General features: G+C 44.1%; 3 protein-coding genes across 5 annotated transcripts in view; 2 read left to right on the top strand and 1 right to left on the bottom strand.

Moving 5' to 3' along the window:
* The first annotated feature begins 46,731 nt into the window (after positions 1-46,731).
* On the top strand, positions 46,732-102,787 carry LOC106573359 (ras association domain-containing protein 8). Of its 3 annotated transcripts, XM_082962608.1 has the most exons (7): positions 60,463-61,002; positions 63,448-63,559; positions 94,463-94,664; positions 95,427-96,415; positions 100,054-100,219; positions 100,434-100,541; positions 102,143-102,787. In XM_082962608.1, exons 3-7 carry the CDS (start codon positions 94,562-94,564, stop codon positions 102,172-102,174), a joined length of 1,398 nt encoding a protein of 465 aa, XP_082818734.1. In that variant the 5' UTR covers positions 60,463-61,002; positions 63,448-63,559; positions 94,463-94,561; the 3' UTR covers positions 102,175-102,787. The 3 variants fall into 3 exon arrangements, with proteins under 3 accessions (XP_014003817.1, XP_082818734.1, XP_014003816.1); XM_014148342.2 differs by lacking the exons at positions 60,463-61,002; positions 63,448-63,559 and adding an exon at positions 46,732-46,844; XM_014148341.3 differs by lacking the exon at positions 63,448-63,559 and having other exon boundaries at positions 60,465-61,002.
* Positions 102,788-111,276: 8,489 nt separating this feature from the next.
* LOC106573357 (uncharacterized) lies at positions 111,277-132,693 on the top strand. Its single transcript, XM_014148338.3, has 19 exons — positions 111,277-111,532; positions 112,512-112,684; positions 112,806-112,925; positions 113,066-113,262; positions 113,472-113,555; positions 113,843-113,976; positions 114,183-114,274; positions 114,419-114,591; positions 115,062-115,197; positions 115,287-115,411; positions 115,521-115,714; positions 115,923-116,051; positions 116,147-116,292; positions 122,429-124,166; positions 124,307-125,619; positions 125,920-125,996; positions 128,439-128,627; positions 129,043-129,171; positions 130,252-132,693. The coding sequence occupies exons 2-19, from the start codon at positions 112,597-112,599 to the stop codon at positions 130,414-130,416; spliced, it is 5,229 nt and encodes a 1,742-aa protein (XP_014003813.2). The 5' UTR covers positions 111,277-111,532; positions 112,512-112,596; the 3' UTR covers positions 130,417-132,693.
* A 1,832-nt stretch (positions 132,694-134,525) lies between these two features.
* Positions 134,526-144,179, bottom strand: part of LOC100192336 (interferon regulatory factor 7) — a 10,664-nt gene continuing 1,010 nt past the window's right edge. Inside the window, 7 exon segments of the mRNA NM_001136548.1 lie at positions 134,526-135,394; positions 135,741-135,856; positions 137,421-137,622; positions 143,300-143,505; positions 143,665-143,733; positions 143,859-143,919; positions 144,060-144,157. Coding sequence (NP_001130020.1) covers positions 135,227-135,394; positions 135,741-135,856; positions 137,421-137,622; positions 143,300-143,505; positions 143,665-143,733; positions 143,859-143,919; positions 144,060-144,157 — 920 coding nt within the window. The 3' untranslated portion in view covers positions 134,526-135,226.

Genomic DNA, 144,179 nt, shown 5'->3' with positions numbered 1-144,179 from the left:
GAGGATGTCTTCCCTCTTACGCAGGATGCCTAAGGCACGTTCACGTAGATGAGCAGGGACCCTGCGCATCTTTCTTTTGGTGTTTTTCAGAGTCAGTAGAAAGGCCTGTGTGACAGCTTTATTGGGATGATAAATCCTATGTAGTGGGCTTGTGTACTGTAGTCAATCATGTAGAGAAGTGGCCTCAGAGCCCAGGTATACAGTAGCTTATTGTTGCGTCTCCTTTATGACCTACACTAACTACAGCTGAATAAGAGGGAAACAGAAAGTACAACAAGCTGACACACACACAGTACAGAGACAGAGGAGATTTAGGTATCAGCACTGGGGAGGACCAACACATCTGGTTCAACAGTCAAACCATTTTCAGATCACTTCTATTCCCCCTATCAAGATACTCAACTGAACAAACCACTTCAGCATCTCTGTCTGGGCCCTAATACACTCAGCAAAAAAAATTAAGTACGCCTGGAATTGATATACAGTGGGGGAACAAAGTTTTTGATCCCCTGCTGATTTTGTACGTTTGCCCACTGATAAAGAAAGGATCAGTCTATCATTTTAATGGTAGGTTTATTTGAACAGTGAGAGACAGAATAACAACAAAAATATCCAGAAAAACGCATGTCAAAAATGTTATAAATTGATTTGCATTTTAATGAGGGAAATAAGTATTTGACCCCTTCTCAATCAGAAAGGTTTCTGGCTCCCAGGTGTCTTTTATACAGGTAACAAGCTGAGATGAGGAGCACACTCTTAAAGGGATTGCTCCTAACCGCTGCTTGTTACCTGTAAAAAAGACACCTGTCCACAGAAGCAATCAATCTATCAGATTCCAAACTCTCCACCATGGCCAAGACCAAAGAGCTCTCCAAGATTGTAGACCTACACAAGGCTGGAATGGGCTACAAGACCATCGCCAAGCAGCTTGGTGAGAAGGTGACAACATTTGGTGCAATTATTCGCAAATGGAAGAAACACAAAAGAACTGTCAATATCCCTCGGCCTGTGGCAAGATCTCACCTCGTGGGGTTGCAATGATCATGAGAACGGCGAGGAATCAGCCCAGAACTACACGGGAGGATCTTGTCAATGATCTCAAGGCAGCTGGGACCATAGTCACCAAGAAAACAATTGGTAACACACTACGCCGTGAAGGACTGAAATCCTGCAGCGCCCGCAAGGTCCCCCTGCTCAAGAATACATATTCATGCCCGTCTGAAGTTTGCCAATGAACATCTGAATGATTCAGAGGACAACTGGTGAAAGTGTTGTGGTCAGATGAGACAAAATGGAGTTCTTTGGCATCAACTCAACTCACCGTGTTTGGAGGAGGAGGAATGCTGCCTTTGACCCCAAGAACAACATCTCCACTGTCAAACATGGAGGTGGAAACATTATGCTTTGGGGGTGTTTTTCTGCTAAGGGGACAGGACAACTTCACCGCATCAAAGGGACGATGGACAGGGCCATGTACCGTCAAATCTTGGGTGAGAACATCCTTCCTTCAGCCAGGGCATTGAAAATGGGTCGTGGATGGGTATTCCAGCATGACAATGACCCAAAACACACGGCCTTGGCAACAAAGGAGTGGCTCAAGAAGAAGCACATTAAGGTCCTGGAGTGGCCTAGCCAGTCTCCAGACCTTAATCCCATAGAAAATCTGTGGATGGAGCTGAAGGTTCGAGTTGCCAAAACGTCAGCCTCGAAACCTTAATGACTTGGAGAAGATCTGCAAAGAGGAGTGGGACAAAATCCCTCCTGAGATGTGTGCAAACCTGGTGGCCAACTACAAGAAACGTCTGACCTCTGTGATTTCCAACAAGGGTTTTGCCACCATGTACTAAGCCATGTTTTGCAGAGGGTTCAAATACTTATTTCCCTCATTAAAATGCAAATCATTTTATAAAATTTTTGACATGCGTTTTTCTGGATTTTTTTGTTGTTATTCTGTCTCTCACTGTTCAAATAAACCTACCATTAATAGACTGATAGACTGGTCATTTCTTTGTAAGTGGGCAAACGTACAAAATCAGCAGGGCATCAAATACTTTTTTCCCCCACTGTATATAGTGTATTCACAACCCTTGAAGTTTTCAAAATTTTGTTACGTTACAGCTTTGTTCTAAAATTGATTAAATGGTTTTTTTTCTCTCATCAATCCCTTTACAATGAAGATCTGTGAAGGTATTTGGCTATATATAAAACCTGCTCCAGAGCGGTCAGGACCTCAGAGTGGGGCGAAGGTTCACCTTCCAACCGGACAACAACCCTAAGCACAAAGCCAAGACAATGCAGGAGTGGCTTCGGGACAAGTCTCTGAATGTCCTTGAGTGGCCCAGCCAGAGTCCGGACTTGAACCCGATCGAACATCTCTGGAGAGACCTGAAAATAGCTGTGCATTGACGCTCCCCATCCAATCTGACAGAGCTTGAGAGGATCTGCAGAGTAGAATGGGAGAAACTCCTCAAATACAGGTGTGCCAAGCATCATACCCAAGAAGACTCAAGGCTGTAATCGCTGCCAAAGGTTCTTCAAGAAAGTACTGAGTAAAGGGTCATAATACTTATGTAAATGTGATATTTGTGTTTTTTATTTTTAACAAATCTGCCAAAATGTATAAAAACCTGTTTTTGCTTTGTCATTATGGGGTATTGTGTGTAGATTGATTGAGAGAAAAAAACTATTTAATCAATTTTAGAATAAGGCTGTAACGTAACAAACTTCAAGGGTTGTGAATACACTGTATATATTGTGGTATCCCAGGAGGTCTACCCCGGGGGATGGTAATAGAGGGGAGCTACGTGAGGCGACGTTGGCTCCCTCTGCTGGGAATACAGGAGCTGGGCACCCCGACATGGACAGCTAAGTGGAGGTCATTTAGAGGAAAGTGCCAACCAGCCGTGGAGGCTAAATAAAAGGAGCACGAAGGCACACCACGGGAGAGACGGACACCAGAGAAGAGAGAGATGGAAGACCGAGCAAACCTAAGTTATTTCTGTGATATATTTATTTTCTGTCTTAAGTAAAGTTGTTTTTTCGGACTAAAGCCTCCCTGTCTCTGTGTCAATCTCTTCACGCTCAACCCAACACCCCACGGTTTACCACATATGGTGGAGAATGCGGGCACTTCAATAGATTTGGGTGCTGTGGGGTCGAGTGTGCAGAGATTACCATGGAGGGGCTGGTGGCTCAGTTCATCCTCAGCCAGCAGAAGCAACAGGCTCTCCAGGAGCAAGCGCTGGAGGAGCAGCACCAACAAAACCGCAGACTGGTAGCGGAGGTAGCCCAGTTGAAGGTTGGGAGGGCTCAGGAGTCTGGCCCGACTCAGTTCTTTGTTCAGTTAAGGGAGGAAGATGACGTGGAGTCGTATCTGTGCACCTTCGAGAGGATGGCACAGCGAGAAGGATGGCCCAAGCCCCAGTGGGCCAGCCTGTTGGCACCCTACCTCTCTGGGAAGGCCCAGATGGCCTGCTTTGATTTGAACACTGACCAGGCTACGAATTATGAGGGACTCAAACGGGAGATACTAAGCCGTTATGGGTTCAATCTCGCACGCCGTGCACAACTGGTCCACGACTGGGCCTTTGACCCCACCCTGTCCCCCGTGCGCAGATGAGCGACCTGGTGCGGCTGACCAAGGGCTGGCTACTGACGGAAGTACCGTCCCTCCCGATGCTCAACAAACTCGTCCTGGACAAATACCTTCGGGCCCTGCCCTACGAGATGAAGGAGACGGTGAGCATGCAGAACCCCCAGAGCCTGGAGGAATTGCTGACAGAGGTGGAAATTCACCAGAACACCCAGGACCTGCTGAGAGGGGCCCGAGCGGTGAGAGGAGACACGGTGAGGGGGGCGACCAACACAGAGAGGCGAGAAGCTGAAGGGGGCCAGGACGGAACCAGCCGAGGCTGTGAAGCGGTGCGGTGAGCCGGGGCACCTCGCCTGGAGCTGTCCCGGCTGGGAGGAGGCCATGCCCTCCGCACCCCCCAGCTCTGCGATAACCCGGATGGCGAGTTACATCACCTCCTGTTGGGCGCACACCGAGACGGCCTCTCCGATGGTTCCGATACGAATCGATGGCATTGACACCAGCGCTCTGCTGGACTCCGGCAGCATGGTGACCCTGGCCCACCCGCAGTGGCTCACACGAGAGGGGAAGGAGGAACCGGGGGACGAGGGGTGACAGTGTCCTGTGTACACGGGGACATGAAGAGGTACCCAACGGTGCCCGTGAGGATAACCACCCCAAAGGGGGAGTGCCAGATGCTCGTGGGAGCTGTGCCTAACCTACCCGTGTCCATTCCCCTCGGTCGAGACTGCCCTCTCTTCCAGGCACTGTGGAGGAGGGACCTGGGGAGGCGAGCACGGGAGGTAGGAAGAAAAGGAAACAAGATGGTGGCCTGTGCCACCCAACCCCTGCCACAAAAGGTGTCCGCTGGGCCCGAGTCGGACCCGGAGGAGGAAGACGACCCCGCTCCAGCAAGCAAGCCACCGTGCGAGGAAGACCTCAGGCTCCCCTTTATGGAGGTGGAGGCCCTAGACGGACTTCCCGACATGGGAATCCTCATGGGTCAGTTCGGGACGGCTCAATTAGAAGACCCAAATCTCCAGAACGCTAAGGCCCAGGTGATGGCGGTGGATGGCGTACTGTTACCTGGGGTAAGTGATTGGCGCTACCCCCGCTTCGCAATTAAGCTTCATTTATTGTATCAGGTAGTAAAGCATAATGGGGAGACTAAGGACTTGTTACTCATACCCAGCCAATATGTTAGGACTGTGTTGCAGCTTGCCCACACCCACCTGCTTGGGGCACACCTGGGGGGTGGAGAAAACCAGGGAGCGGATCGGGAACCGGTTCCACTGGCCCGGAGTCAAGTGCGCCGTGGAGGACTACTGCCGTAGTTGCCCGGCGTGCCAGATCACAGCTCTGAGGGTGCAGTATCGAAACCCTTTGGTTCCCTTGCTCATTATAGGAGTGCCATTCGAGCGGGTGGCAATGGATCTGGTGGGTCCATTGGTGAAGGCCGCGAGGGGACACCAATACATCCTGGTAATCATGGATTACGCCACCTGGTATCCTGAGGCAATCCCGCTACGCACGGCGGCATCAAAAGGTATCGCACGAGAGCTCTTCCATTTATTCAGCCGGGTGGGTATTCCGCGGGAAATCCTGACGGACCAGGGCACTGCGTTCATGTCTCGTGTGATGAAGGATGTCTGCAATCTGTTACGAATCAAACAGGTGAGGACCAGTGTGTACCATCCACAAACCGACGGGCTGGTGGAACGCTTCAATAAGACCCTGAAACAGATGCTGAAGAAGGTCATCGAGAGAGACGGGAGGAACTGGGACCAGCTGCTGCCCCACCTGATGTTTTCAGTGCGCGAGGTACCCCAAGCATCCACGGGGTTCTCCCCCTTTGAGCTCCTGTATGGCCGTCAGCCCCGTGGGCTGCTGGACCTAGCCAAGGAGGTCTGGGAAGAGCAGCCGACCTCCCCCTTCTCAGCGTAGTGGAACGTGTGGAGGAGATGATGGCGATTTGGCCAGTGGTGAGAGAGCACATGGCCCAGGCGCAATGTGCCCAGGAGCGTGTCTACAACGGGGGGGCCCAACCACGAGAGTTCCAACCCAGTGAGAAGGTCTTGGTGCTAATCCCTACCACGGAGAGTAAACTCCTGGCTACGTGGCATGGGCCCTACGACATCGTTGAGCGGGTAGGCGACGTCAACTATAAGGTCCGCCAACCGGGGCGGAGAAAACCCCTCCAGCTTTACCATGTGAATTTACTGAAGAAATGGCATGCACGCGAGGCGCTGTACGTAACGTGGACCCGGCCACAGCAGGGCCCACCCTCGGTCGAAGTGACAATGGGGGAAGATCTCAGCCCGATCCAACGACAGGAGCTCAGAGAGTTGGTCCAGCGGAATACGGCCGTGTTCTCCAAGGTGCCGGGGCGCACGGACCACGTGGAACATCAGATCCACACCCTTCCGGGAGAAAAAGTGCGTAAACGGCCATACCGGATACCAGAAGCCCGGAGGGTGGCGGTCCAGCGGGAAGTGACAATGTTAGAAATGGGGGTACTGGAGGAGTCACATAGTGAGTGGTCTAGCTCCATAGTGCTGATTCCGAAACCGGACGGAACCGTCCGCTTCTGTAATGTCTTCCGGGGCCTGAACGAGGTCAGTAAGTTTGATGCCTACCTCATGCCCCAGGTGGACGAACTAATCGACCGCTTGGGGACGGCGAGATACGTCAGCACCTTGGACCTGACGAAGGGGTATTGGCAGGTGCCACTGGCAGCGGCCTCCTGGGAGAAGTATCCCAGGAGGTCTACCCCGGGGATGGTAATAGAGGGGAGCTACGTGAGGCGGCATTGGCTCCCTCTGCTGGGAATACGGGAGCTGGGCACCCAGACACGGACAGCTAAATGGAGGTAATTAGAGGAAAGTGCCAACCAGACATGGAGGCTAAATAAAAGGAGCACGATTGCACACCGCGGGAGAGAAAGGAGAGAGACGGACACTAGAGAAGAGAGAGATGGAAGACCGAGCAAACCCAAGTTATTTCTGTGATATATTTATTTTCTGTCTTAAGTAAAGTTGTTTTTCGGACTAAAGCCTCCCTGTCTCTATGTCAATCTCTGCACGCTCAACCCAACACCCCACGGTTTACCACAATATCAATTCCAGGCGTACTTATCAAATGCCTTTTCAAAGTCAGCTATGAATACCAGGCCTGGTTTCCCAGATTTTTTATTGTTTTATTGTTTCCAGTACTTGTCTTATATTATCTCCAATGTATCGTCCGTGTAAAAGACCTGTCTGATTAGGATGAATAATATCCAGCAATACCTTTTTAATTGTATGTGCTATGCATTTTACTAGAATTTCTGCATCACAACACTGAATTGTAAGGGTCCTCCGATTTTTAATGGACTGGATCTTTATATTTACCACTTGGATCCTGTTCCAATAATGTTTTTCAAGGAACAGAATCAGAACCGGGAACGAAAGTGATCTGTTCTGGAACAGAAACATTATTTTAAAATAATGGGAATCGGTTAATAATTATATTTTACATTCCGGGAATTTTTTCAAGTCCCACTAAATATTGCAACATAGCGCCTATGCAAAGCCCTCACTGTCACTCAGAAACTTATTCCAGTGTCTGCCAACCAGCTGAAAATCTTTGCCAGTGTGTGTGTAGACTACCTGCCCCCCCCGAAACATAGGCTACTGTAGTTTACTGACGTTACAACCATGATTCAGAAATTAGGGAGACAGATTTAATTAGAGAAGAATGGATTAACCTTTTCAATGCTAGTTAAGGATACTGTAGTTATCACATTTCATATTGGATTTATTAACTACAAAAAGCTAAGACGTGTTTTTATTTAAATTCTGGTGCCGCTCTGTACACACAAGCTTGTTAGCTAGCTATCTAGCTAGCTTCTCTGGTTTAACATTAAGCCAACTCTCTGAAGTTCAAAGACATTCAAAGTTCCTTCATAGAAGCTGCTCCTCCTTAGGTATAATTCTGTGAGCCCAATTCAGATAATGCATAACAGCAAGATGCCCAGAGCTTCAAGTCAAACCTCCTCCTCCACCTCCACCCTCGCTTTCCCGCTCCATAGAAAGCTGCTCTATCCGATTGGTTATGTAATTTAATGTCGAGCAAAAAAATGTCGATTTCAGAAGTTTAAAAAGGAACCATTACTTCTTTTGGGGTTCGAACTGGTTCAGAACTTTATTTTGCTGGTTGGAACAGTAGAACGGAAAAAAGAATAGTTCTGTTCAGAACGAAACGATGGCAAAATAATTTAGGTTCCAACCCCATGCACAAAACAGAACATGCCAAATTCACATTCAGGTTTGTACTGTACCATACATAGCTCTCTCACTGAGCACAACTCCCTCCTGCTCTTCTCACTGCTTTAACAGATAAGGACAGAAAGAACCGCACCATCATGCTCACCTATGTCCTTAAAAAAAACTCAATTGCACAACTTGTGCGGGCATGACGGAAGTTTGTCTACACAGGGGTGAATCACAAGCAGCAGACTCTGTCTCTCTCTCTCCGATAATGAATGGAGATTATAGGTCTGTTAAGGCGTGGCTGGGAGGGAGCCAGCCAGTTGTTTAAGACCCAATCGAATCAAGTCATCGGCCCTCTGTGACGTGTGAGGAACGTCTCTCTCTCTTTATCTTATCATCTTGCAGGTGCCTACTTGCCCAAGCTGGTGCATCTGAAAATTAACAACAGTATGATAACGTCAGTGAGGTAAGCGGAAAGTCCCACTCTGTAGTGCTCTGTCTCTGTCTCTCTGTCTATTGTAGTTATGTGTTGGAATTTTCTGTTAAATAAAACAAAGCATTTTCTGCTCTGAGTACTACAAACACTACTACTAGCAGCAGCTAACAGTAAAAAGGCAGGTAGCCCTAGATGCTCCATTCCTATGATAGGGGACAAAGCAGGAGACCCACTGTGTGTGGGTTTCCCATCCTCCCACAAAGAGAGCTGTAATTGGAACCAGAGCTAGTGTCATCCCATGGGGATCTCTGTGACGCTTCACCCTGGCCTGGCTGTCTGCATCAGGAAAGGCCCAGAAGCAGAAGGCTCTGGAGGCCCGCAATGTGGTTAAGAGCTAGGCTTTGAAGACCGAGACCCCTGGGTCCTGCTGGTAGGCTATGGGTTAGGAACATACACAGTACAGGTGCAGTGGCTTTATTTCCACTAAGGCAGGCCGTAGGGAGCTGTAACACTAGGGCGAGGGGGAACAGCAAATCTGACTGAGGGCCTTTGTCTGTGGAGAAAGAGGATGCACCCGGCCTGTAAATCGCACAGCAGACAGACAGACTGTAGCCTGTTTGCCAGATCAATTTTTGCTTTAGCCAGAACCTCTGTCATTCGCATGTATAACAGCACAAAGCACACAGATTTGGCAACCAGGCAAGGCTGACAAGGTTCTGCTGGAAAAAGCCTGTCATTGGAGGATGAAGATGAAGCCATTGTGCATCTGGGTAAGTGTTATACAGGAAGCAGAGGATGCGAGAGGAGCAGAGGGGAGAAATATCTGTGTTACATGGCCTGGAAGTTCTGTAGAGGGAGCGAGGGATAAGAGAGGAGAGGGAAGGTAGAGTGATACAGGAACAAGGGATAAGAGAGGGGAGAGGAGCAGAGGGGAGATAGAGAACTGTGTGACCCACCCTGTGAGGAACAGCCAAGGGCCGGCCGGACGTGAACAGCCTCGATAGCATTTCCTGCTCTGGTCTGCGGAGGCTGATGAGGAGAGAGTGTTTGTTAGGGAGGGTGGCGGTCAGGGACAACTGAATACTGCGCCTGCTGGTGTTGTGAGGAGTCAGGAGAGAAAGTAGGGAGTGTGCTGTTGGGGCTAAGGTTGAGGGGACCAGCTTTTAAAAATGTACTGAAGTTGGGGACTGACCAGAAGTCATAGATAAACAAGGCTTCAAAAGGGTTTCCCATGGGCCTGGGTTTGGATGCGGGGGCTGGGGAAGTGTGCAGAGAGTAGGGATAGAAAGTCCAGAGGGGTTGTGGAGAATGCAGTATGCTGGCTGGGTTCTGGAGGCCTGTCGGGGGACTGTAAGGAGTGTGCTAAGGTCCAGGGGTACTCATAACAGAGGCTGGTGAGAGAGAAGAGAGTCTGCAGGGGAAGGAGGGCTGGGACACTGGCGGATGGGGGTGTCAAGTGGGGACTGCTTCGGGAAAAGGGCTGGTAAGATCCTTTCAGATGTGATTATTTTTCCTTATCATGAATTCCACATTTTCGGACCAATACTATGTCTTACAACTGTTGCTGTTTTATTATCGTTATTAATGGACAGGTGGCCTTTGGTCTAAAGCGCAACCATTTTGGTCGCATAGGCCTATGCTCTAAATATTTCTTCTGTACTAGCTGGAGTATTGATAATTTGGTTGGTAGCACCTAGTCTCACGTTGCCATACCTCCAAAATCACATCTTGGTCACGGTCCCTTGGCGGTCTTTAGAATTTTGTATTGCAAAAACTGTTTGAAGGATACGCTGGTTCCCAGTGGCAAGATTTTGATTGGATGTTACATTTCAAAAACCCTCCCCCCACACGCCCATAGAAGGGGTGCTGTGTGTTATGTGCATCACTGTTTTCTGTCCGGGTAGGACACATTTTGTAGAGTTGTTGTGTATGCTAGTTTCAAGTGTGGCCGACAGTCTGCGATTTATATTTATTGAAACTGAATGTGGGTTATGCTGGTAAAGTCAAAAGTCCCAAAACATTCTAAACCGCTTTGGTGACAAACACACTTTGTGCCTTGTCTCCGTAGAGCCCCACACTGGATATATCATAATATCCATAAAACCTAGCGGTCAAGCGGAAATTGTTTCAATCGTTTTTTTCACCATTTTTTTTCACCAATACTTCAAATAAGGGCTGTGTTTCATGTAGGCTTACCCTGGCGTGTCATTTTAAAAACCATGTAAATCTTTTGGACAAGGTGACTTTTATCAATATATTCGGCGCTATTTACTCTCAGATTAAAAAATGCTAATTAGCACAAATCAGACATCATGCAAGAATACAAATCCTCACAAACGTCTGCATGTTGTCTCTCGATGGCAACATTGCTAACAGGTACATTTAAAGAAATTTAGGGGTAGGGTAAGCCTACACAAAACACAGCCTGTATTTTAAGTGTTTCTAAAACCCGCTATGGAAAAACTTTTGGAACTGTTTCCCTTCTTCTTCAATGAGGTTTAACGGTGGTTGGCATCCATTGTTAATGGTGCATTACCGCCACCGGCTGGACGGGGTATTGAATAAGAAAAAACATTCCGGGAAAGGGGGAAAATGACATCATACAAAATATAACACGTCAACTAACATTAAAAAAATGTAATCATACTTTTTCCAATCACAGTCCACTCCAAAATACATCCCTACGATGGGGCTACATTCACCGACAGGATTTCTTGCACCGCCTCGGCTGTGAAATCACAAAGTCCCAAAAAACGTTCAGCAACATTCAAAATTATTCCAATTTTCGTATACTTTTTCTCCGCTTGTGCTGTACAGTTTATGACCATTACAATAAATAATACAAAGTCCACCTTTTTACTATGTAGCATTTCACTGTCCATTGGTTGATGACAAACCTTCACCGGTCTTGGTGGCTCTACTACAATTCCTTCTTCCCCGCTACTCGTTCCTTACAATTTTCTCACCGCCTCCAGATAATAGACAGATAATTGACCTGTATGTCAATCATACAGGTCAATCAACGTGCGCCAACCACTCCTTCGATGTCTTCAGTTATATCCTCTGCCTTTATTTCTTGCGTCACCCCAGAAATAGCCCCCTTGATAAGCGCCCTGCTACGAAAATCCATGCAGGAAACATTCCACTCCGATATCTTTTTGAGTCTTAACACTCGCGTCTTCTGCTCCGCAGACACACAAAAAAATCTAAAGACCACTTCTTGTGACACTCACCGACTCCACACTTTCTTCCAACACATTCCAGATTTTCCTGGATACGTTAAACATATTTCTCAAGTAGCATTCATCCCAAACACTGACACTGACCAAAAACGAGTCTAGTGGTTTCCTATTTTCCAACATAGCTTTACTTCTCGTTTACCCTTTTCTTTGCCGCTGCAACCCACTCATTCTCACTTTCTGTACCATTAACTTCACTCGACTCACTAGCAGTTTCAAACAAAACCTCAGTTTCTGCAATCATCCTTCCGTAATCCTAGCTACCTGAACTATTTCCCTGTTTGTCCGCTAGGTTTTATGGGTATTATGACTCATGCAGTGGTACTCTATTCGTCCCCATGGCTGCGCTTTGCTACCACAGGTAAAATCTTGAAGATTGCATATTATTTCGTTGTAGTAAGGACCCGAAAAAACAAAGGGAGTGGGAGAACCTATTAAAGTAGGTAAATACATTTAGAAAATGTAAAAAATAAATAATGTATTACAGTACTAGTAGTAGGCCACTTTGTAGGCTAACTCAACTGATCTGCTAGCTAATGTTACACACTGTTTAGCTAAGTGAATTAAATGTCATCAGCTAGCTAACTTTCTATTAGCTAGCTATCTTGATGTAATTATTGTAAATGAAAAACACAGTCTCCAAATGCTTTTGTAGATAACAGTCATGGAAGAAGGTAAAATTGCAGCTCCAGTTGTCAGAAAAGGGAGAGTGAAGGCTACTGGATAGCACAGGTAACTTTGTGGGAGGACATTATGAAAACATTCTCCAGTTCCAGACCCGAGAGAGAAAAACCTTGAGGACAGAGAGATAATAGCGACATAATATTCAGTGCTGTCTAATTTGAGTATAATGAAGCCTGTTTCTTTGTGATGTTTTCTGTCCTCAGATATAGAAAGCCTGTGTTTGCAAATGAAAAGATGGGTCCCAATGAATGTTCCAAAAGACTAATGGTGCATTTCCATACATGATTTACCCCAGTGTTTTACCCATAAGGCTCAGACCTTTCGGTTTCCATCTACGCGGGACGGCACCCTTGTGCCACAGGGCCATGTCTCCGGCAGACCTGCTCTCACTTGGGGCCAAAGCCAAGCCACTGGTACTTTGCAGTTTAATTTACATAACAAAGGCTAACTCTGAACTAACATCTTCTCACAAACTAACTGTGTATACCAGCTGTATTTTTGTATACAAAATGTTGATAACATAGGTAGGCCTACCTATATGCCATGGGTTATATGTGTAGGCCTACTTATGTTAGCACAGGTTGTATACAAATATACAGTTGAACATCAAACACAATGTATTAACCTATTACAATTGGGGCAGGCGAACCCTGCTGGAGGTCTGCTGGGTGTGCAAGATTCTGTTTCAGCCCAGCAATAACACACCTGATTCAACTTATCAAACCCATTGAGTTGACAATCAAGTGTGCTATTTCTGGGATGTAACAGAAGTTTGCTCACCCAGTAGAAGAGCGATCAGTGGAGCAAGGTTGTGCTATCGCTGGTATGGAGTTTTTTCTTTTGTTCACCTGAAATGATGCTTTAGTAATAATAGTCTACTCCTCAATAATCTATTGTTGTTTTGACTAAGATGTCTAATCTTAATTTACGAGTTATTTTATTTGTACATTTTATAGTGATGAAGTGTTGATTCTTTCGAGGGAAGTGTTTTAACTTGTTTTAATTGTTAAACTATTTTATTCAAATGAACTAGTGTCAATGTTGATTAATCGCATATCACAATCCTGCAATAAAGAGGGGAAGGGCTTCTGTGTCTGTTTCCGTGTTGTATTCTCAAATGAACATTTCCTTTTTGTCTAGTAGTTGAACGAATTGTTTTCAGATGGTCATAACAAGAATCATTTAGCTATTTGATTTTGAATTGTAAGACCCCTTGACGTATCAAAAAATATATTTATTAAATATGTGTTGAAAACAATGTTTGGGCCTTACTGCTGTTAGCCCATACAAATGCATTGAATAACAGATTCACTACATGGAACAACAAAATAAAGTTTGTTCTGAGGTGTCTGTCCTATATCTGAGAGAAATAAGAAAGATCAGGAAATATATATATATATGTGTGTGTGTGTGTGTGTGTGTGTGTGTGTGTGTGTGTGTGTGTGTATATATTTCCTGATCTTTCTTATATCTCTCAGATATAGGACAGACACCTCAGAACAAACTTTATTTTGTTGTTCCATGTAGTGAAGCTGTTATTCAATGCATTCAATGCATTTGTAACATAACAAAATGTGTAGAAAGGGAAGGGGTCTGAATACTTTCCGAATGCACTGTAGGTGGATGCGGTGAATTGAGATGCATCCAATGCAAAAAAAAAAACATATCTCTTGCTTAAACTGATGCATTTTTATGGGGATTTTTTATTATGCTAATTCTATTCCTGTGGGTGAGTGGACATGGACCTTAGGGGTTTTTAAGTGCCGACATATAACATTGGTTAGTGCAAATCCAACCTTTAAAATGTAGGTAAAGTATGAAAATAATATTGGTCAATAATATCCTTTTTTTATTAACATTTTGTTGGCTTTATAATCATGAGAAATTGAACTATACTGAACAAAGATATGAACGCAACATGCAACAATTTCAAAGGTTTTACTGAGTTACAGTTCATATAAGGAAATCAGTCAATTCAAATAAATTCATTAGGCCCTAATTTATGGATTTCACATGAATGGGAATACAGATATGCATCTGTTGGCCACAGATACCTTTAAAAAAAAAGGTAGGGGCGTGGATCAGAAAACCAGTCAGTATCTGGTGTGACCAACATTTGCCTCATGCAGCGCTACACATCTACTTCGCATAGAGTTGATCAGGCTGTTGATTGTGGCCTGTGGAATGTTGTTACAGTCCTCTTCAATGGCTGTGTGAAGTTTCTGGATATTGGCGGGAACTGGAACACGCTGTCATACACGTCGACCCAGAGCATCCCAAACATGCTCAATGGGTGACATGTCTGGTGAGTATGCAGGCCATGGAACAACTAGGACATTTTCAGCCTCAATGAATTGTGTACAGATCCTTGCATTATCATGCTGAAACATGAGGTGCTGGCGGCGGATAAATGGCACGACAATGCGCCTCAGGATGTCGTCACGGTATTTCTGAGTTCAAATTGCCATCGATAAAATGCAATTGTGTTCCTTGTCCGTAGCTTGTTGCCTGCCCATACCATAACCCTACCACCACCATGGGGCACTCTGTTCACAACGTTGACATCAGCAAATCGCTCGCCGACAAAAGACACCATACACGTGGTTTGCGGTTGTGAGGTCGGTTGGACGTACTGCCAAATTCCCTAAAACGACGTTGGAGATGGTTTATGGAAGAGAAATGAACATAAAATTCTCTGGCAACAGCTCTGGTGGACATTCCTGCAGTCAGCATGCCAATTGCACGCTCCCTCACAACTTGAGAAATCTGGCATTGTTTTTTGTGACAAAACTGCACATTTTAGAGTGGCCTTTTATTGCCCCCATTACATAGGTGCACCTGTGTAATGATCATACTGTTTAATCAGCTTCTTGATATGCCACACTTGTCAGGTGGATGGATTATCTTGGCAAAGGAGAAATGCTTGGGATGTAAACAAATTTGTGCACACAGGTTCCTTGACTAACCTGTACCCCCACACATTTACTCGGTACCAGGCCCCCTGTATATAGTTTCGTTATTGTTATGTAATTCTACTGTGTTACTTGTTATTTTGACTTTATTTCATTTTGGAAATATTTTCTTAACTCTATTTCTTGAACTGCACTGTTGGTTAAGGGCTTGTAAGTAAGCATTTCACGGTAAGGTCTACACCCGTTGTATTCGGCGCATGTGACAAATAACAATTGGTTTGATTTGAATTTGAGAGAAATTAAATTTTTGTGGTATGGAACATTTCTGGGATCTTTTATTTGAAACATAGAAACCAACACTTTACATGTGGCATTTATATTTTTGTTCAGTGTAGCTAGTTATACCTAGGTAGCTTACAAGTTTAGCTGACTTTTCTCAAAAAGTACTTCATTGTGACTAGCTTCTTCTTGGCCCTAATGCTAGGCTGCACAGCCAAATATCACTCCAGAAACATAAAAATAAAAAATATTGATATGGCCAGCGTTGTAGATCATTTCTCCCGTCTTGCTTTAGCTAATCTCAAAATAACAGAAATGCGGCGAAAACGAGCGTGCTGCAAGCATTGTAAAAATGTTTGTCACCAGTGCTTGTTTTTAGTCAAAAAAGAATTATTCAATGTCACTAATCTGGTGAGAACCTTTGGCAAGGCATTTGATTGGTTTAACGTGTTACGAATAATCACTGATTAACACCCCTCTTTAGCAGATTTCCGCAATGACACTTCCCCAGGTTTCCAGTTTTACAGATGGTTAAATGAAGGAGGCTTTTATATTATAAAAAAAATGGCCTCCTATTGGTTCAGGCCAGGGACCAATCACAATGGGAGTACAACACAAAACAGTTTGATTGGTCAGATTGTGGCAACTCATTTACCAATTTACCAATGAGGGATTCAATTATCTGGCTCGGGTTACCCTAGTGGGAGGAGTTTTCACCAGTTGAAAAGTGATTGCATTAGTTTTGGAGGCGGTGTTATGATACTAATAGTTTGTCGAGCCTGGTGGCTACCAGTACAGCTCCATCTAGTTGTCACGTTGGGGATAACAATTGTGGACAACTAGCAGTTTAGCTAAGCCTAACCCAAAACCTTTTCCTAACCTTAACCTTATTCTCCTAACCAGCTACGTAAAGTCACTTCTGTCCGTAGCTGGGTTAGGCTTAGCTAAAATGCTACAGTTGTCAACAAACCATAAATCTCCACAAACCATCAGTATCACCACAGCGGCTCCAGGAGATGAGCTTCAAAACATGATTCATATAGGCTATCTAAATACATTTAAATCAATCTATTACTCTGGTGCTTGTTTTAAAAGTTGGGTACACCAGTGATACCAGTACCAATGAACAAAGCCCTGCCGGTAGCCTTTTTCCCTCCTGATGTTCTGTTGTGACACTTCCACCCTTGCCTCTGGATCATGGCTGTGTAGAGACCTGGGAACCACGCTGTCTCACCTTCAGGTGCTGTGGATATCTCACTGCAGCCTGGCAGACCTGGATGGTGTCCCCTACTCCTCTCTCAAGGTAGAGTTTGTAGTGGAAAACCTTTGCAGTGTACCGTCATGAACTACAGTCTACAAGACCTGTTACTCCACCTGGCTTCAAGCCACCTCGTTCACCTGTGAAAACCTCACAATTCAACAAAGTTTGACGTTTTATGTATTTGACTGTAAAAGTTGAGTTCCACTAAACCTGAGCATGTGTTGGTATGTCCTCTCCCTACGCTAGGAGCTGTATGTGGCCTACAACAGAGTGTCGGACCTGAGTCAGGTGAGCATGCTGGAGAATCTACAGCTGTTGGACCTGGAAGGGAATGATGTGGATGACCTGGTGCAGGTGCAGTACCCGGGCCTGTGCTCCCAACTCCGCACGCTCACCGTAGAGGGAAACCCTGTCTGTATGCACCCCCAACCTAATGCCACACATGTATTTGCACACACTCCTACACTCCTAACCCTCACCACAACCACAATCGTGTATATTATTGTATACCTTACTGAATCTGGATTTTAGATACTCAAGATGCGTGCATATATGTGTGTGTGTGTGTGTGTGTGTGTGTGTGTCCAGGCATGGGGGTTGTGAGTGTTTGAGTCTGGTAATGAGATTATCCAGAATGACTGTGCTACCATGGCTCTGCATGCTGGGCTCAGGCTGTGAGTCATACTCTCCCCAATGTCCCCCATATGGGCCCAGATGATATTGTCTGCATCAGGCAGAACAGGGTGGGACTGGAGAGCAGGGGATAGGGAATTGGTGTCCAGAGCAAAGCAGGCTTTGCTTCTGTAAGTAGGGATGGTACAAGCTGTGGTGATGGTTAGTATAAACATTGCTCAACTAGGCAGGGTGGAAAATATACTCTCTTTAGCACAGGTGTTGATATGGGAATGAGCCCATATTAAAGTGGTGTATTAAGGTTTCACTATAATGACGTGATGCAGTGTTGAAGTGGTATGAATGGATGAGTGAATGTGTTTATTTTTTACCCACCCAACCAGCAGCAGGAATTAGGAAACTGGGGCAGCGAGGGAGGGAACGCTGTCCTGAATATGCATTAGGCTTGGTCCAAACACAGAGAGGGGTCCTTGGGTTTTCTTTTTTTTCTTTCTAGACTCTGGTTGTCTATACCCTTGGTGGAGCACAGAAAGTGCAGCTCTCGCTCTCTCTTTCTTCTCTCTCCTCCCCCTCAGTCTCGCCTCTCTCTTGTCTCTTTCCCTCTCTCTCCCCCCTCTCTCTCTGTTGGTTGGTGAAGGGTGAGAGTACTCCGCTCTAATTTGATCTCTTAGCAGCAGCATAGTGCTTTTACTGGTCTCTCTCCCTCCTCGCTCTCCTCTCAGTGCTGATAAAGGACCAGAACACAGTACAAAGTGCAGATTATTGCCATTATTAGCACTCAGAACCATGTTCTTTGTCTCCTCCTTTGAACAGAAGTTACACTCATTGTAGCTTAAAGCTCTTCTAACAGGGCTATGTTCTTTTACAGTATGTTATTCTGGTGTTAAGGGGTGTGTTTGGCGTTGAAAGGATAACTTTGAAAGGTTGGACATTCCTTGGCCTTAATCAACCATTATAATCACAACCAAAGCACAACCTTGGACCCTTTATACAGTCACCTATCATATTTGTATCACCTAACATACTGAATCGACTATGTAGTTCAGAGGTAGGCAAGTCTGCTCCTCCAGGGCTGCACTGGATGCATTTATTCAAGCCCTGTTTTAACACACCTAGCCTAATTCAACATGTCATCTGCTTATATGGACCTCGATTAGTTGAATGAGGTGTGTAAGTGCTGGGCTGGAACAAAAGCCTGCACATACTGCAGCCCTCCAGGACTAGATTTTCCCTACCCCCCATGTAGTACTCGTTGACTGGGCTGGTCTTGTGCAACTGAAAGTAGTTGGAGTGGATCTGTTAGTGTCTCTTTTTTTATGTGCGGGTTCTCTTCCTTCAAGGTACCCTCTCGTGTTTCTTCATCCTGTCTTCTTCTCTTTTCCCTAGTCCGAGGAGGAGGAGAGTTACTGCTACCGGTAAGAGAGCTGGTCCCACAGCTGCATTACCTAGACTACATGTGTGCAGAGGAGAAGGCAGGGCCTGGTTGCACCAGCTCCATGGGGGAAGACTGGGCCCTGCTCAGAGAGTCCATCAAAGACTGCAGCTGCGCAGAGACGGCACTATGTGTGTGTGTGTGTGTGTGTGTGTGTGTGTGTGTGTGTGTGTGTGTGTGTGTGTGTGTGTGTGTGTGTGTGTGTGTGTGTGTGTGTGTGTGTGTGTGTGTGTGTGTGTGTGTGTCTTTTTGCTTCCATAAGGCCATTAATACTACTCTGTGTTGTACTCTTCTATATTTTCCCTCTTCCCTGTCTGGCCATAGAGGAGAAAGCAGCCAGATAGGTGCTGGGTCTGGAGTAGGCACTCAATCTGGCCAGCGCCTAGCTCATAGCCTCTCCAGTTCCTGTCCATCCAGTCGACCGGTCAGTGCCAGGCCTCTCTCAGCAGTTGACTCCAGACCCCTTTCTGGGTCGTGACCCTTATCAGGGGCTGGGTCCAGAGCCCTCTCTCCTTCCGGGTCCAGATCCGGTTCTGCTGATGCAGGTCCAGCCTCTGTGGACCCAGACGCTAGCGTTCTGACGCACGGTGAGATACTGTATTGGTGTCCTTGGCACGGAAAGCCCTACCATCTCCACATACAAGGCCTCACTTTTAGTAACTGAATATGGCCCATATAGTGAACCAGGCTTATTGTTTTGTCTCCTTTTTGTGTGTTATTCAACAGTTTCTAATGTATTTGACTTATTTTCAAAACGTAGCATCCAAATGTATAATTAGTCAACACTGCCACCATGAGGACCTGTTGTAACAGTGTCTGAAGATTCATCATCATGTCGTTTTAAATCAAAGCTCATTGATTGTCTGACCCCAGAAATCAGGCATACTATGCCTTTATCCAGTTTCCTAATTTCCCATGTTGTGACAATCCCATCCCTGATTAGCTATCCTCCACAGTAATGAAATGTTTTTTGTTTCTCTCCAGGTGCAGGGAAGATCTTGTTCTGTGGGAACGCTGTCCAGGCCCTCAGAGCCAGGCGACAGAAGATGAGGGTATGTTGACCCATCAGTGGGGATAAACTGTAGATACTGAGTTCTTACTCATCTCTGGCACATTGACCACCACAGCAGAGATTTGACAGTTTTCCAGTGACCAATGGAAAATGGCCCAGAGGAGTGAAGGTGGAATAGTTATGTGTTGTGACAGGCCATTATGGCTGGGTGACGTCGCCCCCTGTCTCTCTAATGTGATGTCAGGATGAACAGAAGGAGATAATTACCCGAGAGAGGAGGGGAGGGTGATGTAGCGATGCAGCTGTGGCCCAGGTGACATGACAGACAGAGCACCCTGCCAACGTCCGACGATATGTCATCTCTACACACGTGCTGTCTGTCACTCTCTCTCTTTTATTTCCCTAATTCCTCTTTCGGTTCTTCACTGTATTTCTTCTTCCTCTGCCTCCATCCATATTCTATAGCTCCATCCCTCTCAGCATTCCTGTCCCTCTATCCCTCCCTCTGATTCCCTTTACCCTCCTCTATCTTCAACCTCATCCATCTCTCTCTCTCCTTATGCAGGTGCCACCCCCACCTCTGTGTAAAGCTCTGTCCCTACCTTTGTATGCAGACTGCGGCCCCCTCACCTGTGTCCACTCCGAGCGCCCCACCCCTCCATGTTTTGGAACACACATATGACCTTTCAGAGCAGGACGGACACCAGCGCAGCGACGTGTTCTCTGAGCTCAGAGCCTGGAGGGAACAGCATAACATGTACTGACCACTTAGTCCTGTGTCAGTCAGTCAGCCAGCCACTCTGAACTGACTTTTCACTCTTTTCTATGACTTTGTGTTCCTGACGTTTATTAGCTATGGAGAGGGATGGCCTCAGATACTGACCATCCTCCACAGTGATGACGAGAAGGATGATGAAGGAAGTTTCAGCATTTTCAGTGGCGAGGAGGTGGGTGGAAAAAGAGACGGGTCGAGTCACTGGGCAAACACTGGCTCGCCAGACTTACCTTTCCAGTCCCCCTCTTCAGGTGAGTCTCTCTCACCTCTGGTTTACAAGGCCATCAAACATGTCAAACCTATTCAGTATATGAAATATAAAACCAAGAAACCTAAATATAAATCCAAGGATTTTAACACAGAATAACTTGAAATCACACTACCACAATGCAACATCAAATGTTCTCTAGTAAACTATGCTTCATTTACAGATGTGTTTCAGATAAAAGCCAAATCCCTTGAGGTGGCCTGTATCTCCCTGTCCTCTGAATCCACTCTGACGCCCTCTCCCCCTCAAAACGCCACATCAGACCCTGGTGGCCGGAGGATGTCAGAGCTGCGAGCACGCAGACTGAGGCTTAGTGGTGGGGTGGCTGAGGCCAGGGCTGGGACTGCTGTAAAGCCTACTGACGACCACACAGAGCTAGGGCCAATTAGAGGAGACCCAGGCTTGAGGAACCAAGGGCTCCAGGAGTCTGTGAGGCCCAAAGTCTCTTTGCTTCCCCAGGCTACTCACCCCCTGCCACACAGGCCAGCCTCCAGACCCCTAGTCCAAGGGCTCAGGTCACCGACAGGCGGAGCTTCTGTGCAGTCCAGCAACGGGCATCAACCAATCACCTCGCGGAGACCACCAGAGAGGACGGCCATCATGTTTAGGGAAGAGGACCCTAGGGGCTGGATTACATCCAACAATCACCTGAAGAGTGGAACATAGGAAGTTCACACTTTGATTTGATAGATTCTTTGTCAGTGTTTTGACTCCCTCTGCTGGACAGTTAAAGAATCACTTACATCCCACTTTTCTTTCCCAGCTCAGAATTGTACAGTACTGACACTGATCTCACAGTGCCTTTACTGAGGACAACAGCCCTTGTAGGGGGGGGGGGGGGGCACATTCCCAAAATTGCATTTTTGTAGCCCACTGTTTTATCATTAGAATGTGATACAAAACAAGGCAACAGTGTGCTTAAGGACCATGTGGACACCTCCGAACGGTCGGATAGGCTGTTTGGAGTGTTTATCCGACTGGATTAAAAAAAGTAATAATAATGTCCCCCCAACTTCTAAAACCGAAGTTGTGCCCAGGATCATAGCAAAAGTAATGAAGACGTCACATGGAGTTTCCTAAATGAAATAGTGTATGTGCATATAATCAGACTGAGTGCTGTAGGCTAGTGCTAACACTACTGGAGCTTTTTCAGAATATTTGGGAAAAGTTAGTTGGCCAGTGTTCCTGCTTAGAGAAATACCTTTGAGCTGCTGGATCAGGACCAGTGCTATTGTGAAGCTTACAATGGAAAGGTCAGGACCAGAGAGAGGAAAACTGATCCTAAATCAGTTCCTAAGGGTAGAATGTAATTTAAGTTCTGTTTGTTTTGACTGGAGAAACTCTGTGACACCCTCCTCTTCATGTGGCGTCCCATGTCGACAATAGGTGAACAATTTTAATCAAGCTGACATATTTGAGCAAGCCCAATCCTGTTCCGGGAGCCCGGGAATCCATACACACATACACACACTCACACCGCAAACTGAGGGCCTGATTCCAGTCCACATGTCTGTCAGTTATGCTTCACTGCTGTCTCAGGCAACAGGACACAAATAAAGGAGCAATAGAATAACAAAACATTGTCTGTCATCACAACCACAGACTACTGTTTGATTACTTACTACCATAGAAGACTTGTGTGGGATTAATGGATACACAGAAACACATAAAATACCATACGAAGGTGCGTGTTTCAACCATGAGACTGTCCTTACATAACAAGAAGAAGCTGTTGATTTGACTTGCCTGAATAACCTGATGCATTTTGCTGCCTCCTGTCTGAGCCCATCTGTGCAGCCGTTTCCCAACACGCACCTGTGCTCTCACCAGCCATGTCTCACATGATCTGTATAGCTGGCACCCTGTTGGGCCTTCTCAACTGCAATGCCTACTTACTGCTCATCTCATTTAACCAAAGAATTTAATTCTCTGAGGTTAACACTCTTGGCAAAGGGCAATCATCCACACTGCCTGCTAGTGATGAGAGAGAAAGAGTGAGAGAGGAAGATCAATGCAGCAGACAGCTAGAGAGGGAAGCTCAGACAGGGGTCCAGGAAGTTGGCTCATTTAACAAGTTTATAAATTGACTGTGGAAAGGCAGACTCCCAACTGGTGGTGACTGACTGGAATCTGGATTGTAGAGAGCTTGGCCCTGCTCACCAGTCATTAGTCTGTAACCAACCAGGTGCACTGTAAATGTAGCCCGCAGGTTGTATACCTACTCTCCCACCATTACGCCACACACTGAAGTCTACCAGCGTTATCATAAAATGAGAAAATACCTTCACCACTATACAAGGCTGCTATTTGTAACCAGCTGACCACAACATAAAGATGACAGACCACATAGTAAAGGGCCTGGTAACAGACTATAAGTCAGGGTGTGGGTACATTGGTTGGACCCTTCTGCCCCTGGGTTACTGTGAATGGAACACTATCATTACAACCTTGTTGTTGGGAGATGATTGACACTGTTGGTATGACAGCAGGTGGGAGGAAGATGCTTTTTCTCTGTTATCAAATTAAAAAGACAATTATACCACCACACCACTCCTCCCCAAATCTGCCTCTTGATTCCCAAGAGATAGCTTTCAACAGAACATTGATGCTCTTTAGAGGGTGGAGGAAGGGTGTTTCGGCTCAAGTCAAATTAAAAAAAGTAAACGGTACTAATTATAATGTCACCTGTTTACCAGACATCTGAAACGCAAACAAAATGCCAAGTGGATGGATGTTTATCGTATCATTCAAAAATGTAGATTCTTTCTTAGAAGTAAACGATCTTATAGGAGTCTCTGAGAGGAGATGGGACACCCCATTCCTAGCTTCAGTGGACATGCGGCATGCAAAGAATGGTATGTGGATGAAGGTCATGTTTAGGCAAATAAACTATAAAGGGAAACAAATGGCTATAGTTTACACCTTTTTAGTTATTTCATAAAATGTTGTTCATAGGAAAAATGTAAGTACCGGGGTAACCCCCCCCAACACACTCATCCAACATATTACTTTATTCAAAAATAATCTACATTTTTCTCTCTGAACAAGTGGATTATTTATCTTAAGGCTTTTCTACTTATATATATATTTTTTAATATACAATACATCTAACTTCTTTGGAATATATCTACAACTTACCACAAAATCATTTGTGGAAATATCTCCAAAAGTTGTGATGACACAGACGAAACATTTTGTTGCGCAAGAGCAGTGGCAGCCAGGGAAAGTGTTGAGAAAATAATTTGGTGATATCTTGTGGTCTTAATGTGAACTACACAGTTACCCCAGGGGGCTAGTTACCCCCTAGTACCCTACTTTGACTGTAATGTAAACAGTGTCAGCATAACATACATACTAGCTATAAAATAAGGACTCAGAAATAATTGGGTTTGGATGTGATTTACGATCTTGTCAAGTAGGTTTCAGTTAAAATCACAATCCGACAACCTCAATCATAAGAGGCAGAAGAAGAAGTGATATAACAACTACAGTATATGAGTTACAATATAAGTTAACAAGGCACAAATTCACAGTCTGAGCCTGATGCCAAGCGAGAAACGTGTAATTATATAACAGACATGCATTCTCTGACATAGACACCTTTGTCAAGAGTGAGCAATTAATGAGACAACTATTCGAGGAAACTGCCTGCCTTGTTCTGTTACTTTAGGTGGACGCATGCCAGTTTTCTATTCTAGGAATGATAACAAAGCTCAACTGGGTCCCAGTGTTGGAACAGCTTATGGGTTCAGACATGTACAGTATGGAACAGAATCCTGCCCACAGCAGTGTTCATTTTGGCACTATTTTTTAGATTGAGTACTCTTATTCAATTTGACTAAAACATTTTTTTTTGTCATTTAAATAATGATTCCGTCTAGTTATTGTCAAAATGACAAAAACAGTGGGCCATTTTAGTCAACTAAATGCCCTTAGATTTGAGTCACATTTTAGTCACATCACAAATGTTGTATTGCCTCAATAACTTATAGTTAACATAAATCACTGACTTTTAAGTGCAGAAACATATATAGCCTTGTCCTACCGACATATTTTTTTGCATAACATCCTACTCTCTTCCCAACAGCAGACAAACATACAGTTGTACAGTTGAAGTCGGAAGTTTACATACACTTAGGTTGGAGTCATTAAAACTAGTTTTTCAACCACTCCACAAATTTCTTCTTAACAAACTATAGTTTTGGCAAGTCAGTTAGGACATCTACTTTGTGCATGACACAAGTCATTTTTCCAACAATTGTTTGCAGACAGACTATTTAACAATTCCAGTGGGTCAGATGTTTACATACACTAAGTTGACTGTGCATTTAAACAGCTTGAAAAATTCCAGAAAATTATGTAATGGCTTTAGAAGCGTCTGATAGGCTAATTGACATCATTTGAGTCAATTGGAGGTGTACCTGTGGATGTATTTCAAGGCCTACCTTCCAACTCACTGCCTCTTGACATCTTGGGATTATCTAAAGAAATCAGCCAAGATCTCAGAAAAACAATTATAGACCTCCACAAGTTTGATTCATCCTTGGGAGCAATTTCCAAACATCTGAAGGTACCACGTACATCTGTACAAACAATAGTACGCAAGTATAAACACCATGGGACCACGTAGCCGTCATACCGCTCAGGAAGGAGACGCGTTCTGTCTCCTAGAGATTAATGTACTTTGGTGTGAAAAGTGGAAATCAATCCCAGAACAACAGCAAATGACCTTGCGAAGATGCTGGAGGAAACAGGTACAAAAGTATCTATATCCACAGTAAAACGAGTCATATATCAACATAACCTGAAAGGCCGCTCAACAAGGAAGACGCCACTGCTCCAAAACCTCCATAAAAAAGCCAGACTGTGGTTTGCAACTGAACATGGGGACAAAGATCGTACTTTTTGGAGAAATGTCCTCTGGTCTGATGAAACAGAAATGGATCTGTTTGGCTGTAATGACCATCATTATGTTTGGATGAAAAAGTGGCAGGATTGCAAGCCGAAGAACACCATCCCAACCGTGAAGCACAGGGGTGGCAGCATCATGTTGTGGGGGTGCTTTGCTGCAGGAGGGACTGGTGCACTTCACAAAATAGATGGCCTCATGAGGCAGGAAAATTATGTGAATATATTGAAGCAACATCTCAAGACATCAGTTAGGAAGTTAAAGCTTGGTCGCAAATAGGTCTTCCAAATGGACAATGATCCCAAGCATACTTCCAAAGTTGTGGCAAAATGGCTTAAGGACAACAAAGTCAAGGTATTGGAGTGGCCATCACAAAGCCCTGACCTGAATCATATAGAAAATGTGTGGGCAGAACTAAAAAAGCGTGTGCGAGCAAGGAGGCCTACAAGCCTGACTCAGTTACACCAGCTCTGTCAGGAGGAATGGGCCAAAATTGACCCAACTTATTGTGGGAAGCTTGTGGAAGGCTACCTGAAACGTTTGACCCTAGTTAAACAATTTAAAGGCAATGCTACCAAATACTAATTGAGTGTATGTAAACTTCTGACCCACTGGGAATGTGATGAAAGAAATAAAAGCTGAAATAAATCATTCTCTACTATTATTCTGACATTTCACATTCTTAAAATAAAGTAGAGATCCTAAATGACCTAAGACAGGGAATTCTTAGTAGGATTAAATGTCAGGCATTGTGAAAACTGAGTTTAAATGTATTTGGCTAAATTGAATGTAAACTTCTGACTTCAACTGTATATAAGAATATACACCGTGTACAAAACATTAAGAAGACCTTCCTAATATTACATTGCACCCCGCCCAACCTTTTTCCCTCAGAACAGCCTCTATCCGTTGGGGCAGGGACTCTACAAGCTGTTTAAAGCGTTCCATAGGGATGCTGGCACATGTTGACTCCAATGCTTCCCACAGTGTCAAGTTGGCTGGATGTCCTTTGGGTGATGGACCATTCTTGATACACATGGGAAACTGCTGAGGATGAAAAACACAGCAGGGTTGCACTTCTTGACACACTAAAATTGGTGCGCCAAGCACCTACTACCATAACCTGTTAAAAGGCACTTAATCCTTTGTCTTGCCTATTCACCCTCTGAATGGCACATACACAATCCATGTCTCAATTGTCTCAAGGCTTAAAAATCCTTCTTTAACCTGTCTCCTCCCCTTCATCTACACTGATTGAAGTGGATTTAACAAGTGACATCAATAAGGGATCATAGCTTTCACCTGTATTCACCTGGTCAGTTTATGCCATGGAAAGAGCAAGTGTTAATAATGTTTTATACAATCAGTGTACAGTGGCTTGCAAAAGTATTCACCCCCTTGGCATTTCTCCTATTTTTTTTCCTTACAACCTGGAATTAAAATATATTTTGGGGGGGGTTTGTATCATTTGATTTACACAACACGCCTACCACTTTAAAGATGCAAAATATTTTTTATTGTGTAACAAATAAGAAATAAGACAAAAAAACGGAAAACTTGAGTTTGCATAACTATTCACCCCCCAAAGTCAATACGTTGTAGAACCACCTTTTGCAGCAATTACAGCTGCAAGTCTCTTGGGGTATATCTCTATAAGCTTGGCACATCTAGCCACTGGGATTTTTGCCCATTCTTCGAGGCAAAACTGCTCCAGCTCCTTCAAGTTGGATGGGTTCCGCTGGTTAGCAATCTTTAAGTCATACCACAGATTGTCAATTGGATTGAGGTCTGGGCTTTGACTAGGCCATTCCAAGGCATTTAAATGTTTGCCCTTAAACCACTTGAGTGTTGCTTTAGCAGTATGATTAGGGTCATTGTCCTGCTGGAAGGTGAACCTCTGTCCCAGTCTCAAATCTCTGGAAGACTGAAACAGGTTTCCCTCAAGAATTTCCCTGTATTTAGCTCCATCCATCATTCCTTCAATTCTGACCAGTTTCCCAGTCCCTGCCAATGAAAAACATCCCCACAGCATGATGCTGCCACCACCATGCTTCACTGTGGGGGTGGTGTTCTCGGGGTGATGAGAGGTGTTGGGTTTGCGCCAGACATAGTGTTTTCCTTGATGGCCAAAAATCGAAATTTTAGTCTCATCTGACCAGAGTACCTTCTTCCATATGTTTGGGGAGTCTCCCACATACCTTTTGGCGAACACCAAACGTGTTTGCTTTTTTTTTTCTTTAAGCAATGGCTTTTTTCTGGCCACTGTTCCATAAAGCCCAGCTCTGTGGAGTGTACAGCTTAAAGTGGTCCTATGGACAGATACTCCAATCTCCGCTGTGGAGCTTTGCAGCTCCTTCAGGGTTATCTTTGGTCTCTTTGTTGCCTCTGATTAATGCCCTTCTTGCCTGGTCCGTGCGTTTTGGTGGGCTGCCCTTTCTTGGCAGGTTTGTTGTGGTGCCATATTCTTTCTATTTTTTTAATTATGGATTGAATGGTGCTCCGTGGGATGTTCAAAGTTTTGGATATTTTTTTATAAGCCAACCCTGATCTGTACTTCTCCACAACTTTGTCCCTGACCTGTTTGGAGAGCTCCTTGGTCTTCATGGTGCCGCTTGCTTGGTGGTGCCCCTTGCTTGGTGGTGCCCCTTGCTTAGTGGTGCTGTAAACTCTGGGGCCTTTCAGAACAGGTGTATATATGCTGAGATCATGTGACAGATCATGTGACACTTAGATTGCACACAGGTGTGACTTCTGAAGGTAATTGGTTGAACCATGATCTTATTTAGGGACTTCATAGCAAATACATATGCACGCACCACTTTTCCGTTTTAGATTTTTTCGAATAAACAAGTAATTTTTTTCATTTCACCAATTTGGACTATTTTGTGTATGTTCATTATATGAAATCCAAATAAAATCAATTTAAATTACAGTTTGTAATGCAACAAAATAGGAAATGAATACTTTTGCAAGGCACTGTATTACAATTATCCGGCCATGTAAATTCCTAATTCAATCTACATATTGCACATTACATACAAAACAAAAAGACACACACAAGCGCAGAGCAAGAGAGAGCGAAAGTAGCAAAATCACCACATGCCACAAAGTATTGGCCAAGTAGTATGGGTTGCACTTCCATCACTCGGTCACGTCATTGCTTTTGTTATTAACGTTCCACAGACGCCACAGCCACATTGATGTCCAAAAGTGAATGGGGGCTAATGACTATTTCACCCAGTAATGTAGTCAGGTCTCTAAACCTCAAGCTCGAAACAAGTCCCAATTCCCCTGTGCTCGACTGAGTCCAAGTCTGAGTCACCAATGCTCGAGACACAAGTCCCTATCGCTAAAGTCTGAGTCCCCGTTCTCGAGTCCTGGTCTAAGTCTATAAGTCTAAATCACTGGGTTAGGATTAACTCAAAATAAAATGATTTTCCCAGTCAGATATAGTGTAGTGGCAAGAGGGATTTAGTCAACTGTTGCTATCCATTTTCCTTTCTGTGCCACCAAATTCTTGCATATAGGCTACTGGTAATGCTACCAAAACGTTCTCGAGCGTTGCAGATAGAAATTGCATGAATAGAGCCGACGCTATTCCTTATTCAGCATGTCAGAGAGGCATGCTTGTTCTACATTGTATATTTCTATATTAACATATTTTATTATAATATTAAACTATGCAAGACATACAATAAACCAAAAACAAAACAACAAACTGTGACGAAGAGGTGCAACATGCACTAACTCAAAATAATCTCCCACAAACAAAGGTGGGAAAAACAACTACTTAAATATGATCCCCAATTAGAGACAACGATGACCAGCTGCCTCTAATTGGGGATCATCCAAAAAACCCAACATAGAAAAACAGAAACTAGAACCAAAAATAAAAATAGAATAAACCCCCCCCAGTCACCCCCTGACCTACTCTACCATAGAAAATAAGAGCTCTCTATGGTCAGGACTTGACAGTCCTACTGAACGTGCCCCAGGTTGTTTGCTATAGCTAGCTAATAAGGTAACATTATTGAACAAGGTGTATGCTAAACAAATGGTTAACGGTCCGGTCCGTAAGTAGCCTAGTTTTGGAAAGGTATGCATTTTGCTTTCTGAATGTAAAATGCATGTCTGGCTACACGAATGATTGCACCCTCTCAGCTCACCAGCTGATGTAGGCTAGGCTGTGTACTGCTGAACAGGTCTGTTACTTTTCTAACTGAATATAAACATTTTAACAATGTGATTTAACCAATTGATTTGGGAAATATGGGGTAAATGCAGAATGGTGTAAGATTGGGAAGGAAAATTTTTTCACAGATTTAATCATGTAGCCCAATATTGGGACTACTGTTTATCTCTGTCACGTAGAGTAGGCCAGAAGGCTAAACTGGAAAACCTAACCTCTATCAAAAATAAAAAGATGGCGGAGCCACAAAAGTTCTTCTGTGCAAGGGTGTTTATTTACATAGTGATTCCGGAACAAAAACAACAGTAATGCCATCAAACGTATTCCTTATGGGACAGCTAAAAACAATGCTGCCCCACCCACAGCTCAATCCAAAATGCCTCTCCATGAACTGAAAGAGAGGTTCCTTTTGTAGGGGTAGCCCCTCCCCTCAGAACAATTAACACTAATTAATTAAGCAATTACCTTTTCAAACCTAAATTTTCCATTCAACTAAACATACTAAAGTATATACATTGCAACACGTTTTTTATGAAACAATATCCCAATATAACATTTACAAAATTACATCACTACTGACATAGTGTCTTTCCATATGCCCATTTACATTAACGAGCCATTCGGGACAGGCACTACAAACTCAGCCCAATTCCCTTAGCTCGGGTCCTTATCCAGCATACCCGGGAGCTACAGAGATGGAGAGAGGAACCGAACAAACAAACAACGCGCTCATCCATAACATCGATAAGTATAATAAATATTGCTTATATTAAATATGAACACTTGTCTGTTTATTTCTTTATACCATAACCGGTTACTGACATAAGTGTGAAATGTATGTACTAAGATAGAGAAGTTAACTTGTGTGTCGCCCCACATTGTTAACTTATCTGATAACGGAGCAGGGAGGAGTGATGAATGTGTCCGTGCGTTAAAGTACCAAATGCTGCCCGCGGCCAGGGACGGACTTCTACGTCACAATCTCTCACTTGCCAGCTACTCCTTGACATCCCGCTAAGGTGCAACCTTTGCTAGGCTGATGGAAGGCTACTCAGAGTCAGAGTCTGCGCTACAGCAAAGCCTAATCTAAGCAGACATGCCTGTGCTCATCATGATTCTTACAGGCAAAGTGACTTTATAAAATTAATTTGCTCATGGTGCACGCCGCTTGAATTATATGTAACACAATTGGACCAATACCGTCGGACATGAAACAACTATTCAAATGTAATGACTGCACATAGGATTTTGCACCCTTTGCAGGAGCCTTTTCATTTTAAACACAAGTGGTGCAACTACTGCTTTTTAACAGCACTGAATCAAAACAGTGGAGTGCGGGAGCGAAGCAAGTGGTCAAAACCACTCCTCTTCTGAGGATGGGGATAGGTGGTGCAACACTTATCTATTTTAATACAGACAAGCTCAAAACATTACTAAAAATGACAAATTAGCCAATGGATCACAATAATTTTCTGATAAAAAGTGGTGTTGCAAAAACATTACATTATACCCCTATTTTGTTATGCGGAGTGGAACCCAAGAGCAGACTCCGATGAGGAGACTGGGATGAAGTAACCAAGGTACTTATTGACACAGGGGAGAGATGGAGTGCAGGTCAGGGGAAGCTTGGGCGGGTTGCTGGAAACCAGGTGCGGAGGCTGAGACTGCAGCGAGAGGGGTTGAGACAGGGTAAGCAGGTCCGGAGGGGAATTCAAGGGAGTAGTAGAGTGGGGAATCCAGGACAGAGTAGCAGGATGATGGGACTGGAGACGGGGACCAGAGTCAGAGCGGGCAGAACTGTAGTGGAGGGGAAAACAGCATCAGGCAAGAAAAACAGGCACAAGAGGATCTGAATAGCAACAAATGGCTAGAAACGTAAACTGACTGAGCAGCGATTATGATCGGCAGTGTATAAGTGGCAGGGCTGAGTATTTGTAGAGGTCTTGATTATGGAACAGGTTACAGCTGGTGGGGGGGATCTGCTCTGACTCCAGCACACCTGTCTCTGCCTACACAATCACACACAGAGAGGGAGAGAGTACTGGGGGAGTGGCAGCAGATCAAGGAGACACAGGATGAGCAGTAGAGGGCATTGCAGGAGCAGATGTGACAGTACAAATCACACAGCGTAGGGCAGTCTCCATCTCTTGGTTGGCCTGTTTGGTCTGGGGGTGATATCCAGAAGAAAGACTGACATTGATACCAAGAGCTGAACAGAAGGATCTCCATACCTGGGAGGTAAACTGGGGTCCTCTGTTGGAAACGATATCAGTGGGGATGCCATGCAGATGAAACACATGGGATACTAACAGGTCTGCAGTCTCCCTGGAGAACGGGAGCTTGGAGAGGGGAATGAAGTGAGCCATTTTGGAAAACCTGTCAATAAGGGTGAGGATGATGGAGTTACCATTAGATGGGGGAAGGCCAGTGACGATGTCCAGAGCTGTGTGTGACCAGGGGCGACTGGATATGGGAAGAGGGCAGAGCAGACCGGAAGTGGGTTTAGTGGAGGTTTTGTTCCGGGCACAAACCAAACAGGCTGAGACAAACTCCCAGACATCTCTCCATGGTGGGCCCCCAAAAGTGCTGACGCAGGAAGGCGAGGGTCCGGTTCATACCAGTTTGACTGGTGAGGTGGGTAGAATGACCCCACTGAAGAACATCAGAGCGAACACAATCTGGAACAAACAGAGCATTTCTAGGACTGTTACCCGGGTCAGCCTGACCCAGTCAGGCTGGTTCTGCTGAGCTTGGCGGATACGGGACTCGATCTCCCAGGTGACGGCGGCAACGATGCAGGTGGATGGCATAATGGCTTCTGGCTCGGTACCCGTGTTGTCGGTGGTGAACTGCCGAGAAAGGGCATCAAGCTTGGTATTCTTCGAACCAGGGTGATAAGTGAGTGTGAAATTGAATCTACCGAAGAACAAGGCTCATTTGGCTTGCCGGGAGTTCAGACGTTTGGCTGTCTGGATGTAGGACAGGTTTTTATGGTCAGTCCACGTGATGAAGGGTGTTACAGAGCCCTCCAGCCAGTGACACCATTCCTCCAGAGCCAGCTTAACTGCCAGAAGTTCCCGGTTTCCGATGTCAAAATTCCTCTGCAGGTGAGAGCTTACGGGAAAAGAATGCACATGGGTGGACCTTCTGATCAGAGGAGGAACGTTGAGATAGAACAGCACCTACCCCGGTGTCAGAGGCATCCACCTCCACAATGAACTGGAGTTCTGGGTCGGGCTGAGTAAGGACCGGAGCGGAGGTGAAGCGAAGCTTGAGTTCAAGGAATGCTGCCTCTGAGTCAGGAGTCCAGTGGAACGAGGTGGGGGTGAGAGTGGTGAAAAGTGCAGCCAGACAGGTGTAGTTGCGGATGAAACGTCCAAAAATTTGCAAACCCCAGGAAACGCTGTAGCTGCTTCAGGTTGGAAGGCCCAGGCCACTGACTGCCATGACCTTGGCAGGGTCCATACACAACTGTCCCTGTGACAAAAGGATCTCCAAGTGGTTACCTTTCCGGCAGTCCAGTCAATCTGTGGGTTGTGTAGCTTTAACCAAGGATGGCCAAGAACCAGGGGAGAGTAAGAACAGTCGATTATGTGGAAACTGATCTTTTCCTGGTGATTTCCAGAGAAACGCAGGATGACAGGGACTGTTCTCTCACAGACACGGACGAGGAGCTGTCCATTGAGAGTGTTGGCATCGAGGGGTGAATCGAGTGGGACAGTGTCCAGGCCCAACTGGGTAATGACATCTTGGTCCAGGAAGCTCTCATCGGCGCCCGAATCGATGAGAGCAGACAGAGGAAAAGCCTGGCTCTGCCACACAAGGTTGCATTCAAGCAGGGGTCTGGGGGAAGATGGGCAGGCGATTTGGCTCAACAGTATATCCCCTACTACTGCCGAGCCCCCTATTTTGCTGGATGCAGGGAACAAGTGGAGGCAAAGTTACCAACTGGAACACAATATAGGCAGCTCCTAGCGCTGATTCATCATTGCCTCTCCTCTGGAGAGAGACAGGCCTGGCCGAGCTGCATGGGTTCAGGATCTGCATGAGCCTGGGGATGGGATGCAGTCGGAGAAGGATGACAAGGCACTGAAGCAGATGTTATGGGACATGCAACCCTACCTACCCTCTCCCTTGACGCTCACGGAGACAGTTTTCTATGGGGCTAGTGAGAGAGGAGTTCATCAAGTCCATCAGGCTCATCCCTGGACACCAACTCGTCCTTGAGGGTCTCAGTGAGTGCTTTCTGGAATGCTCCCTGAAGGGCCTCATTCCAGCCACTCTCAGCTGCGAAACTCACATGCCTTCTCAGCAACACTATGGGGGCCTTGACGGAGGGACAGGAGTCGTTTAGCGGCATCCTTACCGCAGACCGGGTAGTCGAAGACCTTCATTTCCTCTGTGAATCTGGAGTAGGAGAAGCAGATGGGGGACTGTCTCTCCCACACCGCCGTGCCCCAGGAAAGTGCATGGAGGCAGCCAATCAGAAAGGAAATCTTGGCCTGTTCACTAGCATAAGAGTAGGGCTGTTGCTCAAATACAAGTGAACATTGTACCAAAAAGGCTGTGCAAGCTCTGAGGTTGCCATCGTAATGCTCGGGAGTCAGAACAAACGGATCCCGGAGCCGAGGAGAAGGACTTGGAACTGGTTGTGAGCTCTGGGCAAAGGGTCGGCCCTGTAGGTCAGACAGGCTCTGTGAAAACTCATTGGTGTGCTCCAGAAGGGTCTTTAGGGCTTGGTCATGTTGCTCGAGCAGGGCGCCTTGGCCGACGAGGGTTTGGTGGAGAGTAGCAGAGTCTGCTGGGTTCATCTCTTTTGGTGTCAGATCGTACTGTTATGCGAAGTGGAACAGGGCAGCCCAAGAGCAGACTCAGACAAGGAGACTGGGATGAAGTAACCATGGTATTTATTGACACACAGGGGGGAGATGGAGTGCAGGTCAGGGGAAGCTCGGGCGGGTTGCTGGAAACCAAGTGCGGAGGCTGAGGCTGGAGCGAGAGGGGTTGAGACAGGGTAAGCAGGTCCGGAGGGGAATTCAAGGGAGTAGTAGAGTGGGGAATCCAGGACAGAGTAGCAGGATGATGAGATGTGGAACTGGGACAGGGGCCAGAGGCAGAGCGGGCAGAACTGTAGTGGAGAGGAAAACGGCATCAGGCAAGGAAAACAGGCACGACAGGATCTGAATAGCAACAAACGGTTAGAAACGTAGACTGACTGAGCAGAGATTATGATCTGGCATTGTGGAAGTGGCAGGGCTGAGTATTTGTAGAGGTCTTGATTACGGAACAGGTTGCAGCTGGTGGGGATCTGCTCTGACTCCAGTACACCTGTCTCCGCCCACACAATCACACACAGAGAGAGGGAGAGGGAGAGGGGGAGAGAGTACTGGGGGAGTGGCGGCAGGTCAAGGAGACAGGATGAGCAGTAGAGGGCGTTGTAGGAGCAGATGTGACATATTTTGAAAGTGTGGGTAGAGCTGCTCCGTTTGCTCCATTGCTCAGGCGCCTATGCAAGCGAGGAAGGTGTTTTGAATTCCATTCCATTCTCTCTGTGACACCATCCCTGGTCCATGTAAGCCTATCTCATCTGGGCCTCTGCACTAATCTTTGCTGTAACAATCTAAGTGTATGCTTTGCCTATGCGTTAAAAACTGAGATCAAGAACATGTTCATTGATGTAGCCAACAAGCCAATGCATGTGTAGCTTAGCTTAGTGCTGCTAGAGCTGCTGGCTAGGGTTTAATATTTGCAAATGGAGTTTGCAATAGATGCCTGCCAGATACCATTTAGCTTTGAACATTTATATTACAAAAAGTGTAGGCTATTACAAGTTGCTACAATTTGATTTCACAGCATTATACAACTTTCAGTTTGTCATTGTGAAATAACTAAAGTAAAGTAACCTACATAGAACTGATTTGATGTCACCAAATTGTGTCACGTTAGTTGTTGTTAGCACCATAGACAATATTTAAGTGATAATGCCCGAGTGTTTGGGGTATATATTGGCATTGGTGTTGTTAGGCCCGATACGAAGTTGAGGTATCTATGTAGGTATCATACAGGTATCATATTGTATCTATGGTTAGCTCAACCTCTGTAAGTGTGGGCCTACATGGAATCTGATTATGTTGAGGATGTGAAGTGTTTTTCCAAGGCCGTTGTTTACTGTTGCTATGAGCAATGAGACCATTGGTTTCTTGGCATAGGCAGGAAAATAGAAATAAAAATGGGCAGAAGAAGTTGCTCGGAGAAGTTAGTGGAATGCTGTTAAAGGAAGGGGAGCTGATATGAGAACTATCTGTTGTTTTGTAGTTCAATAGAAATATGCCAACTTTATGTTATTAAAATGCACTTAAAGTAAAAACTTCTAAATCTAGCATCTATTTCTTACTTTCAAGAAAGGAAATAAATGGCATACGTCAGCCTGGACACGAGTCATCATCATCATCAACAACTTTTTTCATACATGTCGGCCAAATTCTCCAGACACTACCCCTTTAAGATGTCAATCAGACTGTTGTTTACACAGTGGCCTGGTCCAGTAGAAAGTAGCTGACAGGGACCGTCGGGAGTTGATTCAACGGGACCATGCACTCCATGGCAAAACAACTTGTAAAAAATAACCCTGAAATAAGGGACAAAGATCTCGGTAGTTTGACCCCCGAATTGCTATAATCCGGTAAGAGACAAAATTGGTAAAACACCTGCACAAAAAAACACCTGTTAGCCAGCTACAGTAGTGTTATCTAAGTAAGCCATGCTAGTCAGCTTATTTTTTTTTTTGTGTGTGTGTGTGTGTGTGTGTGTACTTGTTTTCAGTTTCTGATTGCCTCCTCCAATAACCATAATGTGTCAATTTTTCTACCATAGAAATATTTGCACAAGTATGTAAATATCAGGTTGATATTTTGACGTGTGAATGGGATCAATTCCTTCACTATGGTTAAACAGTTGTACAAGATCTGACGAATAGTGTGCAACTGCAACCCGCCATTCAGGGAGTTCCTGCATGTGGGCATTTATGCATCTGCAGGAAAACGCCGCCCCCCTCAAGCATCCCATTAGTTCCTTCATGAACACCCCCCCCCCCCCGAGCATTCCATTGGTTACTGCATGATCGCCCGCCTACTGTGTACCCAAGAAACTGTGCCCAACAGGCGGGGGCGAAGGACACTGTCTAGCCGCAGGCCTGGGCAATTTCGGTCCTCGGGGGCCTGATTGGTGTCACACTTTTCCCCCATCCATAGCAAACACAGCTAATAGCCCTATTTGGTAAAAGACCATATCTATATTATGGCAACAACAGTTCAAATAAGCAAAGAGAAACGACAGTCCATCATTACTTTTAAGACATGAAGGTCAGTCAATCTGGAAAATGTCAAGAACTTGAAAGTTTCTTCAAGTGCTGTCGCAAAAAGCAATAAGCCCTATGATGAAACTGGCTCTCATGAGGACCGCAACATGAAAGGAAGACCCAGAGTTACCTTTAGAGAATAAGTTCATTAGAGTTACCAGCCTCAGAAATCAGCAATTAACTGCAGTGGAGTCCCGTCATTCAGGGCAGGTGGGGCAGAGCCTGTTTTGAGCCCCACATTATTTCCCCCCCAAATAAATAAATAAATAAAATGTATATAATATATATATATATATATATATATATATATATATATATATATATATATATTTTATTCTATTTTGGGGGTGGCCTATTTTGCATGTTATTGTGGCATTAATACGTGTCACATATCAGTTTGCAAACAATGTAAAAAAATATATATTATTGAGTTAATAAAGCCGCGTACAAACAGTCAGCTCCAAAATGCAGGTGTTTCAGCCTAGCTCAGTGCTTTCTGTGGTGGTGGGGCGGGCCAGCAGAAAATAGGAGCATTGTACCGTGATTGACTCAGTGTTCTGTCACTCATGGGGACACTGTCACCCGCCTTTAGTAAGGGTAGACGTCAAGAATGTGAGCCCTTTGGGTGCTGCCATAGAGTTACATTAGAAGTGCCCTTCCAAGAATGCTCAAGGTCATTGGCCACAGAAATGACGTCAACTCACGTTATATGTACAGTAGTTTGATTGGACTGATCATGTCAACATCATACTTTCACAATCTTAGCTAGCAGTCATCATCATGAATTAAGTCTACTGGCAAATCCTTCTTAATCCTTGTCATATGAAGAGAAATAATGAAGAGAAAATATAGATAAAAACGTATCGGTGCTCATCGGCCATTGGACATAAACATTACACAACAAGTTGGAAATCGCAAATTCAACAATGAGGGGTTTGGAAGGAATCGTGACAGTGGTTAACCGCAAGCATTGCAACTGGGAAGTTGGGAATAATACGTTTTTGAACGGTCATTCAACTCGGAACTGTAAATCCAGAATCTTTCTCTTTGATGACAAAATTTGCCCATGGAGGACGGCCGTGCCACTTTCCTGTTCAAGCACATCACAACAAGTCCAAAATGTCATGCTGCTTCATAAATTATGTAGGATGCCAGAGAGATATGTATAACGTAGCTAAGAAAGTAATTCTAAGTGTATGTTGTGTAGTAAGCTTTTAGTCGCCCATGTGCCTCACCCTAATAATTTGGTCTATTTTATTTAATTTTGCTTTACGTCATTGTTCTGACTCGGTGGTGCTGCAGCCTATAACCTGCTTTTGAGAAATGTCATCATCTAATATTGTAAGAGGTTTCATTGTCTGCTTATATGCCCCCTCTATCCTATGGGAAAATACTGTAAGAGCAGCCCATGTTCTGCATTCTGTCACTGTACATTTCAAAAGTGCTGAACAAATAGTTATATTGACTACGTCCATCTAACCGTAGCTCGCTCATTAATATCTTAATCGAAATTACGGAATGCCTCTTATCCGCTCATCATTCCCTTATGCCATAGTTTGTTCAATTCAATTGTCAGTAGAAACCACATTTGTTTAAGCAAGTCAGCCATATCAGCTATGGTTTTTAAAAAGACAGTAAATGAGTCTGAATTAATTGTTTCGCTGCCAGACAAGGCTTCGCTGATAGCCAGGTGTAGCAGTGGTAAGGTGTAGCCCTAACAGTTTGTGGGCACCGCTTGTTGCTGCCATAGTGCAATTAACGTATTGTTTAGTGTTGTGTAGTATCTTTGCTGGCATGCATCTTACTTTTTGTTGTTGAGTTTGCCCCACCAAGATTTACATGCTAAAATTGCCACTGACTAACTGCACCTTAGATTGCAGCCCAAATAAATAGACCGGTGGAAATCTGTCCATCCAAATTTGAGACTTTTGGTTCCAACCGCCGTGTCTTTGTGAGGCGCAGAGTAGGTGAACGGATGATCTCTGCATGTGTAGTTTCCACCGTGAAGCATAGAGGTGGAGGTGTGATGTTGTGGGGGTGCTTTGCTGGTGACACTGTTGCCGATTTATTTAGAATCGTGGTCGCCATGCTTAACCAGGTTTGTGCTTAGTGGGACTATCATTTGTTTTTCAACAGGACAATGACCCAGCACACACCTCCAAGCTGTGTAAGGGCTATTTGACCAAGAAGGAGAGTGATGGAGTGATGCATCATTTTTGGTTACTACATGATTCCATATGTGTTATTTAATACTTTTGATGTCTTCACAATTATTCTACAATATAGAAAATGGGAAAAATATGTAAAAACTGTTGAATGAGAAGGTGTGTCCAAACATTTGACTGGTACTCTACATAAAAAATCACAAAGTAGTGCACTTAGCCTTTGCCTGTATTAGCGGGCCGATATAGACATCTGTAGCGTCTGTAGAGAGGTCAACTTTGTTTTGCAGCGCCTCTGCTTTGTCAAAAAAGATTGTTGTATAATTAAGCAATAAGGCCCTAGGAGAGGTCGTATACGCAACGCGGAGTGTCTGGACACAGCCCTTAGCCGTGGCATATTGCCGTGGCATATTGAGTTTGTGGCAAGTGGTTTGTGGTGATGTGGTGATGTGGCTCAGTTGGTAGCATGGCACTTGCAATGTTAGGGTTGTGGCTTCAATTCCCACGGGGGACCAATATGAGAAAGTATGAAAATGTGTGCACTCACTACTGTAAGTTGCTCTGGATAAGAGTGTCTACTAACATGGAAAAGGAATTAATAGACCATTTCAGCTTTCACATAGAAACAAGTTGCATTTGCATAGTATTTCAAGAAACTGGAAAAAATACAGTATATCAAACAAGTATTTCTATATTCCACAAGTATTATCAGATGAACTGTTTTGTACAGATAGTTATCAGACTCAAGTTACAAATTCTGGTAAACACATATACATTTAGTTACATTTTTTTCACAAAACTAGTGCACTGGGCCTTTACTAGTCCTGTATTAGCAGACTGATATAGACATCTTCAGTGCTGACAAAAAAATCGCAGCACCCCCAACCTACTTCCCGCGGCTATGCAGTGCATGATGTTGCTGTTTTTTCCTATGAAATAAATAATCTGCCATAGCAGTGTGAGAGTGCCAGCTGTTATAGTGTTCTGTGGGAAAACAGCAGTCTTTATAGTTGTATGTCTAATGGTACGAATCAAATCAAAGTTCAAATCAAAGTTTATTTGTCACGTGCGCCGAATACAACAGGTGTAGACCTTACATTGAAATACTTACTTACAGGCTCTTACCAATGGTGCAAAAAAGGTATTAGGTGAACAATAGGGAAGTAAAGAAATAAAACAACAGTAAAAAGACAGGCTATATACAGTAGCGAGGCTATAAAAGTAGCGAGGCTACATACAGACACCGGTTAGTCAGGCGGATTGAGGTAGTATGTACATGTAGATATGGTTAAAGTGACTATGCATATATGATGAACAGAGAGTAGCAGTAGCGTAAAAGAGGGGTTGGCGGGTGGTGGGTGGCGGGACACAATGCAGATAGCCCGGTTAGCCAATGTGCAGGAGCACTACTTGGTCCGTCCAATTGAGGTAGTATGTACATGAATGTATAGTTAAAGTGACAATGCATATATGATAAACAGAGAGTAGCAGCAGCGTAAAAGTGGTGTGAAAATTATTTAATGTACTAATTAAGTCCTACTTGGTAAGTCCTACTTTGGCTCCCAAGTGGCGCGGTGGTCTAAGGCACTGCATCTCAGTGCAAGAGGCGTCACTGCAGTCCCTGGTTTTAATCCAGGGTGCATCACATTAGGTGATTGAGAGTCCCATAGGGCGTCTGGGTTTGGCCGGGGTAGGCTGTCATTATAAATAAGAAATTGTTGTTAACTTGTTTTTTGGGATATCTGTACTTTATTTTATAATTTATATTTTTTAAACTTTTACTTTTACTTCACTACATTCCTAAAGAAAATATTGTACTTCTTACTCCATACATTTTCCCTGACAACCAAAAGTACTCGTTACATTTTCAATGCTTAGCAGGACAGGAAATTTGTCAAATTCACCATATCAAGAGAACACGTGGTCATCCCTACTGCCTCTGGCCTGGCGGACTCACTAAACACAAATGCATCTTTTGTTAATAATGTCTGAGTGTTGGAGTGTGCCCCTGGCTATCCATACATTTTAAAAACAAGAAAAGGGTGTCGTCTGCATTGCTTAATATAAGGAATTTTAAATGATTTATACTTTTACTTTTGATACTCAAGTATATTTTAGCAATTACATTTACTTTTGATACTTAAGAATATTTCAAACCAAATGTAAGATGGCGCCGACAAATATGGCAGCTCTGCTTCAAGCTTCTAAGCAACTTTGCAGTATTTAGATTTTTTGTGTGTTATTTCTTACATTATTAGCCCAGACATTTTTTGTGTTATGACATACAGCCGGAAATAACTTTTGGATATCAGAGCGGCGTTAACTCATCAGCATTACGACCAGGAATATGACTTTCCTGAATTGGATTCTTTGTTCGTATCCCCCAGGGCAATTGAACTTATTCCAGAGGCTGCTCCAAAACACCGCCGACGAAGAAGAGGTATTCGGAGGGGTCTTCTAGTCCGACTCAAGAGGTGTGCACACCATCCACCGCTTCCGAGTATATTAATCGCTAATGTTCAGTCTCTGGATAATAAAGTAGACGAGCTCAGGGCGAGGATCTCCTTCCAGAGAGACATCAGGGATTGTAACAAACTCTGTTTCACGGAAACATGGCTCTCCCGGGATATACTGTCCCCATCCATACAGCCAGCTGGGTTCTCAGTACATCGCACAGACAGGAATAAAGAACTCTCCGGGAAGAAGAAAGGCGGGGGTGTATCTTTCATGATTTACTACTCGTGGTATGATTGTGATAACACAGAGACATTCAAGTCCTTTTGTTCACACGACCTAGAATACCTCACAATCAAATGCCGACCGTATTACCTCCCAAGAGAATTCTCTCCAGTTATAGTCATAGCTGTGTATATTCCCCCTCAAGCAGATACCATGACAGCCCTCAAAGAACAACACTGGACTTAATACAAACAGTGTAGTTATTCCCCTCCGTAAGGCAATCAAACTGGCAAAACGAAGTCGCAGTGCAACCGCTCAGACACAAGACGTATGTGGCCGGGCCTACAGACAATCATGGACTACAAAGGGAAAACCAGCCATGTCACGGACACCGACGTCTTGCTTCCGGACAAGCTAAACACCTTCTTCGCACGCTTTGAGGATAACACAGTGCCACCTACACGGCCCGCTACAAAGGACTGTGGCTCTCCTTCTCTGTGGCTGATGTGAGTAAGACATTTAAGTGTGTTAACCCTCGCAAGGCTGCCGGCCCAGACGGCATCCCTAGGCGTGTCCTCAGAGCATGCGCAGACCAGCTGGCTGGAGTGTTAACGGACTTATTAAATCTCTCCCTATCCCAGTCTGCTGTCCCCACTTGCTTCAAGATGTCCACCATTGTTCCTGTACCCATCAACGCAAAGGTAACTACCTTACCTGACACCCTAGACCCAATTCAATTTGCTTACCACCCCAATAAATCCACAGACGATGCAATCGCCATCGCACTGCCCTATCCCATCTGGACAAGAGGAATACCTGCGTAGTAATGCTGTTCATTGACTATAGCTCAGCATTCAACACCATAGTACCCTCCAAGTTCATCAATAAGCTTGGGGCCCTGGGTCAGAACCCCGCCCTGTGCAACTGAGGCCTGGACTTCCTGAAGGGCAGCCCCTAGTTAGTGAAGGTAGGAAACAACACCTCCACTTTGCTGATCCTCAACACAGGGGCCACACAAGGGTGCGTGCTCAGCCACCTCCTGTATTCCCTGTTCACCCATGACTGCTTGGCCACGCACGCCTCCAACTCAATCATCAAGTTTGCAGATGACACAACAGTAGTAGGCCTGATTACCAACAATGACGCCCTGGGAGAGTGATGGCAGGAAAATAGCCTCTCCCTCAACGTCAACAAAACAAAGGAGCTGATCGTGGACTTCAGGAAACCGCAGAGGGAGCACGCCCCTATCCACATAGACGGGACCGCAGTGAGAAGGTGGAAAGCTTCAAGTTCCTCAGTGTACACATAACTGAGGATCTGAAAGGATCTGAAATGGTCCACCCACACAGACAGTGTGGTGAAGAAGGTGCAACAGCGCCTCTTCAACCTCAGGAGGCTGAAGAAATTTGTCTTGGCCCCTAAAACCCTCACAAACCTTTACAGATGCGCATTTGAGAGCATCCTGTTGGGCTGTGTCACTGCCTGGTACGGTAACCGCCCACAACCGCAGGGCTCTCCAGAGGGTGGTGTGGTCTGCCCAACGCATCACTGGGGGCCAACTACCTGCACCTGATGTCACAGGAAGGCCAAAAATATCATCAAGGACATCAACCACCCCATTCACGACCTGTTCACCCCTCTATCATCCAGAAGGTGAGGTCAGTACAAGTGCATCAAATCTGTGTCTTTTTAGCCATTTTCATGTAGATGTGATTGTGTGTTTTGGATCATTGTATTGCTGCATGACCCAGCTGCGCTCCAGCTTCAGCTCACAGACGGATGGCCTGACATTCTCTTGTAGTATTCTCTGATACAGAGCAGAATTCATGGTTCCTTCTATTAAGGCAAGTCGTTCAGGTCCTGAGGCAGCTGTGTTAGTCAACTCTTTGGACTAATGATTACACCCCAGATCAGCTAGATGCAGGCAAGAATGTGCAAGGTGGTATTGAATGTGTCACTGTCTGTCACCTTGATTACTCAAATTTGTCTCTCGACCTGTGCACCTACATTATAAACTATCATTTGTAGGTTGTAGCAACCGCATGATGGGTATAGGGCAACTTTGAGTATCATGTAGTAGCCTAAACATATCTATGGGTGAATGGAATATGAATGACAGTCATCCAATATGGTGTAATAGACATAAGGCCCCCAAAAATCGTCCTCCCTAATCTTAAACGGCACCGACCGCCGTTGTTGCTGTGGAATGCCATTAAAGTATTTCAGCATGAACTTAGTTAGCGCTATGTTTGTATCTTAGGCTTTTTGTTAGTAAATATCCCATCCCCCTGATCTGTAGACTAGTCCTTCCATTCTGCTCCTCCTCAACTCCTAATGGTGGAAGTAACAGTTTACTTCTGCAATCTAAAAACTGCAGTACAAAATAAGCCACATTTGCATCTTTCTATTTCTTTGGGAGCTGCACTTCAGTGAAACGCAAAAACATAATTTGGTATGTTCATGGTGTATTTTCCCATGATATGAATACATTCCCTCCCCCAGTGTCTATTGGGTCTTATCATATTGTTGTAATGAAACAAAAGATGTGTATCTAATTGTAGGTCTGCCCCCTCCTTGCCCTCCTCCCCCTCCTCCTCCCTGAAATCCCCCCACACTGAATCATCCGTCCAGCTGCTTTTCCATTGGAAAACAAAAAGGCTTGTGTACCAGCTGGAGATAGCACTTTACACACATCACCCACACACACATCACTCATCCTTACACACTGTTAGCTGTGGAGAGTGCATTCCGTTCATGGGCATGACCCCAAGTAAACTACGTACTCCCGCATCAGTCCACTATCCAACACTATGATTTCGTTGTTAACCAGTCACCCAGAAAGATCCATAGAGGTACTCCCTGTTCCCGTCACCCCAATTAGGCTACTCACTGGGTGGATCTCAACATACACTCTTCCTCTGTCCCAGTCAGAACAGTTTGAAGTGTTAGTGTACTTAATCCTGCATGTACTCCTGCAACAGCCTAATCAGAGCTGTGACTCACATGTTCTCCTCTGAATGAAAGGCCCATAAAAACATAGCTTAGGCTGCTTCTGGTTCCTCCTGTCAGCTCCAGATTATCTCTACAGTCAGTCAGTCACTATTATACTGGAACACAGTATTTACAGAACATGCTGCTCACTGCTCAAACACAATGCCTCATTGTTCAGTCTCTGATTATGGGGATCTATGATTTTGAAATGACTGTCATACTAGGATGTTATAAGGCTACTTTTGTTAAGCTTACAGTAGGCTATATCCATTCATAGAGCATGCCAGAACCATAGCTATTAGGCTACCCTCTATTAGTATTAGGCTACAGTGCAATAGGTCATTCATTGTTCATTTTGGGGATAAATCTCATTTTCAAATAGGCTAGGTGCTGTATGTAGCCTAAATATCCGTGCTAAACTGAGATCTATGGTACAGCTATTACTAAAAGCCTAATTCAGCAGCCATTAAATGGCTATCACAGAGCAGTTCATTTCCAGTCAAAACTCTCCATTACCCACTTCAAATAAATCAATCCTAGCCATTTAGACCTGTCTGTTCTCTCTGTGGTGTGTACCCCCTTTGAAGAGAGCATTTTACTGCTGAAGGAGGGTCATTTAGTGAAACAGATCATGTGCTCAAGTATTGCTGAAAAGGTGAGGGATGTGTGAGTGCAAATATACAGCTATCTTTTCTGATTAGCCCGTTTACATGTATTTCACTTTCCCTAGTCCCTACACGTTAGCTGTTGTTGGGAAATCAGGGCTATTCTGCACTGCACTTTAACAGCACTTCAGAAGCCAGTCACATTCTTATCAAATCACACGGTACACCAGCCACCTGTGACAGTGTTATCATCAGCAGACCCGTTGACAACACCAGAATGGTGTCAACAACAGATAATAATGTGGAATATCAGCTGTTTCCGAACGTAGGACCAACTGAAGCTGTAGCACTTATCGTCAGGCTCACACAGTTGTGTAGAATGGAGAGAGCATTGATCCTCTCAGCCGTGGGAAATACAGGGAGGATATGGGACAATCCTTAACCACTGATACAGGGTCAGATATTTTCCCATCCTCCTAATAGTTAGGCCTAAGGTTTGGATTGGAGGAATGGGGTATGCTGGCCTGTGGTTAATGGCAACTTGTGCCTCGAGCACAGTGAGGCTGTGGGGGTGTTAGCAGGTCAAAGGGCGTAATGGCGGGCAGGGAGTTAAAGTTTGAGCAGGACTAGACTCTGCTCCCACCCTTGAGCAGGGAGGAGGAGGAAAATGGGGACAGTACTTGGTCTGGTGGCCTCTTCAGTGTCTGGCCCCCTTTTGACTTCCATTCCATCCCCCTTTCTTTCTCTCTGTTTCTCTCTGTCTGTTTTTTGATTATTCTCTGTCTTTGTCTCTCTCTCTTCCTCTGTCTTTTTCATAAAATCTTCCCTGTCTCTTTTCTTATTTTCTCTCTCTCTCTCGCACCCTCTATCTCTGTGCTTTTTGTGTTAAGGGAACTGCAGTCATGTGACTTTTTTGTCTCAACACAATCGGCAGTGTTTGCCATTGGTCGATTTCTTTGAAAGCATTGGTCTCCAGGGTGACAGAGAATGGCGGCACCACTTTACTTTTCTCTCCTGCTCCCACCCCCCCCCCCCCCCCCCCCCTACACGTCGCGCTGAGTGTGTGGGGGCTCTTATTCACTCCACTGGATCAGGTAGCAGTGTAACACACTCTCACAGTGACAGGGCTGTTTCTCTCTCTTGCTCTTCTTTCACACCACCACAGAGACCCAGACAAATGGTTGGAGTCTACTAAAAAAAGTGAGTAGTTGTTGGGTTTTTGTCCCATGTTTTGCAAGTTTGCTCTGTGTCTTTTTCTGTTGGCTGTCTTTGTCAAACTGTTGCTTTCAGAGTGTTTTCATTCATGTGAGGTAATAGACGTTGATGTCGTTCTAAGGCAGATTGTAACAAAAAAGGAATGATAAAATCAGTCTGCAATTGAACTGTCTTTTTGTTTGCTTATGTGGCATTCACATTGTCTTCTGGCAACTGACTGATGAAAAATGCTCTTACCAGTAGCTTATCTATTAAAGACATTACCATGGTAACGACAAGAGCAGAGCAATCACTTGAGTGTCTAAAGGTGAATGCAGGTCTAACATTGGCACAAATGTCTTGTCTTCATACCAGGTGAGGGCACATTTTTCAAAGTTCTCATGTAGGCTATTTACATTGACGGTGGATTTCCTTTCCATGGGAAATTAAAATTGACAGGTAATTTTGGTGTAAAGCTGCATTAGCCCTAAATATGGACCTTACAGTTAGTTGTCTTAATTTCAGTAGAAGTCTATGGAAAGATTTTGTATTTAAACTGATGGCGTGACATTTGTGTCTGTCGTCTCAATATTTGTGTTCTTAAAATCATTGGGTTGTATTGGTCGTGCAGTAGAGAAAGCTGCGATCTTGAGACTGCAGCTGTGAGCTGACTGTGTTCCTCTGGCCTTGTCCCGACACAATCTTTGGGCTGTGTCTGTGAATTAGGCCATTTTGGCACATTTTGGCATGGCAACCGCCTTCAAGTGTTGTCCTCTTTTGGCTGCCCTGCTCCGGCTCCACCAACCAGGTGGCTTGCTCTGTGTTTGGTATCCGTGACAACGCCAGAAGCAGAGCTCTCGGCCACTCCCACAGGTGCACTCTTGTCTTGTCTGTCTAATGGCCAGAGGATCTACTGTTACACACACACTGCTCGATTGACCTGGCTGTCCTGTGATAGTGGACCTGCGCAGATCAGTCTGTTATCAGTTCCTACACAATAGAGCAGACATACCAGGTTCATTTCAGCATTTCTTTAGTCAGGGGAGACTAGTCGTGGGAGAGGTTATCTCTCATACTCAGAGCTGGGTTGCTGATAAGAGAGACTGTATTACTTGTCTGTGTCTTGTCTGAAAAGGATGTATGGGAAGGCTAATGTACGGGAGGCAGACTGGCTGGATCTAGACAGGGAGGCTAATGTATGGGAAGCAGACTAGCTGGATCTAGACAGGGAGGCTAATGTATGGAAAGCAGACTGGCTGGATCTAGACAGGGAGGCTAATGTACTGGAGGCAGACTGACTGGACAGTTTGGGAAACAGCTGTTCTGTGACGAGTGAATAATTGTTTATCTACTCAGGATTTTAAGTGTGTTTGTTTGTGTGTGTGCGCCCCCATGAGTGTGAGTGTGTGTGTGTGCTCACAGGAAGCTATGGTGGAGTGTGTCATGGCTTTATCTATCCGTAGACATTAATACTTGACTAAGAGGAAACGGGGACTTGGGCCGCGTTGTTGCTCCATGCTGCATGGTGCTTTGTATGACGTCACCGCTGGTGGTGTTAGGCAAAGCAGTGTTTCTGTAGATTCTTTAGGATACTAGATTATTTTTATGCCAGGTTCTGATGAGGCCTTTTACACTAGCACTCTCTAGAATACGAGACGTACGGCATATTGTGAGGATGATATCTATAAAATAAATGTGCAGTAGAACAATACAAGTCCATTATGTGAGAGGAGACAGTGTCATGTTCCCCAGGCAGGCGGTTGTGTGCAGAGGGAAGGGTAGGGTGCACACCACCCCACTGCACACACAGCAAGATGAATCGTTTGATCCACGGAAGAGAAAGAGAAGTGGAGTGAAAGCCATTGAGACTTATTGTTCTAACAATAGATAGCCCTTTCCCCAAACATCAAAGAGAGAAAGAATGGCACAGACAGACAGACAGACAGACAGACAGACAGACAGACAGACAGACAGACAGACAGACAGACAGACAGACAGACAGACAGACAGACAGACAGACAGACAGACAGACAGACAGACAGACAGACAGACAGACAGACAGACAGACAGACAGACAGACAGACAGACAGACAGACAGACAGACAGACAGACATTGAGAAAGACAAGTAAAGGGAGTGGGAGATTCAGACAGACAGAGCATCAGTGCCTGCATTAGGGGACCTCACACACTCTCTGTTAGGCTTACTCTGTGTTTTTGTTCACCACTGACCTCTGACCTCTAATCACCTGACTGGTCCATTTGCCCTAACCGGGAGTTCATGCCCTTCCACTACCAAAGCACATGCCCCCCACATGAGGATCTGTCTTCAGCCATCTATTTCCTGTGTTTGAGGGTTACAAAATCCACTTGTCACTTAAATCTGGCTTGATTGATTGCTTTCATTTTACTCCTGCTACTCTTTCATACTCTTGCTTGTGCTGTTTTTTCTGCTGAAATGTTTGTAATGACCTGTCAAACACACCCCATTAATAGCTGAAATGGGCTGAATGGAATACATTATCTTTCCGTTGCATCTATAAGAATGCTAAATAAAGCATCGTCAAGGATTTAACGCATTGTCTTGACACTTGGATAAAAAGAAAGGTTCCCTTTATTTTGATGGGTGTTAATTTTTTTGTGTACTTGAAAAAGTAATAATTCAATACAGTTGAAATGTTTACTAATTAGATGCGCTGAAATGAAACCACCCCCAAAAATGAACACTTGGATTATGGTGATATTGTGTCTGATCTCGCAAACAATGTAAAGTATGTATATATAGGTGTAATCTAGAGCCAAGCCTGTTGATTTTTAATCTGAGGGTGTCCTGCTATTGACCCCCTTTGAATTTTGCAACAACAACCGAAATTAATGAGGCAGTCTAGACAGCTCAGGTGAGCGCAGGAGGCCTAGACAGCTCAGGTGAGTGCAGGAGGCCTAGACAGCTCAGGTGAGTGCAGGAGGCCTAGACAGCTCAGGTGAGTGCAGGAGGCCTAGACAGCTCAGGTGAGTGCAGGAGGCCTAGACAGCTCAGGTGAGTGCAGGAGGCCTAGACAGCTCAGGTTTTTGGTAGTTGCAGCCCTGTTCTACCCCTTTATATGAATTAATTGCAAATGAGGCACATATAATTTTCTTTATTTTAACACAAAATAAAAAAAATCCTGATACCATTAGAACATGTATATATGAGTGCATTCTTAGACAATAAAAGTGACATTTTACAATACATTGAATGCCTGAATTGTTAACCAAAATCCCTGAACTCCATTCATTTTTTGCCTGTGCAAATAAAATGTTTAATGTGCTGTAATTCAATATCTGACAGATTTAAAAAATGTAAAAAGTTTGGAGTATTTTCATCATTTAACAAATGTTATAACCGTTGCTATCTCCCACTGGCTTTTGTCATCATCAACAACCCCACCCTCCAGAACCTCTACCTCACACAGTCTCTCTTTACCCCTGTCTCTCTCTCTGTTTCTTTGTCTGTCGGATTGTTTCTCTCTGTCTCTGCCTTCTCTGTTCATCTCTCTCTCTCTCTCTCTCTCTCTCTGTCTCTCCATGTGTGTGTGTGTGTTAATTTGATCATCTGTCTGTCCATCTCTGTCTGTTTATCCATCTTTCTCTTTCTCTCTCTCTCTCCCACACTTGCTTGTCTTTCTGTTTCTCTCTCTGTCTGGCCTGGTGGTTTGTTATCCCACCCACCCCCACCACCAGAACTCCCACAATGCAGAGGAGCTGAGGGTTGGGGCTTGGGGTCAGTGTGTGATTTGAGCGTACTGTTGACTTAAACCCTGACTGGCTTTTGTGTTCCACACTGAGGTGCTCCATGCATGACAGAGAGAGAGAGAGCCCTTCCCTGCACTGGCTGTGGGATGACACCAAACTGGTCTAGACTGGATGACAGCAGAGGAAGAGATACAGGATACCACGTTCGCTTCTCTCTTTCCTATATTTGACCTGGTATATGAACCGTTTTAATGCACAGACAAGACAATGGCCTGTTGTAGTAGTACAGATGAAATGAGGTGGAATTATTATTAGGGATGCATGATATATCGGTGAACATATCGGAATCGGACGATATTAGCTAAAAATTCCAACATTGGTATCGACCCGATTTGTAGTTTAACGCCGATGTTAAAAACTGATGTCAAAGCTACCGTGCATACCAATATAATGTAGGTACATGATGTAATAACGCCACGTAACATTTTGCGCTAAACATACAACACCGCATTCCTAACCTAGCTCACAATGTCTGCTGTGTGGATCGAGCAGTCATTTAAAAGAGTAAGAACCTTTCAGCGAGACAACTCAAAGGCCAAATCCATTCAAGCCAAGATAATGGAATTCATTGCCCTTGACAATCAACCATTATCTGTCGTGGGTGATGTTGGCTTTCGCTGACTGGTCAAGCACCGGTTCACACTACCAAGTGCGCTGTTTTTCAGATGCTGCCCTACAGGAGTTACACAGTAATAGCGTCACTGCTATTAGCTTCACGACATACATACTATGGAACGCCATGTGGGTCTTTGCATGTCAAAAAAGATACAGTAGCACTGTTAAAGCTGTACAAAAAAGTCTGCAAACAAGCAAACACTGGCCACAAACGATGTGTTTACAAAACTGCGTTGGTAATAAAGCATTATTTGTTCGACTGCAACTTCTGGGGTAGCTAGCTTTAGCTTGGTACCTAGCTAGCACCAATACAACCAGCCTGAAAACAATGACCAGTAGGCACTGCAGTTATTTTCATTATTCTTAGCAATGATTTATGAATCCTTGTGAGTAAGTAGTAGCTAGGTTGCCACTTGAAGTTCGCCTATTGAAATTGAACTTACGTTCATGAAAATAAATAGCTAGCCAGCTACTTAATACTGTTGCCCAAAGCGAACGTTATAAACAGCCAGCTGGCTTCATCTGGCTAGTGAGACTCGACCGGATCGGGATATGTGTTGTGAAGCTAGCCACAATAAGGATTAGGCACAACAGTGGAATTTGCGGTTTGCCTTCAAAGTAAAAGTATGTCATTGACAGTGATGCAAATGAATACAAATATTATAATTATTTTATTTTGAAGGCTAACCGCAAAGTTCACTATTGTGGCTAATCCTTATTGTGGCTAGCTTCACACACAGTGGGGGGAAAAAGTATTTGATCCCCTGCTGATTTTGTATGTTTGCCCACTGACAAAGAAATGATAAGTCTATAATTTTAATGGTAGGTTTATTTGAACAGTGAGAGACAGAATAACAACCAAAAAAATCCAGAAAAACGCATGTCAAAAATGTTATAAATTGATTTGCATTTTAATGAGGGAAATAAGTATTTGACCCCTCTGCAAAACATGACTTAGTGCTTGGTGACAAAGCCCTTGTTGGCAATCACAGAGGTCAGACGTTTCTTGTAGTTGGCCACCAGGTTTGCACACATCTCAGGAAGGATTTTGTCCCCCTCCTCTTTGCAGATCTTCTCCAAGTCATTAAGGTTTCGAGGCTGACGTTTGGCAACTCGAACCTTCAGCTCCCTCCACAGATTTTCTATGGGATTAAGGTCTGGAGACTGGCTAGGCCACTCCATGACCTTAATGTGCTTCTTCTTGAGCCACTCCTTTGTTACCTTGGCTGTGTGTTTTGGGTCATTGTCATGCTGGAATACCCATCAACGACCCATTTTCAATGCCCTGGCTGAGGGAAGGATGTTCTCACCCAAGGTTTGACGGTACATGGCCCCGTCCATCGTCCCTTTGATGCGGTGAAGTTGATCTGTCCCCTTAGCAGTAAAACACCCCCAAAGCATAATGTTTCCACCTCCATGTTTGACTGTGGGGATGGTGTTCTTGGGGTCATAGGCATCATTCCTCCTCCTCCAAACACGGCGAGTTGAGTTGATGCCAAAGAGCTCCATTTTGATCTCATCTGACCACAACACTTTCACCCATTTGTCCTCTGAATCATTCAGATGTTCATTGGCAAACTTCAGACGGGCATGTATATGTGCTTTCTTGAGCAGGGGGACCTTGCGGGCGCTGCAGGATTTCAGTTCTTCACAGCGTAGTGTGTTACCAATTGTTTTCTTGGTGACTATGGTCCCAGCTGCCTTGAGATCATTGACAAGATTCTCCCGTGTAGTTCTTGGCTGATTCCTCACCGTTCTCATGATCATTGCAACTCCGCGAGGTGAGATCTTGCATGGAGCCGCAGGCCGAGGGAGATTGACAGTTCTTTTGTGTTTCTTCCATTTGCGAATACTCGCACGAACTGTTGTCACCTTCTCACCAAGCTGCTTGGCGATAGTCTTGTAGCCCATTCCAGCCTTGTGTAGGTCTACAATCTTGTCCCTGACATCCTTGGAGAGCTCTTTGGTCTTGGCCATGGTGGAGAGTTTGGAATCTGATTGATTGATTGCTTCTGTGGACAGGTGTCTTTTATACAGGTAACAAACTGAGATTAGGAGCACTCCCTCTAAGAGTGTGCTCCTAATCTCAGCTCGTTACCTGTATAAAAGACACCTGGGAGCCAGAAATCTTTCTCATTGAGAGGGGGTCAAATACTTATTTCCCTCTTTAAAATGCAAATCAATTTATAACATTTTTGACATGCGTTTTTCTGGATTTTGTTGTTGTTATTCTGTCTCTCACTGTTCAAATAAACCTACCATTAAAATTATAGACTGATCATTTCTTTGTCAGTGGGCAAACGTACAAAACAGCAGGGGATCAAATACTTTTTCCCCTCACTGTAGATGGGTCCGATCACCATCAATCAGATAAGAACTGTCTTATAAATTAGGGTTATTTTAGATGATGACACCTAACTATATAGTTAGCTAGCTAACTATAGCTACTGAAACAGAGTATGTCATGTTATTTGACCCAAACGGAGTTCCACAGAAATCCTGGTTGAGAATGAAATGACCTAGAAATCAACAACGAAACAGCACAGCAAGTAAGTGAAAGAAATAGGTTTTGATTATGTTTTACTGGTAAGGGGGACATACAGTTGAAGTCGGAAGTTTACATACACTTATGTTGGAGTCTTTAAAACTCGTTTTTCAACCACTCCACAAATTTCTTGTTAACAAACTATAGTTTTGGCAAGTCTGTTAGGACATCTACTTTGTGCATGACACAAGTAATTTTTACAAAAATTGTTTACAGACACATTATTTCACTTAGATTTCACTATCACAATTCCAGTGGGTCAGAAGTTTACATACACTAAGTTGACTATGCCTTTTAACAGCTTGGAAAATTCCAGAAAATTATGTCATGGCTTTAGAAGCTTCTGATAGGCTAATTGACATAATTTGAGTCAATTGGAAGTGTACCTGTAGATATATTTCAAGGCCTACCTTCAAACTCAGTGCCTCTTTGCTTGACATCATGGGAAAATCAAAAGACCAAAGAAAAAAATTGTAGACCTCCACAAGTCTGGTTCATCCTTGGTAGCAAAATGCCTGAAGGTACCACGTTCATCTGTACAAACAATAGTACACCAGTATCAACACCATGGGACCACGCAGCCGTCATACCGCTCAGGAAGGAGACGCGTTCTGTCTCCTAGAGAAGAATGTACTTTGGTGCGAAAAATGCAAATCATTCCCAGAACAACAGCAAAGAACCTTGTGAAGATGCTGGAGGAAACAGGTACAAAAGTATCTATATCCACAGTAAAACGAGGCCTATATCGACATAACCTGAAAGGCCGCTCAGCAAGGAAAAAGCTGCTGCTCCAAAACCGTCATAATAAAGCCAGACTAAGGTTTGCAACTGCACATGGGAAAAAGATCGTACTTTTTGGAGAAATGTCCTCTGGTCTGTTGAAACAAAAATAGAACAGTTTGGCCATAATGACCATCGTTATGTTTGGAGGAAAAAGGGGGAGGCTTGCAAGCCGAAGAACACCATCCCAACCGTGAAGCACAGGGGTGGCAGCATCATGTTGTGGGGGTGCTTTGCTGCAGGAGGGACTGGTGCACTTCACAAAATAGATGGCATCATGAGGCAGGAAAATTATGTGGATATATTGAAGCAACATCTCAAGACATCAGTCAGGAAGTTAAAGCTTGGTCGCAAATGGGTCTTCAAATAGACATTGATCCCAAGCAAACATCCAAAGTTGTGGCAAAATGGTTTAAGGACAACAAAGTCAAGGTATTGAAGTGGCCATCAGAAAGCCTTTACCTCAATCCTATAGAAAATTTGTGGGCAGAACTGAAAAAGCGCGTGCGAGCAAGGAGGCCTACAAACCTGACTCAGTTACACCAGCTCTGTCATGAGGAAGGGGCCAAAATTCACCCTACTTATTGTGGGAAGCTTGTGGAAGGCTACCCGAAACGTTTGACCCAAGTTAAACAATTTAAAGGCAATGCTAACCAAGTACTAATGAGTGTATGTAAACTTCTGACCCACTGGGAATGTGATGAAAGAAATAAAAGCTGAAATTAATCACTCTCTACTATTATTCTGACATTTCACATTCTTAAAAATAAAGTGGTGATCCTAACTGATCTAAGACAGGGAATTTTTACTAGGATTAAATGTCAGGAATTGTGAAACTGAGTTTAAATGTATTTGGCTAAGGTGTATGTAAACTTCCGACTTCAATTGTACGTAAATGCCAACAAAATAATGTTTCGGTTAGTGTGTGGTGTGTGTGTGTGTAACCTTTCTTTAACTAGGCTAGTCAGTTAAGAACAAATTCTTATTTACATTGACGGCCCGGACGACGCTGGGCCAATTGTGCGCCTCCCTATAGTACACCCAATCATGGCCAGAAGTGATACAGCCTGAATTCGAACCAACAACTGTTGTGACACCTCTTGCATTGAGATGCAGTGCTTTAGACCACTGCGTCCATGTGTGTGTGTCTTAACTATTTAACTGATGTAGAATGCTTAAAAGGTCTCTAAAATTCTAAATATCGGTAATCGGCATCGGGGTTTTTTTTTTACAAGGAAAATATCGGATATCGGTATCGGCCAAAGATCTCATATCGGTGCATCACTAATTATTACGATTTCCTAATGAGATCATAAAGATAGACTTACATTATTCCCTGATTGAGCCAGGTTTCAGGGCATTGAGCCAGGTTTCAGGGCATTGAGACAGGTTTCAGGGCATTGAGCCAGGTTTTCTGCCTATATTTAAGAGTAAACCATGCAAAGACCTAAGAGAAAGCCATCCAGCCCTTCTTAATGATACACTGAGCAGAGCTACAATGCAGGAGCAATAGTTTGACCCTGACCATAATGACAGCTCTGCTAGGAAGGAAAAACAAAACATTACTATTACCTTGGTCTTACTTACCCTGAACACAAAATCTATGTCAACAAAAGTTCAAAACTCAGAGTGTGTCGTTGCAATCCTGGGATGGCTTCAATTGGACAAACAATGAAGCAAACATTGGAAAAAAGGAAAAACAATGTCAATGTTCTTATTGGACTGTAGTCCCTTTTAGGTTTAAAGTGTTTTCTCATGTTTGCTCCTATTGAACACGACCCTGCCTGATTCTACTTCTTGTTTGTTTTAAAGACCTGTCCCACTGGGCACAGACGTCCGTTCAACGTCCACTTTTGATTTACGTTTGGTTGAATTGTCAACTAACGTGAATTGACAGTGAAATCAACAAACGTTTTCACCATGTCATTGGATTTAGGTTAAAAGTTGGGTGAAAAAAAGACGACGCCCTGACGTTGATGACTTTTTGCAAATCCAATTAATTTTCCGTCGTTGATTATTGGGGGTTGGAATGACGTGGAAACAATGATGATTCAACCAGTTTTTGCCCAGTGCGGTGTCTATCTGTCCTGTTCCCACCTGTTGAATGAGGTTTTCTGGGAAACGGGGGAACAAGAGAGGGAGGTCTAATCTCTGAAGAGGGGGAGGGGAAACAGTTGAGCCTTAGACAATGCTATTCAAGACTGATGCAGAACAGCCAACAAAAAAAAACTCAGCCCACTACCCTCCGCAGGACCTAATTGAGAGAGTCCCAGGAAAGACAGGTCTATTTATCATTCTCAAATCAAATCAAATGTTATTGGTCGCGTACACATATTTAGCAGATGTTATCGAGGATGTAGCTAAATGCTTGTGTTCCTAGCTCCAACAGTGCGGTAATACCTAACAATACATGTACATCCAGAAGATACAAATAAAGGAATTAAGAAATATAGAATTATTAGAACGAGCAATGGACAATATATGACTAGAAAAGGTGTGCAAAGCAGTACTTATATAGGATGAGCCTTGTCTAGAATACAGTATATACAGTACATATGAAGTGGGTAAACATTATTAAAGTGACCAGTGTTCAATGACTATGTACATAGGGCAGCATTGTCTAAGGTGCAGGACTGAATTCTGGGTGGTAGCCGACTAGTAACAGTGGCTAAAGTTTAGGGCAGGGTACTGGGCAGAGGCCGGCTAAAATACTTGAAAGTACTACTTAAGTAGTTTTGGGGGGTATCTGTACTTTACATTTACTTTACTACATTCCTAAAGAAAATTATGTACTTTTTACTCCATACATTTTTCCTGATACTTGTTACATTTTGAATGTTTGGCAGGACAGGAAAATGGTCTAATTCACAAAAAAAACAAAAACATCCCTGGTCATCCCAACCACCTCTGATCTGGTGGACTCACTAAACACATGCTTTATTTGTAAATTATGTCTGAGTGTTGGATTGTGCCCCTTGTTATCCGTCAATAAAAAATATAAAAAATAAAATGGTGCCATCTGGTTTTAGAAATTATTTATTATTTTACTTTTGATACTTAAGTATATTTTTAGGAATTTCATATACTTTTGATACTTAAGTATATTTTAAACCAAATACTTTTTGACTTTTACTAAAGTAGGATTTTACTGGGTGACTCACTTTTACTTGAGTCATTTTCTATTACGGTATCTTTACTTTTACTCAAGTATGACAATTGGGTACTTTTTCTACCACTGGCTAGTGGTGTCTATTTAAGAGTCTGATGGCCTGGAGATAGAGCTGTTTTTCAGTCTCGGTCCCAGCTTTGATGCACCTGTACTGTCTCTGCCTTCTTGATGGTTGCTGGGTGAACAGGCAGTGGCTCGCGTGGCTGAGGTCCTTGATGATTTTCTTGGTGTTCCTGTGACACCGGGTACTGTAGATGTCTTGGAGGGCAGGCAGTGTGCTCCTGGTGATGAGTTATGCTGACCACACCATCCTCTGGAGAGCCCCGTGGTTCTGGACGGTGAAGTTGCCGTACCAGGCGGTGATACAGCCCGACAGGATGCTCTCAATTGTGCATCTGTAAAAGTTTGTGAGGGTCTTAGGGGCCAAGCCGAATTTCTTTAGCCTCCTGAGGTTGAATAGGCGCTGTTGCGTCTTCTTCACTATGTTGTCTGTGTGGATGGGCCATTTCAGGTTGTCAGTGATGTGCAAGTCGAGGAACTTGAAGATTTTCACACTCTCCAATGCAGCCACATCGATGTGGATGGGGCATGCTCTCTCTGCTGTCTCCTGAAGTCCACAATCAGCTCCTTCACAGAACCCAGTTGCACTGGGCTGGGTTCAGACCCAGGGCCCCGAGCTTAGTGATGAGCTTGGAGGGCAATAAGGTGTTGACGGCTGAGCTGTAGTCGATGAACAGCATTCTTACATAGGTTATCCTCTTGTCCAGATGGATTTGTGCAGTGTGCAGTGGGATGGCAATTTCATCATCCTTGGATCTGTTGGGGTGGTATAGAAATTGTAGTGGGTCTAGGGTGTCGAGTAAGGTAGAGGTGATATGATCCTTAACTAGCCTCTCAAAGCACTTCATGATAACAGAAGTGAGTGCTATGGGGCGATAGTCATTTAGTTCAGTTACTTTTGCTTTCTTGGGTACAGGAACAATGATGACATCTTGAAGCAAGTGGGGACAACAGACTGGGATAGGGAGAGATTGAATAAGTCCATAAACACCTCAGCCAGCTGGTCTGTACATGCTCTGAGGACGTGGCTAGGGATGCCGTCTGGCGATCCGGGTTGTGGATTTAGGAATGCTCTCTACGTCTTTTGTGTGCTGGGACTGAACAGTGAGAGGGAGGAAATGTGTCTGTATTGGGTTTGAATGCGAAGATGAAGGCTTTTTAGACCTAATCTGTTCTTGCTTTCTTTTTTGCTGGATGCAAACTGGAAGGATGGAGAAGGGGGGAGGGGGGGAGGGGGGGTTGAATGTCATAGAAAATTAGGGGTGGTTGAGGGGGAGGGATGGGGTGATGGAAAAGGGAGGTATGGAGGGAGGAAGGCACCCTCAGGAATGCCTGAAAGGTGACAGTGAAATCTCCAAGCCTTCAGACAATTCATTACATCACAGGGCCCACAACTAACCCAACTTGCTCTGTCCAGTTGGCTCTGTTTGACTTTTGGGATTTCCCAACTAAGTAGGCCCTAATCGTTAGGAAAAAGACTGACTTCTTGAAATTGTCCCTTTAAAAAGTTACTTCCCTCTGACACCTTCTGCTTTTCTCACCCTGGCCACTAGCAGCTGAACCTCTAGGGTACTCTCCCTTTACTCTAGTTCCAGTCAGAAGTGGCCTACTGTGTGTTTGTGTGAGAGAGAATTACAGGCAGGATCTGTTGTGAATCTCAGCTCTTAAATGTGTCAAAAGCTTGTGACTCAAATGTGAAGAAACTCTGAGGGATTCTATAGTTCAGGCTGAAGTAAAAAGCCTGGCCTAGCCTCGTCTAAATGGTATTACGTTTGGGACACGGGCTATTGTAAGAAAAACATAGACCAATCCTTTTGCATTTTAGTGTCAATGTGTCTGTGTTTGTGAATGTGTTTAGCTAAAGATGGTTATGAATCATATCAGGTTAGTCTGTAAATTAGCCTAATGCTCAGTCTGGCTGTTGATTTCAACACAACAAAATCTAATTGGTCTGGCATGGTTCCAAACCCAGCCTAAGTAGCTTAGCAGAACATGACACGCACACACACACACATGGTCTCTAAGGTGCAGGGTTGAGTACAGGGTGGTAGCCGGCTAGTAACAGTGACTAAAGTTCAGGGCAGGGTACTGGCCGAAGACCAGCTACTGGTGACTATTGGACAGTCTGATGGCCTGGAGATAGAAGTTGTTTTTCAGTCTCCCGGTCCCAGCGTTGATTTACCTCTATTGTCTCTGCCTACAAGATGGTAGAGGGGTGAACAGGCCATGGCTCAGGTGGCTGAGGTCCTTGATGATCTTCTTGGCCTTCCTGTAACACCGGGTGCTGTACAATAGATGTCCTGGAGGGCAGGACGTATGTGTGTGTTCCCAACCCAAATGGTCAGGTTTGCCCTGCACTCTCTGGGAGAGGCTCCCTCACTGTTTAAACACACACTCACAATTACACACACACACACACACACACACACACACACACACACACACACACACACACACACACACACACACACACACACACACACACACACACACACACACACACACACACACACACACACACACCTGGACATGGGACTGTGACCTCATTCCAGGAAGAGAACATCACCTGAGAGCCTCATTTGCATAGTCAGCTGTTCATGTGACCAGAGGCCAGAGGGAGGAAGTCTACTTACTCAGGTAGTATGTACACAAACACACACACATAAATACACACGCACACACTATGCAGTGTACGGTGTGAATATTAAGACAGTTCAATACAGCAAATTCAATTCTGAGTGTGTTATTAAGAGTGAAAGAGAAAGGCAGAGAGAGACTCCTCTACTAACACTACCTGGAGAGAGGGAGGGGCCTGCCCTGTCAGCAGTGTCAGGGCAGAGAGCGAGAGGAGAGAGAGAGAGGCTTAGCAGTCTCAGATCTTTGCTGTGGTGAGAACACCCAGGAGAGCTGCATTCCTGAAACAGCCAGCGAACGAGTGAGGGAGACAGATAGAAACCGAGAGGGAGAGGAAAGATAGAAACAGAGGAGTACCGACAGACAGATCTGTTTAATCTCCAGCCACCTCGTCTGACTCTGACCCCCGCTGGACTTTACCTCCCCTGAAACACTCACTCCCTCCCTCGTTCGCTGGGACTACACTTCCTGATCCCACGCTCCAGAGCTCGGAGGAGCGAGTGGAATCTACCTGAGAGAGAAAAAGCTAGAAAGAGAGCGAGAGCTGAGAAGGAAGACATTTCCACACCTGGTGAGTGTGACACATTTTGTTCTGGGAAAGAGTGTTTGTGTTTCTCTGCGTGAGTGTGTGTGTGTTTGTATGAGGGAGTTTATGTGTTTGAATGTTCCTCAGTAGTTTGTGAGGAAGTTTGTGTTTAAATTATAAGTGCGTCATATTGTGTTTGAGTAAAAGCTTACCCAGAAGTGCAAGTTTGGGTAGAAAACCAATAGATTTGGCTCGTGATGAAAATAAATAGTGTGGTCTTCCTCACAATTCAAGCCAGTCCTCCATGAAAGCAATTCTGTTTGTCTTTCTTTTCACTTAATCTGTGTCCAGGAAACGGACCCTTGTGTGTGGTTTATTCCCTTTAAAAAATGTCTAGAGTAGTTACTCCTAGACCATTCCTGGTGAACAAGGAAAACATTAGGCTACTTCAATTCTAATGGTTTCAATGTTATGTTCTCTAGTGGTCTTCGATGGTAAAAGACCCAAACGCATAAGACTGCCATGCAATTACATTATTTTATTTTGTCACAACGTTTTAGTCTCTAGCCCATTTCTCCATCAACGTTTTGGGCTTGAAGGAAAAGTCTACAGAGATCTGCCACTAGTTGGACTAATATATATGCCATTTAGCAATCGCGTTTATCCAAAGCGACTCTTACAGTTATGCCAAAATAAATGTTTTCATATGTTTCATATGGGTGGACCCGGTAATTGAATCCACAACCCTGGTGGTACAAAGGCCATGCTCTACCAACAGAGCCACACTGGACCATACAGGACTATTCAAGGAGAGTTTGGTAGAAGCATTAGTTGCTAAAAGATGAACAAACTGAATTATTTTCATGGAGGACTGGTATGAATTGTGAGGATGACCACAATTTATTTTCATAATGAGCCAAATCTATTGTTTTTCTACCCAAAGTTGCAAAGGAAATGTTGTGATCTATTTAATAAACATAATAGACCAAATGGATTAAAGAGTGTGTCTGTATAGCAGGAACAGCGGTGTCTAGTGGTACTACTTTATGGTAAATAATGGAAGTGGCTTCAATTACTAATTTCTCTGAACAGGGGAGAATCAGGAGCGGCAGGTAGCCTAGTGGTTAGAGCATTGGGCCAGTAACCGAAAGGTTGCTAGATTGAATCCCTGAGCTGACAAGGTAAAAATCTGTCGTTCTGCTCTGAACAAGTCAGTTAACCCACTGTTCCTAGGCCGTCATTGTAAATAATAATTTGTTCTTAACTGACTTGCCAAGTTAAATAAAGGTTAAAAAAATCACCAGATTCACAAGTAATACATTGCATAGTAGGGAGAAGCAATACTCCAATCTACAGCTTTAAACTACTTGTCAAACATAGAGAACTGATACTGTATGTTGGATTGGCATAGGGTGTGGGGTGTCCATGTGTGGCATGTCTTACTTATTGGTGGGAATAAGTTTGATCCAAATCAGATGCTGGGTACTATATTTACTATACATCATGAATCCTATAAATAAAAACGTGCAATTTGGGTGTAATCAATTAGCTTAATTTCACAAAGATCAAATTATATTTCAACAAAATAATGTATCAGGAATGCTAATCATATCTGTTCTGAAATCGTTTCTGGAGTAATTAACAATCTGAGATGGTGGGTGTCAAAATCCTCTTTCTTGTGCTTTTTGAGGTGGAACAACCAAAGTGTGTGTGTGTGTGTGTGTTGTGTGTTGTGTTTGTGTGTGTGTGTGTGTGTGTGTGTGTGTGTGTGTGTGTGTGTGTGTGTGTGTGTGTGTGTGTGTGTTCAGTGTCCCTGACCAGGCTACTGTGTCCTTAAATGTACATGTTGGTGCTAAGCCTCCTCCTCTGTAACATGGCACAACCTGGAACTGTCTGTCCAACCCGTGCATGTACTGGTGTGTGTGTGAGTGTGTCTGTATGTCTATACATGCATGTGTGTGTGAGAAGGCATGATAAAGCCATGGGTGTCTCTTCCACAGCCTGCACGTCACAAAGCTCTTTTTACCCTCACAGATTAAAGATCGATTTATGGAGGGCTACACATGCTAAAGCATAACTCATTATCCTAGCCTATGTGTGTGTATGTTAGCATCTTATTATGAGTCTGTAGTTGTTGTCTTGTCCTGTGGATCGATTTGGGAGCCAGAGAGAAAAAGAGAGGTGATTTTTATTTCCTGGCTTACCCTGAGACAAGCATTTCGCTACATCCGCAATAACATCTGCTAAATATGTGTATGCAACTAATAAAATGGATTTGATTTGAGTGAACAGCCATACTTCATGTGCTTTCTGTGTGTGCATGTGTGTTTAAACTACCAACGGGACATTAAAAACTGTAATATCTTACAGGCTGACTACACCGCTCGCGTCGCGTGCGCGAGCATTGCAAAATAAATGTAGAAATCTATATTATTCAATTATTGCACCCACACTGCTCGCGTGCGCCAATGAGTTCTATTTCTGCCGCAGGTCGCGCTGCAAGTCCTGCCTCTTCCATCTCCTCATTGGTTTATAGAAGCAGGTACCCACGTGCCATCTCCTCATTGGTTAGACCCACGTGGGTGACTGAAAGACGAACGAGGTCAGTAGCGGTAATGCATCTAATTTATGAAAGTTGCCAATTGCAATATATAGTCAAGAGAAGAAAAAGCCTGGAAGGAGGAGAGATGACTAGAAACAATATGTTTTATATGTGGATTAATTGGCGGAGTAGAGGACCTTGTGCATTTCAGGTAAAATAACTCAATGTTTATATCCCAGGACAAATTAGCTAGCAACAGTAAAAAGCTAAATTGCCATAAATGTTTCATGCTTTTCGACCTGTCCCCAAATTAATATAATTGGTTCAGAGTTTGTTTTGATAATTTAATCTGTGTGTTGCGATCGCTTTTGGTGTTGGGGGACAAAATACATGTATGCATGGTGCATGCGCACAACCGGTTTGGGTTCCGTGTTATGTTTCACTGAGTCGTGACTGAACGACGACATGAAGAACATACAGCTGGCGGGTTTTATACTGTATTGGCAGGATAGAACAGCAACCTCTGGTAAGACAAGGGGTGGCGATTGTATATTTGTAAACAACAGCTGGTGCACGATATCTGTCTCAAGGTTTTGCTCGCCTAAGGTTGAGTATCTCATGATAAGCTGTAGACCACACTATCTACCAAGAGAATTTTCATCTGTATTTTTTGTAGCTGTCTACATACCACCACAGACCGATGTTGGCACTAAGACCACACTCAATGAGCTGTATACCGCCATAAGCAAACAGGAAAACACTCATCCAGAGGTAGTGCTCCTAGTGGCCGAGGACTTTAATGCAGGGAAACTTAAATCAATTTTAACAAATCTCTACCAGCATGTTAAATGTGCAACCATCTCTGGATGGCATTGAGGAGTACACCACATCAGTCACTGGCTTTATTAATAAGTGCATCGATGACGTCGTCCCCACAGTAACCGTACGTACATACCCCAACCGGTAGCCATGGATTACAGGCAACATCCGCACTGAGCTAAAGGGTAGAGCTGCCGCTTTCAAGGAGCGGGACTCTAACCCGGAAGCTTATAAGAAATCCCGCTATGCCCTCCGACAAACCATCAAACAAGCAAAGCATCAATACAGGACTAAGATCGAATCGTACTACACCGGCTCCGACGCTCGTCGGATGTGGCAGTGCTTGCAAACTATTACAGACTACAAAGGGAAGCACTGAGCGAGAGCTGCCCAGTGACATAAGCCTACCAGATGAGCTAAATTACTTTTTAGCTCGCTTCGAGGCAAGTAACACTGAAACATGCATCAGCTGTTCCGGACGACTGTGTGATCACGCTCTCCGCAGCCGATGTAAGACCTTTAAACAGGTCAACGGATTACCAGGACGTGTACTCCGAGCATGCGCTGACCAACTGGCAAGTGTCTTCACTGACATTTTCAACCTTTCCCTGTCTGAGTCTGTAATACCAACATGTTTCAAGCAGACCCTGTGCCCAAGAACACTAAGGGTAACCTGCCTAAATGACTAACGACCCGTAGCACTCACGTCTGTAACCATGAAGTGCTTTGAAAGGCTGGTCATGGCTCACATCAACACCATTATCCCAGAAACTCTAGACCCACTCCAATTTGCATACCGCCCTAGCAGATCCCCAGATGATGCAATCTCTATTGCACTCCACACTGCCCTTTCCCACCTGGACAAGGAACACCTATGTGAGAATGCTATTCATTGACTACTGCTCAGTGTTCAACACCACAGTGCCCTCACAGCTCATCACTAAGCTAAGGACCCTGGGACTAAACACCTCCCTCTGCAACTGGATCCTGGACTTCCTGACAGGCTGCGCCCAGGTGGTAAGGGTAGGTAACAACATATCCGCCACGCTGATCCTCGACATGGGGGCCTCTCAGGGGTGCGTGCTCAGTCCCCTCCTGTGCTCCCTGTTCACTCATGACTGCATTGCCAGGCACGACTCCAACACCATCATTAAGTTTGCCGATGACACAACAGTGGTAGGCCTGATCACCGTCAATGGAGAGACCTGGCCATGTTGTGCTAGGACAACAACCTCTCCCTCAATGTGCTCAACGTGATCAAGACAAAGGAGATGATTGTGGACTACAGGAAAAGGAGGACCGAGCACGCCCCCATTCTCATCAACGGGGCTGCAGTGGAGCAGGTTGAGAGCTTCAAGTTCCTTGGTGTCCACATCCCCAACAAACTAACATGGTCCAAGCACACCAAGACAGTCGTGAAGAGGGCAGAACTGAACCTATTCCCCCTCAGGAGACTGAAAAGATATAAAATGGGTCCTTAGATCCTCAAAAGGTTATACACCATCGAGAGCATCCTGACTGGTTGCATCACTGCCTGGTATGGCAACTGCGTACGGCCCAGTACATCACTGGGGCCAAGCTTCCTGCCATCCAGGACCTCTATACCAGGCGGTGTCAGAGGATGGCCCTAAAAATTGTCAAAGACTCCAGCCACCCTAGTCATAGACTGTTCTCTCTGCTGCCACACGGCAAGCGGTACCCGAGCGCCAAGACTAGGTCCAAAAGGCTTCTTAACAGCTTCTACCCCTAAGCCATAAGACTCCTAAACAGCTAATCAAAGGGCTACCCAGACCCCTCTTTTACGCTGCTTCTACTCTGTTTACTATCTATGCATAGTCACTTTAACTCCACCTACATGTACATATTACCCCAATTACCTCGACTAACTGGTGCCCCTGCACATTGACTCTGTACCCGTACCCCCTGTAGATGGCCTCGCTGTTGTTATTTTACTACTGCTGTTTAATTATTTGTGCCTTTTTTTAAACATTTTTATATTTATCTATTTTTTACTTAATTTTTATAAAAAGTACTTAAAGCATTGTTAAAGGGCTTGTAAATAAGCATTTCACTGTAAGGTCTACACTTGTTGTATTCGGCGCATGTGACAAATATAATTTGATTTGTTTGTATGTTGGTTTCTCAGAGTGTGTTTAGTGTGTGATTGTGCCAGTATGTGTGTCTGTCTGTCAGTGTGTGTGAGATGGTGTCAGTGGTAATAGATGGTTGTGGATGGAGGGAGGGACGTGATTGTGTTTAAACACAGGAGCCTCACATTTATTATCCTCTTAAACTTGGCTATGTGTGTGTTTGTGGTTGGTGTGTGTGTGTTTTCTAAAATGAAGCACATTATCCAGCTGTCTCCTCAGTCAGTGACATCACCTCTAAGTTCCCCTCTTATCTTAGCCTGGTTGTTTAGTTCTCATCTGTACACACACACACCACACACCACACCACACACCACACACACACACACACACACACCACACACACACACACACACACACACACACACACACACACACACACACACACACACACACACACACACACACACACACACACACACACACACACACACACACACACACACACACACACAGGATTAAACCCGCAGCATGGTTCATTTCCCATTACATTGGGCTGGGTGTGTTATACATGGAGAGAATGGAGCATCCTCTGAGGGATGGCTGTGATGTTACTTTTAATGGCCTTTTATTACGTCAGTATACATCAATGGAGAAGCATGACCCCTTTTCTCTGCCTCTGTTATGAATTGTGTGTGTGTCTAGCTGTAATGTAATGCAATCTTGGTGAGTGCAGTCAGTTCCCTCTAACTGATGATGTGGGTGTATATAGTGACTGTCCTCAGGCTGTGAAGTGGTTCTGCCTGTCACGACGAGACCTAAGCTACCTACTGACAGTGAACTCAACTCAAGGCAACAGTATAGGAATGTTTGCATGATGGAAAGTATTGCTTGTTTCTTATGTGTTTTAGTGAGTGGGAGTGAGTGAGTGAGTGAGTGAGTGAGTGAGTGAGTGAGTGAGTGAGTGAGTGAGTGAGTGAGTGAGTGAGTGAGTGAGTGAGTGAGTGAGTGAGTGAGTGAGTTGTGCTTGGCTCAGGAAGGAGAGCGCACTGCGGCGATAAAAGATTGAACCAGTGTTGCTCTCCTCATCGTACTCTTCTGACTCACTCACTCACTCACACACACAATATCTCTTCTCTTCTTTCTCTTATGCTCTATGAACAGTTTGACTTTCATATGTTACCTCATCAGTCCTTTCAATAAGCCATGTTTACATTGCTTTGTAAACGTGGCCCTAACTGCGTAGCAGGAACCAATAGCTTTCAGTCTGTTTGTGTTTCTGGAGGGAAATGTTTGATACCAATTGCTGCAAGTTTGCATTCAGTCAACCAGTTAGAGAAAAGTTCTAATGGAAAGTCCCGGACAGTTAGGCTGTGGTCACTTAGTCCGGTAGTGAAAGAGCAAGAACTTGGTGCCCCAGTAGCAACAAACTCCCTCACTGTCAGACTACAACCTGATAACACACACACCTCAGGATTTGTTGCTACTGACAACAGTCTACCTGGGTGACGGTGGTGTGCTTTTCCACTGCACTCTCAGCTTCACCGCTGGCCCTGTCTGTTTCTTACTGCTTCACCTCTTTCACCCCGGCCATGAAGACAAGGGTGTGTGTGTGTGTGTGTGTGTGTTTTTTTTCTTCTGTCAGTGTCCTTGGCGGTGTTGCCAAGCTTCCGGACACCTGTGGATGTAGAGACCACGGGCTGTGTGTGTGCGCGCACTGCAAAACGTGAAATCTAAGCAAGCCTAAATATCTTATATTGAGTGATAATTCAATTATAATTAGTATTTGTTTTCTTTCCAAGCTAAGTGATCTAACATTATTGGCAGATCATTTTGCTTATTTTAACCTAAAAAAGGCTTCAAGATATTTGTCCTTAATATTTTAAAATCAGATAAATTAATATTTGCCAATGACGTTAGATAATTTAACTTGGTAAGAAAAATATATATATTTTAAGTGAATTATCACTCAATATAAAATATTTAGGCTTGCTTAGATTTCCCTTTTTGCAGTGTGTGGCGCGTCTAGTGAGATTTATCTTGACGCAGCTTTGTCTCCTCAGCACTGTCTTGCTACCGTGGCAACGCAAACATCCCACAATCCCCTGGGAGAGTCTTGTGACGCCAGGCGGAGACATGGCGATGGGGTGTTGTGTTTGAGGAGCCGTGTTGACTCACAGCATCTTACAAGACCGTAAATAAAGATGTAGTCTTTGCCAGTGGAGGGTCTGAACACACACACACACACACACACACACACACACACACACACACACACACACACACACACACACACACACACACACACACACACACACACACACACACACACACACACACACACACACACACAGGGGCCTGAGAGAGGGGGGTTTAGGTGCCAAGCATAAGGCAAGCTGTGAAGGTACTAAATCTATGATTTTAAAGGTGTAATCGGCCTGTGTGTAGCTGGTGTGGAGGAGTCAGGCGCAGGACAGCAGATATCAGTAAGGAACGTAATTTACTCAAGGAATCAATAAATACAACACAATAAACTATCCCACAATAATGAACCGTATACATACAAACAATAACTCACAAAAAACCATGGGGGAACAGAGGGTTAAATAATGAACAAGTAATTGGGGGATTGAAATCAGGTGTGTAAAACAAAGACAAAACAAATGGAAAATGAAAAGTGGATCGGCGATGGCTAGAAGGCCGGTGACGTTGACCACCGAATGCCGCCCGAACAAGGAGAGGGACCGACTTCGGCGGAAGTCGTGACAAAAGGAGTATAGCCAGAAACTTGTAATTATTGTAAAAAATTATTTGTATTATTATTAACCCATCAAACCCCCCCCCCCCCCTCCCCTGTTTGGAGGACACATCTTTTTTGTTTTTTTACATCTTTTTTTATATACATTTTACATATACATTTTGCAGATGCATTTTATATACAGCAATCACATGACAATAATACATTAGTGAACATAAGCTCCTTAGTCCCACCCCTCTGCCACTCTCATCACATCCCATCTATCACCATAGACCATCCTCATTTGGTTTCCATGTGTCATATATTTTTAAATTGTGCTGTCATGTTTTACATACATTTTGAACCTTTCTAATCGTATAGTATCCACAGGTTTTGAGCCAAAGATGAAAACCTTTCCTACAAGTATTATTTTATTATTTATTGACTGACTGTGGCTTTCCAAATCGCCCAACACTGCTATTTGTAAGATTAATTTTTAAGTGGAACTTGCCTCTAAGTAGAGTTGAAGACGTTGCCTTATTTATTTTAGTATTTTTTTTTTACCTTTATGTAAACATGGAGTCACCATTGAGACCAGGGTCTCTTTCACAAGGGATATACAATTCATAAGACAAAATCTAATTTATTGACAGTCCCAAACTAGCCCCAGACATAGGCCATCCAATGTCAAACCAATTTTGCCATGGTTGTGCACCAGCCGGCTGAAGCTAATTGGCAAAAGCAATTAGCTAGCACTAGCTAGCCAAGACACAAGACCTGTTTAGGTTATCTAGAAGGGTGAGTGACTGTAACTGGGTCGTTCCACGAAAAGAGTGCCTTTGATATTTTAAGTCTGTTATATTAAATGAAACACCCTTTAATATAGACCACATGGAGAATTCAATTTTATGACTAGAGGCTTGCTAAAGTGCCAAAATGCAGCTTTTTGACATGTCCCTCCATCAACCCTGTGTGACTTCAATGAAGAGTTCAACCCACTTAACCATTTCTCAAGTTTTCACCATCATAGTAAAGTCCTAGTTATTTTGTTGCTTTCTAAAGTCCTTTCTGGAGATTATTATTTATTTCATGTGTTTAGTGATTCATTTATGTCTGTCCATCATTTTAAGGTCAACCCTGTAACATGATCTGAACTATCGTTTTAATATGGTGAAACTATTCCATTTAAAAAAGAAAATTCAGAATAAACATTGAACATCTAATAGATCATAGTGTAAAAGCAGGTGAGCTGGTCCTACTATTTTTGGTGTAAAACTGAGCGGATTGAGTCTCTTACCCGTAGATAGAAATGCTAGAACTGTTTTAGCAATTTCATTTTTTTGTGAAGCTTGCATTCAATTGCCACTCCCTGTTGCACTGAACAAGCTTCCATTCCCCCTGTCACGAGGGATTTTAAAGCTGATTTAATAAGAAATCATCAACCCTGTTACGGTCAACCCTGTTTCTTTATTTGGCATTACTATAGTAATATTTTTATTTAACCTCTTGAGATAGGAAAATTCGTTTTTTATGAAGTTAGGTGAAATCAACGTTTTTTTTGGATCAAGTTATACTTCTCAAAAGGCACGAAATTGGTGAAATGACCCAACTGTGTACTGTTTTGGCAAAGTGAATGTACAAATACTACGTGCGAACACACACACACAAGATACAACCACATTAAAACACCCCCCACCCCACTCCCAAGACAACTCTCGTTTGGCTTCAGTCATGGCCGCTGCATTTCTTAATGACCATGCTGAAAAAAGAGGCCAAATCAGAAAGTTCAGCCCCCCTTTAAACCGGGATCTATTATCTGTGAACATCATAGAAGTAGGTCAAAGTTGCCTCTAAGAACAGGTAACACATCTAAAATCCGCGGATGGCATTTCTCTTAAACAAAAAAATAGATACAGTGAGGGAAAAAAGTATTTGATCCCCTGCTAATTTTGTACGTTTGCCCACTGACAAAGAAATGATCAGTCTATAATTTAATGGTAGGTTTATTTGAACAGTGAGAGACAGAATAACAACAAAAATCCAGAAAAACGCATGTCAAAAATTGTATAAATTGATTTGCATTTTAATGAAGGAAATAAGTATTTGACCCCCTCTCAATCAGAAAGACTTCTAGCTCCCAGGTGTCTTTTATACAGGTAACGAGCTGAGATTAGGAGCACACTCTTAAAGGGAGTGCTCCTAATCTCAGTTTGTTACCTGTATAAAAGACACCTGTCCACAGAAGCAATCAATCAATCAGATTCCAAACTCTCCACCATTGCCAAGACCAAAGAGCTCTCCAAGGATGTCAGGGACAAGATTGTAGACCTACACAAGGCTGGAATGGGCTACAAGACCATCGCCAAGCAGCTTGGTGAGAAGGTGACAACAGTTGGTGCGAGTATTCGCAAATGGCTGAAACACAAAAGAACTGTCAATCTCCCTCGGCCTGGGGCTCCATGCAAGATCTCACCTCGTGGAGTTGCAATGATCATGAGAATGGCGAGGAATCAGCCCAGAACTACACGGGAGGATCTTGTCAATGATCTCAAGGCAGCTGGGACCATAGTCACCAAGAAAACAATTGGTAACACACTATGCCGTGAAGGACTGAAATCCTGCAGCGCCCGCAAGGTCCCCCTGCTCAAGAAAGCACATATACATGCCCGTCTGAAGTTTGCCAATGAACATCTGAATGATTCAGAGGACAAATGGGTGAAAGTGTTGTGGTCAGATGAGACCAAAATGGAGCTCTTTGGCATTAACTCAGCTCGCAGTGTTTGGAGGAGGAGGAATGCTGCCTATGACCCCAAGAACACCATACCCACCGTTAAACATGGAGGTGGAAACATTATGCTTTGGGGGTGTTTTTCTGCTAAGGGGACAGGACAACTTCACCGCATCAGAGGGACAATGGACGGGGCCATGTACCATCAAATCTTGGGTGAGAACCTCCTTCCCTCAGCCAGGGCATTGAAAATGGGTCGTGGATGGGTATTCCAGCATGACAATGACCCAAAACACACGGCCAAGGCAACAAAGGAGTGGCTCAAGAAGAAGCACATTAAGATCCTGGAGTGGCCTAGCCAGTCTCCAGACCTTAATCACATAGAACATCTGTGGAGTGAGCTGAAGGTTCGAGTTGCCAAACGTCAGCCTCGAAACCTTAATGACTTGGAGAAGATCTGCAAAGAGGAGTGGGACAAAATCCCTCCTGAGATGTGTGCAAACCTGGTGGCAAACTACAAGAAACATCTGACCTCTGTGATTGCCAACAAGGGTTTTGCCACCAAGTACTAAGTCATGTGTTGCAGAGGGGTGAAATACTTATTTCCCTCATTAAAATGCAAATCAATTTATAACATTTTTGACATGCGTTTTTCTTGATTTTTGTTGTTGTTATTCTGTCTCTCACTGTTCAAATAAACCTACCATTAAAATTATAGACTGATCATTTCTTTGTCAGTGGGCAAACGTACAAAATCAGCAGGGGATCAAATACTTTTTTCCCCTCAATGTATTTTCAGTGTGACCTGCTGCTGCTGACTATCAGGCAGTGAGGCAGGCTGTTGCTGAGGGAGTGGTGGGGAGGGCTGGAGGTGTGTGAGTTGAGAGAGCACTACAGCATACAGCTTTGTCCACTATTGGCTGAGTCACATGAGTGAGAAGAGACAGATCAGCATCATGACAACTTTTTACCAGTTGTATGTAGGCTATTTAACGCAAGTGGAAATTTTAAATGGAAGTTATGGAATGGAAGTTTTGGAACAGAAGTTATGGAACTCCCTCGCGGTCTTCTGTTATGGGGAAAAGTCCTCAATGAAACTAACATTAAATGTGGAGAATTATACATTTGCATCTTTTAACCATCAAGTAGCGTATTAATTTATACAGTACCAGTCAAAAGTTTGGACATGCCTACTCATTCAAGGGTTTTTCTTTATTTTTACTACTTTCTACATTGTATAATAATAGTGAAGACATCAAAATTATGAAATAACACATTTGGAATCATGTAGTAACCTAAAAAGTGTTAAACAAATTGTTTACAAAGAATAAAAACAATACATTCTTCAAAGTAGCCACCCTTTGCCTTGATGACAGCTTTGCACACTCTTGGCATTCTCTCAACCAACAGTCTTGAAGGAGTTCCCACATATGCTGAGCACTTGTTGGCTGCTTTTCCCTCACTCTACGGTCCAACTCATCCCAAACCATCTCAATTGGGTTGAGGTCGGGTGATTGTGGAGATGTCAGGTCATCTGATACAGCTCCATCACTCTCCTTCTTGGTCAAATATCCCTTACACAGCCTGGAGGTGTGTTTTGGGTCATTGCCCTGTTGAAAAACAAATGATAGTCCCACTAAGCGCAAACCAGATGGGATGGCGTATCACTACAGAATGCTGTGGTAACCATGCTGGTTAACTGTGCCTTGAATTTTAAATAAATCACTGACAGTGTCACCAGCAAAGCACCATCACACCTCCTCATCAATGCTTCACGGTGGGAACCACACATTAACTCATTTAATCATAGCAGTCAAATGTGTTAAATCGACAGTCATTGATGGAAAATGATCTGGCGAGTTTAATAAGGGCGAATTAACTTTTCTCTTGCGAAATTAGTTTATTAGGTCATAGTTCGCAACCAAATTTTGCTTCTAATGTCATTACAGATTTCGTCAATATTCCTTCTTAATTGGCTCGATAACGTTATGGAAAAAGGTTTGTTGTATAAATGTGGCAACACCTCTCTTGCTGTGGAACAAAATGTTGAGCTAGTTTTCAGGCCTTTTGGGTGGGTTTTGAGTGGTCAATGGGCTGGAAAGGTTAAATAGACCTGGAAACCCTGGACAGATGTAACGGCGAGAATCTGTCAAGGATCACGTAGAATCATGTGATTACAAACAGCAGTAGTTCCTGGTTTGGGGTTTTTCGTTATTGATTATTTGGACAAATCAGGATTTGATGAAGGCGGTGCTTAAAATGGTGCAGTGATTTTCAACCCTGTCAAAACGGACGATAAGCGGTTTCCACTAGATTCCACAGACACAAAGTCAAAATTGGCTATATCTCCATCCTGCTCTGTTGACTGTGGACTGGTTGTACCACCATAGACACTTTAGCTTTGAAATATTGAAAAGTGCCTGAGCTGTGTGTGTGGAAAATAACTTTGTAAATGTATCCCAGGCATACACAAAGAAAAGCTTAACCCCTCCCCCATGCCTCCCTCCTGGTTCGCAGGGGGTAGAGATATCTTCCCTAGAATAAATCAATCTCAACAGCCTGGCCAGTGTCAACTATGGATCCCTGACTGTGTGTGTGTGAACCAAACTGCAGGTTTATCTCACTGTGTGTGTGTGTGTGTGTGTGTGTGTGTGTGTGTGTGTGTGTGTGTGTGTGTGTGTGTGTGTGTGTGTGTGTGTGTGTGTGTGTGTGTGTGTGTGTGTGTGTGTGTGTGTGTGTGTGTGTGTTAAGAGGGGTGAAAGTGAGGTTTCCAGGGCTGGGACAGAGCGAGGCAGATGTACAACACTGTTCCATTAAAGTGTCTGGGATATGAGGAGTTCCACCATAAATCTACATCCTCCTCTCCATCCAGTCACCCCTACACTTGGAGAGCGATAATTGTTACTCGTCCCCCAGTTTAATGAGAGAGAGAGATTTGTGGCTGACACCTCCGCACCACTCTATAAATCTGTCCTAATGAGTGGCCTTAGCCCTGCTTAGCCCTACACTCACCTAAAGATCCCCACGGCATGACCCACACTCATGTCAATAATACCTTCATAGCATCCATAAACATCCACGTACTCGGATCCCTTCATACCAAACCCCTTCTGCCCCTAAACCCATACCTTACTCCCCCCGCGACCTTACCTCTGTCCTGGACGCATGCTTTCACAACACACATTCCTCAGGGTGTAGGAATCCTGTTTCACGTACAGACCTCACCTGAAGGACCACTCACTCACTCACTCACTCACTCACTCACTCACTCACTCACTCACTCACTCACTCACTCACTCACTCACTCACTCACTCACTCACTCACTCACTCACTCACTCACTCACTCACTCACTCACTCACTCACTCTCACACACACATTCCTGTGTTGTTTGCTCCCACTCTCCCAGGGCCATTATGAGATGTGTGTGTTAGGTTTGCATATCCCTGAACTTAACCATGGAGCTACATGTTCATCTATAACATCTGTTTATTACCTAATCTGTGTATTACTTTGATACATGTTTCACTAGTGTTTAGGAGATTAAATGGAGGAGAAGGAGAAGAAATGGATCCGTAGGAAACTAAGATGTGTTTAGTGTCATGGGACAGAGCTTGCTGTTGGTTGACTACAGTATCCATTGCATGACCACAGGTTAGGAACTTTGAAAAATATTTCCCTCGTGTTATGGAGAACAAATGGAACTAGGTCCTCATAGAAACTAAGCTGAGTTCAGATTGATTGAAACCAGTGTTGAATTGCTGTTGGGCAAACCGGACCAAATCTGTAACAATCATAGACGTCTCTATTTCATAAGTTTGGACATCAGAGTAGAGCACAGTAGAGTAGAGTTCAGTACAATACAGTAGTACAGTAAAGTATAGTTCATTACAGTACAGTAGAGTACAGTACAGTAAATTATACTCTACTCTAGTGTGCTTTACTATACTGTACTAAACCGTACTCTACTCTACAGTACTGCACTGTATTGTACTGACCTTTTCTTTCTTTTCGTTTCTTGTACTGTGCTGTCCAAACTTGTGAAACAGATGTCTATGATTGGTTCAAATTTGGACTGACCAAATTTCAACTACTTTTCAACGTCCTTGGATGTCTAATGTCGGTCGGTGCTCAGTGGATGAGAGGACTGGTTACAGTAAATGAAAAGAGAGGGGGATCATGAGTAGGTGTCAGCAAGGTGACGTTAACTGGAGAGAGAAGAGGGGGGGTTGTCCAGACTGGTTTCATACACTTGCTTTGACCACAACATAATAGAAAGAGAAAGAAAACAGTTATGAGCTGACAGTGTGCCAGTGGAAGGGAGGACAGTAGCATGTGACCCAACTATGGTTAGTGTCTGACTATTATGAATTCCTATTGTAGCCAATTCAGTTCCGATTTGGTAACAGAATTACATGTTTTAATCACTTAACAAATCATAAACCAAATTGATATCAGTAAAAACACTATAACTAATTGGTAGGTCTACCTTTACTTGTTACTTCTGTGAACTTTCATTATCCTCCCTCCTCATGAGAAAGAGAAATTCGAAAATATCTTAAAGAAAGACAAGACACTTGGTAATATTTCTTAAACTTACAGATGGTAAATAATTTCCGCAAAACTAAGTATAAATGTTGATATTATTTGGCATGGTCTTTTGATGTATTTCTAGTATGTTTTAGGACTTTTTCTGCCAGATGTTGTCTAAGACCCCTTTTCTCTTCTACCAGAAATCAAAGCCTTTGCTTATTCTTCATTTTTAGAATGGAAAATGGTTGAAAAATGTATATATTCCTTAATTTCACAAACATCTACTCTTATCTATCATTTGACACCAAATTGTATATTCTCCTATGAACTTCACATGCTAGCGCTCATGGGGCTTTTTACACGGAAATGCCCAATTGTTAACATTGCATGGCCCCAGCCAGGTTGGGTGACTTGGGAGGTAACCTAACTGGGTGGAATGCAGAACAGAGCTCATCTGTTAAAACATTCATCTAGCCGACAACTCCATGTTTTGGAGTCATATATTATTACTGTCTGTCCAGCCCTGTTAAAGTATACACACCTGCATTAGTCTGGACTGGATCCCAAAAGTCTCTCCCATTTGTTGTTTGGTTTTAGGCTACAGACAACTTTAACTTAGTGTTTGGGGTTTAACATTGTAACACTTTAAATGGGTATCATTTGGAACATTTTGGAGCATACTGCTGGAACATTAAATCCCCAAAAGGAAAAGAAAAAATTGATTTAATTATTGATGTTAGCAAACATGGAAAGAGCCTTAAATTACTAATGAGACCAGCCCATTGGTACTGGTGGCCGAGACACACACACACACACACACACACACACACACACACACACACACACACACACACACACACACACACACACACACACACACACGAGACTAGAACAGGGCCTACGAATATAGCTGTCATCAGTGCAATTTAAGGATACCATTTAAAATAAAGAACTCTCTGTTCTTAATTTTAGTCCTAGATTCTGGGCACAAACCTAGCATCAACATGATATGATCTAGGCCAGCGATCATCAAATAGATTCAGCAGCGAGATGATTTTAGCTTGAACGGATGTCAGGGGACTGGAACATAATTACAAATCATTTGTAGACTGCAAATTGACATGTAAGCAGCCCAAACAGATATAATATTTGACTAAAACATAATCATTTCAAACCTTGCTTACATTTGTATATGATCACATATATTATGCGTGGGAATACTTTGGAACAGATTTCCAAAATTAAAATCACTTGGAGCTGATTTGCGGGTGTTTTTACAGTCTTATGTCAACAATAATTTTTGCTCAGAAAACTTTGGGGGCCAGTTGGGAAACTCTGATCTAGGCTAATTTCCTTCTCTTCTCTGTCTGACATTCTTTCTCTACTCTCTTATTCCTTTTTTTAGTTATTCAAATTCAGTCACTTCAGAATGTGTTTCATCCAGTGTGTGTGTGTGTGTGTGTGTGTGTGTGTGTGTGTGTGTGTGTGTGTGTGTGTGTGTGTGTGGTGTGTGTGTGTGTGTGTGTGTGTGTGTGTGTGTGTGTGTGTGTGTGTGATCTCCCTTCCAGGCCTGCGGTAGTGCTGAGTCAGGTAGAGAGTGTATAATTACACATATAGGTGCCCATCAGCAGTCTGTGGCTGTAGCCTAGTAGCTCTGCTAACAATAAGGCCTCCTGTACTCTGTAGAGCTCAATAGCCACACCAGTCACTCCTCACTTTCTCCATTTCTCATATCAGTGGAGGGGCTGTATAGGGCTGAGGCACGATAAGTAGCATTCTATTTTTCATCTTCATTTATTTACAAAAACGTTGCCTGCTGTATACTTTACAGTAGTGAATAAAGTGTTAATCCAGTTAGATCAGTTGTGGTTGTGGATGAGGTAGGTCTGAGGAACTATGAGTAAGCCTCTATTGTTGTCGTTATTAGCCACTAAAACTGGGCCTGCTACATAGTTCAGCTCTTCTCAAACTTTATTTCCTGCTGACGTCTGTCAAACTCCCACCTAACCGCCCCACCAATTAAACAGAAGCAAATGGGTCGTTCCACCTCAAAAAGCACAAGAAAGAGGATTTCGACACCCACCATCTCAGATTGTTCTGAAATCGTTTTTTGTAGTTAGTTACAGATACGGTTAGCATTATAGAAATATAATTTGATCACTGGGAAATTAAGATACTTGATTGCACCCAAATTGGACATTTTAATTTATAGTATTCGGATAATATTCAATAAACATAGCACCAACATCTGGTTTGGACCAAACTTCTTCCTGCCATTGAGTAAGACATGAGGAATCCCAAAGAAATGGTCAAAAGCCACAACGGACCACCCACACCCCATGCCAATCCCACCCCAACAACCACTATACAGTATTAGCTCTCTATGTTTTACAAGTCTTATAAAGCTGTGGCTTGGAGTATTACTTCTCCATACTATGTCATGTATTCCCTGTGATGTTTTTTTCCACTGTTCAGAGAAATTAATAATTGAAGTCACTTACATTATTTACTATAAAGTAGTATCACTACATACTGCTGTTCATGCTATACTGCCACACTCTTTTATCCATTTTTCTGGTTCCTTGTGTTTACTAAATAGATCACACCATTCCTTTTGCAACTTTGTGCAGAAAACCAATAGATTTGGCTCATTATGAAAAAAAATGGTGTCGTCATCGTCACATTTCAAGGCAGTCCTCCATGAAGGAAATTCAGTTTGTCCTAATAGCAACCTAATGCTTAAACCCAACTATCATTGAATAGTCCAATAAGTGACCGATCTATGAGATGGCTATCCCTATGCAATTCTCATATGAACACTTTTCCTAAAAGCCCAAAACTTTGATGGAGAAATGAGCTAAGGACTAAAGAGTCGTTATAATCCTAATAAAATGATTAATTGCATGGCAGTCTTATGTTTTTCAATAAAATTATCAAAAAACAGCTCTTTGTATTGTGATTAGTGATATTTACCATTAAACACAACACAACCCAATACCATTACAATAGCAAAACAGTATACAGTGTGTGTTTGGGAGTTTTATCATTGAAGACCATTAGAGACCATAACATTGAAACCATTAGAACTGCTGTAGCCTAATCGTTTGGTTGTTCACAAGGAATGGTCTAGCAGTAACTGACCCAGACCTTTTTTGAAGGGAATAAACCACACAGAAAGGATCCGTTTCCTGGACACAAATCAAATGAAATTGTATTAGTCACATGTGCCGAATACAACAGGTGTAGACCTTACAGTGAAATACTTACTTACGAGCCCCTAACCAACAATGCAGTTGAAAAAAAATACGGATAAGAATAAGAAATAAAAGTAACAAGTAATTAAATAGCAGCAGTAAAATAACAATAGTGAGACTATATACAGGGGGGTACCGGTACAGAGTCAATGTGTGGGGGCACTGGTTAGTTGAGGTAATATGTACATGTAGGTAGAGTTATTAAATTGACTATGCATAGATGATAACAGAGTAGCAGCGGTGTAAAGGGGAGGGGGGGGGATAGTGTGGGTAGTGATTTGATTAGATGTTATGGCTTGGGGGTAGAAGCTGTTTAGCAGCCTCTTGGACCTAGACTTGGCTCTCCGGTGCCGCTTGCCATGGGGCAGCAGAGGGAAAAGTCTATGACTAGGGTGGCTGGAGTCTTTGACAATTTTTAGGGCCTTCCTCTGACACTGCCTGTTATAGAGGTCCTGGATGGCAGGAATCTTGGCCCCAGTAATGTACTAGGCCATTCGCACTACCCTCTGTTGTGCCTTGCGGTCGGAGGCCGAGCTGTTGCCATACTAGGCAGTGATGCAACCAGTCAGGATGCTCTCGATTGCGCAGCTGTAGAATCTTTCGAGGATCTGAGGGCCCATGCCAAATCTTTTCAGTCTCCTGAATAGGTTTTGTCGTGCCCTCAACACGATTGTCTTAGTGTGCTTGGACCATGTTAGTTTGTTGGTGATGTGGAGACCAAGGAACTTGAAGCTCTCAACCTGCTCCACTGCAGCCCCGTTGATGAGAATGGGGGCGTGCTCGGTCCTCTTTTTCCTGTGGTCCACAATCATCTCCTTTGTCTTAATCATGTTGAGGGAGAGGTTGTTGTCCTTGCACAACACGGCCAGGTCTCTGACTTCCTCCCTATAGGCTGTCTAATCGTCGTCGGTGATCAGGCCTACCACTGTTGTGTCATTAGCAAACTTAATGATGGTGTTGGAGTCGTGCCTGGCCATGCAGTCATGAGTGAACAGGGAGTACAGGACGGGACTGAGCACGCACCCCTGAGGGGCCCCTGTGTTGAGAATCAGTGTGGCGGATGTGTTGTTACCTACCCTTACCACCTGGGGTGGCCTGTCAGGAAGTCCAGGATCCAATTTCAGAGGGAGGAATTTAGTCCCAGGGTCCTTAGCTTAGTGATGAGCTTTGAGGGCACTATGGTGTTGAACGCTGAGCAGTAGTCAATGAATAGCATTCTCACATAGGTGTTCCTTTTGTCCAGGTGGGAAAGGGCAGTGTGGAGTGCAATAGCGATTGCATCATCTGTGAATCTGTTGGGGTGGTATGCAAATTGGAGGGGGTCTAGGGTTTCTGGGATAATGGTGTTGATGTGAGCCATGATTAGCCTTTCAAAGCACTTCATGGCTGCAGACATGAGTGCTACGGGCCGGTAGTCATTTAGGCAGGTTACCTTAGTATTCTTGGGCACAGGTGGTCTGCTTAAAACATGTTGGTATTACAGACTCAGACAGGGAGAGGTTGAACATGTCAGTGAAGACACTTGCCAGTTGGTCAGCGCATGCTCGCAGTACACGTCCTGGTAATCCGTCTGGCCCTGTGGCCTTGTGAATGTTTACCTGTTTAAAGGTCTTACTCACACTGACTGCGGAGAGCGTGATCACACAGTCTTAAGGAACTCTTGATGCCCTCATGCATGTTTGTGTTGTTTGCCCCGAAGCGAGCATAGAAGTAGTTTAGCTCGTCTGGTAGGCTTAGCGGGATTTCTTATAAGCTTCCGGGTTAGAGTCCCGCTCCTCGAAAGCAGCAGCTCTAGCCTTTCGCTCAGTGCGGATGTCGCCAGTAATCCATGGCTTCTGGTTGGGGTATATACGTATGGTCACGGTGGGAAGACATCATTGATGCACTTATTGATGAAGCCAGTGACTGATGTGGTGTGCTCCTCAATGCCATCGGAGGAATCCTGGAACATATTCCAGTCTGTGCTAGCAAAACAGTCCTGTAGCTTAGCATCTGCTTCATCTGATCACTTTTTTATTGATCTAGTCACTGGCGCTTCCTACTTAAACTTTTGCTTGTAAGCAGGAATTAGGAGGATAGAATTATGGTCAGATTTGCCAAATGGAGGGCGAAGAGAGCATTGTATGTGTCTCTGTATGTGGAGTAAAGGTGGTCCAGAGTTTTTTTCCCCTCTGGTTGCACATTTAACCTGCTGGTGGAAATTAGGTAAAACAGATTTAAGTTTCCCAGCATTAAAGTCACCGGCCAGTAGAAGCGCCGCCTCTGGATGACCGTTTTCCTGTTTGTTTATGGCTGTATACAGCTTGTTGAGTGCGGTCTTAGTGCCAGCATCAGTTTGTGGTGGTAAATAGACAGCTACGAAGAATATAGATGTAAACTCTCTAGGTAGATAGTGTGGTCTTCCTTTTATCATGAGATACTCTACCTCAGACGAGCAAAACCTTGAGACTTCCTTAGATATCGTGCACCAGCTGTTGTTTACAAAAATACATAGTCCACCTCCCCTTGTCTTACCAGACACCGCTGTTCTATCCTGCCAGTACATAGTATAACCAGCCAGCTGTATGTTGATAGTGTCGTCGTTCAGCCACGACTCTTTGAAGCATAAGATATTATAGTTTTGTATGTCCCATTGGTAGTTTAATCTTCCGCATAGGTCATCGATTTATTCTCAAAATATTGCACGTTTGCTAGCAGAATGGAAGGAAGTGGGGGTTTATTCGATCGCCTACAAATTCTCAGAAGGCAGCTCACCCTCTGGCCCCTTTTGTTCTGCCTCCTCTTCATGCAAATCCTGGGGATCTGGGCCTGTTTCTGAGAAAGCAATATATCGTTCGCGTCGGGCTCGTCAGACTCGTTAAAGGAAAAAAAGTATTCTGCCAGTCCGTGGTGAGTAATCGCAGTCCTGATGTCCAGAAGTTATTTTCGGTCATAAGAGACGGTAGCGGCAACATTATATTAAAAAAAAGTTACAAAAATACAAATAACGCAAAGAAATGAACAAAAACACAATCGGTTGGGGACACATTAAACGTCAGCCTTCTCCGGTGCCATTGTTGTGATTAAGTTTTAAAGAAGGACAAACTGAATTACTTTCGAGGACTGGCTTGAATTGTGTAGATGACAACATCATTTATTTTCATAATGAGCCAAATCTTTTGGTTTTCTACCCAAAGTTGCAAAGGAAATGTTGTGATCTATTTAATAAACACAATTGACCAGCACAATGGAGTGTGGCGGTATAACAGGAACTACGGATTCTAGTGGCCACCTGCTACTTTCACAGTACTGTTTGGTAAACAATGCAAGTGACTTCTCATTTCCAATGAGAAATTTCTCTGAACAGGGGAATAAAACATTACCAGATTCACAGGAAATACATTACATAGTATGGAGAAGCAATACTCCAAACTGCAGCTTCATACTACTTGTCAAACATAGTGTCGGGGTCCGTGTTTGGCTTTTCATTTTGGTTACTATATTTACTGAACATTATCTGAAACGTATAAAATAAAATGTCAAATTTGGGTGCAATCAATTAACTTAATTTCTCATAGATCTAATTATATTTTAACTACAGGAACAATTTCAGAACAATCTGAGATGGTGGGTGTCATGGCTTGCTGAAATGATATGTAACGACTGAAAAGGAATCAGCTGTGACCCACCAGTTGTCCCTGACCCACCATTTGGAAAACACTGGTCTAGTGAACATAGAGGGGTAAACTGTTGAGTTAGTTACATCAGCCAAAAACTGTGAATTTAGTCAGGCCAGTGAGTGGATGAGGTAGGGGTGAGTCATTAGTGTGAGCAAAACCTATATTCTTCTCTTGGTATGATTAAACCACACCATAACCTCTGATTGGGCATGACTATATAAACCGTTTTGCCCAGATGTGTGCCTTTTCTGTGGTTTAGAGTAGGAACCTGTCATAAAGTCACTGTCCCACTGACTGCCTCTGACTGGTGATGACGAGATGTCAACTCCTTTGTCAGTATTGCCATGCTTGGTAGCTAGTTGATGATCGTTGGGATTTCACCCAGACCGTGGTTTTCACATTGTGCTGTTCGGCTGCAGGACTGACACTCTGAATGTCTTGGGTGTCTGTCTCTGTCGGTCTGTCCGTTAGCCTTATTGTTGCTGCTGTTAGTGTTTATACTGTATGTTGCTACTGTTGGTTTATATGTATCCAACTGGGTGGTTACTGTGCATCTTTTAAACTGAGTGAGATGTTGCTCAGCAATGCCTGGCTGGCATATGCCTTGTCATTTCACAGAGCCGTAGAGACACAGGTGTCCACATTATTAACTAACCACTAAAACACTGTTTACAGGCTTTGAGAACACAGATTTATTATAAAAGATGTTGTCATTCTTGCAGCAAATAAACCCACAAACCTGGAGGATATAAGGCTTCAGCAAGCCAATAATGAGTTGATATTGATGTCTGTAGCAGTGAAGTGTTCTTCTATATGAGTGGCTCAAACCACTTATTACCACAGTTTATGATGCCTCCTGCTAAGTCATTAGCATCTGAATAGTGCTACGACAGACAGACAGAGGGGATATTTTCAAAGAGGCTCTGCCGACCGGTCACGTGTTTGGGATTTGTTCCGAGAAATATTTGCCAAATTAATGTGCTGTGAAATGCATTATTCATGAGTTGTTTCTGCGCTCCATTCGCTGGAAAACCAGGCAACCGCTCAGTCTAATTAGCAAGCTGTGTCCAACCTGGACTCAGGGGTAGACGTAACATATTAAATGTAAATCCGGGACATGCCAATTAGAATGATATGTTACATTTCGTATGGTGTGTATTCATTTTGGATGTCTGTCATCCATTTGGTATGATATGTTACATATTACAATTTATATGATATGTTACGACTTGCGATTCGTACAATATGTTACAAATGTGCAAACATATGGTGTGTTACCAATTCCAATTTGTTGTGAATAACGTTAGCTAGGTGGCTAATGCTAATGTTAGCTAGGTGGCTAACATTAGCTAGGCTAGGGGTTAGTATTAAGGGATAAAGGTTAGGATTAGGGTTAGGGTTAAAGTTAAGTTTAGGAGTTGGTTACAGGGTTAAGGTTAAGGTGAGGGGAATGGTTAGCTAACATGGTAAGTAGTTGCAAAGTAGCTAAAAAGTAGTAAGTAGTTGCAAAATTGCTAATTACCAAAAATTATAAAGTTGTCCGTGATGAGATTTGAAAATGTAACATTTGCGTTATACCTCCACCCATCAACCTGACCGACCAACCAACCTACTTTCGTTATTTACTCAAGTAACCTTCTGTCTTATGCAACAATACCAAACGTAACATACAGTATCATGCTAATTTGTGTGTCCCGAATTTACTTTTACTATGTTACGTCTAGTCTATGAGACCAGGCTGTCTAGAGAGGCCAGAGCAGCCTGGCCCCCTCTGTGTGAGAGAAAAAACGCAACACACACACACATACACACAGCTATACAGACTAAGACAGGAGAAAAAACCTGCCTCTACCTCCACACACAGGGACCTTTCTGCTTTTTTTGTTTTGCTAAGACCTCCTAATAAACTAAACCTTCCATTGAGGTTTTGTTGTTGTTCAAACCTCTTTATTACATTGCCACAGACAGTAAAGGTTAATCCGCTCGAGTCTGAGGTGTGGTCCTGTTTGAAAAGTTCTCCAGGAATTAAAGTCCTTTTTAGGCCAGCATGTGGAGGCTTGAGTTCACAGATCTTATTTCCTCCAGGGCCTGTGACCACTCCCTGTTCTCTACTGCAGTCAGTCAGTCAGTCAGTCAGTCAGTGCAGCTCTGTAGGAGGACAAAGCTACTGCTAATCACTTCTGCATGTGAACACATATGCTTAGATATGGCCTACTGCAGGATGCAGTTTTGTGGGCTTTTTATGTCTGTGTTTAGAGTGTCAGAATGTGACAGCTTCTTGTCTTTCTCCTCCTCCTCAGAAGTTAGAAACTGCTAGGCTGCTTGCTCTGTACTGTTGCAAAAAAAGTACAAGACTGCACACTCAAGATCTACAGTATGCTCCCATGTGGGTTATCGAAACAACATTTTGTGATGTTTCTCGACTCTTGAGTCTTCTTTTATTTTTTGCTGAGCCTGTGCCTTGACATCTAGCACCTGCTCCAAACCACTGGACGTGTGTATCATCTTTTCTTTTATACATGCTCGGTAGCGGAGACATGCGGTGATGTGGTTATGTTGTCAGAACCCTGCTGGATGCAGATGACGATGATTTGACCTAATTGGCTGTTTTATTAGTCTTACCTGTCTCACTTGTGGAGCTGCTCTGAACGATGGAGGGACAGAAGAAGAATAGAGGGAATGGATGTTAGAGAGGACAAAAGAAAGTTTAATCAACAGTTTTATTATAGCGTTATCGCTGTCCCACCTGGGGCAGAATGGTCATAAAACAGACTGCCTGACAAAACGGACAGAACCAACAAAGCCGGTCATGAGTGTCAAGCCGAACAAACAAAGCGAGCGTGATGACGACATAAATATGTGGAGCCCATTGTGACAGACCATGTTGTTGTACATTACGGATAGGAGCCGCAATCAGTGTCTCTGGGCTGCAAAGCAAGAGGAACCCAGAGGAATACGTGTGACCATTGTAACAATGAGTCTCCCCAAAGTGCAAATGGGACCAGGGTGGTTGGTGCCAGCTGTTTACTGTCTCTGCCCGGGGGTGAGAGTGGCACAGCAGGCAGAGCCGTGCCCGTCGCTAGGACACTGCCCACTGTCCAGACTGCCAGAATGACACTCATTATCACACTGTTTACTTCAGGGAGCTGGGGGTGATACTTACACTGGTACTGGCTGTTGGTGTGTCAAGGACTGTGTGTGTTTGCCTGTGAGTGAGGATAAGAGGGAGAACAGAGATTATGTTTTAAAGTTTGTGTTTCATAGAGAATGAGAACGTATTTGAAACTCTGTGTGTGTGCGTCATCTTTGAGGGTGTGTGTGCTGTACACTGGCCTTTGTTCCTCATTGTTCTCCTCTCTTCCATGTGACTACTCAGTGACAAGGGATACTCTCTCTCTCTCTCTCTCTCTCTCTCTCTCTCTCTCTCTCTCTCTCTCTCTCTCTCTCTCTCTCTCTCTCTCTCTCTCTCTCTCTCTCTCTCTCTCTCTCTGGGCCTTGGTGTCAACAGTGCTTTATCTCTGAGGGGCGGGGATAGATTTGAATTAGCATGTAGTGCAGTTAGTGTGGGCACACATCCACCCATACCGCTCCTTGCTTTTCACTGCCTAAGGGGCAGGTGTTGGATCGGATTCATATCCTAAAGCACATGCGGAAAGTTTTCCCATATCCTTTATTCTAAGGTGTGTCTGGCGTACAGTAAGTAGGTGTGTCTTTGTGAAAGTGTGTGTGTGTGTGTATGCGTGTTCCCCTCTATGAACAGCTGTGGAGTACATATGTAGGCCTCTTCATGCTCTACTTGTCTTGGGCCCTGTGCTGTATACAGGCCGAAACTGTAACTCATACAGATACAAACACTCTTTTACACACAGACGGAAAGATACATGCTGGCTGTGTGTCGGTGTGGGCTTTGATGCTGATCACTTGAGGAAAACCTGTACTGAGTCTGTTGTGCTTGGTCGAGTGTAGATGTGTGTTCCTGTCCCCCTCAGAGGTGACCCTAGTAGTTCGGCTGACATTAAACTAGACAAATGTCACCAATGAATGACCATCACCTCTACTGTACGGTGGAAACTTAGAATTGGTTGGCATGGACCACTGTGTGCTTGCTTGTGTGAATCTGTGTGCGTTTGCGTCAGCAGTCACGCTACCAGCAAAAAGATTATAATCAGATTAAAGATACTTTTGAAAAACTGCGTACTTGTATGAATCTGTGTGCGTTTACGTGAGCGTGCGTGCGTGCGTGTGTGTGTGTGTGTTTAGAGTGATCTATCAAGTGAGTTAGTCACCACAGGAATGTGTCAATGGTTACCATGGTTAGAGGTTATCAGGGCAAAGAGCTCTCTCTCTCTTGAGGAAGAACACCTCATTATTCACCCTATTTAACCCTAGAACAAGCTGCGGCAAGAGTCAGCCTTAGCCTTCAGAGCACCAGACTAGACCTGTGTGTCAGTGTTTGTTTATTCCATTGGAATAATGATGAGTGTGTGTAGCAAGCAGCCATGTTGGAGGCTTCGTGATGATGATGAGAGGCATGAAAAGAGAAGGGAAGTGAGAGAAGGGAAGGGCACATGTCTGTAATCACTGTTCTGTCTCTTTGGGTGGATTTGGGCTGAACTAGGAGATAATGAGCATGAGCAGAGCAGCATTGAGAAATTTAGGGTGGGTTGAGGGAATGGGGTCGGGGCGGGGGATATTTCTGGGCTGCTAATTGTCTGTTCTCTGAGACTTTTGGGTGTGGAGGTCCTGGGTGGATATTTGTGTTTTTGAAAACCTGGAAAGTGGTGGTGGATGTGTTTCTGAACATGTGTGAGTGGTCTGTGTGCATCCTCCACACCTTTCACACAACCACATAGATGAGTGTTAGTCAGGGCTTGAAATGCCACTGTAAGGATGTGGTGAAGTCGACCTGAAGACAGTTGGGGTTGGAGAAGCTGTCAGAGGCTGCTGGACGTCTCATTGGACATACTTACATTATCCCAGGATAGATGTGCATGATTAATTATGTATGATATTTCATGCTGTTGTTGGTGGCATGTTGGCATGCTGTGTCAGGGCGGCAGGTAGCCTAGAGGTTAAGAGCCTTGGGCCAGTAACAGAAAGGTGGATGATTCGAATCCCTGAGCCAACTAGGTGAAAAATCTGCTGAAAGAGTTTGTGTAATACATTTCTTTTCTCCAGAAAGGTAGGGGTCATGAATAATGATGAGTGAACAAGTTACAGAGGGTCATATCCCCTGTTTTTTGGTAATTTCGAGAGAGTAGCATTTGTTGGGGGTATGATCTTTCACACTCTGTAACTTTCTCACTCATCATTATTCACAATTCATTCAGGATTATAATCATGGTAGCATCCACATTAATGTAGTAGTGTTTAGAAACATATTCTATTCTAATATACAATAAAAGTGACTCCAAAATGAGCGTAACGTAACACACCAGGAGTCAGTAAACAGGTGTAGAAGGTGAAGTGAATAATGAACTGATGACATGAGAAGAGTACTGAATGTGGGAGAAAACAATAACAACTAAGGACTGATGACAACTGAGGGCTAAATAAAAGGGGAGAAATCAGGGTAGTGATGAAGTCCAGGTGTGCCTAATGATGGGACGCAGTCCACCAGGTACTGAAGCCGACCCCCACGACGTTGGGAGTCCAGGAGGGATCTGACGGCATAGGCAGGGCTTCCCTTAACATCCAGGGGAGGTGGAGGGGTGTCGTGGGGGACGGCATCAGCCAGGGGACCAGGAACCACCGGCCTGAGGAGGGAAACATGAAAATAGGGTGGGATCAGGTAGTTAGTGGGGAGCTGTAATTGGTATGTTAATTCAATGGCCCTCCGGAGGACATTGAAACGCCCCACAAACTCAGCTTCCGGCAGGGCAGACAGAGCAGGAGGTTCCTGGTGGAGAGCCAGATGCGATCACCAGGATGGAACACGGGAGCCTCACTGCGGTGGCGGTCCGCCTGGTCCTTCTGTCGGTTGACGGCGCGTTGGAGCCTCTCATGGGCAGCGTTCCAAACCTCCTCTGCACGCCGGAACCACTCATCCACCGCAGGGGCTTCGGTCTGGCTCGGAGTCCACTGGGCCAGGGCCGGCTGGTACCCCAGGACGCACTGGAAGGGAGACAGCTCAGTGGAGGAGGGACGAAGTGAGTTCTGAGGCCCACTCCCCCTGCCGGTCCTGACAGTGACTCCTAAGGAACCTCCCCAGCTCCTGGTTGGTCCTCTCCACCTGCCAGTGGGACAGAAGCCAGTATCCGGATGTGAGACTGACCATGACCCCCAGCTTCTCCATGCAAGGACCGGTGGTTAGTAAACCTAGAGACGTCGAGCGCTGGAGAGGTGGATCGGGAGTAGACGTGACAATGACACGATACATTATTAACCATTCATTTATATTGAGCACAAATTGATCTGAAACACAACCAAAAAGAAGTGCAAATGCATCCAACAAGTTTGTAGATTCACAAGCTTGATGTTATCATAGCATGCTAAAAATATGGGACCAAATACTAAACTTTTGACTACTTTATTTATCAGCGGTGTCAATAATTTAGCCCTCCACTATACGTTTCAACCATTTTCCATGTAAGAAATGAGGAAGAAGCAAAGGCTTTGATTTCTGGTTAAACAGATGGAAAAGGGGTCTTAGACAACATCTGTCAGAAAAAGTCTTAAAAGGTATTATAAAAACATCAAAACATAATACTGTTGAAGTGAAGAACCCTGACTAATATTAACACTTATATTTATTTTTTGGATAAATGATATGCCTTGTATAAATGTAAGAAACATTGCCTTGTGCCATGTAATTCTGTCTTTTAGATATTCTGTCTTTTAGATATTTTCTTTCTCTCCCTCATGAGGAGGGAGGATAATGAAAGTTCACAGAAGTAACAAGTAAAGGTAGACCTACCAATTAGTTATAGTGTTTTTACTGATATCAAGTTTGTTTAGGAATTATTACATGATTAAAACTCATCATTCTGTTACGAAATCAGTAACAGATTTGCTGAAGAATATGTAACGGAATTAGTGCAATTGAATTGGCTACAATGGGAAACCATAGTAGTCAAAAACCACAGTTGGGTCTACTGCTACTGTCCTCCCTTCCACTGGTCTCCTGCTACTGTCCTCCCTTCCACTGGTCTCCTGCTACTGTCCTCCCTTCCACTGGTCTCCTGCTACTGTCCTCCCTTCCACTGGTCTCCTGCTACTGTCCTCCCTTCCACTGGTCACCTGCTACTGTCCTCCCTTCCACTGGTCACCTGCTACTGTCCTCCCTTCGACTGGTCACCTGCTACTGTTCTCCCTTCCACTGGTCACCTGCTACTGTCCTCCCTTCCACTGGTCTCCTGCTACTGTCCTCCCTTCCACTGGTCTCCTGCTACTGTCCTCCCTTCCACTGGTCTACTGGTCACCTGCTACTGTCCTCCCTTCCACTGGTCACCTGCTACTGTCCTCCCTTCCACTGGTCTCCTGCCACTGTCCTCCCTTCCACTGGTCTCCTGCTACTGTCCTCCCTTCCACTGGTCTCCTGCTACTGTCCTCCCTTCCACTGGTCTCCTGCTACTGTCCTCCCTTCCACTGGTCACCTGCTACTGTCTTCCCTTCCACTGGTCACCTGCTACTGTCCTCCCTTCCACTGGTCTCCTGCTACTGTCCTCCCTTCCACTGGTCACCTGCTACTGTCTTCCCTTCCACTGGTCACCTGCTACTGTCCTCCCTTCCACTGGTCTCCTGCTACTGTCCTCCCTTCCACTGGTCTCCTGCTACTGTCCTCCCTTCCACTGGTCTCCTGCTACTGTCCTCCCTTCCACTGGTCTCCTGCTACTGTCCTCCCTTCCACTGGTCACCTGCCACTGTCCTCCCTTCCACTGGTCTCCTGCTACTGTCCTCCCTTCCACTGGTCTCCTGCTACTGTCTTCCCTTTCACTGGTCACCTGCTACTGTCTTCCCTTCCACTGGTCTCCTGCTACTGTCCTCCCTTCCACTGGTCTCCTGCTACTGTCCTCCCTTCCACTGGTCTCCTGGTCTCCTGCTACTGTCCTCCCTTCTACTGGTCACCTGCTACTGTCCTCCCTTCCACTGGTCACCTGCTACTGTCCTCCCTTCCACTGGTCTCCTGCTACTGTCCTCCCTTCCACTGGTCTCCTGCTACTGTCCTCCCTTCCACTGGTCTCCTGGTCTCCTGCTACTGTCCTCCCTTCTACTGGTCACCTGCTACTGTCCTCCCTTCCACTGATATACTGTTATGTTCAGCTTAGTGGTCAAGACAAGACTGTGAAAACAGTCTTGACAGCCCCTCCCTCTCACTCTCCCCCTTTCTCTCTCTCCTCTCTCAATATAATGACACTTCTCCCAGCTCTTACTGACACCTGCCATGACACCTACCCTTTTTTCTATTTACTGTAACAAGCACCGACTGACAGTGCACATCATTGGACGTTGAATGTAGTTAAAATTTGGTCAGTCCTCCCTGGCTGGACCAAATCTGAACCAATTATAGACGTCGATGTTTCACAAGTTTGGACAGCACAGTATACAGTAGAGCACAGTAAAAAAAAAAAAAGTAGCTTATTCCTGGAAAATGGTTAAAAACACATATGCCTTAATTTCTCTTAGCTTCCATTTGACACCAAATTGTATATTCTCCTATGAACTTCACATGATAGTGCTCATGGGGCTTTTTACACGGAACTGCCCCATAGATACCACCGTTGTTCCTGTGACAAACAAACAGTGAGAATAGCCAGGCAGTAACGTGGTTGGTTTATTTCCTGTTGGTGTACTTGATCACATTTCACTGTCTAGGAGGTGTGTTTTTGTGGGAGGACAGCTTGTCATGGCACACTCAACTCCTAAGCTGTCACAGGGTGTCATAGGGAGCGTGAGAACCTGTCACACTTGACCCCCAACACACTAGGGCTCGTTTGGACAATAAGACTTGGCCAGGTGAGGTGCTATATGAGATTGATCTAATGTATAGGGGTCAGGGGACAGATACCTCTGTTAATCCAAAGCGTTACCCTCTTCTTATCTAATATGTCCTCACCTTATCTCACCACCTGATTTTACAACCATCTGAAAACACTAGATAAGGCCTATATCAACTTTTACACTTGCTTTCACCTATCATCCAGTTCTGCATGATCAATACAAGTGACAAGGAAAGGAAGCCATTTTGTGGAATTCAGGTGTAGTGTTTGTTCCAGTTTCCTACCTGAGTGTGTTGAGCGGTGTCTCTCTCAGGCCACTGTGATGGGTTGGTGTTGCATGCCATGTTTGATTTACTGGGTTACTGAGTGTATTTTTAGAGTCCTAGTCTTCTCACAGACAAAGGAGAGTTTGTTACAGCGTCTCTCTCTCTCTCTCTCTCTCTCTCTCTCTCTCTCTCTCACACAGGCCTGTAAGGTAGCATTCCACTGCTCTCGGCCTGACCGATACCAGAGGAAGGAAAGAGAGATAAGGAAGGAGATAAGCAATGCGATAGAGATAAATGACTCATTTTATCTCATCTCGAATAGAGTGAACACACTTTGGTCTGTGTGAATTATTTATGTGGACATAGTTATTGCAGTACAGTGCAAAACTATTTTGGCCAGTCGTGACAATTCCACCATAGTGCTAGAATGCCCTTTTGGTGAGGTTGATAAGCAGATTAACCCTTCCTCCCTCCCTGACTTGCATTCTAAATGAAAACAGCCTGTGTGAGTAACCGGAAGATTAGATCAAAATGTGGCAATGTTGAGTTGTGACTCCTTTGTGTGGTGGTGTTGTGAAAAGTTCTGTGTCCTGTTGCCAAATGAGCTCCCCTGTTGCTCCCCAGCTCGTCCAGTGTTTGGCCTGTAAATACCACATCATGAGTAATGTTGGGGGTAGCTTGGTCACAGGGAGGGGAGCTAGTAATGGTATATAAACCGTAATAATGACGGTTTGTTAAGAAAGCTGGAATTCTTGTGCTCATCCGATGAAGTCAGTGCATTCCTGCTGGGCAGCTCCCATATTGGTGGCCCCTGGACCACAGTCAACACTCAGTGGGGAGGAGAGAATAGAGGATTTGGGTAAAAACACCTCAGCGAGAGGAGGGGGAGGGGCTAGGCTAGGGGGAGGAGCTCGAACACTAGCTGTGCTGTGTGCCAGTTACACAGCAAGTGGGTCATATGATCTATTACTCATGTTGACAGAACTTTTCTAAGGATCACGCTGCCATATTGGTGTCTTTGGCCTTACTGAGTTATCATGTGCCAAATGAGACACTTTATAAGCCTAGCCTACTACTACTGTCATAAAATAAAAATAAGGTCTCTGGGTGTGCTTTATTGACTTTGAGTCAGGCTACGCATGTTATTGCCTTGTTATTAGTGGAATACAGATCAAGCATAGACATAAATCAGCACACAGGGAAGTGGTAAGTGCTGCTCCTGTTCATCACTGTGAAATACACTCAGGCTTAAATCTCATCCTGTGTTAGGCTGCGCTGCTCTTCCCAGAGACAGTCTCTGAAGTTCCAGGTCTGCCAGGTCAGCTCCTGGTGGGAGGCATCAAAGTGGAACACACACACACCGAGTGGCTACAGTGCATTCTGCCTGTCCACTCCTCTTGGCAATAAGCTGTCTTAACATCTTTGAAGGAGGGAAGTGGAGAATTTAATTGGGTTACAGATCTGTGTTGACGCTCTCGGGTCCGTGAGGTACCATCGGAGCTCTAACTAACCAACAGGAAACTTCAGGAACGCAATACTCGGCTCTGCTCAGCTCCCCAGGGGCAGTGGGCTGGAAATGTAAACCTCAGTCACTACTGGTAGACTCAGTCACACATACGCAGGGCCTGACGTCAAAACGGCTCTGTTACGTATAGAGCCTGCAGGAGAGATGCTAAACCCATAGCCTCAATAATCAACAGATGGAGAAGGAAATGGGCCACTTGTATGTGACACAGATGCCTACAGGGTGTGTTAAAGTTAGCAACAATATTATGCTGCTCTGTCTTGAGGGATTACTTTTTTTCACCCCCTTTGGCTAGATAACGTTGTGGAAGTTCGGCATGTTCTGTGTAACAAGTAAAGTATTTCGGTACGATCGGTTGGTTGGTTGGTTGGTTGTGAGGGTGTTGTTTAATCTTATCCATGTTTCTCTTCCTTGCAGAGAGGAGTCAGTAGCACCATGCAATGCTGAACTGAGCCAAACCGAGCCAAGCCAAGCGGATCTGAACTGAAGTCCTTGTCGCATCTCGTAGCGTCTCAGATGGAGCTGAAGGTGTGGGTGGATGGAGTGGTGCGCGTGGTCTGTGGCCTATCAGAGGAGACTTCCTGCCAGGATGTGGTCATCGCACTGGCTCAGGCCATTGGTCAGTATCTCAGTCCCTCTTCCTCTCTAGGGTGCAAGTTCTGTCCCTCGACATCCTTAAGGCTCTTTCCAAACCAACCCTGACTGGCCCCTACCCCATAGTCATTTAACTAGATCTGAAAAGATTGGATAGGATTCAGCAATATGGTGAAAATCCCACTGATCATAGGGCAAGGTGGAACTCCTGTATTACTATATGTCTTCCACCTATCCCATCCTTTCTGATCTCAAAGAAGTGCCAAGGGGGAAATGGGCTAGTGTTTGACTTGGTATGGAGCAAGCTTCTGTCACCACACCCTCAGGGTGTACTGAAGCCGCATACCGCAGTGCCAAAAACTAAACTCCATATTTAGCAGTTTCCTTTCCTCTGTGCGTGAGCGGCTGCCAGGTCATTAGGGAGAGCTTGTCCTCATTTCAGAGTCCTCATGGAGATTTCAGTTTGTTTGAAAATGTTTATATGTTGTATAAGACTTATACAACAGTCTTCTACTCATATTCTTCATTGCTAAGATAAGTGAGAAAGAGAGAGAGTTGACTGAAGGACTGCAGACCTAGAGTTTAGAGTCTTGTATAGCCATTAGCCATAGCCCAGAGCCAGAGAGGGCAACTAGCAGTTAACTGTATAGATTATGGAACTTTGGGTGTCAACATGATGCCCACTTACTGTGTATTTGTGTGGTGATGTCTGGTATGTGTGGTGATTTGTGGCTATCTGTCTCTCCCTCTCTCTCCCGATCTCTTTCCCGCTCTCTTCCTGCCACAGGTCAGACGGGTCGCTACGTGCTAATCCAGAGACTGAGGGACTCAGAGAGGCAACTGTTAGCCAATGAGAAGCCCCTGGAGTCCCTGGCCAAGCTGGGCCAGCACAGCAACGATGTCCAGTTCTTCCTGCGCCGCACCGGCCCCAGTAGCAGTGATGGACCAGGGTCTGGCTCTGGCTCTGGCTCCAGCCAGGACCGGATCACCCCTCTTCCCCTGCCCAAACACCCCGACCCAGAGCCCCTCAAACACAACCAGCCCAAGAAGTCCCTCACCTTCAACCTGGGGCCCTCCACCTCCCCCAGAACCAAAGCCAAGCAGCTCATCAGAAAGTCTCCCCGCGACTCCCCCGAACAGAGGGCCTCACCCAGCCCCATCCCTCCCCACCATGCTCCATCCCCACACTCCCACTCCCCTTCTCCCTCCCCCCACTCTCCCTCTCCCTCCCCTCCAGTGGGTCCGTCCAAAGAGGAGGTTTTCCGGCAGGTTCTTCAGCAGCAGGAGAGGCTGAGGGCCATTGAGGCCCAGCTGGAAGCCATGGAGAGAGACTCTCGGTCCTGGAACAGGGCCTCCCCGGCCCCCTCCGCTGTTCCAGAGGCACGTCTCCCGGAGGAGATGGAAGCTCTGGAGCAGGCAGCCAGGAGGAACCAGGCCGAGTTGGCCCACGAGACGTTCTGGGAGGAAGAGCTGCAGGCGGAGGTGGAGAGAGAGAGGGGGATGAGGAGGAGGCTGGGGGAGCTCCATTCCAAGATGGACGACTGCGGCCGGCGACTCCACGACTTCTCGTCTCGCTCCGCCCAGCTTGAGCAGCAGATCCAACGGGAGAGCCTAGGGGGCGTCGCCCAGCCAGGGAGGGCCAATCAGGCAGGAAGTGAGGAGTCCCTAGGGGCTATGAGGGCGGAGCTACAGAGCCAGGGGAGGCACAGCGAGGAGCTGGAGGGGGCGTTATCAGAGACGGACAAGGCTCTGGGGAAGGCCGAATCACTGCTGCAGGTAAGGAGAGAGGGCAGGGCCCTGGAGAGAGGGGTGTAGCTCGCTCTCTCCTTCACCCACACACCTACCCAGTACCCACAAGAAGCTCAATGGTTGAAGCTCAGTGGTTCCCAAATGGGGGGTCAATGGTGTGGGACAAACTGATTCAAACCTGGGAAACCAAGTGAGCCAATCAATGACATCAGTCAATTAAAGGTGGTCTGCAGTGATCTTTTACATTGTGATCTGGTGGATCACAAGAACATTTGAAAAGCTTTATCAAAAATGTTTGGGAACCACTGGTGTAGCTACCCTAAGCTCCCACCCTCTTGCCAGCACACTGCAGCAAACACACACATATACACTTATCAGTGCAATGACACTCAACAACAAGTAAATATGATCTCTGATTCCAATGGTGATGGGGAAATCTACAGTATATTTATTGGGAAAAAAACTTGCTCAAAATTAAACAATGTTTTGTACTTAAATCCAACTTGTATCTAATTGGAAGAATGTTTGCTATGAATTGTAATGTGACCCCTGTTGGGTGTCTGACTGAACTTGCTTGACTGGTATGATTGGCTGTGACAGCCTAGTTCTCATCTGGACCGATTGGATATACTCTCCCATATATGAATCTGTACTCTCATTCGTATGACATTGACAGTACCTCTACTTCCTTATATTCTTGTATCTTAAATGGAGAAAAAGATCAAAACAGAATAAAGATCATTATTCAATTGCAGTGGTGTAAAGTACTTAAGTAAAAATAGTTTAAAGTGCTACTTAAGTGTTTTTTTGGGGTATCTGTACTCTACTTGACTATTTATATTTTTGAGAACTTTTACTTTTACTTCACTACATTCCTAAAGAAAATAATGTAATTTTTATCCATACACTTTCACATTACATTTTGAATGCTTAGCAGGACAGAAAATGGTCCAATTCACACACTTATCAAGAGAACATCCCTGGTCATCCCTACTGCCTCTGATCTTGCAGACTCATTAAACACAAATGCTTCATTTGTAAATTGAGTGTTGGAGTGTGCTATCTGTAAATTTGGCTATCCGTACATTTTTTAAACCAGAAAATTGTGCTGTCTGGTTTGCTGAATATAAGAAATTTTCAATTCATACTTTTATATTTACTTTTGATACTTAAGTATATTTAAAACCAAATACTTTTAGACCTTTACTCAAGTAGTATCTTACTGGGTGACTTTCACTTTTGCTTGAGTCATTTTCTATTAAGGTATCTTTACTTTTACTCAAGTATGACAATTGGGTACTTTTTCCACCACTGTTCATTTGCACAAGTGCATTTTCTTGGCTTGACTTGGCCACAAGCAGGTCTGTCAGAGTTTGCTTACAGTTGGAGACGGTAATGTTGTTTAGAGCCGGACTGATATATCGGTTCACTGATATTGTCGGCCGGTATTGGCCTTTTAATGCTATATCGGTATCGGCTGATAACTCCACAATAACCGATATTCAAAAAATAGGATGAAAAAGGGAATTTCATGCTTATCTGAACACTTGTGGACATTCTTATGTGTCATTATTGTCACAACGTTTGTAGCATAGTTAGTGGACAATTGCTCTTTTGGATGGCAATTTTTTTATTTCCCCGCTGTAAAACAGTATATCGGCAGATATATCAGTATCGGAAAGTTTTGTCCCCCAAAAAAATCAGAAACGGTATCGGACCCCAAAAAACATATTGGTGAGGCTCTAATGTTGTTGTTGTGGTGAGGCTGTGCCTTCAGTGCCTGGTGAATAATAGCCTTACCCAGTTGGAGGGAAACACAAGCCTCATCATAATCCACATGAAACCTGATACTCGAACAGAGCCACTTTGTGGATCAGGGCTACTGTTCAGGTCAGATACACCCAGAATTGTACATTCTGTTTCAGTAGGAAGAACAGCTTTTTACAAGGTAGAAGAATGGTTTTGGAAAGTTTATCCAAGAAAACAAACAGAAGGCTACACTGATTGTGCAAATACACCCCCCTTATTTTATTATGTAGCTAATGATATTGTAATGTATTTCATGTGGGTTGAGTGCATTTGCTACATCCCACATTAAGAAAGGGCCATAGGCACTCTTAGACTATTACAACCCATCTTCTGGGGATCCATTAGTAACAGCTGTGCTACATTAGAAGGCCAGTTGATCATCTAAGTGGGAGTGTGACTTGGTCTACATCGTCATGATGACTGACTCATTTAGTCAGTCACAACATTTCTTATCCAGAGCGACTTACAGGAGCAATTGGGGTTAAGTGCCTTGCTTAAGGGCACATCAACAGTTTTTCACCTAGTTGGCTTGGGGATTCGAAACCAAGAACTTTTCGGTTACTGGCCCAACGCCCTTAACCACTCTGCTACCTGGCCCTGTATAAATGGTCCTCCAAGGAGGAAGGACCGACTTGCTGCCTGGTACAGGGCCATAGCTTGCTGGTTTTCACTGTACAATACAAACACACCTGCAACCCCAGTACATGTGACTATAAACACTGAATCTGAATGGAGATGAGCCTGCAGGTGTCAATTGTTTCCCACAACTAATCCATTCCGGCAGGGTGTAGAGCACATCTCTCTCTATCTACCCCCCCCCCCCCCCCCCTCTCTCCCTTTCTCTCTCTCGACTGTTCCGAGAGCGACTTTACAGTTGACGTTGGCAAGACAAGTGGCTTCTCTCTTCTTTTTCACCCAACTCAAAGTTCAATTCAAATTGATGGGCATCTATACACTTAAACATACCTTGCTGATTGCAACAAGCTTATGAACTGTATGTTCATGAATGTTACACCTTTGCAGGCAGCAGTGGCGAGCTGGAGTTTTATGCAGCAGGTGACTGACTGTTCGTTAATGATGATGAGCATCTGGCATCTGAGATGAATGCTGTGGCTGTTGCTGCACTCTAGTGGTGAGAATAGGAATTACAGCCTTTGAAAGAACTCGGCGCCTGTTAGTCTGCGTTTGTTCCTATGATTATGTAACTAGTCCAAGTAACCTTGCAAATCTGCCAGTTAGCTCTATATTTGTGATTGATTTATATTACAACTAAGCATTTCAGATATTCAATATTAGGATATTTGTGAGGTAGTCCCAGAAAACAAAGGAGTTGATTCATGCAATAGCAACATTTTCATGTTGAAAACATCTCACCACTTCTTTCATTTTCTGTATCTAAATACAAACATGACTGAAACTGTCCTATGTACATTTCAGAGCGGTTAAGAGCGTGGGGCCAGTAACTGAAATGTTGCTGGTTTGAATCCCTGAGCAGGCAAATTGGAAAAATATGTCGTTCTGCCCTTGAGCAAGGCAGTTAACCCCCAACAACTGCTCCCTGGGTGCTGTTGATTTAAGGCAGCCCCCTGCACATCTCTGATTCAGAGGGGTTGGGTTAAATGTGGAAGACACATTTTGTTTGAGTGCATTCAATTGTGTCACTGTCTAGGTATCCTCTTTCCCTTGAGAGAAATGAGGAGAGAGATTTGCTCATTAAAGCCCATTCTCAACTTTTGACCTATCCAATACCTATACCTATAGGATCATTAAGTGTGTCAGTTTAGGCCCCCTCTCTGTAGGGGTCTATTTGGGATTAGGTGTGACTGTCCTGGCCCCCTCTCTGTGTCCCTCCCTAGGAGAAACAGGAGGAGTTGGAGGAGCTGAACAAGGAGTTGAGGCAGTGTAACCTGCAGCAGTTCATCCAGCAGGCGGGAGTCCTGCCGACACACACACACTCACGCACAGACCTCAGCGACCAGCTAGAACTAGCTCACCTGCTACAGGAAGGATACAGGAATGGAGGTACAGACACACACACACACACACACACACACACACACACACACACACACACACATACACACACACACACACACACATACACACATACATACATACATACATACATACATACATACATACATACATACATACATACATACATACATACATACATACATACATACATACACTCAGATGATTGCTTACCTTAAACCTCCATCTTTCTCTCCACCAGACCTGGGCCTGCTCCCCTCAGAGTCGCCTCCCCGCCCCACAGCCAAGCAGTTCCTGGGACACCCCCGCAACCTGCAGAACCCGCTGGTGTCCAGCCTCAACCCCGAGGGTGTGTATGTGTGACACTCTACCTGCCGCTACCCCACCCTGTCTCCCTCCCCCCTGCCTCGGCTTGATTTTTTGGGGGGGCCATGCCTGGCTGCCACACCCCTCTTTTCTGTTACTAAGGGTGGAGGTCCTCGCATGGAGCCCCCAATCCCCTCCCTGCCCCTGAAGGTTTCCCTTAACGACCTTCTTCTGTCCTCTGACTGCCCCTTTACGCCTCTAATGCTATCTGATTCCCTGATCATTCTGGTTATCTGTTATATTGGTCCGTCTACAATCATGTTATTCAACTCTGCTTTGCTAACATCTTACTCAGTTGCACATCTCCCCTCCCTATTCTCTTTCTTTTTCATCCCAATCGCTCTCTCTTTCCCTTACTTCTGTCTCTCTCTCTCGATCACCGCTCTCTCTAGCTGTTTCCGTCAGGCTCTCTCTCTGTCTGTCTGTGCGTGCGTGTGTGTGTGTGTGTGTGTATGTGTGTGTGTGTGTGTGTGTGTGTGTGTGTGTGTGTGTGTGTGTGTGTGTGTGTGTGTGTGTGTTGTGCATGTTGTGGACTACCAGTAGCTCTGCCTCCTGCTGCTCCCTCCACTCCAGCTGTGCTGTAACATCCAGACGGGTGGTGCAGCTGTGAGTGCTTCATGATTCCCCACAGTATGTCGCTGTGTCCCCTGCCCCAGTCAGTCCAGCGATGCAGGGTGTCTCTCCACCCTCAGAACAACAGGCCTATTCTCTACAGACAGCTGTGTTTCAACACAACCACACTTTACACATTTTTACTGCTTACAATTGATAAAAAAGGCTCAACGACTGACCATTCGGGCTGTAGTGTAAAATATATATTTTGGATTATTGTGTCAGAGAGGCTTTTATGTTTCTGTTTGGAAGATTACTTCCATATTGTCTTGTATGTTGGTGACCTTTGACTTCCAAAGAGAGAGAGAGAGAGCCTGACCTCAGAACTCTGTAAGGTGTATTGCACAGTCCATTCTCTCCCGTGTGAGGTCATGGGCCCTGTATGAATACTTTAAACATGCATCCTTCCTTCCTCCCTTCCGTGACGTAATCTCTGATCCAACTTGATTGGATAGTGTAAAGTAAGAGTTTCCATGATATTTCAGATGAGTGATTACTTCTAAGGACAGAGGATGGAACAATGCATTTCAGAAGTACTGAAACAGGGCCATGGCCTAGTATGTGGGATGTTGGGTTTCCTCCTAACCGGTTGGAATGGGTTTCCACAGTGTGTGTGTGTGTGCGCTCTCCCTCCTCCCTCCAGGTTGCTGAGGTATTTGGACTGTTTCTCTGGCTTTAATGGGGAAATAGAAGTAGCATGCTTGAGGTAGAAGTTGCCCCTCATCACAGATCTAGGATCAGTTGTCCCTATGACCCAATCTTTAACCAATTAGGTGGTTAAATAACTCAGAATCAGACTCTGAATCAATGATTAGGGCCAACTTCTACCCACTACCAGGGCATGCTTTACTATCTCTATCTAGCAAGCTCTCCTTCCGCCTTAAAAAGAAAATTGGTTTGGAGAAAAGTGTTTTCCAAACCAAACCAAATGAATGGAGACATCATCCCCACTTATTTTTGTGTGTCTTGCAGTCGTGACATCCAGAGAATCATCATGGAGATAAAACAAGGGACAGCAGGGCCAAGGAGTTGTTCACTGTTCAGTTAAAGGGATAGTTCACCCAAATTACAATATTACAGGAAACAGTGCCAGGAACACTAATCCAAAGCATGGATTGTTGTCATGCATTGTCTATACTGCTTACAGGGTAAGGAAACCAATATGTAATTTTGTGATTTGGGTGAACTATCCCTTTAATGTCACCACCACATATTATATTTAACCCCTGTTTGTCTTTATAACTACTGTCTGTCATTATTATTATCCAGATTACCACATATGCTACAGTGGAGGCTGCTGAGGTGAGGACGGTTCATAATAATGGCTGGAATGGAGTCAATGGAATGGCATCAAACATATGGTTTCCACATGGTTGATACCATTCCATTTACTCTGTTCCAGACATTATTATGAGCCGTCCTCCCCAGCAGCCTTCACTGATATACTATATACATAAATATATTTACAGCATTTGGCTACTGTATACCGTATGAAGTACGATACATAGTACCTATGTATGAAATGTAAAATAATTTAGGAAACCTTTTACCTAGAGAATTATTACTTTTTCTGTGTATTTAAATATAATAAAAGATGAGGCATTATGTTTTAGATAATCTGGCTGTTGTTGTCGTGTTTTGAATCAATGAAAACATTCAATCCTCTGAAAGACATCTTTGAAGAATTGAAGAAACCACATATTTGCAGATGTACTTGCATATGCAGGCCTGGTTTAGTGACACAATAGGATATAGCAAGGATGGGCCGTTGTTGGGAATGTCCAACTCTAAATATTTCACATGCTAGTGTAACAGTGTAGGTTCCGTCCCTCTCTTCGCCCCAACCCCGGCTCGAACCAGGGACCCTTGCACACATCAACAACTGACACCCCACGAAGCATCGTTACCCATCGCGCCACAAAAGCCGCGGCCCTTGCAACGCAAGGGGCAACCCTACTTCAAGTCTCAGAGCGGGTGACGTCACCGATTGAAATGCTATTAGCGCGCACCACCGCTAACGAACTAGCCATTTCACATCGGTTACACTAGTACATAAAGCTGACTCAAAACTCAAGTCGCTCTTTCTATGAGGCACATTTGTTTAATGCATAATACATTTATTATAGGTATTCATAGATTAATAATGGCTGCTATAAGGAGCTGTTTTGAATGGTTACTGCAAGTCTTCCAATGCACTGTGAGTGGCAGAAAGCACAATAAATTCATTACACACAGGTGGCTCACACAGTCTGTTACAAAAATGTCTCCCTTGGTGTGGGAGGGAAGTAGTGCACACATCCTGGCACCTGCAGCTGTGGGGGTGGGGGTGATTATAATACAGTAGACATACAGTATGTGTGACATAGCACCGACTGCTATGGAGATTACTATGCTATGCTGACATGTCCACTCACAAAATGGCTGAACATACACATTTAATGCATGCTCATTCTCTATTCAAGTGCTTCTTCATACCATATACTCGCCATTTCCCAGGCTCCAGTCTAGACCTCTTCTCTCATCTCAACCACAGTGACTTGCTTTGGTAATTGAACATGGAAAATATAAAGGAACTTATTTCCAAAGAAAACATGACATGAGTGCATAACTAGGAACAAGGACAGTACAATCTAGTTTTAACAGACTATGCAAATGATCAAAAATGAGAATGAAATCTATCCAACCTTTTATGATAAGTAGCCCTGGTCCTGATAGTGTATTTAGCAGACTAGATAGCATTGAAAAGTAAAATGTTTATTCACAGTTTTCTGCTCTTTAATGAAGCTTGTTAGGGATGTCACCACTACAGTAAGTGATATCATAAACAGTGATCAAACCCACTTCTCTCTGGACCCACGTCAGATGACTCAGTCCCACTGTTCTCCCTCTCTCTGTGTTTACCTGTGTAAACATGGTGGCTGTCTGATGGAATGATTGACATGAACCACCACTGTCCTGAAACAAACTCTGCTTAGCTGCTCCACAGCTCTGTAAATATTTGTCCTTGCTACCACTTGTTAGGAATCCCAAGAAAAGCACATAAAAAGACTCCTCATCTCTTTACATACTGTATGTGCACCCATATATTTAGCCCTTTTTTCCATCCTTCGGTAGCTGTCTAATGACTTTGTCAATGTCAGGCATTTCTATACATGCCTGTTGTAACCCTTACCTCTGTGGGTTGGGGGAGTAGCTGAGGCACACACAGTACCAGTCAAAAGTCTGGACATATACTCTTTCCAGGGTTTTTCTTTATTTTTGCTATTTTCTACATTGTAGAATAATAGTGAAGACATCAAAACTGAAATAACACATGGAATCATGTAGTAACCAAAAAAGTGTTAAACCAATAAAAATATATTTTATATTTGAGATTCTTCAAAGTAGCCACCCTTTGCCTTGATGACAGCTTTGCACACTCTTGGCATTATCTCAACCAGCTTCATGAGGTAGTCACATGGAATGCATTTCAATTACCAGGTGTGCCTTGTTAAAAGTTCATTTGTGGAATTTCTTTCCTTCTTAATACATTTGTAGCCAATCAGTTGTGTTGTGACAAGGTAGGGTTGGTATACAGAAGATAACCCTATTTGGTAAAAGACCAAGTCCATATTATGGCAAGAACAGCTGAAATAAGCAAAGAGAAACACCAGTCCATCATTACTTTAAGACATGAAGGTCAGTCAATCAGGAAAATGTCAAGAACTTTGAAAGTTTCTTCAAGTGCAGTCGCAAAAAGCATGATGTAACTGGCTCTCATGGGGACCGCCACAGGAAAGGAAGACCCAGAGTAACATCTGCTGCAGAGGATAAGTTCATTACAGTTACCAGTTTCAGAAATTGCAGCCCAAATAAATGCTTCACAGAGTTCAAGTAACAGACACATCTCAGCATCAATTGCTCAGAGGAAACTGTATGAATCAGGCCTTCATGGTCAAATTGCTGCAAAGAAACCACTACTAAAGGACACCAATAAAAGAAGAGACTTGCTTGGGACAAGAAACACAAGCAATGGACATTAGACCAGTGGAAATCTGTCCTTTGGTCTGATGAGTCCAAATGTGAGATTTATGGTTCCAACCGCCATGTCTTTGTGAGACACAGAGTAGGTGAACGGATGATCTCTGCATGTGTGGTTCCCACCTTGAAGCATGGAGGAGGAGGTGTGATTTTGTGGGGGTGCTTTGTTGGTGACACTGATATTCTTTTAGAATTCAAGGCACACTTAACCAGCATGGCTACCACAGCATTCTGCAGCGATACGCCATCCCATCTGGTTTGCGCCTAGTGGGACTATCATTTGTTTTTCAACAGGACAATGACCCAACACACCCCCAGGCTGTGTAAAGGCTATTTGACCAAGAAAAAGAGTGGTGGAGTGCTGCATCAGATGACCTGGCCTCCACAATCACCCGACCTCAACCCAATTGAGATGGTTTGGGATGAGTTGGACCGCAGAGTGAAGGAAAAGCAGCCAACAAGTGCTCAGCATATGTGGGAACTCCTTCAAGACTGTTGGAAAGTTATTCCAGGTGAAGCTGGTTGAGAGAATGCAAAGAGTGTGCAAAGCTGTCATCAAGGCAAAGGGTGGCTACTTTGAAGAAACTAAAATATAAAATATATTTGTATTGGTTTAACACTTTTTTTGGTTACCACATGATTCCATATGTGTTATTTCATAGTTTTGATGTCTTCACTATTATTCTAAAATATAGAAAATAGTACACAATAAAGAAAAACCCTTGAATGAGTAGGTGTGTCCAAACTTTTGACTGGTACTGTATGTTTGTCAGAGCTACTTGAAAGGGCAAAACAGTTTTGATATTAAGGTGAATTACGTGGAATTGGATTATGGTGATAAGATCAGGACATGTCTGGCTTGGCTGGGGATAGATAAGCCCCAAATCCCTACAATTCCCATAGTCTAGAGAGAGAGAGAGAGAGAGGGAGACAGAGAGAGAGGGGGAGAGGGAGGGAGAGAGAGAAAGTGAGAGAAGTGGGAAAAGAAAGGAGAGAGAGGGAGACAGTTCTCTGATCTGGTATGATTTCACTAAACCGCACCTGGGAAAGGGAAGCACACACACACACACACACACACACACACACACACACACACACACACACACACACACACACACACACACACACACACACACACTGAGCTGTTGCAGGGTCACATTGACATGAGTATGCAGTGAAAGTGAAACACTAAACGCTAATGTTGTGTGATAGTCTCATGGGAAGTTAAGAGAGAGATGTGGGAAAAAAACAAATAGCAAAACACAGACTGAGTAAAATGTATGTTTTCCTATTAGGGATTATCACACTGGAAGGTCTTCCAGTTCAGGAGCAGTTTAATCACATCCAGTTAGTCTCTAATCTTTGGAAACATCCCCTTTGTGGCCTGTACAGACAGAACAGTCACAAGGGCACTACCACTCTCACACACAAACACACACAACCTCACCCACTCAAAATCTAACCCTGAGGAAAGCAATCTGAAACAGTAGAACATTAACAGATTATGATGGGTTGGCAGGGTACTAACCTAATGAGGGCATTATGTTTGCTCACAGATACAGTACCACTCAACATGGATCCTCTCTCACCTAATCTGTTTAGGATGTTTCAGCAAGAGGCAGGTGAAACTTTTTCCTTTTAAATATAGAAACTTTATAAAGAATGACCTTAACCAGACAGATCAATATGTATCTAGACAGGACGTGGGTTGGAAATCATGGCATGGCATTGAATGTTGTTATCACTAGAAAGAAAGGGGGCCCTGCCAAAAACAGACTTACTTGTGTAGATCTGAAAGGATTGGATAGGTATAAGCCCTATGATGGTAGTTTCACTTTTGCCATACTGCTTATACCTATCCAATCATTTCAAATGTACAGTACACATGTGCCTGGGTCTAAGAGGTAGGGGGCTAGAGGCTGTTTGTAGCCAGTCCTGAATGTTCTAGATATAGCCCTGCTGCCTGCATGACTGCCTGTTGATGGGGTGGTGCCGTGAGCGTTTGCACGTTCACATCATGCTGAGTAAGCCACAGTTAATGAGTCTGACTTACATATCTACAGTATCTACTGGGTGTCACTCTGAGTCATCCAGGAGGCAATAAACTCAATACTGAAACAACACACAGGCTTGTACAGTAAGAAGGAAATAAATATACTTGAGGCAACATGATTTCAATAGAAAGTTTACTTTTTTTCCCCATAGGGACACATTGTCAAGCGTATTGTTTTGGAACTGAGTATACATAGTTATATACATTGATACAAGTATCTATGCTAATTAACAAAATACACATAAAAGTCTACTAAGGCAATGCCAAAGGAAAACTCACCACCAGTAGAGTCCCAGTAGACGGCATGAAAGGTCTATAGGACGGAAGGTCCATAGTAAGCCTATTGATAAAGGCCTCTGACTGACAGTCTGTCTAGAGATTGTGTACTAGGATATAATACAGTACTCAGAAAGGCCACAAGGAGAGCAGTAAAGCTATAATAGGTGTCAGATAGCACTAGATGTACAGCTTGCGGATATACGTTACATTTAGAGAAAGTCTGTCTGGACAGGGCCATTCCCACGATGGCAGGAGGGGCAGGGAAGTCTCCCTAAAACCAGGTTAGCCGCTGTCACACGCACAGTGGAATTGGGATAGGCGCAATGTACGTTAGTCAGTGGCTTACCTGATTTCAGATTTGTAAGATATCCTACTAAATGCTAACATGAGTGGCTGGGGAGTGGTAATAACACAATAATAGCATAGTAATAATAATAATATCCTTATCATACATCTTATTTGATATCAACATGGCATGCGGATATAAACTTAATTGTGTCCTTAGGAATTTGGCAAAGCAGTTGCCTAAATAGTGTGAATCCAAATGCTGAAAATAACTTTTGGATTTAAAACTATATGGCAATCTCAGTTGGTTTGGCAGGCTAATCTTTGGTATTTTCATCTGAATTCTCGATACATTTCGGTTGTAAAATATTTAGCATGGTTCTCTTTTAATCTTATCAGTCAAAATTACAAATATGATCAAGACTAGTGATTCATTCTACAACATAGGCCTATAACACATCATACACCCTGTGAAACATTGTATCTAGCTATTTCAAAAACATTTGGAAAATATTCTAATTTTGAACAGAATACAAAATTACACCAGATACAAATATACAGTATAGCCTACTCACCAATCTCCCAAGTTTTATTTTTGAACAGGTCATTTGTAAGAGAAAATAACTCCAATAGCTCTGATGAATGCTACACTTTAATGCATGCAAACACTGTAACTGTTTTCTGAAAAAGAAGGTACAATATTTCATTAAAGTTAGGTGCATTTAAAGAATAGCAGTGTGGGCTAGACAAACGCAGAAGTTCAGTCCACTTGCGCTACCCCAACCATGCCCACTCCCCTGCATCTGCAACCTGAACTGCATATGCAAATCATACAGATACTGACGTCTCGTAAAGCCAGTGGGCAGTCATATTCCTACTGTACAGGCCGTCCAATAGACAACCATCGAATTACAGCTCCAAGGGGTGTGCTTAACACCACCAATGGGTTTGGTGGATTTCCCTGAGTTATAGTTGGGTTGCGGCGCGTTCATTTCTGCACGTCTTACATTAGGAATGAACCATTTTCACGGCATACATTTCCTGCATTCGGCAACATTAATCAGAAAGGCTTTCACGACTAGATTCCCCCAGTGAAAAAATCGGGCGAACTGTGATGCAACATTGGTCACTTGAGTCAAGCGAGGTGTATTTAAGCCGTTTTGAGAAAGAGCGCTCTACCCGTTCTACTACTGAAAGTGGTTGATCTCTGTTCGCTTGTGTTCGGTGTTGCCATGAGGAGAGTGTGGTTGTGCACGTACCAAGGATGCTGCTGCATTACAGTAGTGGAAGCCAGAACGAGAGAGCGCGAATGGCACAGACTGTATGATCTATTCTAGACTAATGTGGTAATGCAATCATGAAGTATTCAAGGCGCGTTACGGAGCATCTTAAATTATTTAGATGCCCTGCAGGACGCAAAGTGCTATGTCAGATACAATTGCCCGACACAATACCATTATTTAATACCATATTTAATACCATTTAATACCATTATTTAATACACGTTGTAAACAGATTGCTACTCACATTTAGCTGATAAATATATTATATTACCGTTTTCTTAGTACTCCCCTCCCCTGCTGACAATTCTCTTCATAATCATAATAATTTTACACATATTTCTATCTTGAATATTCCCACATTTCCTCTAACTACTGCACTGTCTGGTCCGACCAGATCACAGTGGTCTGGTCAGTGGGGTGGTGAGAGGCAACTCAGGCGTGTTCATCTGAATATCATTCACACAATTTTCTCTTAATCGTGACACTATTTGCATTATTCATTCAACCATATAATTGTCCCCAATTGTCCCCATCAAATATTAAAAAAATGACACACACAGCACTATTTAAATATGTTTTTTATATACATCGAAGCGAGAAAAATGATTGTTTGACACCAGCCAATCCGTCGCGGTCAAAAGTTCACATTTTGAACAATTTTACGCATAGCTCACCGTCGCTCAAGGCAAACTCGGCAAAACTAGGCTATTTGCCTAGTTTGCCTTGAGCGACGGTGGGCTATGTGTAAAATTTTTCAAAATTTGAACGCGCAGGTTCAATAACATTACCAAGTGACCTGTTTGAAGTCGAAAATGCCAGACCATACAATTTACTTGATTGGATACAATCGGATACAGGGACAAATTATTACACGATACAAAGCAACAATTAAGCAGGAATGTCTTACGCTTTAGTTTATTATGTAACAGGCCCGTCCAGGTAATACGTCATTTTTACATCAACCAGCAGAGAGCGGCAGAGCCACATAGTATGTAGGCAACCGGTATGCCCATTATTAGTCTTATGATCAGTCCGGCTACACACAGCCTACAGTAAAGTTTTACGATTGGATGACTTTGCATGGGTGACCTATAAACCATCTAGCCTAATAGGCAGCATAATGGTTAGCATAGGCAGTGGCATAGCGCAGTTTCGCCGGGCCCCGGAAGGTACGAGCAAGACGCCCCCCCACCCAACTAAACATTTTTTTTATAAAGCATTTTTTTCTATGCGGCAGAGAGAAAAAAATGGCAATTTTATAGCTAATCTCCTGCTATTCTACACATTTTGCCATGAGGTTGTGGGAAAAAATCAGTTTAAAGCTAATTTCCTGTCATAAAAAAAATAAAAAATGGTTTATGACATTCCCTTGCGGTGGCTGCAGGGGTGTGTGCTATGTCGGTGAGCTTAGTCACTGTAGTTTGACATTGTCAAAAGACTGCGGAAAAACTTAGGGGTGAATCCTAAATCCAATTGGCCTGATCTACTTCATAATCTTCTTCATCTAGGCTTGGAAGAAATGGACATTTGTATAAAATAGTTTCAACCAAACCTGCGTTATCTGACGAAGATGCTTTCACCTATCCAACCTAGATTGGTCTGCCACTCTACATCGCCCCCTATAGCCAAAATAACACACTACATGAGAGTATACTTCATAAATATGTGTATCAAATGGCATACATTGTATCAAATAGTTATTGAATGGATACATTTTCAGGTACACTGTATCTTTAAGAGCGATTTGAGTGCATTTGGCTGGGTGTGGAGGGTAATGAGAAGGCCGATGTGGTGGCTAAGAGTTCTGTGAGGAGAGAGGGGGTAGATAATTCAGGTCCCCCTGGTAAGCAGGGAACTCAAGTCCTAGATCCGGGCAAAAGGGCTCGATCTTTGGCAAAGGGAGTGGGATGCTAGTAGTCAAAGGAGGCAATAGTATTGCGTGCACCAGTCAGTAAAGGAAGAAGTGGGGAGTATGTGATGTAGCAGTGAGGACGTTGTGTGGAATAGACTAGGGTTTGGGCACACAGGTTTGAATGCCACGTTCTGGATGGTAGGGAGACATGAAACAGGTCTGTGTGATGAGTGTTTATCGTGGAGCATGTGTTGACATTTTGTGAACTGTGTGATGTAGATAGGGAGAGATTATGTGAAAGGGTTAGGGGTTTTGGTGGTGTAGTGAGGGGAGGAAAGGGGAGGGAAGTGTTGTCTAGTGCTCTATTTCACTTAGAGGAACAGAAATAATGAAGTTAATGTAATGTAGGTAGGCTGTGATTGGCTTCACACTCCAGTAAAGTAGGTGGTGGTGTATGCGATCCGCCAACCCAATCCCCAAAAAGAAGAAGAGTGCGTTCGGCCATTTCCGTCACTCCAGCCGGCGATGTCACTCAACAAAAATCGTGGACTGAGAAATTACGCCAAACATGTCACTCACAACCGTTTAGGGTAGGTGTAAACACACTTTGCATGTTCAAAGTATTTTTATTTTTTATTTTATTTAACTAGTTAAGAACAAAATCTTATTTACAATGACGGCTTAGGAACAGTGGGTTAACTGCCTTGTTCAGCTGCAGAACGACAGATTTTTACCTTGTCTGCTCGGGGATTCGATCTAGCAACCTTTCAGTTACTGGCATAACGCTCTAACCACTAGGCTACCTGCCACCCCAAGTATACATTAACGTATGCCTGAATAATGAGAAATTGTTAATGTTATAGTATATGAATGTCACATGCACCGAAGATAACGAGCTTGCAAGTTATATTTAGACTCAAGCTAATAATGGTAACATTAGCTAGCTAGCAGGCTAACGTTAGCAGGCTATTCTCCAAAACAATGCAGATATCTAGCTAACATGCATTGCTAGGTAGTGTTGCATATCTAGCTAAGAATATTCCATAACTTACACGTTTTATTTGCAAGAAGGTAAGTAGCTAGCTAACGAAGCGTATTTAAGTTTACTAGTAACAACAGGCAACTCTTTTAGCCAGCATGTATGCACAGTAGCGCACAACAACATTCGCGCAGCGTGTTTGTTGTTGAGGAAACTGAAGCAGCAACAGTTGTTAGCTAGCTAAGCTAAAAAGCTACTATAATCTTGAAAAAGAGAACTTGGTATAGATTTTTATCTCGTTTGTCAGTCCGTGCTTGTTATTTATGGCTGGCAGACTTTAACCTTTGTGTTAAATCTCTTGTCAATGGACTAACTAGCTGTCCACTTCAAGTGGCACTTGACTTGTGACATGCTAGCTGGTTTTCATATACCTCCTTCACATACCGCTATTTAATGAAGTGCTAATCTGATATTTCTACAAGCGTCCTTGTTTGTAGCAGGTGTCAATACTGAGTACACAGGAAAGCTTTGTTTGCGGGTGGACCAGGTGAAGAGCTGTGGCACTCATTTAAATGTAATGTATTTTCCAGCTACTGGCAATTCATAAGTCTCACTTAAGCAAAGCCTTTGGGATTTAGCTAGAGATTGGTGCTGGAGGCTCTCTGATGTTCAGCCATGGATGAAGAGGACAGCCAGGATGAGCTGATCAACCGGAATGCCACCCACGGAAAAGGGAAAAGGCCAGCATTGTGGGCAATCTCAGGTATGGGCTCATATCCCCACATTTTATGAATAGCCTAATAAGCGAATCTTAGTACTATTGGAAAGAATACGAGAGCTAACTTTGTAAGGCTGTACATCCACTTTTCTTTGTCAACATCCAGATGAAGATTCAGATGATGGTGGGGAGGAATCTGAGGAGGTAGCTTCTGACAGTGGTGAGGAGGAGGAAGAACACCTCGATGGAGAGGAAGATGAGGGAGAAGAGGAGGATGATAGTGATGGTGAGAGGTTATGGAGATGTAGGCCACTAAACTCATAGGAAAGAATCGGTAATGGTTCATGATACACTTTTAGTATCCAAGGTATAGACCTACCACTTGAGTTTCATAACCTCTGATCATACAACATACTTGTTCCTCAGATGAAGAAGAGGAGGATGCTGTGAAGGAGGTGGAGGGTGCGGTGGGGGGAGTGTCTGCTGACTTGGCAGGTCTGAGCTCAGACGAGGACACAGAGAAATGTCCCATCTGCCTCAATTCTTTCCACAGCCAGCCTGTAGCCACACCAGAGAGCTGCAAACACTACTTCTGCCTCGACTGCATCCTTGAGTGGTCCAAGGTTGGTGGGTGACATCAGCGGGGGCAAGAAGAACTAGAAGACACTAACCTGTCAAACTGATGAGCATCACTGAAACTATGGACAAGTCACCACACCTCAGCTTTCATGTTCAGTCCTATAAACTGAGGTTTTGTTAAGACAGACAGTCATGATATGTTAAAATGTGTCCAACTGTTGTGCTTCCAAGCGTGCTTTTGTTCTTCCCTCAGAATGCAAACTCCTGTCCTGTGGACAGAATAGTCTTCAATAACATCTACCTGAGAAAATGTTATGGTGGGAAAGTGCAGAAAATGGTGAGTTAAAAAAGTTCAGACTTTCTGTAGTTGAATATAAGTCTTATATTTGCCTTTGATCATGATTTCATGTTGTGAATGTGTTGGGGTGGGGATGTCTTTGAGAGGTAGAGAAGTAGCTACTACAGATGGCATGTGTATTCCTCATGAAGGGTGTTTGATTTATTTTGTGGCAAAGAACATTATGGTCCAAACATTGTGTATCCAAATATGGATCATGCATGGGAGCTGCAGACAGTCACTTTCCTCTCATTGCTCTATGTGCATATTGTGATGGTTGAGTGCAGATCACAGTGCAGAAGCCAGTGAAGGAGGGCCAGGAGGAGGTGATAGACCTGGAGCTGGAACAGACCAGCTGTGAGGTGTGTGGGGGGAGCGACCGTGAAGACCGACTGCTGCTCTGTGACGGCTGTGATGCAGGGTGAGACACAAGCTACACACACCACCTGATCTTTCTTGGATTTTTCATGATGAATTCCTGATTGTATGACATCGGCAAATCAGAATACATCCATCTGGTCATTAAAATGAACACTTTTGCCTTTTCCCCCTGTTTTTTGATGATGATCTGATCATATCCATGTTAACCCCTAATCTTTAAACTATCATGTCTGTGCTCCATGGAAGGTACCACATGGAGTGCCTGACCCCCCCGCTAGACGCTGTTCCTGTGGAAGAATGGTTTTGCCCAGAGTGTCAAGCCAACAACCGCCATTCAAGTAATCAGTACTATTGAGTCATTACGTCTTCCTCTGAGGAAAAAAAGTGGACAATACTCTTTGTATAAAGCAGTAGTACAGGTATTGTACAGTACAGGTCATTTTACCAAGATCCCAGAGCTCATCAATGTTTCTGCTCCTCAGGGGGTTCAGAGGAGCAGAGCGACGTGGAGAGTCTGAGCAGCGCCCGTCCCACAACCAGTCGCTCCCGCCCCCGCGCAACGGGCCCCACCCGAGCCATCGCCCGCACCCAGCAAAGCGAGAGGGTCCGCGCCAGTGTCAACCGCCACCGCATCACCCAGGCACGCACTGCACAGGTTTGGCATGAGGCGTGTTGCTTCCTACTGGCTTCTTTGTTCTCCCTCACTCCGCTACTCACCACTAGTGTCAGCATCCCTTACTCTGTGGTACCGATATGCAGTATCGATATGAACGCTGTAAGCAAAGATTGTTTATTGAGCAGCATGATAATGTACATACAGAATGAAAAATGAAGTTTTCCCTCATGGGTTGAAACGTGTACGGTGGGTATTTCTATGTAGTATTGTATTACATAACATTACATAACATTTGATGAATGACTGTTATTTTGTCTCGTTTGAATGCGCTACTTGCACAAAGTAACATTTGACATGCAGGAATAGAATAGAGAGTCAGAGAGAGGTGGCTCTTCAGAGTGACGCTGCAGGCTGCCTCTCGTCAGACGGCTGTGAAGTTCATGTCAAGTAAAACCTGTCTATAGACAACCGAGAATCAGTAGAGTGATGCAGTGTACCTCTGGTCTCAGATTACCCCCAGTTTTCTGATGCCACAGTCCACCTGGCTGGATGACACTATCAACGCAGTAGTGGCAGGACTCAACACAGCCGTGTACATACGGGACCTCACACCCCGTGCTCCATCCAGCCGACGACGCAGGACAGGTGAACGCACTCACACATGCGCACGCACACACACAGACACATAGCATATCTGGGTTGTTAAAAGAGATGCATTTGCTCTGTGCCCACAGTAAAGCGCAGGAAAGGCAAGAGTAAGAGGTCATCATCTGCCATGGGTGAGAAGGGGAAAGCTGCAGGCACTGGGGTGAAGAGGAGGAAACGGAGAGTGAGGAGGACCAAGTCCAGAAGAAAAATGGTGGGACTTTAAATTTTGAACACGTATAGCAGGGAAGTATAGTTCCAACAACAGAATGATAGGAGTGCTCATGTTCAATCTGGCTATGTGTATTTGCGTGTGTTTCTAGGTGGCGAAGAAGAAGCCTACATCTCGTGGTCGTATAGCCCATAACCTGGGGATAGGGAAGCCCAAATGGGGCTCGTCCCTTCCCTCTGTGTACCGGCCTACAGAAACCACTCTGGGCAGTATGAGAGCTGACATAGGAGCTGCTTCGCTCTCTGTCTATGGAGACCCCTTTGACCTGGACCCCTTCACTGACAGGTCTGTCTCAGACAGAACTCACAACCATAAGATAACATAGTACTTTATTCTCCAGCTAATGCCAGAACAACACTGAACATATAGACAAAAATATTTTTTAACAAAACCATGAATTAAAAAAGAAAAAGAAACTCGGAAAATAACAAGCAATTGTGGAATGCACCCCAACCCTGTTCTGAATGTTGATTTGTTGTTGATCCCACCCCAGGAATGAAGAGGAGGAAGAGCATGCCTCGGCCATGACATCATCGCTGGAGGCTAAGAGGCATGGCTTATCTCGCTCTGCCCTCCGCTCGCACCAGCCTGTGGCCCGACCAATCACTGCTGGCATCTCCAGGTACCCCTTCTCATCTCCTCCCACGTTATGTTGTTACGTAGCTCACATCCTTCAATATGGTACATGTGTGACCTGTGGTTGCCATGGTGTTGTAGGCGGGGCCCAAGCCTGCCCCAGGTGGCGGCGTTGGCCCCAGTGCCTGACCTTCTGGGCAGCATCCTATCAGGACAGAGCATGCTGCTGATGGACAGCTCAGACGTGGTCATCAACAGAGACGGATCCCTCAAGGCTACCAAACCAGGTGGGCTGCTAGGATTTCTTCCTTTCTTTAGTTCAATCTCTTGTCCTTTCTCTTTCTTTCTGCTAATATTTTTGTTTTCCGTATCTAATACCTGGCTATTCAAGAACTAGTGAACATCTGACCTCATTTAGTTGACTGGTAGATTGTTTGGTCAATAGGCTGTTGGTCGACCAAGATTTCTTTAGTCGAGCAGTCGCAACTTTTTAAATATATTTTTTCATGGTGTACAAGACACCACTCTGATTCGTGCCTGTCTCAGTGGACTAATCCATTGCGGAGGCCACGTGGATGGCATAGTCCATCACTAAGATGTGGTACTGACATTCAATATGGTTATATTATGTAAAAAGAATGGTGCAACACTAATAAATCTAATATTATTTTATGGCTATGGTCGCTGTCCACAGTACTGAAACATCATCTTCAGTGTGCCGTAGAACTGGCGCCTTTCCCTATGTTGCTCTGTGCATAACAGCAAAATGAACCAGCATACTGGGATTGAGAACAATGCGGCGGAGGCAGCAGCAGCAGAGACGAGGAAACAGCTCTTGCCTTAAACCCTATTCAGACTGGATTAGTTTTACTGGGGCTGGTCGGGTAATGTGGTGTTGTGCTTGTGCACATAATTACATCTGTCATTTTAGTCCTGTCTGAATCTGCCATGTCAGTAATTTGTACATGGCAGGAGAGTAACAATTCCAGCCAGAATAATCTACATTTTTTGGGCGAACTCCAATGTCTGAGATTGACAGGTGTTGCTCACGGTTTGAGTAAGAAAACAATAACTGATTCGATAAATTGAACGAAGTGCTGCACATAGCCTATATACAGAGGGGAGAACAAGTATTTGATACACTGCCGATTTTGCAGGTTTTCCTACTTACAAAGTTTGTAGAGGTCTGTAATTGTTATCATAGGTACACTTCAACTGTGAGAGACAAACAAAAATCCAGAAAATCACATTGTATGATTTTTAAGTAATTAATTTGCATTTTATTGCATGACACAAGTATTTGATCACCTACCAACCAGTAAGAATTCCGTCTCTCACAGACCTGTTAGTTTTTCTTTAAGAAGCACTCCTGTTCTCCACTCATTACCTGTATTAACTGCACCTGTTTGAACTCGTTACCTGTATAAAAGACACCTGTCCACACACTCAATCAAACAGACTCCAACCTCTCCACAATGGCCAAGACCAGAGAGCTGTGTAACGACATCAGGGATAAAATTGTAGACCTGCACAAGGCTGGGATGGGCTACAGGACAATAGGCAAGCAGCTTGGTGAGAAGGCAACAACTGTTGGCGCAATTATTAGAAAATGGAAGAAGTTCAAGATGACGGTCAATCACCCTCGGTCTGGGGCTCCATGCAAGATCTCACCTTGTGGGGCATCAATGATCATGAAGGTGAGGGATCAGCCAAGAACTACACGGCAGGACCTGGTCAATGATCTGAAGAGAGCTGGGACCACAGTCTCAAAGAAAACCATTAACACACTACGCCGTCATAGATTAAAATCCTGCAGCGCATGCAAGGTCCCCCTGCTCAAGCCAGCGCATGTCCAGGCCCGTCTGAAGTTTGCCAATGACCATCTGGATGATCCAGAGGAGGAATGGGAGAAGGTCATGTGGTCTGATGAGACAAAAATAGAGCTTTTTGGTCTAAACTCCACTCGCCGTGTTTGGAGGAAGAAGAAGGATGAGTACAACCCCAAGAACACCATCCCAACCGTGAAGCATGGAGGTGGAAACATCATTCTTTGGGGATGCTTTTCTGCAAAGGGGACAGGACGACTGCACCGTATTGAGGGGAGGATGGATGGGGCCATGTATCGCGAGATCTTGGCCAACAACCTCCTTCCCTCAGTAAGAGCATTGAAGATGGGTCGTGGCTGGGTCTTCCAGCATGACAACAACCCGAAACACACAGCCAGGGCAACTAAGGAGTGGCTCCGTAAGAAGCGTCTCAAGGTCCTGGAGTGGCCTAGCCAGTCTCCAGACCTGAACCCAATAGAAAATCTTTGGAGGGAGCTGAAAGTCCGTATTGCCCAGCAACAGCCCCGAATCCTGAAGGATCTGGAGAAGGTCTGTATGGAGGAGTGGGCCAAAATCCCTGCTGCAGTGTGTGCAAACCTGGTCAAGAACTACAGGAAACGAATGATCTCTGTAATTGCAATCAAAGGTTTCTGTACCAAATATTAAGTTCTGCTTTTCTGATGTATCAAATACTTATGTCATGCAATAAAATGCAAATTAATTACTTAAAAATCATACAATGTGATTTTCTGGATTTTTGTTTTAGATTCCGTCTCTCACAGTTGAAGTGTACCTATGCAAAAATTACAGACCTCCACATGCTTTGTAAGTAGGAAAACCTGCAAAATCGGCAGTGTATCAAATACTTGTTCTCCCCACTGTATATATATGAAGGGCCTACATGCATAAACTTTCAGTGATTGCTTTTGTTCATATGTTTTGTGAATATGAATAGCATATTGCCAAATGCACCAGTAAAAAATATTACACATATTTAATGTATCCTTGCTGTTAATAGATCTCAAAGCAGCATACAACTGACCTAAACGTGACCTAAAAGTTCACTTTCGCATCCATAGCCTTAAAATGCATCTCAAGTGCAAGTGCACTGTTTAGCTCAAGTCTGAAGGCTGTGGGGCATTTAGGACGTCTACTGCAGATCGCTAAAATATCCTACGATCACACTTCCTCAATTAAAATATTATGGCAACACTATACCAAAGATGGTTTGGTATGGTTTAGAAACTTGGGGACCAAGCTCGAGTTATCATTGTAGCCCTGTTATCGTCTCGACTTGTTGAAATATATTCACGCCTAGAAAAAAACCTCCAGGCTTCCGTCATAATTGTAATTCTATTGGAAAAAAAGAATTACATGGGGCAGTTTAGAAAAAACTAATCCCATCTGAATCGTCCTCTGGAATAATGGACATTCTGGGGTAATAATGACATAACCAACGTTCTCTAGTAATATTAGTCCCATTGCGAATAGGGCTTAACCTAATTGTCTAAGCAAATTGAGGAGAGGACAAACCCCAACTTAATTAGGTCTATAATCAATAGCCTAACAGTTAAATGTGCCTGGCTTTATAAATCATCCATGTATACACTACATGACCAAAAGTATGTCGACACCTGCTCATCAAACATCTCATTCCAAAATCATGGGCATTAATATGGAGTTGGTCCCCCCTTTGCTGCTATAACAGCCTTCACTCTTCTGGGAAGGCTTTCCACTAGATGTTGGAACATTGCTGCAGGGACTTGATTCCATTCAGCCACGAGCATTAGTGAGGTCGGACAAGGATGTTGGGCGATTAGGCCTGGCTAGCAGTCGGCGTTCCAATTCATCCCAAAGGTGTTCGATGGGGTTTAGGTCAGGGCTCTGTGCAGGCCAGTCAAGTTCTTCCACACCGATCTCACAAACCCTTTCTGTATGAGCCTTACTTTGTGCACGGTAACATTATCATGCTGAAACAGAAAAAGGGCCTTCCCCAAAATGTTGCAACAAAGTTGGAAGTATAGAATTGTTGAGTATGTCATTGTAGCGTTAAGATTTCCCTTCACTGGAACTAAGGGGCCTAGCCCAAACCATGAAAAACAGCCCCAGACCATTATTCCTCCTCTACCAAACTTTACAGTTATGACTATGCATTGGGGCAGGTAGCATTCTCTTAGCATCCACCAAACCCAGATTCGTCCGTTGGATTGCCAGATGGTGAAGCATTCATCACTCCAAAGAACGCGTTTCCACTGCTCCAGAGTCCAATGGCGGCAAGCTTTACACCACTCTAGCCGACACTAGGCATTGCGCATGGTGATCTTAGGCTTGTGTGCGGCTGCCAGAGGCATTTTGGAACTCGGTAGTGAGTGTTGCAACCGAGGACAGACGATGTTTAGGTGCTTCAGCACTCGTGGTCCTGTTCTGCGAGCTTGTGTGGCCTACCACTTTGTTGCTGAGTTTTTTTTTTTTTTTTAGGGGGTGGATCAACTTTAATATTGAGGATAGATTGTTGCTTCCATCAATGTAATTGTCTGCATCATTTCCAATCCCCCATATATTTTTTGTATGTATACAGTTGAAGTCGGAAGTTTACATACACCTTAGCCAAATACATTTAAACTCAGTTTTTCACAATTATTGACATTTAATCCTAGTAAGAATTCCCTGTCATAGGTCAGTTAGGATCACCACTTTATTTTAAGAATGTGAAATGTCAGAATAATAGTAGAGAGACTGATTTACTTCAGCTTTTATTTCTTTCATCACATTCCCAGTGGGTCAGAAGTTTACATACACTCAATTAGTACTTTGTAGCATTGCCTTTAAAATGTTTAACTTGGGTCAAATGTTTCAGGTAGCCTTCCACAAGCCTCCCACAATAAGTTGGGTGAATTTTGGCCCATTCCTCCTGACAGAGCTGGTGTAACTGAGTCAGGCTTGAAGGCCTCCTTGCTCACACACGCTTTTTCAGTTCTGCCCAAAAATGTTCTATTGGATTGAGGTCAGGGCTTTGTGATGGCCACTCCAATACCTTGACTTTGTTGTCCTTAAGCCATTTTGCCACAACTTTGGAAGTATGCTTGGGGTCATTGTTCATTTGAAAGACCCGTTTGCGACCAAGCTTTAACTTCCTGACTGATGCCTTGAGCTGTTGCTTCAGTATATCCACATAATTTTCCTGCCTCATGATGCCATCTATTTTGTGAAGTGCACCAGTTCCTCCTGCAGCAAAGCACCCCCACAACATGATGCTGCCACCCCCGTGCTTCACGGTTGGGATGTTGTTCTTCGGCTTTCAAGCCTCACCTTTTTTCCTCCAAACATAACAATGGTCATTATGGCCAAACAGTTCTATTTTTGTTTCATTAGACCAGAGGACATTTCTCCAAAAAGTAAGATCTTTGTCCCCATGTGCAGTTGCAAACCGTAGTCTGGCTTTTTTATGGCGGTTTTGGAGCTTCATCCTTGCTGAGCGGCCTTTTAGTTTATGTCGATATAGGACTTGTTTTACTGTGGATATAGATACTTTTGTACCTGTTTCCTCCAGCATCTTCACAAGGTCCTTTGCTGTTGTTCTGGGATTGATTTTCACTTTTCGCACCAAAGTACATTCATCTCTAGGAGACAGAACGCATCTCCTTCCTGAGCGGTATTACGGCTGCGTGGTCCCATGGTGTTTAAACTTGCGTACTATTGTTTGCACAGATGAACGTGGTACCTTCAGGCGTTTGGAAATGGCTCCCAAGGATGAAACAGACTTGTGGAGGTCTACAATTTTTTTTCCTGAGGGCTTGGCTGATTTCTTTTGGTTTTCCCATGATGTCAAGCAAAGAGGCACTGAGGTTGAAGGTAGGCCTTGAAATACATCCACAGGTACACCTCCAATCGACTCAAATGATGTCAATTAGCCTATCAGAAGCTTCTAAAGCCATGACATCATTTTCTGGAATTTTCCAAGCTGTTTAAAGGCACAGTCAACTTAGTGTATGTAAACTTCTGACCCACTGGAATTGTGATTAAGTGAAATAATCTCTGTAAACAATTGTTGGAAAAAATACTTGTGTCATGCTATAGTTTAACAAGAAGTTTGTGGAGTGGTTGAAAAACGAGTTTTAATGACTCCAACCTAAGTGTATGTAAACTTCTGACTTCAACTGTAGGTAACACAACTTTTCAGTTAGAAACTAAAATGCTGTGGTGCTTTTTCGCTGCAGTAGGGAGGAGAGCGAGACAATGTGCGCCAGGCACACTGTCATTTTTTTTTTTACCATGTGTCCATTGGGCTCTTTCTTGAGTCATTTGTGTGTCTTAATTATTTAACCAAACAGTGTGCTTATAGCATCAGACAAGCTCAGTGCATATGTCGTTGGTTTTATTCAAACACATGGGGGGGGGGGGGGGGGAATAAGTTTAAACATTTTGACAAACATTTCGGTCGAAGGAACAGGACGACTCTCGTCGACCAAGATTTTTTTATAGTCGGGGACAGCCCTAGTTTTATTGATTGTCTGTCATTGATTTTGAAGTCTGTTGTATTCTGTGTTAAACAGCAGAATAAGGGTTAGTAAATGGTTGTCTTGTGTTTGTATTGTAGTGGGTGTGTCATCTTCATCCAGGCTGGGCAGCAGTAGGAGCAGCAGCTCTGGTGAATCAGTAGCCCAGAACCACTCAGGGATGTCGCCTAACCCAGCAGCAGTCAGCTCCCTCTCTCTCCCCACTAACGGAGACCTAGTGGTGGGACCCTCCTGTAGCCCACTGAACAGGCCCTCCCTCAGCTCCCCAGGGCCCTGCTCGTCCCCTCTCACCCCCTCATCCCCCTGCCCGGCCACCCACAGCCAGACTTCCCCACCTCCCAGACCCAGCCCTAGTCCTGGACACAGCCACTGGGGGGCCACTGGTGTACAACTCCCCCATGGGACCCAGAGGGAAGCCACCTCTACCTCCACTCCTACCCCAGACTCTCGGTCAAGAGGGAGGGAGACCGTGCCACCACAGCCCCAGGCTAAGAAGGCTGCACCTAAACCAGTATGGGAAGCACCAGTATCGGTGCTTCCCAGGATACCAAAGATAAAACGGGAGAGTGGTGTGCTAACGAATGGCAGTGTCAGTAGAGGGGGTAGTAGTAGCCGTGCTAATGGTAATGGCTTCCCTGAGGCCTGTGTGAACAGCCTGGGTGGGAACAGGGGTAGGCAGCCAAGGGTGGACCAGCAGCAGCAGGGCAGGACAGAGAGCCAGACCCAGAGACCAGAGCGAGCAGGCTCTTCATCTGCCTTCTCCAGCTCCTTTTCCTCTTCCTCTGATTCCCCAGCCAACCCGATATTGGCATCCACGGTGTGCTTCCGGATCAATGCCAGTGGGAATGCGTGGCACGCCCGACAGCTTAGCAACGCCTCAGCAATGGTTGCCGCCGGCAACAGTCAAGAACCACTGTCCACGGAAGAAGAGGCGGCAAAGAGGAGAAGAGAGGAGCGCAGCAGCAAACAGAGGCCCCTGGCCACCTCACACACACAGGTAAAAGAGGAGGAGGAGGGGGATATATATGACCCCTTCCACCCAACAGGCTCAGACTCCAACACCTCAGAAAGTGAAGGAGAGAGCCATGCTGGGGGGATACCATCCATGGCGCACAAGGAAGGTGCCATCTACCAGGTGAAAGCTGAGGCACTGGAAAATAGGGTGTCACTGGAGAGGGATGAGGGCTCAGGAGATGTTCTGGCTGTGAAGAGCGAGGCAGACACGGCAAAGTCTGGTCACGGCCCACACAACACACCCAGGTCTGGGATGACTGGAACCAGCACACCCCTGTCCCAGAGCCATGTCCCTGGGAAGAGGGAGAGGAAAGAACAAGGGGGCGAGAACGGGCAGACGGGCAAGAGTAGAGATCCCCACAGCCAGAAGACTGATCATTTCTCATCCAGCTCAGCTTCCAGCCACCACAGCAACAAGATAGTGAAAACCGAGATCAAGTCAGAGCCCCAGGACAGCCCCCCCAAGTCCCCGTCCAGGTCTAAATCAACCTCCAGGCCCTCAGGCCATGGGAGGAAAACATCCAAAGGTGGGGGGTCTTCCACGGAACGGCGGTCCACCTCAAACAGCCCGGAAGCAGGCAGGAGAAGGGGAGACAAGGCCCCGGCGCAGCAAGGGAGGAAGAGGGGAGACGAGGAGGGTAAGAGAAGAGAAGAGGGGGGTGAGAGAAGGTCCGGGCGTTCAGAATCGAGGGAGAGGAGAAGGCTTCGTTCTCCATCAGACAGCTCCACTTCTGAGGCCTCTGAGAGGTCTCGCAAGAAGAACAGACGGTCATGCTCGCTCTCCAAAGACAGGAGGCGCTCCAGGTAATAATGTAATTCTGTGATAATGTCAATTCTGTGTGCAGTGATTTTGTGGTCTTTTAATAATAATAATATAATAAATTATGAAATGTAGTCTAGTATATACTGTTATTATAATAACTCCTATTATTATTTTGATTTAGGTCGAGGTCAGGGTCCGGCTCCAGCAGCAGAGAGCGGTCCCAGAGTAGGAAGCAGAAGATGGGGAGCAGGGAGAGGAACGACAGCAGAGGAAGTGAGAGAGAGAAGGGTCGGCCATCAAAGGCCAAGAAACGAGGTCGCTCGCAGTCTCGCTCGCGGTCCAGGTCCAGGGAGAGGAGGAAAGACCACCCACGATCACAACCATCATCCTCTGGGTCAAAAAACAGGGTTGAGGTGCGGTCAAAAGACAAGAAGAGGCCGAGGTCCAGGTCACGGTCCAGAGAGAGAAGAAAAGAAGAGGGGTCGTCACAGGGCACACACAGACCAGGGTCTTTCTCAACCACCTCCTCCAAAGAGCTAGAAGAACAGAAAGAAAAGAAAAAAGAGAAAGTGCTTACTCTGAAAGAGGAGAGAGAGGCTGAAGAAGAGAGAAAAGAGCGAGAGATCAAACAAGAGATGCCTTCCTCTTCTTCAGGACTCAAACCTCATTCTGTCCTCTCTGTCTACCAGGTGAAAAAGGAGAGTGACGGCAATGAATTTAGAACAGAGAAGCACGCCTCTCTCTCAGCAAAACTGCTCAAGGAGTCGAAGCTGCTCAAAGAAATCAAAAAAGAGATACCGCCTGCCTTTGATATGTTTGAAGAATCACTGGATAGTAAACCAATCAAGGAAGAAAAACCTCTGTCAATGTTCAGCGAGTTCAAGGACTTGCAGGAGCACAAGGAGATCAAAAAGGAAAAACCTCCCCCCCTCATAAACGAGGCGTGCGCCCTCCCCATCTCAGACATAACTGAACAAAAAGACCAGGTATTAAACGAAACCAAGACTGAGCCCATCTGGCCTGAGCTGCCTCAACAACTGACCTCCATCATCACTGCTCCCCCCACAGGCCAACCCAGCCCCAGCTTCTCAACACTCCGCACCAACCCTGTCCCTGCTCCTTCTCAGGCTGCAGTGACTACAGCCGGCCAGCAGGTGGTCCCATCCCTGTCTCTAGTACCAAAGGTCCTCACAGAGTCCCCTCCATCTGTCCAAACCATCCCAGTGAAGGAAGAGGTAGAGGAGCATTCCGACTATGAACTTGATGACATGGACGTGGACATGATGCTGGACAGTCTGGACTATGTGAAGAGTGAGAAAGCAGAGCCAGGAGGAGAGAAAGGGGAGGCTGGGGTTAAAGAGGTGAAGGAGGGAAAAGGGGAGGACGAAGAGGTGAAGACAGTCACGCCAGGTGCTAAAGCCAAACCCTCGGTGAAGAGAGTCACCTGGAACCTACAGGAACCAGATGGACCACAGCCAGAGAAGACTGGCAGTAGTGAGTATTATTGTACATTTTCAAATATTCTACATTTTCTCTTCTTATTGTTGAGAGGTGAACCTCCATGTAAGCATGTCATTGTACTGTGTACACCAAGTGTTCCTGTGCATATGACAAAGAAACATAATTAATTTTGAATACAATTTAAGCCTACCACAATCTGGATTGACCTAATCAGAGCCCTTATGTGTTGTATTACAGAACTTTTTCTAGTCAGCTGTTTGACTCGGTTCAGAAACTACCTCTAATTCACATAACACAGAGAGGGTCATAGCATGTGTGTTTTCTCTGTCTCAGAGCTGGCCCTCTACAAACTGAAGCTCAAACAGGAGGGAGCTCGCAGACCTGCCTCCTCCGCCCAGGCTGCCAATCAGGTATGGCTCAGCCACCTCGTCACATACACACCTCTTCCTTACTTCTCAGAAACATAGATGCATTCGTGCATTAGGTTGGCCTGCCTACTTACCTAGATAACTATTTAGTGCTTCAGGCCTCTACTGCTGTATGCTGCCTTTCTTTCCTGCTAATATGTACACTGAACAGAAATATAAACGCAACATGTAAAGTGTTGGTTTCATGAGCTGAACTAAAAATCCCAGAAATTTGGCATACTCACAAAAAGCTTATTCCTCTCAAATGTTGTGCACAAATTTGTTTACATCCCTGTTAGTGAGCATTTCTCTTTTGCCAAGATAATCCATCCAAGGTGTGGCATGTCAAGAAGCTGATTAAACAGCATGATCATTACACAGGTGCACCTTGTGCTGGGGGCAATAAAAGGCCACTTTAAATGTGCTGTTTTGTCACACAGTTTTGCCACAGATGTCTCAAATTCTGATTGGCTGGGCCTGGCTCCCCAGTGTTTGGGCCTGGCTGCCAAGTGGGTGGGCCCATGGCTGCACCGCTGCTCAGTCATGTGAAATCCATAGATTAGGGCCTAATGTATTTTTCAATTGACTGATTTCCTTATATGAACTGTAACTCAGTTAACTCTTAGAAATTTTTACACATTGCGTTTATATTTTTGTTCAGTATAGTTATGATCAATGTTCCCCCTCATTTTTGTTTGACACTGAGCAAATTTCAGGTCTGCTGAGTTCAAATTCTGTGCAACTTCCAGCGTGCGTTTACTGTGAACAATGAGGCTATACCCGCTTTAAGTTAGTTTTAATGGTGGTCAAGTAGGCTACTGTGGGTATTTGATGATAATGTATGTCTACCAGTGGCCTACCATCAGAAATAATGGACAAAATCCATCCAATTTTAACATGGAAATAGCTGTTCTATCATTCAGCCTACAGTAGCAGTTCAATGTAGGCCTACATTCCATGAGACTTTAGAAAAAAACACTAACCTGTTTTCCACTTGTCCTTCAGACAAGGAGGTGACTGAAAATGTTGTTGTTTGATGCAGGAAACAACTTTACAAAATAAAATGTATTATTATTTACATACCATTATTACAGAGAACCAGACACATTATGCTACCCTCTGCCTATTGGCTACTTGGCTGTCTCAAAATACAACACTGCCTCTTTAAGACAAAAAAAAGCTCTCGCTTTTCAATGTGGTCTAGAAATGTACACGTTTTGTGTTCTTGTAGAAAGCAATCACTCCCCTATTGTTGACTACAAATTATATATAACTGGGCTAATAACTCACTAACTGGCAAAGGATATGAACAAAATGTGCATACGTGGCTACATGCAGCTCTTGCTTTGACCTCAAAACAAACGCATCTACTCAAGACTACAGCTGTAAAAACAGTCCAGTACAAAGTAAATGGCACAGCTCAATATATGGCAATGCCTATTTCTATATAGGCCTACTGCAACTCTGATTGGTAATGCCACACTGGTCTGTGTAGACTGTAGAGAATAGGCTGAGTGGTGCGCAATAGAAACCTACTCCGAAGCGTTGTGCGAACAGCAACATCTCTTGCATAGATCGTTTTGTTTAGATATGTTGCATTGAAAGTGGCTAATTCTACGTTGACTCGATCACAATTTCAACAGTAAAGGGAAACTCTAGAAAGTTGAGTGAAGTTCAATATCGTGCTTCTCTCCGTGTGCGCTAGTGTGGGGGAGCTGCGTAACAGTCTCGGGTCTAGTTTAGAGGGAACTTTAGTTATGATCAATCAGTATGGAATTCACTATGAAATGGCACCTAGTCACAGCATCATACTGCCGGCCGGTCATATTAATAATATAAAGTAGTACTGTTGATCTTTACAGATATCTGTGATTTAGTGCTCCAAAACATTCAGCACAAATGTTCCTGTAATTAACATGCATCTCTCCTGAAAGGCCACAGGGTGGCAGTCTGTCTTTGTGTTTTACTCGGAGAACAGTTGTTGTGGCTGTCAGCATAAAGCCATTGCCGATCACATGGGTCTATAGAGAGATCATGTGACAAACTGAAACTGATAAAGCAGCGTTTCAGTGAAATGAAAGTAGAAGTCTTACTTGGGAAATAGAAAGTGTAGAAGGGGGAATGTTACATCTTAGAGGCCTTAATGTGCTGGGAATACCATAGCACAATAACATATTTCCTGCTAGGTCTCGATGAGACAATTAATGGTTGAGATTTATGCCAATGTTTATTTTATTAGTTAGGTAATATTGCTGTTGTGATTTAAGAACATGAAATACAATAGTTAAAATAAAAATGTTAGTATTGTACTGTAATTTACCAATACCTAAGATCTTTGTGTAATTCTTCCATTAACATAAATGCTCTATTTATGTGAACATCTAACTTGCACACACATCTCAAATTGGGATTCACCCCATAGTCAGTAAACCTTCCCACCCATAGGAGGCCGCCTTGGGTGCTACGTCACTCACTGACCCCAAGGTTCAGAGCACCAAGAGGGCCAGTGTGTCTGTAGTGCTCCCCAGTGCGCCCTCCAGCTCCAACAGCCTACCACAAGTAGGGCTCTCCAAACTTGTGCAGGGGGAACCCAATGAAGCCCTAGGAGAGGATGATGCTTCCAGAAACGATAATGTGAGTCTGAGAGAAAGACAATGATGGTCTTCAAATGTATCAATGCACACTTGGGTGATATCTATGTGTATACAGTGCATTCAGAAAGTATTCAGACCCCTTGACTTTTTCCAAATTTTGTTACGTTACAGCCTTATTCTAAAATTGATTAAATTGTTTTTTTTCCCCTCAGCAATGTCCATTGTTTTTCACATTGTCATTATGGGATATTGTGTGTAGATTGATGAAGAAAAAAAACTATTTAATCAATTTTAGAATAAGGCTGTAACGTAACAAAATTTTGAAAAAGTCAAGGGGTCTGAATACTTTTTGAATGCACTGTATATATGTCCTTGTATACTTCTTGCCAACAAATGACAAGTCACCTTCATAGTCTAGTAGTGTATGTTGACTAATCACCGGTGTCTATCCTCAGTACATAAAGAAGCTTCACATGCAGGAGAGAGCCATAAAGGAGGTGAAACTGGCAATCAAGCCCTTCTACCAGAAGAAAGACATCACGAAGGACGAGTACAAGGAAATCGTACGCAAGGCTGTCCAGAAGGTAGACCTGATATTTGGCTCAAAATGTGTCATGTGGTTTGAAATTCCAAATTAAAATGAATTTTTACGGGAACTGGAGAACATGCACATAATAACTAAACCAAAGGTGTTTATCATGGGAGTAAATCTTTAGATCAGGTGTCTTTCATTGGTTGATGTAGGGGCTTGTCCCAACCTGTGTAATATGAGAGTTTAGATTTACAAGAATCGACTGAGTCTTCCACTAATTCTTGCAGTACATGACGAAAGACAGCCTGTGGCTGTGTTTCAAACTCATAAAAGACACACCGTCATCCACTTACCCTCGCCTTATGCCCTTGGGAAGATTGGAACGTAAGCCCCTCAGCCCTCGTTTTTGATCGAGTTTGTGAGTGTACAATTATGTTCACTTAGGGGCCTGAAATGCCCCATAATTCAATTCGCGATGATTGTACATCCGCTAAGAAAAGTCAGCCAAAACTTAAAACCTCAACGTCAATATGGATAAGTCAACATACAGGTGTAAGTAAAAACTGATGTAAAAAGGTTAGAAATTGGGCTACTAATGCACATGACGGCACAAACACTTCTAGTAAAAGTAATTATGTTTTTGTTTGGTTAGCTATTGGAAATTGTAGAAATAAAACATTTTTCTTCAGAAGTTCCAGCTAGGCAGGCTAACGTTAGTTAGCTAATTAATTTGCTAGCTATCATACAGTAGGCGTATATGAATAATTATATAGTTAATATAAGTAGACATGCAATCATAATTGACTGTAGCGCATATAAAGCACCCACAAGCTACCGGTGGCTGAAAACACAATCATCGCGGGATGAACAAGTGACGAATTTCCGGGCAAGGGTGGTCCTTTTAAAAATCATTCCTTCCTACCTCCTCGCCCTGCAAGTGTAAACACATCAGACGTCATGATACGTCATCAGAAGTGTCCACTTCATTTGAGGGCTGAGGGGATAGGGTGTGTCTTTTAAGTGTTTGAAATGCAGGCCTTGTGTTTCACTGTGGATTAAAAATAAAATCATTTGACTGTTTGTAAATTGCTTCTCTAACTTGTATATGATTTGTTTTCCATTGTGATTCCAGGTCTGCCACAGTAAGAGTGGAGAGATCAACCCAGTGAAAGTGGCCAACCTGGTCAAAGCCTATGTGGACAAATACAAACATGACAGGAAACACAGGAAAGGAGAGGATGGAGGGAAGACGGACGAGGCAGAAACTGATAGAACAAACGATCCAGAGACCCCGTGAAATCATCCACAAGCACTCAGCCATATTCAGCCATTTTCACCAATTTAATCATTTCTGTTATCTTATCATGTCGCATGTTTTTAGGGGACTCAAGCAAGGGCTTAGAGCAAGAGTGCCTCCAAATTTGATTTTTCTTTCATAGTCTTTTGGTGCGATAAAGTTATGTTCTGTCCATAGTAATTCACAGTTTCACAAAATCATGGAAGAGCCGTTTTGTTGAAAGAAGATGTGCAAGTAACTTTTACTGCACCCAGTGTTGTCTGGCACTTTGATTACCACTGACTGCCAAGCATCTGTTTTGAATTGAATTTGTTTCCAGGTTCATCTGGGGCCAGACCATGTAGATGTACTTTGTTGGTCTAGCTTGGTCTACTCTGTACGAGGCTAGCACAGAGATTCTGTCTTAAAGAGACAGCTCTCAGTCAGATAGCCTCTCGACTGAAAGGCTAAGGGATAATGTGAAGCAGCTATTTCTACTGGCAAAATGTCTGAATAGAAGCAGTGGTGGCTTTTTATTTTGTATCTTTTGGGCAGTAGAGGGGTATTTTTAAAAGAATGCCACAATGCAGAAAAACACCAGTATGCAATTTGTTTTGAAAAGGAGAAAAAATTATTTCAGGTTTTAGATTTGGTGTAAATATTGATTTTGAATGATCATTATGTACGCCCTTCCAGTTGTTAGCTGCCTACCGGGAATTCACAAATGTATATTGTGAATGGTTCTGGATGAAGTTTGTTGTTTTTGTGAATGTCTCTGTGCTATGGAACTGTGGATCTGATGGAGTGCTGGTTGACCATACAGTATGTGGCTCTGCACATAGTGGCTGTCCTCTTCAGTGGTGCTCAGATTGTCAACGCTCCTCTGGTCTCTATTGGCAGAATACTAACTTGAGATGAGGGCACACAACTCAGACTTCCTCAAAAAAATTCCCATTGACAATCAATGCATGGTTGTTGAGAAAGTTTGAGTTGTGTGAATTTTATCAAGTTTGGACTAGGCCCAAAGTGTCTACTGGTTTTAATCCTACCTTTTCATTAGGTTTTGATTAAGACAGGAAACCAGGTGAGGTGACTGCAATCATCAGCTTTAATTTATCAATTGACCAGTCATTTGCCAATGACTAGTGAAAACCAGCAGACACTGGAGTTTTGTGAATACTGCACCTTCACCTATGTTTTCTCTTAGTTTAACAATCGTCTAGAATCAATTGGCTAGTCCTGTTGTGTATTTGTAACAGGCTAACAAGTCATAAGACAAAACATATCATGCCTGTCTTGCAGCCTAATCAATGTTTTTCCCATTTCTTCACACATTCACACTTGGTTATGAACTCAACTGGTTGCTCACATTTCTTCTGGAAGACTGTTTAATTCCAAAAGCTTATTTTCCAGTTTGAATAATGTGCAATAACCCTTATTCTTGACACTGGTCGGACAGAGTTTGTTCTTTGTCACAAACAAACAAGTTGTTTTAGTCCTTGCAAATATTGGCACACTTGTAGTTGCGAACTTGGAAATTGGTGATCAAGTAATAGTTCATAATCCTAGTCAAGGCCAGGATGTTTTTGATAACGACATGACCTGACAAACACTCGTAACAAGGGGCCAAAGGATTTCCTAGTCAGGTGTCGTGGGTGGGAGAAATCCCTGGCCCTAGTCATACGGTATTCAATTCATGCCATCCGTAATAACTATTTCTCATTGGGGGAAGTGGTTCACTTCCTTCCTGCTAATGAATACTTCTTACAACTGTACCTGAAAACGGTTGGCCTTCTCTACTTATTTTCAAAGACTCCTCTAGATCTCTTCTAAAAGTTTATTTGTAGAAAGGTGCGTTAAAGAATATCCCCCTATCTTTTCCATTTTGTCATTGGCATGTTCCCATTCTGGATGTGTGGACCTGCCTTGGACTGGGCACCTGTCTTGTCCTACACCTATATTCACATCTCAAATCGATCCCTAGATTATATCCCCTTGGCACTTCTGTAGACCTAAAAGGATTGGATTGGTGTATCAGAGGGCCAGATGGAGTTACTACCAAATTGTGTATACTGTACAAGTAGATCTGAAAGGATCAGATACTGCAGGAAGTGTCTAGGGTTTGATTGGAATTGAGTTCACATACTTTGTTTTTGAGAGGAGTGGGGAAAGGAGGTGCTTGAGTTAAATGCATTTTGTTTTTTCTCCTTCATTACTTGATCTCATAGGGCAAGTGCTTCAGAGGGAACACAAAATGATAACTAAGTAAAATAAAATACATTTTTGTCCCAGTTTAAATTTTTTGTGGTGTTCATGTTTTACTAACATGCAAAATTTAAGGTTGGGGTGAAGATATATTTTGACTGAATGGGTAACATTTTGGAAAGGAACCCACTAACATAATACCATAATATTTAACAGGATATTACTAATGTTTACAGAAGTAGTTCATCTCAAACTGTGATGAAATGATTATAAGGCTGGATATTTCACCAAGGGTGGGGGTTATATTAATTTCAGTTCAATTCCCGTCAAATGTTAAAGCTAGAATCCTCAGTTGCTACATCAATTTTTGGACTTATAAATTAATATATAATATATACCCATTGATTCTTGAATATAACTTATAAATGCCTCATGAGCTTAGTTCAACTGTTGTACCCCATCAGAACCCAAGATATGACTCTTTTACTCCAATATAAGCAAACACTGTATAGCCTCAACATGGTTAAAACTATAATTTTGATATCATGGATGGTCAGTCCAAGCAGCCATAGCTCTCCACATCTATGGATTTGAGGTTACATTTCTCCAGGCCCATCCTTCGGCTTTCTACTTAGCGGTGGGGTGTCCCCTTTTTTTCCAACTGTGCATTCTAGCTTTAAAAGCAGCCATTACACTTCTCCATAGGAATTCACTTTAAAGCCTGGAATGAAGGTAGAAACCCTGCCTAATTTTCACCCAGTCCGCTGTAGGTTTCTCTGAGTAATGGTTTGCTCCGAGCCAGTGGGAGGGTTCTCTTCCCCCTCCGGCTGCTCTGTGCCATTACTGCTGCCTTGACTGTCGCACTGGGCCTGGAGGTCCCACTCAACTGTACATATCTGGGACAATGTATTTAATAAAAAAAATAGAAATTCTATTGGTATTCATTTCTCACCATTGAAATAAATTTAAGATAAATCCCAAAGCATTAAAATAATGATCAAATATATTTGAAAGCTTTGTTTATTCAAGGCTACAAAGTCAACCCTACCAAACTCAGTGGCCTAAGTATCTTTATCCAACCCCCCCCCTCCCCTATCACAGTGTTAATGTTAAGCATGATCACTTCATAAACCTGAGCAGTGGAAATCATTCCTAGATGAAAGCAATTGGTTCATTTTCTGCATTTTTTCTTTTTTTTAGCTAAAGGAACCAAACTGACCTGCATCATATTTGCAACAGCACTGGTGAACATGATACCGTTTGTTTTAGACAAAGTAACCACTGTCTAGGAGCCCCAGGACTACCTGGCTGTCCCCAAGCCACCCTGTCATATTCTGCCTGCTCCTATGGAACCCTGACTGGTGTCACTGGACTTGTTACTTTGTCCGGGACTTGCTGTTGACCCTCTTGGACCTGTTTTCGACCTCAATGCTTGGCAATGGGTGAAAAGATAACACTCCTGAGGTGTTAAACCACTGCACCCTATATAACCACTGGTTATTATCTGACCCTGTTGGTCTTTGAACATTTTGAAGTCTTGAAGATCTAGCCTTAATGGTAGCCTGAAAATCTCATGACGGCAAAGGCAGAAGAGGTTTTGCTACCACTCAGAGCCTAGTTCCTCTAGGTTTCTGCCTTTCTAGGGAGTTTTTCCTAGAAGGTGAATGCACCAATTTGTAAGTCGCTCTGGATAAGAGCATCTGCTAAATGACGTAAATGTAGCCCCCGTGCTTCTGCATTGCTTGCCCTTTGGCGTTTTAGGCTGGGTAGCACTTGACAACTGCTAAATTAAATTACTTAAAATATATTTGAGAGAAACACAAGGCGTTTATGACACCACTTACTACACGCTAGCTAGGAGGGATGACATACAGTACTAAAGTAAACATTTCATAATTCACTGGGTAAAATCATGTAAACCAATGTAAGGAAACAAGGCAAAGTTTATTGATCTTGTTTTGCAATACTATACAATTGTGCTTTTCAATGCCAGTGTGAAGTTTACTCACTTTCAGTACAATAAAACAGATTTTTCAATACAAAAGAGAACAGACTGAAGGGTTGAGTGACCTAGACAGGTTTAAAGTGTGGCCCATAGGGACAGAAGGGAATTCAGTATAAATACCACTAAATGAGACATTAACACATTAAGCACGCAGCGATAGTGATTTGATGTATATTTAAAAAGACACACACACACAGTTAACCTGTCAAGAGAAGGATGGCCTATACTACTGCATGACACATTGACAGAAACGATACAAATCAGAATAATCTAACAGGGCTCTCCAACTCTGTTCCTGGAGAGCTACCATCCTGTAGGTTCACTCCAACCCCAGTTGTAACTAACCTGAGTTGGCTTATCAACCAGCTAATTATTCAAGTCTGGTGCACTAGATTAGGATTGATTGAAACCTATAGGACTAGCTCTCCAGGAACAATGTTGGAGAGCCCTGATCTAACACCAAAATTTGCCTGACTTTCAAAAGATCTACAAGTTTGAGTCGTACACAATTGCATTATATATCCACTTGCTAAGCATTTCTTTCCTGTGGGAAGATTAAATTGATACAGTAGTGCGATACCGGTCCTAGATAGGGGCTGGTGATGTGATACAATTGGTGGTCTAGAAGTACTGCCCCATGGTGTGCTGTGGGCCGTCGGGCCAGGTGGCATTGATGAGCTCCATCAGGCTGTTGTGGTGGGAGATCTGCAGGCTGATGTCATTCTGGAGGGACGACGCCCCCTCCTCCTGGGCCACCTCGTGGAAGTAACGACAGATCAGGGGAACCACCTGGAAGAGAAGCGTGAAGGGGAGAGAAAGGGAATGCGAAACAAGAGGTGGAGAGAAGACATTTCAAAAATAGGATATGCAGCACACTGTATATAGGTTTGTTCTAGGGCAGGGCTCTCCAACCCTGTTCCTGGAGAGCGACCCTCCTGGGGTTGGTGTGAACCTACAGTTGTAACTAAGCTGATTCAGCTTTTCAACCAGCTAATTAGTCAAATCAGGTGTACAAGATTAGGGTTGGAGCAAAAACCTACAGGATGGTAGCTCTCTAGGAACAGTTGGAGCCATGTCTGGTTAAGTTAGTATTCTGCCTGTTGCCTTACTGATTTAAAGCTCATGAACGGGTTACCTTGACGACGATGAGTTTCTTCTCCGGGGGTTTTCCGTCAGGGAACTTCTCACCAAAGCACATGTGGATGGTATAGTCAGGTGAGCCTCGCCTGTTCTCCTTAAACGCTATCAGCTCTGAAAAAGGTTGATGGTTGTCAAAGCGCTGACAGTGGATACAGGTCTTAGAAATGTGTATATAAACTGCAATATTGTTTTTTTTTAAATATAAAATAAAAGTCCCTTTTTCAGGACCCGGTCTTTCAAAGAATTCGTACAAATCCAAATAACTTCAGATCTTCATTGTAAAGGGTTTAAACACTGTTTCCCATGCTTGTTCAATGAACCATAAACAATTAACATGCACCTGTAGAACGGTCGTTAAGACACTAACAGCTTACAGGCAATTAAGTCAGTTCTGAAAACTTAGGACACTGAAGAGGCCTTTCTACAGACTCTGAAAAACACCAAAAGAAAGATGCCCAGGGTCCCTGCTCATCTGCGTGAACATGCCTTAGGCATGCTGCAAGGAGGCATGAGGACTGCAGATGTGGCCAGGGCAATAAGTTGCAATGTCCGTACTGAGAGACGCTTAAGACAGCGCTACAGGGAGACAGGACGGACAGCTGATCGTCCTCAGTGGCAGACCATGTGTAACACCTGCGGGACAGGTACAGGATGGCAACAACTGCCCGAGTTACACCAGGAATGCACAATCCCTCCATCAGTGCCTAGACTGTCCGCAATAGGCTGAGAGGCTGGACAGAGGGCTTAAGCCTGTTGTAAGGCAGGTCCTCACCAGATCACCAGCAACAACGTCATCTACGTGCACAAACCCTGCGCTGGACCAGACAGGACTGGAAAAAGTGCTCTTCACTGACAAGTTTGTCACACCAGGGGCGATGGTCGGATTCGGATTTATCGTTGAAGGAATGATCATTACATGAGGCCTGTACTCTGGAGCGGGATCGATTTGGAGGGTCCGTCAGGGTCTGGGGCGGTGTGTCACAGCATCATCGGACTGAGCTTGTCATTGCAGGCAATCTCAACACTGTGCGTTACAGGGAAGACATCCTCTTCCCTGGCGTGGTACCCTTCCTGCAGGCTCATCCTGACATGACCCTCCAGCATGACAATGCCACACTGCTCGTTCTGTGTGTGATTTCCTGCAAGACAGGAACATCAGTGTTCTGTCATGGCCAGCGAAGAGCCTGGATCTCAATCCCATTGAGCACATCTGGGACCTGTTGGATCGGGGGTGAGGGCTAGGGCCATTCTCTCTCTCCCCCCCCCCCCCTCAGAAATGTTCAGGAACGTGCAGGTGCCTTGGTGGAAGAGTGGGGTAACATCTCAAAGCAAGAACTGGCAAATCTGATGCAGTCCATGAGGAGATTTAATGATGGCCACACCAGATACTGACTTTTGACCTTCAGTGTTCTAAGTTTTCATAACTGTGACCTTAATTGCCTACCGTCTGTAAGATGTTAGTGTCTTAACGACTGTTCCACAGGTGCATGTTCATTAATTGTTTATGGTTCATTGAACAAGCATGGGGAACAGTTTTAAACCCTTCACAATGAAGATCTGAAGTTTTGGATTTTTACAAATTATCTTTGAAAGACAGGGTCCTGAAAAAGGGACGTTTCTTTTTTTGCTGAGTTTGTGTTGTGTTTATATGTGTCGGACAGTGAGCCATATTTACCATTTTCGTACTGCTGGAAGTTCAACAGTTGTACCATTTCATTTTGGGGCATCTTCCTGGGTTCAGGGTGTGCCTCTCTGGGGTTGCTAGTACTGGAGAACACGTGGCACTTGTCCTGCCGGTAACCATAGATACCAGTGTTTTGTACCTCGAGGAGAAGACCCCTTTGGACGCTTCTTAGGATGCAGTTGGTGTATTCAATCTGGTATAATTGAGGCACAAATTTAGTCTTGTTTCGCTCGTCTCCAGTGCATCTTGTTGCTATGTATATTGCTAGGGAATTAACCAGTCAGTTTCATATAAAAAGACTAGTGATGCACCAATTACATTTTTTGGCCGATACCGTTATTTTCCTTGCCAAAAAAACGGATATTTAAAATTTTAGCGGCCTTAAGCATTCGGAACAACTTCCGGTGAAACTGGAGGGCACGTAATTCAAATAAATCCTAAAAATTATGGATATTAAACACTTAAGTACATAAGTGTCTTATCAGCTGAAAGCTTAAATTCTTGTTAATCTAACTACTCTGTCCGATTTACAGTAGCTATCACAGTGAAAACATGCCATGCGATTGTTTGAGGACGGCACCCAACATCAAAATATTTTTCCACCGGCACAGTTTTCATACACATAACGATGAAATATTCACTTTATGAAAATCTTCCTCTTTGTCATCCAAAGGGTCCCAGCTATAATATGTAGTGTCGTTTTGTTAGATAAAATCTTATATCCCAAAGTCAGTTTAGTTGGCGCCATCGATTTGAGTAATCCACTCGTTCAATTTGCAAAGAAATTCGAAAATCTACCCCTAAACTTTGTTTCAACAAGTCAAAATACGTTTCTATTCACTTCTCAGATACTTTAAAATGTAAATCAAACTATAATATTTATTTTGGAAAGTAGTATGTTCAATAGGAAACCGATTTTAGCAGGTGCGTAATTTCAAGGCGCGCAAACACGAATTTCCAAGACTGTCCTTCTAAAACGTATTTCATATTCGTTTTTGAAGTTCCATGCCTTAAAACCTTGGACAGACTGACACCTTGTGGAAGCCATTGGAATTGCATCCAGGGAGCTAATTTACAATATGACCTTTCTCTTGCATTTCTAAGAGGATGGTCTCACACACACATATATATATATATATATCTGGTTGGTTTTTGAGGATGGTCTGCAGAGGAGTGGGACAAAAAAAATAAAAAATAATAATAATAGCTCCTGAGATGTGTGCAAACCTGGTGGCCAACTACAAGAAACGTCTGACCTCTGATTGCCAACAAGGGTTTTGCCACCAAGTACTAAGTCATGTTTTGCAGAGGGGTCAAATACTCATTTCCCCTCATTAAAATGCAAATCAATTTATAACATTTTTGACATGCGTTTTTCTGGATTTTCTGTTATGTCTCACTGTTCAAATAAACCTACCATTAAAATGATAGACTGATCATTTCTTTGTCAGTGGGCAAACGCACAAAATCAGCAGGGGATCAAATACTTTTTTCTCCCCTCACTGTATATCTCAATGATGTCACTCTTGCTGCTGGTGATTCTCTGATCCACCTCTATGCAGACACTATCCTGTATACATCTGGTACTTCTTTGGACACTGTTAACAAACCTCCAAATGAGCTTCAACACCATACAACACTCCTTCCATAGCCTCTGACTGCTTCTAAATGCATGTGCTTCAACCAATCGCTGCCCGCATCACTACTCTGGACCGTTCTGACTTAGAATATGTGGACAACTATAAATACCTAGGTGTCTTGCTAGACTGTAAACTCTCCTTAGACTCATTAAGCATCTCCAATCCAAAATTAAATCTAGAGTCGGCTTCTCATTTCACAACAAAGCCTCCTTCACTCATGTTGCCAAACATACCCTCGTAAAACTGACTATCCTACCGATCCTTGACTTCGGTGAGGTCATCTATAAAATAGCCTCCAACACTCTACTCAGCAAACTGGATGCAGTCCATCACAGTGCCATCCGTTTAATCACCAAAGCCCCATACACTACCCACCACTGACCTGTATGCTCTCGTTGGCTGGCCCTCGCTTCATACTTGTCACCAAACCTACTGGCTCCAGGTCATTGATAAGTCTTTGCTAGGTAAAGCTCCGCCTTCTCAGCTCACCATAACAACACCCACCTGTAGCATGCGCTCCAGCATGTATATTTCACTGGTCATCCCCAAAACCAACACCTCCTTTCCTTCCAGTTCTCTGCTGCCAATGACTGGAACGAATTGCAAAGATCACTGAAGTTGGAGACACACTAAGCGTCAGCTGTCAGAGCAGCTTACCGATCACTGCAAACAGCCCATCGAACCACCTACCTCATCCCCATATTTGTTTTTCTGCTCTTTTGCACACCAGTATTTCTACTTGCACATCCTTATCTGCACATATCACTCCAGTTTAAATTGCAATTACGTCGCCACTATTGGCCTATTTATTGCCTTACCTCATTTGCACACACTGTATACAGATTTTTCTATTGTGTTCTTGACTGTACATTTGTTTATCCCATGTGTAACTGTTGTTTTTGTCACACTGCTTTGTTGATCTTGGCCTGGTCGCAGTTGTAAATGTGAATTTGTTCAACTGGCCTACCTGGTTAAATAAATAAAAAAAGTGGACTTTTCCGTTAGCCTTAAAAATAAGTGCATGTCATTGACAGTGATGCAAATGAATACAAATTGTAGAATTATGCCACAATTGAATAGATCATGCTAAACGAGGTTGGAATGTTGTTAGTTTGACATCTGTTGAAATCACACTGGATGTACACTGCTCAAAAAAATAAAGGGAAGACTAAAATAACACATCCTAGATCTGAATGAAATAATCTTATTAAATACTTTTGTTACATAGTTTAATGTGCTGACAACAAAAATCACAAAATAATAATCAATGGAATTCCAATTTATCAACCCATGGAGGTCTGGATTTGGAGTCACACTCAAAATTAAAGTGGAAAAACACTACAGGCTGATCCAACTTTGATGTAATGTCCTTAAAACAAGTCAAAATGAGGCTCAGTAGTGTGTGTGGCCTCCACGTGCCTGTATGACCTCCCTACAACGCCTGGGCATGCTCCTGATGAGGTGGCGGATGGTCTCCTGAGGGATCTCCTCCCAGACCTGGACTAAAGCATCCGCCAACTCCTGGACAGTCTGTGGTGCAACGTGGTGTTGGTGGATGGAGCGAGACATGATGTCCCAGATGTGCTCAATTGGATTCAGGTCTGGGGAATGGGCGGGCCAGTCCATAGCATCAATGCCTTTCTCTTGCAGGAACTGCTGACACGCCAGCCACATGAGGTCTAGCATTGTCTTGCATTAGGAGGAACCCAGGGCCAACCGCACCAGCATATGGTCTCACAAGGGGTCTGAGGATCTCATCTCGGTACCTAAATGGCAGTCAGGCTACCTCTGGCAAGCACATGGAGGGCTGTGCGGCCCCCCCAAAGAAATGCCACCCCACACCATGACTGACCCACCGCTGACCCACCACTGCTGGAGGATGTTGCAGGCAGCAAAACGTTCTCCACGGCGTCTCCAGACTGTCACGTGCTCAGTGTGAACCTGCTTTCATCTGTGAAGAGCACAGGGTGCCAGTGGCGAATTTGCCAATCTTGGTGTTCTCTGGCAAATGCCAAACGTCCTGCACGGTGTTGGGCTGTAAGCACAACCCCCACCTGTGGACGTCGGGCCCTCATAGAGTCTGTTTCTGACCGTTTGAGCAGACACATGCACATTTGTGGCCTGCTGGAGGTCATTTTGCAGGGCTCTGGCAGTGCTCCTCCTTGCACAAAGGCGGAGGTAGCGGTCCTGCTGCTGGGTTGTTGCCCTCCTATGGCCTCCTCCACATCTCCTGATGTACTGGCCTGTCTCCTGGTAGCGCCTCCATGCTCTGGACACTACGCTGACAGACACCGCAAACCTTGCCACAGCTCGCATTGAAGTGCCATCCTGGATGAGCTGCACTACCTGAGCCACTTGTGTGGGTTGTAGACTCAGTCTCATGCTACCACTAGAGTGAAAGCACCGTCAGCATTCAAAAGTGACCAAAACATCAGCTAGGAAGCATAGGAACTGAGAAGTGGTCTGTGGTCCCCACCTGCAGAACCACTCCTTTATTGGGGGTGTGTCGCTAATTGCCTATAATTTCCACCTGTTGTCTACTCGATTTGCACAACAGCATGGGAAATGTATTGTCAGTGTTGCTTCCTAAGTGGACAGTTTGATTTACATTGTGTTGTTTAAGTGTTCCCTTTATTTTTTTGAGCAGTGTATTTTTTCACTGTACAGCCTTACCTATGGATTGTGGATCAATGACATATGGGGTATCAGTCTACTCAGTGATACCCAGAGAACATTAGTAGCTCTTATTGCGGGACTCAAACTGAATTGAGCCACATTTGTCAACCTGTGTGTATTGAACAATATTCCAGAGGAAAAACAATACTGCGTGGATGTTTTGGTGTCAATTCCCAACGTCGTCCTCAGAGTTGAGTAGACTGTTACCCCATTTCATTGATCCCCAATCCTTAGGGAACACCGTACAGTGCGATATGAATGTCAATACACACCATAGGCTGACTGGGGAGGTGATTTCACAGACACGTGATAAGAGCTACAACGCTAATATTTGCATTAACTCTCAAAGTTGTGTTCTGTGGGTGTCAGAGTAGACGGATACCATTTTATTGCTTCACATTCCAACCTTGTTTAACATTATCTAGTCAAAATATGGCAAGATTCCAATTGTAACCTTCTGCATCACTTTCAACTAGGTACTTTTATTTTGAAGGCATACTGCAAATTCCACTATTGTGGCTAACTTCACAACACAACCCAGTCAGGTCGAGAGTCACTAGCCAGATGAAGCTAGCTGGCTGCTTATAACGTTAGCTTTGGGCAACAGGGTGTAGCTGGCTAGCCATTATTTTTTTCTTCATGAACTCAAGGTCAATAGGTGAACAATAGTTACAAGGATTCCTAAATCATTGCTAAGAATAGTGAAAATGACTGCAGTTTCTACTGGTCATATTGGTGTTAGCTAGGTACCAAGCTAAAGCTGCTAGCCCAGAAGTTGCAGTCAAACAAATAATGCGGTATTGTAAATACAGTTCATGGCTGGTGTTTGACTTTTTTTGTACAGCTTTGACAGTGCTACTAATAGTGGCACTTGGCTTACATGTGCAAATTCAGAACACACAGTCTTTAATAGTACAGTGTTATTTGGCATGTCAAATGAAAAGCTTATTCAACGCGTCAAATAGTTTTATTTGACGTGTATCTTTTTGTACACACAAAGACTCAAACTGTGTTCCATAGTATGTTGTGATACTAATAGCAGTGACACTATTACTGTGGAACTCCGGTAGGGCAACATCTGAACATTAGCACACTTGGTAACGTTAGTGTGTACTGGTTCGCAACCAGTCGCAAAAGCCAACGTCACCCACGACAGAACGGTTGATTCTCAAGGGCAATGAAGCCATTATCTTGGCGTTAATGGATTTGGCCTTTGAGTTGTCTTGCTGAAATGTTCTTACTGTTAAATGACTGCTCGAGCCACACCGCAGACATTGTGGACTAGGTTAGGAATGCAGTGTTGCATGTTTAGCGCAAAATTTTACGTAGCGTCATAGGTATGCACGTCAGATTTGACATCGGTTTTTCACGTCGCCGTTGAACTAGACGTCGGGGCGATACCGATGTTGGCATTTTTAGCTAATATCGTCCAATTCCGATATATCGTGCATCCCTAATAAAGACACATATTGGAAAACCACAGGCATGTACACAGAACCACAGATAGTAGTGCAGGTGAATGGGAACAGCACCAGGTGGGCTTCTGTACCCTACCTGTTTGAGGTCTGGTAGCCCGTCAGTGCTGGGGAAGCAGAGGGGCTGGGTGTTGGGCTCGAGAGCATTACACTGGTAGTGGAGCTGAACCCTGGGGCCTGACACCTGGGTCTTTAGCATCTCGCTCCCCCTATAGGAGATGGTGATCTCCAAGTCCCAGAGAGATGAGCGGGTGGCAGGCAGGTTGAGCAGGGCATCCGGGTTTACTGTTGGGAGATAGGAAAGGTCATCAAATAAGTCACATTGTACTGCATGAGTGAAGTGCACTTTATTTTCCAGTACAGAAAAGACATGGTGAAATGTTATTTACACAAGTTGGATGTGTGGATTTTTCCTTGACATGTGGCTGTATGGCCCTGGCATACCTTGGGCATATGGCTGCTGTATTAGGACTGGTGGCACTGGGTGGTGTGTGTGTACCGGTATATAATTCTCTTGAGAAGAAAGGAAGAGTTGTCATATGTCATTAGAAAGCTTTTTCCAGAATTTGTATTTAAAATGTTTATAATTAACCACCCATTGTAAAGGGTTACTTTCTACAGGTGGGGAGGTGCTGTACCTGTATGTTGGTTCAGGTCTAGGTGGTTCAAGGTTAGGTTGCTAAAGTTCAGTATATCATGCTGTTTGGAGGGGGAAAAAATATATATACATTCACAGATTTAACATAAGTTTTCTTAAAAAAAGACCAGAATCATGGTTTCTATCAGGGCAGGGTTAAATAACCAGCTCCTGGTTCAATATAGATGTACTGTTACTATACCTCCATGCCTGGGGGGGTGTTTTCTGTAGTGGTGAGAGCATGGTCAATGCCATAGTTCTCCAGAGTGATTTCTTCTATGAGAGGGCTCTCATAGTTATCTGTTAAAAAAAATTAAATAAT

Source organism: Salmo salar, chromosome 16 (assembly GCF_965601325.2).
Source record: "Salmo salar chromosome 16, fSalSal1, whole genome shotgun sequence".
In the NCBI taxonomy this organism is placed as follows: Eukaryota; Metazoa; Chordata; class Actinopteri; order Salmoniformes; family Salmonidae; genus Salmo; species Salmo salar.
This window is presented reverse-complemented; position numbering and strand designations above follow the sequence as displayed.

Excerpts from the sequence above, each read along its gene's own strand:
- LOC106573359 (XM_014148342.2), top strand. The coding sequence starts at position 94,562 with ATGGAGCTGAAGGTGTGGGTGGATGGAGTGGTGCGCGTGGTCTGTGGC. Across the intron at positions 94,665-95,426 it reads CGCACTGGCTCAGGCCATTG|GTCAGACGGGTCGCTACGTG; the intron begins GTCAGTATCTCA and ends TTCCTGCCACAG. Across the intron at positions 100,220-100,433 it reads GGAAGGATACAGGAATGGAG|ACCTGGGCCTGCTCCCCTCA; the intron begins GTACAGACACAC and ends TCTCTCCACCAG.
- LOC106573357 (XM_014148338.3), top strand. The coding sequence starts at position 112,597 with ATGGATGAAGAGGACAGCCAGGATGAGCTGATCAACCGGAATGCCACC. Across the intron at positions 112,685-112,805 it reads AGCATTGTGGGCAATCTCAG|ATGAAGATTCAGATGATGGT; the intron begins GTATGGGCTCAT and ends GTCAACATCCAG. Across the intron at positions 116,052-116,146 it reads ATCACTGCTGGCATCTCCAG|GCGGGGCCCAAGCCTGCCCC; the intron begins GTACCCCTTCTC and ends ATGGTGTTGTAG.